General features: G+C 49.5%; 2 protein-coding genes across 6 annotated transcripts; one reads left to right on the top strand and one right to left on the bottom strand.

The window, feature by feature from the left end:
- Positions 1-36,505: 36,505 nt before the first annotated feature.
- On the bottom strand, positions 36,506-48,500 carry LOC147111354 (uncharacterized). 2 transcript variants are annotated; one of them, XM_086002299.1, is made up of 3 exons: positions 47,882-48,500; positions 47,661-47,719; positions 36,506-37,452 (listed from the first exon to the last, which is right to left on the bottom strand). In XM_086002299.1, the coding sequence occupies exon 3, from the start codon at positions 37,284-37,286 to the stop codon at positions 36,531-36,533; it is 756 nt and encodes a 251-aa protein (XP_085858425.1). In that variant the 5' UTR covers positions 37,287-37,452; positions 47,661-47,719; positions 47,882-48,500; the 3' UTR covers positions 36,506-36,530. The 2 variants fall into 2 exon arrangements, with proteins under 2 accessions (XP_085858425.1, XP_085858426.1); XM_086002300.1 differs by having other exon boundaries at positions 47,661-48,500.
- Positions 48,501-59,620: 11,120 nt separating this feature from the next.
- cfap100 (cilia and flagella associated protein 100) lies at positions 59,621-143,756 on the top strand. Of its 4 annotated transcripts, none has more exons than XM_086002155.1 (15): positions 59,621-59,725; positions 73,435-73,532; positions 83,533-83,633; positions 88,715-88,910; positions 93,652-93,719; positions 110,688-110,851; positions 122,133-122,213; positions 122,793-122,980; positions 127,723-127,807; positions 130,373-130,433; positions 131,615-131,766; positions 132,357-132,492; positions 133,488-133,690; positions 142,077-142,170; positions 143,351-143,756. In XM_086002155.1, exons 2-15 carry the CDS (start codon positions 73,466-73,468, stop codon positions 143,465-143,467), a joined length of 1,713 nt encoding a protein of 570 aa, XP_085858281.1. In that variant the 5' UTR covers positions 59,621-59,725; positions 73,435-73,465; the 3' UTR covers positions 143,468-143,756. The 4 variants fall into 4 exon arrangements, with proteins under 4 accessions (XP_085858281.1, XP_085858280.1, XP_085858283.1 ...); XM_086002154.1 differs by having other exon boundaries at positions 59,654-59,725; positions 73,316-73,532; XM_086002157.1 differs by having other exon boundaries at positions 59,687-59,770.
- Positions 143,757-144,179: the final 423 nt, after the last annotated feature.

Below are 144,179 nucleotides of genomic sequence, written 5' to 3'. Positions count from 1 at the left end.
GTTTGATGGGACAGTGTAGAGGGAGCTTTACTTTGTATCTAACCCGTGCTGTACCTGCCCTGGGAGTGTTTGATGGGACAGTGCAGAGGGAGCTTTACTCTGTATCTAACCCGTGCTGTACCTGCCCTGGGAGTGTTTGATGGGACAGTGTAGAGGGAGCTTTGCCCTGTATCTAACCCGTGCTGTACCTACCCTGAGAGTGTTTGATGGGACAGTGTAGAGGGAGCTTTACTCTGTATCTAACCTGTGCTGTACCTGCCCTGGGAGTGTTTGATGGGACAGTGTAGAGGGAGCTTTACTCTGTATCTAATCTGTGCTGTACCTGCCCTGGGAGTGTTTGATGGGACAGTGTAGAGGGAGCTTTACGCTGTCTCTAACCTGTGCTGTACCTGCCCTGGGAGTGTTTGATGTGACATTGTAGAGGGAGCTTTACTCTTTATCTAACCTGTGCTGTACCTGCCCTGGGAGTGTTTGATGTGACATTGTAGAGGGAGCTTTACTCTGTATCTAACCTGTGCTGTACCTGCCCTGGGAGTGTTTGATGGGACAGTGTAGAGGGAGCTTTACCCTGTATCTAACCCCGTGCTGTACCTGCCCTGGGAGTGTTTGATGGGACAGTGTAGAGGGAGCTTTACCCTGCATCTAACCCGTGCTGTACCTGCCCTGGGAGTGTTTGATGGGACAGTGTAGAGGGAGCTTTACGCTGTATCTAACATGTGCTGTACCCGACCTGGTAGTATTTGATGGGACAGTGTAGAGGGGGCTTTACTCTGTATCTAAACCGTGCTGTACCTGCCTTGGGACTGTTTGATGGGACAATGTAGAGGGAGCTTTAAGCTGTATCTAACCTGTGCTGTACCTGCCCTGTGACTGTTTGATGGGACAGTGTAGAGGGAGCTTTACTCTGTATCTAACCAGTGCTGTACCTGCCCTGGGAGTGTTTGATGGGACAGTGTAGAGGGAGTTTTACACTGTATCTAACTCCGTGCTGTACCTGCCCTGGGAGTGTTTGATGGGACAGTGTAGAGGGAGCTTTACGCTGTATCTAACCCGTGCTGTACCTGTCCTGGGAGTGTTTGATGGGACAGTGTAGAGGGAGCTTTATGCTGTATCTAACCTGTGCTGTACCTGCCCTGGGAGTGTTTGATGGGACAGTGTAGAGGGAGCTTTACGCTGTATCTAACCTGTGCTGTACCTGCCCTGGGAGTGTTTGATGGGACAGTGTAGAGGGAGCTTTACTCTGTATCTAACCTGTGCTGTACCTGCCCTGGGAGTGTTTGATGGGACAGTGTAGAGGGAGCTTTACTCTGTATCTAATCTGTGCTGTACCTGCCCTGGGAGTGTTTGATGGGACAGTGTAGAGGGAGCTTTACGCTGTATCTAACCTGTGCTGTACCTGCCCTGGGAGTGTTTGATGTGACATTGTAGAGGGAGCTTTACTCTGTATCTAACCTGTGCTGTCCCTGCCCTGGGAGTGTTTGATGGGACAGTGTAGAGGGAGCTTTACTCTGTATCTAACCCCGTGCTGTTCCTGCCCTGGGAGTGTTTGATGGGACAGTGTAGAGGGAGCTTTACTCTGCATCTAACCCGTGCTGTACCTGCCTTGGGAGTGTTTGATGGCACAGTGTAGAGGGAGCTTTACGCTGTATCTAACCTGTGCTGTACCTGCCCTGGGAGTGTTTGATGGGACAGTGTAGAGGGAGCTTTACGCTGTATCTAACCCGTGCTGTACCTGCCTTGGGAGTGTTTGATGGGACAGTGTAGAGGGAGCTTTAAGCTGTATCTAACCTGCGCTGTCCCTGCCCTGCGAGTGTTTGATGGGACAGTGTAGAGGGAGCTCTGTGCTGTACCTGCCCTGGGAGTGTTTGATGGGACAGTGTAGAGGGAGCTTTACTCTGTATCCAACCCGTGCTGTACCTGCCCTGGGAGTGTTTGATGGGACAGTGGAGAGGGAGCTTTACGCTGTATCTAACCGGTGCTGTACCTGCCCTGGGAGTGTTTGATGGGACAGTGTAGAGGGAGCTTTACTCTGTATCTAACCCGTGCTGTACCTCGCCTGGGGGTGTTTGATGGGACAGTGTAGAAGGAGCTTTACCCTGTATCTAACCCGTGCTGTACCTACCCTGGGAGTGTTTGATGGGACAGTGTAGAGGGAGCTTTACTCTGTATATAACCTGTGCTGTTCCTGCCCTGGGAGTGTTTGATGGGACAGTGTAGAGGGAGCTTTACGCTGTATCTAATCTGTGCTGTACCTGCCCTGGGAGTGTTTGATGTGACATTGTAGAGGGAGCTTTACTCTGTATCTAACCTGTGCTGTACCTGCCCTGGGAGTGTTTGATGGGACAGTGTGGAGGGAGCTTTACTCTGTATCTAACCCCGTGCTGTACCTGCCCTGGGAGTGTTTGATGGGACAGTGTAGAGGGAGCTTTACTCTGCATCTAACCCGTGCTGTACCTGCCTTGGGAGTGTTTGATGGCACATTGTAGAGGGAGCTTTACGCTGTATCTAACCTGTGCTCTACCTGCCCTGGGAGTGTTTGATGGGACAGTGTAGAAGGAGCTTTACTCTGTATCTAACCCGTGCTGTTCCTGCCCTGGGAGTGTTTGATGGGACAGTGCAGAGGGAGCTTTACTCTGTATCTAACCCGTGCTGTACCTGCCCTGGGAGTGTTTGATGGGACAGTGCAGAGGGAGCTTTACTCTGTATCTAACCCGTGCTGTAGCTGGGCCTCATTCCTGGACTGTTCTGGGTGTGTAATAAAAGAGATGTTCTTTTATTGTGAGAAAGATGTTCATGAAATGTTTACATTGATGGTGTTTGGAATCTCTTTAATCTTGTCTAGATGTCTGTAATGTTCATTGTCGTTGTTCCAATCAGACATCTTCCAGTGCTTACAAACTCCAGTCCTCTCACAGTGGAATAGCTGATCCCTTGAACCTCAGCCTCTTTCTAACCCTTTCACAGAATCACAGAAACCCCACAGTGCAGATAGAGGCCATTTCGGCCCATCGAGCCTGCATCGACACATATCCCACCTGATCCCCGTAACCCCACGTATTTAATCCCCCTAACACTAAGGGTCAATTTATCATAGCCAATCATCCTAACCCGCACATCTTTGGACTGTGGGAGGAAACCGGAGCACCCGGAGAAAACCCACACAAACACGGGGAGAATGTGCAAACTCCACACAGACAGTCACCCGAGGCCGGATTCAAACCCGGGTCCCTGGCACTGTGAGGCAACAGTGCTAACCACTATGCCACTATGGCACGAGGAAAAGTTGGGCAGCAAAATCTGGACAGACTACGATCTTCCACAATGGTTGTGCTCCTCGCTGGCTAAACCTGCCACCGGCGAGAGCCTTTCGTTTTAGGGAAACACACCAACAATAACTTACATTTTTATAGCGCCTTTAACGCAGTAAAACATCCTCACAGGAGCAATTATCAAATAATATTTGACACTGATCTACTTAAGGAGATTTTAGGGCAGGTGACCCAAAGTTTGGTCAATGAGGTCGGTTTTAAGGAGCGTCTTAAAAAAGTAGGAGAGAAAGGCGGAGAGGTTTAGGGAGGGAATTCCAGAACTTAGGGCCTCGGCAGCTGAAGGCACGGCCACCAATAGTGGAGCGATTAAAATCGGGGATGCGCAAGAGGCCAGAATTAGAGGTGCACAGATATCTTGGAGGGATGTAGGGTTAGAGCAGTTACAGTGATAGGGATGGGCGAGGCCAAGATATGGGGAGAGAGCAGGAATATGGTATTGAGATGGAGGATCAGCCATGATCATATTGCATGTCGGAGCAGGCTCGAAGGGCCGAATGGCCTACTCCTGCTCCTATTTTTCTATGTTTCTATGGAGGGATTTGATATATATATATTAATATTAATGATCTGGACGAGGGAATTGGATGTAATATCTCCAAATTTGCAGACGACACAAAGCTGGGTGGGAGGGTATGCTGTGAGGAGGATGTCGTGAAACTCCAGTACGATTTGGACAGATTGGGTGATTGGGCAGAAACATGGCAAATGCACTATAATGTGGATAAATGTGAGGTTATCCACTTTGGTGGCAAAAACAGAAAGGCAGATTATTATTTGAATGGCAATAGATTGGGAGAAGGGGAAGTGCAAAGAGACCTGGGTGTTCTTGTGCACTAGTCGCTGAAGGTAAGCATGCAGGTGCAGCAGGCGGTTAAGAAAGCAAATGGTATGTTGGCCTTCGTAACAAGAGGGTTCGAGTACAGGAACAAGGATGTCTTTCTGTAGTTGTACAGGGCCTTGGTGAGACCGCACCTTGAGTATTGTGTGCAGTTTTGGTCGCCTTACCTGAGGAAGGACGTTCTTGCCATGGAAGGAGTGCAGCGAAGATTCACCAGGCTGATACCTGGGATGGCAGGAATGACGTATGAGAAGATATTGTGTCGATTGGGCTTATACTCACTGGAGTTTAAAAGATTGAGAGGGGATCTCATCGAAACCTATATAATTCTGTCAGGCCTGGACAGACTAGATGCAGGAAGGATGTTTATGATGGCCGGGGAGTCCAGAACCAGGGGTCATAGTCTAAGGATAAGGGGAAAGCCATTTAGGACTGAAATGAGGAGGAATTTCTTCACCCAGAGAGTGGTGAACCTGTGGAATTCTCTGCCACAGAGGGCGGTGGAGGCCAGTTCATTAAATATATTCAAGAAAGAGTTGGATATGTTTCTTAAGGCTAAAGGGATCAAGGGATATGGGGAGACGGCAGGGACAGGGTACTGAATTTGGATGATCAGCCATGATCTGATTGAACGGCGGAGCAGGCTCGAAGGGCCAAATGGCCTACTCCTGCTCCTATCTTTCTATGAAAACAAGGATGAGAATTTTAAAATCGAGGCGCTGCTTAACCGGGAGCCAATGTAGGTCAGTCAGCACAGGGGGTGATGGCTTAATGGGATTTGGTACGAGTTAGGACACGGGCAGTTTTGGATGATCTCAAATTTACGGAGGGTAGAATGTGGGAGGCCAGCCAGAAGTGCGTTGGAATAGACAAGTCTAGAGGTAACAAAGGCATGGATGAGGGTTTCAGCAGTGGATGAGCTGAGACGGGGCGGAGACGGGTGATGTTACGGAGGTGGAAGTAGGCGGTCTTTGTTATGGTGCGGATATGTGGCCGGAAGCTCATTTCAGGGTCAAATATGACACCAAGGTTGCGAACAGTGTGGTTCAGCCTCAGACTGATGTTAGGGAGAGGGATGGAGTCAGTGGCTCGGGAACGGAGTTTGTGGCGGGGACCGAAAACAATGGCTTCGGTCTTCCCAATATCTAGTTGGAGGCAATTTCTGCTCATCCAGAACTGTATGTCGGACAAGCAGTCTGACAATTTAGAGACTGTGGAGGGGTTGAGAGAGGTGGTAGTGAGGTAGAGCTGGGTGTCGTCAGCGTACATGTGGAAACTGACGCTGTGTTTTCGGATGATGTCACCAAGGGGCAACATGTAGATGAGCAATAGGAGGGGCCAAGGATAGATCCTTGGGGGACACCAGAGGTAACGATGCGGGAGCGGGAAGAGAAACCGTTGCAGGTGATTCTCTGGTTATGATTAGATAGATAAGAATGGAACCAGGCGAGTGCAGTCCCACCCAGCTGGGCGATGGTGGACAGGTATTGGAGAAGGATGAAGTGGTCATAGTTTATGAGGAAGGGTAGTTTACCATTAGAGTCATAGAGTCATAGAGTTTTACAGCACAGAAAGAGGCCCTTCGGCCCATCGTGTCTGCGCCGCCCATCCATCCCTGTCCAGTCTAATCCCATTTTCCAGCATTTGGTCCATAGCCTTGTATGCAATGGCATTTCAAGTGCTCATCCAAATGCTTCTTGAATGTTGTGAGGGTTCCTGCCTCTACCACCCTTTCAGGCATTGAGTTCCACATTCCAACCACCCTCTGGGTGAAAAAGTTCCTCCTCAAATCCCCTCTAAATCTCCTGCCCCTTACCCTGAATCTATGCCCCCTTGTTATTGACCCCCCTACTAAGGGGAAAAGTTCCTCTTTGTCTACCCTATCTATGCCCCTCATCATTTTGTACACCTCAATCAGGTCCCCCCTCAGCCTTCTTTGCTCCAAGGAAAACAACCCCAGCCTGTCCAGCCTCTCTTCATAGCTGAGGCGCTCCATCCCAGGTAACATCCTGGTGAATCTTCTCTGCACCCTCTCCAAAGCAATCACATCCTTCCTATAGTGAGGCGACCAGAACTGCACACAGTACTCCAGCTGTGGCCTCACCAGCGTTTTGTACAGCTCCATCATAACCTCCCTGCTCTTATATTCTATGCCTCGGCTAATGAAGGCAAGTATCCCATATGCCTTTTTAACCACCTTATCTACCTGTTCCGCTGCCTTCAGGGATCTATGTACATGTACACCAAGGTCCCTCTGACCCTCTGTACTTCCTAGGGTCCTACCACTCATTGTGTATTCCCTTGCCTTATTTGTCCGTCCAAAATGCATCACCTCGCACTTTTCAGGGTTAAATTCCATTTGCCACTTTTCCGCCCATCTGACCAACCCATCTATATCGTCCTGTAGCCTGAGGCTTTCCTCCTCACAATTTACCACCCCACCAATTTTCGTGTCATCTGCGAACTTACTGATCATACCTTTTACATTCTCATCCAAATCATTTATGTAGATCACAAACAACAAGGGACCCAGCACCGATCCCTGAGGTACCCCACTGGACACAGGCTTCCAGTCACAAAAGCAACCTTCGACCATCACCCTCTGCCTCCTGCCACTCAGCCAGTTTATGATCCAACGCGCCAAGGCACCCTGGATCCCATGGGCTCTTACCTTCTTGACCAGTCTCCTATGCGGGACTTTGTCAAAAGCTTTACTGAAGTCACAAAGGATGTCATTTGTGGTTTTGATGAGAGCAGAGTGAAGTTTTTCTTTAACATTTGGAGTCAAGTGTGTGGTTCTAATCAGACCACAGGATGAGAGGAATTCCCAGACATGTACGCACTTGTATAGGATCTGATGGGAATGCAGCCTTTGTGCCAAATTCTGTTGAATGGGTCTGGGATTAAACATAGAAACATAGAAGATAGGAGCAGGAGTCGGCCATTCGGCCCCTCGAGCCTGCTCCGCCATTCAATGAGATCATGGCTGATCATCCAAATTCAGTACCCGGTCCCTGCTTTCTCCCCATATCCCTTGATCCCTTTAGCCTTAAGAAATATGTCTAACTCCTTCTTGAATATATTTAATGAATTAGCCTCTACTGCCTTCTGTGGTAGAGAATTCCACAGGTTCACCACTCTCTGGGTGAAGAAATTCCTCCTCATTTCTGTCCTAAATGGCCTACCCCTTATCCTTAGACTGTGACCCCTGGTTCTGGACTCCCCGACCATCGGGAACATCCTTCCTGCATCTAGTCTGTCCAGTCCGGTCAGAATTTTATAAGTTTCAATGAGATCCCCTCTCATTCTTCTAAACTCCAGCGAATACAAGCCCAATCGTCCCAATCTCTCCTCATATGTCATTCCTGCCATCCCAGGTATCAGCCTGGTGAATCTTCGCTGAACTCCTTCCATGGCAAGAACATCCTTCCTCAGATAAGGCGACCAAAACTGCACACAATACTCAAGATGTGGTCTCACCAAGGCCCTGTACAACTGCAGTAAGACATCCTTGTTCCTGTACTCAAACCCTCTCGCTACGAAGGCCAACATACCATTTGCCTTCTTAACTGCCTGCTGCACCTGCATGCTTAACTTCAGCGACTGGTGCACAAGGACACCCAGGTCTCGTTGCACTTCCCCTTCTCCCAATCTATTGCCATTCAGATTGTAGTGTATGTGCCTTTAAGAGCCCCCTGTGTACTGTAATGCCGGTAATGGCCACTCGGGCTATATAAGCCTGTATATTGTGTTGTATCAGTTAGTTCCCCTCCAGACTTTGTTCAGTAAACACCAGTGAAACCAACTCCTGTCTTCAGTGTCTCTATTAACACACGGATACAACAGTGGCGACGAATTGGAAACGGACTTACCTGCAATTCGGCAGCACCTCAAGGACATCGATTCCTCTGGCGTCCAAAGTCGAAGAAAATCAAGAAAAAGAAAAAGCTGTGGTTTCACCAGCTAGCCAAGCTGGTGGCAGGTACTGCAATAATCCTTCCTGGGCGTCGGGCTGGGGCTCCAGCGGCTGGCTCTGCAGCTAGGCCAAGCAGCAAAGGCGGAGGCAAGCAGTAACAGACGGGGAGGGAGCACTCGGGAGACGGCCGGCGCTGCAAGCAGGTCGGCGTTCAGACCTAGCAGAGAGAGTCCGGCGGGAACGAGTCTCCACCTGTAAATAAGTAAATAAAAAGGGAAACCCGCGGGAAACAGCGTTGTCATCGGCAGCAGCGGCGGGGAAGCGCGGGAAGCGCCATATCTTTTCTGCAGAAAAGAAAGAAAAGCGCGGGAAGCGCCATTTTTTTTCTAGGATGCCTAAGTCTGGCAATATTGATGCTTTTGATAACAAGATAGAGGATTGGACCACATGTGGAAAGAGTGGAGGTATATTGCATCGCAAATGGAATAGAAAATGAAAAAAAAGCGTCAGTACTTCTAAATCTAATGGGCGCAAAGACATACGGGCTGTTACGAAACTTAATCACTCCAGCCAAACCAAAGGACAAGAATTTTAAAGAAATTGTTGATACCCTACAGGATCACTTAAACCCAACACCGCTGCTGATAGCGGAACGATTCAAATTCTTCAAGAGGAATCAACACAAGAATGAAAGTAACGCTGATTACCTCACCGAATTAAGAAAGCTATCAAAGCACTGCCAATTCGGGGCAGGACTAGCAGATTATCTTCGAGACAAATTCGTCTGCGGTCTCCTAAGTGAAGGAACACAGAAAAGGCTGCTTTCTGAAAAAGATTTAACACTGGACAAGGCTTTCAGTATGGCTGTATCATACGAAGCAGCTGCAAGAGGAGCTGCAGAGATACAACAAAAGACACAGGACTTCGGCACCCATGAAATGACACAGGGTTTCGAGGGATGTTATCGCTGCGGCAGATCCACCCATGACCAGAGGGACTGCTGGTTCAAGGACAAAGCATGCAGGCAATGCGGAAAGATTGGACACATTGCACGGGTATGCCGATCTGGACAAAAAAAATCCACGGACAGGAAAAAAAAAATCCATAAAGAAAAGCACAGAAAGGTACAAATGATGACGGACAGTAGCTCCGAAGACCAGAAGAGCGATAGCGACTCCGAAAACAAGAGACTAAGCTGTCTCAAATTACATAATGTAATTGCCAAAGAAGATTACCAGACCATTTGGGTTACCCTCACGATAGCAGGGTCCCCAGTTAAAATGGAGCTAGATACAGGATCAGCTCTGACCGTCATAAATCGACGGGATTACGAGCGGCTATTTCCGCATATACCTTTAAAAGACACATCCATTATCTTGAAAACATATACGGGGCAGAAAGTATACCCCAAAGGAGAAATAAGGGTGCCTGTTGTATACAACGGCAAGGAAATACAAAAGTTGTATTTATACGTTCTACAAGATGGTGGTCCACCGCTGTTGGGACGTGAATGGATCAGGAAAATACGTTTAGACTGGCACTCCATTCAGGCACTGACGGTGACCAGTAAGGAAAAAAACGATGATGATGTCATACCTGAACGATTGAAAGACATCTTGGCCAACGCCAAAGAAGTGTTTCAAGAGAAACTAGAAACCTTGAAAGGCATCACCGCCTCAATAAAAGTGGAAGATGCGGCAATTCCCAAGTTTTTTAAGGCAAGACCGGCGCCATACGCAATTCGTCCAGCAGTCGAGGCAGAGCTGGAGAATTTGGAAAAGGCAGGCGTATTATCCAAAATAGATTGGAGCGAGTGGGCAACACCCATCGTCCCAGTCATGAAGAAAGCGTTGAATAATGATAAATCTGAAGAACAGAGAAAAATTCGCATCTGTGGAGACTTCAAGGTGACTGTAAACCGGGTCCTTCACACGGTACAGTATCCTCTTCCGAGGATAGAAGATATTTTCGCCTCACTATCCGGAGGGAAACGTTTCACCAAAATTGACTTGGCACAGGCATATCTACAGATGGAGGTTGAAGAGGCCTCTAAAAAGTATCTCACGATAAATACACACAAAGGTCTGTACCAGTACAATCGACTGGTTTTCGGAGTAGCATCCACTCCAGCTATCTGGCAAAGAGCTATGGAGCAAGTCCTCCAAGGGATTCCGGGGACTCAATGCTACCTAGACGACATCCTTGTAACAGGAGAAAATGACAACGAGCACCTTGCCAATTTGGAGCAGGTGCTCACTAGGCTGAGAGAACGGGGCCTACGAGCAAATCGCCCCAAGTGCGAATTTTTCCAGAATCAAATATCATATTGTGGCCACATAATTAATAAGGAAGGGTTGCATAAGTCACCTGAAAAAATTGAAGCGGTCATAAAAGCCCCAGCACCTGAAAATGTTTCACAATTAAGGTCGTTCCTGGGATTAATAAATTACTATCATAAATTTTTACCGAACTTATCAACTCTTCTGCACCCTCTTAATGAACTGCTACAAACAGGAGTAATTTGGAAATGGAGCGAAGACTGTAAACGTGCCTTCCATAAATGCAAAGACTTAATCACGTCCAAAGAAGTTTTGGCTCATTACAACCCATCACTGCCAATCAGACTGGCGTGCGATGCATCCCCTTACGGCGTAGGAGCAGTATTATCGCATAAATTCCCTGATGGCTCGGAACGGCCGATAGCTTTTGCGTCACGCTCATTGAACTCAGCTGAGCGTAATTATGCCCAAATCGACAGAGAAGCACTCAGCCTGGTATGGGGAGTGAAGAAATTCAACCATTACCTACACGGACAAAAATTTACCTTGTTGACTGACCATCAACCCCTCATCTCCATATTCAACCCTAAAAAGGGTGTTCCCATTATGACAGCGCAAAGGCTACAGAGGTGGTCCCTTTTTCTAGGGGCACACCAATATAACATAGACTACAAAGGATCAAAACAGCATGGGAATGCTGACGGTTTATCGCGCCTACCGTTGCCAACGGTAGAAGAAGCACCTACCGTAGACCCAGTGGAGATTTTCCACTCTACCATAGTCGAATGTCTACCAGTAACAAATTCTGCCATTGAAAGGGAAACGAGAAATGACCCGACTCTCTCACGAGTCTACGATTTAACAGTGAAGGGATGGCCAGCACATGGCGAACCACTGTTGCCAGCATTCTCGCAAAGAAGAGAACAGCTGTCAGTGTGCCGAGGAACCTTGATGTGTGGATCCAGAGTGGTGATTCCACCCAAACTCCAGGATAAAGTTCTAAAGGAGCTTCACGAGGGGCATCTGGGTGGAGTGAAAATGAAGAACCTAGCCAGGGCGTTTGTATGGTGGCCAGGTATCGATGGAGACATCGAAGAAATGACCAAGAGCTGCCTAGGATGCCAGAAGGTCCAAAACGCTCCACCACAAGCCCCTCTACATTCATGGGAGTGGCCCTCATCCCCCTGGCAAAGGGTACACATCGACTTTGCTGGTCCATTTATGGACTCAATGTTCTTAATCGCGGTTGATGCACACTCCAAGTGGCCGGAGGTAATAAAGATGTCCTCCACCACCACGGAAAAAACCATCACAGTATTAAGGACCATATTTGCCAGGAATGGGCTGCCGGAACAGATCTGTTCTGATAATGGACCGCAATTTGTGTCCGAAGAATTCAGGAAGTTCTTAAAAAACAATGGGGTTAAGCACTACACGTCCGCCCCATACCATCCCGCCACCAATGGATGGGCTGAAAGGTTTGTCCAGACCTTCAAGAAGGCCATAAAGGCCATGGGTAATGAAGACATAAAACTTCAGCACAAGGTGGATAACTTCTTGTTTGCATACAGGGATGCAACACATATGGTTACAAACCAAACTCCCGCCATGATGTTCTTCAATAGAAGCCTAAGATGCCGGCTGGGTTTGATCAAGCCAAACATCAGAAGGGACGTGGAGAACCGGCAATTTCAAGGCATGAATGAAAGGCCAACTAGAACCTTCCAGATAGGTCAACAAGTTTTGGCCCGGGACTACCGTACCGAGAAATGGCAGCCTGGAACTATCTGCACACGACTAGGACCGCTGATGTATACCGTGGACATCGGAGAAAGCATAATAAGGCGCCATGCTGACCAAATCATAGAGTCATCTGAAAAGGGACAACCTACACCACAACTCTATACGCCTAATGATGAAGTAGAGATACCCATATCTACCTCCGATCCGGTGATACTGGAACGCGATGAACCCGACACTGGCATTCAAGCCAAATCAGCCTTGCCAAAAGAACCTACTACACCACCAGAAACTACTACACCACCGAGGCGTTATCCGGACCGAGTCAGGAAGCCTCCAGAGAGACTGACTTATAATTAATTAACTGCAGCAATGTGTAGATTATTTTTCTTGTAACATGTAATTAATAATTACTTAAAATATTATGTACTGGTTGGCTAAAAGGGGAGGAATTGTAGTGTATGTGCCTTTAAGAGCCCCCTGTGTACTGTAATGCCGGTAATGGCCACTCGGGCTATATAAGCCTGTATATTGTGTTGTATCAGTTAGTTCCCCTCCAGACTTTGTTCAGTAAACACCAGTGAAACCAACTCCTGTCTTCAGTGTCTCTATTAACACACGGATACAACACAAATAATAATCTGCCTTCCTGTTTTTGCCACCAAAGTGGATAACCTCACATTTATCCACGTTATATTGCATCTGCCATGCTTCTGCCCAATCACCCAACCTGTCCAAAGCATCCTGTAGTTTCTCGGCATCCTCCTCACAGCACACATGCCCACCCGGCTTTGTGTTGTCTGCAAACTTGGAGATATTACATCTAGTTCCCTTGTCTAGATCATTAATATATATTGTGAGTAGCTGGGGTCCAAGGACCGATCCCTGCGGTACCCCACTAGTCACTGCCTGCCACTCGGAAAAAGACCCGTTTATTCCAACTCTTTGCTTCCTGTCTGCCAACCAGTTCTCTATCCAAGTCAGTACCTTGCCCCCAATCCCATGTGCCTTAACTTTACACGCTAATCTCTTATGCGGGACCTTATCGAAAGCCTTCTGAAAGTCCAAATACATCACATCCACTGGTTCTCCCTTATCTATTTCACCAGTTACATCCTCAAAAAATTCCAGTAGATTAGTCAAGCATGATTTACCTTTTGTAAATCCATGTTGACTTTGTCCGATCCTGTCACTGTTTTCCAAGTGCTCTGCTATTACATCTTTTATAATGGACTCTAGCATTTTCCCTACTACCGATGTCAGGCTTACCGGTCTGTAATTCCCCGTTTTCTCTCTACCACCTTTTTTGAATAGTGGGGTAACATTAGCTGCCCTTCAATCCATGGGTACTGTTCCACAATCCATCGAATTTTGGAAGATGACCAGCAATGCATCTACTATTTCTAGGGCCACTTCCTTAAGTACCCTAGGATATAGATTATCAGGCCCTGGGGATTTATCGGCCTTCAATCCCATCAATTCCCCTAACACCATTTCCTTACAAATACTGATTTCTTTCAGTTCCTCCCTTTCATCAGACCCTATGTTCCCCGACATCTCTGGGAGGTTATTTGTGTCCTCCTTTGTGAAGACAGAACCAAAGTATGTATTTAATTGGTCTGCCATTTCTTTGTTCCCCATTATAAATTCCCCTGATTCTGACTGCAAGGGACCTACGCTTGACTTCACCAAACTTTTTCTCTTCACATATCTATAAAAGCTTTTACAGTCAGTTTTATGTTCCCTGCAAGCTTACTCTCACATTCTATTTTCCCTTTCTTAATTAATCCCTTTGTCCTCCTTTGTTGAATCCTAAACTGCTCCCAATCCTCAGGATTATTGCTTTTTCTGGCCAATTTATATAATTAATAAAAGTTTATTATTAAATTGAAAAGAAAAGCCCCAATAACTAGTTTCCGAATGCTTCAATGAGCATCTGTGTCCAATGGAGCTTCATAGACTAGGAACGTCTTGGGTTTAATTCCTAGCCTGTGCTGAGTTGGCCGTGGCTCAGTGGGTTCAAGCCTCAATCCAGAAATTTGAGCAGAAAAATCCAGGCTGACACGCCCAGTGCAGTACTGAGGGAGCGCCGCACTGTCGGAGGGGCAGTACTGAGGGAGCGCCGCACTGTCAGAGGGGCAGCACTGAGGGAGCGCTGCACTGTCGGAGGGTCAGTACTGAGGGAGCGCTGCACTGTCGGAGGGGCAATACTGAGGGAGAGCCGCACTGTCGGAGGGGCAGTACTGAGGGAGCGCCGCACTGTCCGAGGGGCAGTACTGAGGGAGCGCTGCACTGTCGGAGGGTCAGTACTGAGGGAGCACTGCACTGTCGGAGGGGCAATACTGAGGGAGAGCCGCACTGTCGGAGGGGCAGTACTGAGGGAGCGCCGCACTGTCGGAGGGGCAATACTGAGGGAGTGCCGCACTGTCGGAGGGGCAGTACTGAGGGAGCGCCGCACTGTCGGAGGGGCAGTACTGAGGGAGCGCCGCACTGTCGGAGGGGCAGTACTGAGGGAGCGCTGCACTGTCGGAGGGGCAGTACTGAGGGAGCGCCGCACTGTCGGAGGGGCAGTACTGAGGGAGCGCCGCACTGTCGGAGGGGCAGTACTGAGGGAGCGCCGCACTGTCGGAGGGGCAGTACTGAGGGAGCGCTGCACTGTCGGAGGGGCAGTACTGAGGGAGCGCCGCACTGTCGGAGGGGCGGTACTGAGGGAGTGCTGCTCTGTCGGAGGGTCAATTCTGAGGGAGCGCCGCACTGTCGGAGGGGCAGTACTGAAGGAGCGCTGCACTCTCCATCCCTAATTTCCCTTGAGAAGGTGGTGGTGAGCCGCCTTCTTGAACCGCTGCAGTCCGAGTGGTGAATGTGCTCCCACAGTGCTGTTAGGGAGGGAGTTCCAGGATTTTGGCCCAGCGACAATGAAGGATCAGCGATATATTTCCAAGTCAGGATGGTGTGTGACTTGGAGGGGAACTTGGAGGTGGTGGTGTTCCCATGCGCCTGCTGCCCTTGTCCTTCTAGGTGGAAGAGGTCGCGAGTTTGGGAGGTGCTGCCGAAGAAGCCTTGGTGAGTTGCTGCAGTGCATCTTGTAGATGGTACACACTGCAGCCACGGTGCGCCGGTGGTGGAGGGAGTGAAATGGCCATGACACCGGGGATAACTCCCCTGCTCTTCTTCGAATAGTGCCGTGGGATATTTCACGTCCGTCTGAGAGAGCAGACGGGGCCTCGGTTTAACGTCTCATCTGAAAGGTGGCACTTCTGACCGTGCTGCACCTCTGCGCTGAGCGCATCAGCCACGTTCAGCCGCTCAAATCCTCGGCTTTAGCAACTTTCTGACTGAAAAGTGAGAGTGCAACCAAATGGCCGCAAATTTTCTGTGCACAGTGACCATCGGGAGTTTCTCAGATCGCATTCCTCTCCTCGGGCTAGGTAGCTGCTGCCTTGCTGGCCTTTCACTGGGTTCAGGAGCAGAGGGGAGTGTTTTATTTTAAGGTTTAATTAGGAGTTTGTTGAAATTTTACATTGCCCAATGGCGACACCTACTGGCTCATTAGAAATACGACATCCATTAGTCACATGAGCAGGGAAACTTGCATTTCTTTCGCGTCTTTCACCACCCCAGGCAGTCCCAAAGCGCTTTACAGCCAATTAAGTACTTTTTGAAGTGGAGTCACTGTTGTAATGTAGGAAACGCAGCAGCCAATTTGAGCACAGCAAGATCCCACAACAGCAATGAGATAATGACCAGATAATCTGTTTTACTGATGTTGATTGAGTGATAAATATTGGCCCAGGACACCGGGGAGAACTCCCCCCCTGCTCTTCTCCGTAATAGTGGCCGTGGGATCTTTTACGTCCTCCTGAGAGAGCAGACGGGACCTCGGTTTAACGCCTCATCCGAAAGATGGCCCCTCCGACAGTGCGGCACTCCCTCAGTACTGCCCCTCCGACAGTGCAGCGCTCCCTCAGTACTGCCCCTCTGACAGTGCGGCGCTCCCTCAGTAGTGCCCCTCCGACAGTGCAGCGCTCCCTCAGTACTGCCCCTCCGACAGTGTAGCCCTCCCTCAGTACTGCCCCTCTGACAGTGCGGCACTCCCTCGGTACTGCCCCTCCGACAGTGCAGCGCTCCCTCAGTACTGCCCCTCTGACAGTGCGGCGCTCCCTCAGTAGTGCCCCTCCGACAGTGCAGCGCTCCCTCAGTACTGCCCCTCCGACAGTGCAGCACTCCCTCAGTACCGCCCCTATGACAGTGCAGCGCTTCCTCAGTACTGACTCTCCGACAGTGCAGCACTCCCTCAGTACTGCCCCTCTGACAGTGCGGCGCTCCCTCAGTACTGCCCCTCCGACAGTGCAGCGCTCCCTCAGTACTGCCCCTCCGACAGTGCGGCGCTCCCTCAGTACTACCCCTCAGACAGTGCGGCGCTCCCTCAGTACTGCCCCTCAGCCAGTGCGGCGCTCCCTCAGTACTACCCCTCAGGCAGTGCGGCGCTCCCTCAGTACTGCCACTCCGTCAGTGCAGCTATCCCTCAGTACTGCCCCTCTGACAGTGCAGCGCTCCCTCAGTACTGCCCCTCCGACAGTGCAACGCTCCCTCAGTACTGCCCCTCTGACAGTGCGGCGCTCCCTCAGTACTGCCCCTCCGACAGTGCGGCACTCCCTCAGTACTGCCCCTCAGCCAGTGCGGCGCTCCCTCAGTACTACCCCTCAGGCAGTGCGGCGCTCCCTCAGTACTGCCACTCCGTCAGTGCAGCTATCCCTCAGTACTGCCCCTCTGACAGTGCGGCGCTCCCTCAGTACTGCCCCTCCGACAGTGCAACGCTCCCTCAGTACTGCCCCTCTGACAGTGCAATGCTCCCTCAGTACTGCCCCTGACAGTGCAGCGCTCCCTCAGTACTGCCCCTCCGACAGTGCAGCGCTCCCTCAGTACTGCCCCTCCGACAGTGCAGCACTCTCTCAGTACTGCCCCTCCGACAGTGCAGCGCTCCCTCAGTACTGCCCCTCCGACAGTGCAGCGCTTCCTCAGTACTGACCCTCCGACAGTCCAGCGCTCCCTCAGTACCGCCCCTACGACAGTGCAGCGCTCCCTCAGTACTAACTCTCCGACAGTGCAGCACTCCCTCAGTACTGCCCCTCAGACAGTGCGTCGCTCCCTCAGTACTGCCCCTCCGACAGTGCAGCGCTCCCTCAGTACTGCCCCTCAGACAGTGCGGCGCTCCCTCAGTACTGCCCCTCTGACAGTGCGGCACTCCCTCAGTACTGCCCCTCCGACAGTGCAGCGCTCCCTCAGTACTGCCCCTCCGACAGTGCAGCGCTCCCTCAGTACTGCCCCTCTGACAGTGCAGCGCTCCCTCAGTACTGCCCCTCCGACAGTGCAGCGCTCCCTCAGTACTGCCCCTCCGACAGTGCAGCACTCTCTCAGTACTGCCCCTCCGACAGTGCAGCGCTCCCTCAGTACTGCCCCTCCGACAGTGCAGCACTCTCTCAGTACTGCCCCTCCGACAGTGCAGTGCTCCCTCAGTACTGCCCCTCCGACAGTGCAGCGCTTCCTCAGTACTGACCCTCCGACAGTGCAGCACTCCCTCAGTACCGCCCCTACGACAGTGCGGCGCTCCCTCAGTACTGCCCCTCCGACAGTGCAGCACTCCCTCAGTACTGCCCCTCCGACAGTGCGGCGCTCCCTCAGTACTGCCCCTCTGACAGTGCAGTGCTCCCTCAGTACTGCCCCTCCGACAGTGCGGCACTCCCTCAGCACATCCCTCTGACAGTGCGGCGCTCCCTCAGTATTGGCACTGCGAGAATCTGCCTGGATTATGGGCCCAAGTCTCTGGAGCGGGGACTTTACCCCACGACCTTCTGCCTCAGAGGCACGAGTGCTACCCACTGAGAAATCGGTGGCACGAGGTAGCAAAGGTTTCTTCTCCCTCTCCTGAAGGACTCCTGAGTTTCCGCATGCAATGTGAGCCATTCACTTTACAGCCAAGAGTCCATCATTCACATGGCAGCCTGGAAAACGAGTGTGGACCGGCAACACGACCATGGGGGGCTTCACCGTGGAGCCTGATCCTGTCACTCACCCGACAGCCACATGCGTCCACTGTCCTGAAATGCTGAGATGATAGCCTGTCTCTTTTGAGTCCTTGGCTGGTTTGCGGGAACCACATGACTGAAAAATCACACCCGTCAATGGTCCGTGGGATCTGTGGACCAACAGAGGTGTGAGTAAAGAGATTCTGGGTGGAGCAGGGTGGGAATCCCTGAATTTAGTATTTCGCACAATGACAATCCCATGGACTCACCCCACCCAGCCCTGGGACCCAGGACGTGGCATCATGCTGCCCAATATATTCTTATGGAGGTGAGGGAAGGCATAAAAAGGGAAATTAGAGAAGCGTGCGATAAGAGCACAGCTGTCATCATGGGTGACTTTAATTTACATATTGATTGGACTACCCAAATTAGTAAAAATTCTGAGGAGGAGGAATTCCTGGAATGTTTTCGGGACGGTTATCTGGACCAATATGTCGAGGAGCCGACTCGAGATCAGGCCATTTTAGACTGGGTATTGTGCAATGAGAAGGGACTTATCAGCAATCTTCTTGTACGAGGCCCCTTGGGTCAGAGCGATCATAATATGATCGAGCTCTCAGTCGAGATGGAGAGTGAGGAAATTGAATCAGAGACTAAGGTCCAGAACTTAAATAAAGGGAATTACGAGGGTATGAGACGGGAATTGGGTAAGATTGATTGGGTGGTGTTTCTGGGGGGATTGACAGTGGATAGACAATGGCAAGCATTCAAAGATAGAATGGAAGAATTCCAGAACATGTTTATACCGGTTTGGCATAAAAATAAACCTAAAAAGGTGACTCAACCGTGGATAACGAGGGAAATTAGGGACAGCATAAAATCAAAAAAAAGGGCATATCAACTGGCAAAAAAAAGCACCAGACCGGAAGATTGGGGGCAGTACAGGATACAGCAAAAGAGGACAAAGGGATTAATCAGGAAGGGGAAAATAGAATACGAAAGTAAACTTGCAGCAAACATAAAGACAGACTGCAAAAGCTTTTATCGGTATATCAGGAGGAAAAGACTGGTAAAATCCCAAGTCGGTCCCTTGCAGTCCGATTCGGGAGAATATATAATGGAGAATAAGGAAATGGCAGACCAATTAAACTCATACTTTGGTTCTGTATTCACAAAGGAGGACACAAATAACCTCCCAGGAATATCGGCAAACATAGGGACTAATGAGAGGGAGGAGCTGACAGAAATTAGTATCTCTAGGGATATGGTGTTGGGTAAGTTGAGGGGACTGAAGGCCGACAAATCCCCGGGGCCTGATAAACTACATCCTAGGGTACTTAAGGAGGTGGCCCTGGAGATAGCAGATGCTCTAAGGATCATCTTCCGGAACTCCATTGACTCGGGATCAGTACCCGTGGATTGGAGGGTAGCTAATGTTACCCCAATATTTAAAAAGGGGGGTAGAGAGAAAGCAGGGAATTATAGACCAGTAAGCCTTACATCGGTTGTGGGCAAAATGCTAGAGTCCATTATTAAGGATAAAATAGCGGAGCACTTGACAAATGGGGAAAGGATCGGACAGAGTCAACATGGATTTACAAAGGGTAAATCGTGTTTGACTAATCTGCTGGAATTTTTTGAGGAAGTAACTGGTAAAATAGATGGGGGAGAGCCAGTGGATGTGGTGTACCTTGACTTCCAGAAAGCCTTCGATAAGGTTCCACACAAAAGATTATCATGCAAAATTAAGGCTCATGGGATTGGGGGCAAAGTATTAACGTGGATAGAGAACTGGCTGGCGGATAGAAAACAGAGAGTTGGAATAAACAGCTCGTTTTCGGAGTGGCAGGCAGTGACCAGCGGGGTGCCGCAAGGATCTGTCCTGGGACCCCAGCTGTTCACAATATATATAAATGATCTGGATCAGGGAATTGGATGCAATATTTCCAAATTCGCTGACGACACTAAACTAGGAGGAGGGGTGGGCTCTGATGAGGATGTCAGGAGGCTACAGTGCGATTTGGACAGGTTGGGGGAATGGGCGGATACGTGGCAGATGCACTATAATGTGGATAAATGCGAGGTTATCCACTTTGGGGGTAAAAACAGGAGGGTAGATTATTATCTAAATGGCAATAGATTGGGAGATGGGGAAGTGCAGAGGGACCTGGGTGTTCTTGTGCACCAGTCACTGAAGGAGAGCATGCAGGTGCAACAGGCGATTAAGAAGGCAAATTGTATGTTGGCCTTCATATCAAGGGGGTTCGAGTATAGGAATAGGGATACCTTACTACAGCTGTACAAGGTGCTGGTGAGACCGCATCTGGAGTGTTGTGTACAGTTTTGGTCGCCCCATCTGCGGAAGGATGTTCTTGCCATGGAAAGAGTGCAACGGCGATTCACCAGGCTGATACCTGGAATGGCGGGAATGACCTACGAAGAGAGATTAAATAGTTTGGGCTTGTACTCACTGGAGTTTAGAAGATTGAGAGGGGATCTCATCGAAACATATAAAATTATGGCAGGCCTGGACAGGCTGAATTCAGAGAGAATGTTTCCAATGGCCGGGGAGCACAGAACCAGGGGCCACAGTCTAAAAATAGCGGGCAAATCATTTAAAACAGAGATGAGGAAGAATTTCTTCACTCAAAGAGTGGTGAGCCTGTGGAATTCCCTGCCACAGAGGGCTGTGAAGGCTAATTCAATAAATATTTTCAAGAGAGAATTGGATATATTTCTGAAGGCTAAGGGGATTAAGGGTTACGGAGAAAAGGCGGGGACGGGGTACTGAACTGGTAAGATCAGCTATGATCTCAGACGAAGATCAGCCATGATCTCATTGAATGGCGGAGCAGGCTCGAAGGGCCGAATGGCCTACTCCTGTTCCTATCTCTATGTTTCTATGTTAACCCCGTGCTCGCTGACCTACATTGGCTCCCGGCCCACCAATTCCTCAAATTTAAAATTTGGATCCTTGTTTTCAGCCGTGGCTCAGTGGATAGCACTCTCGCCTCTGAACCAGAAGGTTGCGGGTTCAAGTCCCACTCCAGAGTCTTGAGCCCATAATCTAGGCTGACACTCCAGTGCAGTGCTGAGGGAATGCTGCACTGCCGGAGGTGCCATCTTTCAGATGAGATGTTAAACCGAGGCCCCGTCTGCTCTCTCAGGTGGATGTAAAAGATCCCATGGCTCTATTTCGAAGAAGAGCAGGGGAGTTCTCCCCGGTGTCCTGGGCCAATATTTATCCCTGAATCAACATCACTAAAACAGATGATCTGGCCATTATCACATTGCTGTTTGTGGGAGCTTGCTGTGTACAAATTCGCTGCCACGTTTCCTACATTACAACAGTGACTACACTTCAAAAGTACTTCATTGGCTGTGAAGCACTTTGGGACCGCCTGGGGTGGTGAAAGGCGCTATATAAATGTAAGTTCCTCCCCTCCCTCTCTCTGTATCCTCCCCCAGCCCTACAACCCTCCGAGAACTCTGCGTTCCTCCAACTGGTGCTACGATGACTTGACGGTAGTGCAGCAGGGTGGCGCATTGTCCCACAGACTAGCAGCATGTGGTTTTGTTTCTGCTGTTCCTTCCTGATCCGAACCGTGCCACAGGTGCTGAGTGAAGGTTTGGCATTGCCCTCAGGGAGGGAGCAAAAAGACTTGCATTTCTCCAGTGCCTTTCACGACCACCGGGCGTCCCAAAGCGCTTCACAGCCAATGAAGTACTTTTTGCAGTGGAGTCACTGTTGTAATGTAGGAAACGCGGCGGCCAATTTGCACGCAGCAAGATCCCACAAACAGCAATGTGATAATGACCAGATCATCTGTTTTTAGCGATGTTGGTTGAGGGATAAATATTGCGCCCAGGACTCCGGGGAGAACTCCCCTGCTCTTCTTCGAAATAGTCCCATGGGATCTTTTATGTCCACCTGAGAGAGCAGACGGGGCCTCGGTTTAACGTCTCATCCGAAAGACAGCACCTCCGGCAGTGCAGCACTCCCTCAGCACTGGGAGTGTCAGCCTGGATTATGCGGCTCAAGTCTCTGGACTGGGACTTGAACCCACAACCTTCTGACTCAGAGGCGAGAGTGGGAACATTGCACATTCCCCAGCCGGTGACTTTCATTAACAGAGGAGGGAGAAATGGAAAAATGTCACCTGGTTTGTAGGTTCACTAGAATTCTGCACAGTGTGAGAAATTACAAATACGAAGAAAGACTTGAAAAATTGGGTCTTTATTTGTTCGAATACAGATCACAGGGCGATATGACGGACGTGTTTAAAATGATGAAACGATGGGACAGGGTAGATAGAAGCAGACTGCTCCCAGTGGTCGAGGGGTCAGGAACGAGGGGCCACAGGATACAAGATTAAATGTCAGAGATTTAGAACAGGGGGCAGGAGGAACCTCTTCACACAGAGAGTTGTGGGGCTGTGGGATTCACTCCCGGGTCAGTGGTGGAGACAGAAACTGTGTCAACATTGAAGCTTGGATTGGAGAGGGGGATGGAGGGAGAGGGGCTGAAGGGAGAGGGGAACAGGGCGGGTGAACGTGATTAGAACTATCTGCTCGTGTGAAGGGTAAAGGCCGACACGGACTGGATGGGCCGAATGGCCTGTCTCTGTGTTGTATTTCCATGGTGCAGTAGAGGCTGGTATTGTGAAGTTGGGGACTGAGGCACATTGTTGGGGACTGAGGCACATTGTTGGGGACTGAGGCACATTGTTGGGGACTGAGGCACATTGTTGGGGCAGTGTAGAGGGAGTTTTATGCAGCACATAACTGTGAGATATCTGACTTAACCCGCGTTCCATTTCCCAGCATGAGCGTCCCTCATCTTGAGGAGTACAAAATGGTCACATGGAAAAAGAAACCCGTGTGATGGTTTTGCCTCAGTAACAAATTTGAGAATATCACAACAAGATAACAGAGTTTTAAATGCATTTACTATCTCAGTAAAAAGTCAATACAATGTTGCTGTTGGGTGTCACAGAATACCAGGTACTTGCTGTAAGCAGCTCTGAATTCCACAAGGCTAGCAAGCTGCTAACTCATGCCGCACACTGTGGCTGAATAGTGGCAGGTTATTTGTGCGGGATTATTTTCAAACCCCTACTTTTCTCTTAAAATTGCAAGATGTACAATCCAGTTGGGGAAATCTTTTTACACCGCTCACCTTCACATCATTTCTGCTGGTTATAAATTGTTTCATCTCTGCTAAAAATGATCATAAAATGTATTTTTTAAATTGCTCCTTTCTCCAGCACTGTTCTACGCTGAACTGCGTCTCAGTATGGCAATGCGGGATCACAGAGCGCGTGGGCAGAATCCCCACAGAATGACGGCGTCAGGTGTCATTCTGTGGTCTCACCAGGGGTCCTAGCTGACAGGGAGTTTGGCTGGGAGAATCAGGGCTACCCTGTTGTATCCACGCTTCCTGCCGGTGTGGCTGCCCTTCTGGGAGCATGGAATCGACCCCCCTCATTGAATAGCTTCATAAACTCGCTCACCATGGAGTAGGAACGAGACACCCACCGTGGTCTGTGGCGGTAAGGCACAGTTAGTCGCAGAGCTTGAGGTTCGTTGACTATCTGCCTGATCTCGTTCCACACTTCACAGAATCACAGAAACCCCACAGTGCAGATAGAGGCCATTTTGGCCCATCGAGCCTGCACCGACACATATCCCACCCGATCCCCGTAACCCCTACACCAACACATAGCCCACCCTATCCCCGTAACCCCACGTATTTAATCCCCCTAACACTAAGGGTCAATTTTTATCATAGCCAATCAACCTAACCCGCACATCTTTGGACTGTGGGAGGAAACCGGAGCACCCGGAGAAAACCCACGCAAACACGGGGAGAATGTGCAAACTCCACACAGACAGTCACCCGAGGCCGGATTCGAACCCGGGTCCCTGGCGCTGCGAGGCAACAGTGCTAACCACTATGCCACCGTGCTGCCCAACTTGTTTCTTCTCTCTCCTGGACTCACAACTCTTGTCGTGTGTCCTCTATTTATAACACCATTTGGAATCATAATCAGTAACGGGGTGATTGCTACTAAATATTTATTTTCTCCGCCCAAAGGCAAAGGCTTTCACTGGTCTGCAGCAGTCGGTCCTCCTCTGGCACCTTGCCCAAGTGACCACTCTTTACATGTGGTCGACAGTGACTGCTGACAAGCTATTTGACTGTGGGGACATCACAGCAGAGCCCTCACCCATCTACAAGTGTGCGATTTCCAGTAAGGGAGGAGGGGGGGAATGGGGTCACTGGTCTGTAGTGATAAGGAGCAGATTCTTTTTGCAGTGTCGCTGTCCTTATGTTGCACTGCGCTCAGTTAACACAAGCACAGGCCAGGGAATGAAGCTGGGTTGTTGCCAGTTTGTACGTCACAGTTGCATTCTGCATTTAATGAATGCATCGAGTGACAGAACTTCAAAGCGGTGAGTAAATAGTGCAACTGAATAACACAGTCAGGGGCGGAAGATTGTGACGGGACCGTGGCCGGTGCAGAGACACCAGGAACGCCAGCGATGGGACTGCACACTGCCGTGCTAACCTGTGCCCGTGTCTGTGCTGGCATCGGGCTCTCAAAACCCTGCCCTTTATAATCCAGGGCACTCACTCCTCCCGTGCTGGGGAATGTTTAGACAAACTGGCGCGCTGTTGGCAAACAGTAAACTCTGACAAAGATGTTCGCAAGCTCCCGACGGCCGCAGAGTTTCTGTGCTTCTGTACCGCCAAGCGAAATGAACGTTAAATATTATAACAAATAAAAAGATTCCTATAAATAGTGCAAAAATATACAACCTCTATTATAATTACAAAGAAAAATGATGAATATATTCACAGCTGTTACACTGCTAGACCTATCTACAAAGTAAATCCTTGGGGAAATAGTCGAGGGAATGAAATAAGAGTGTAAGTGTGGGGTTCGAAGCACTGGCTGGGAGAACAAGCAGTGGTGGGTGTAGCCTGGAAAGGGACAGGAGGGGGGCAGTGGGTGGATAATAGCCGGTCATCGCTGGGCCCTTGGATTCAACTCCAGCCCAGGCGATAGGATGAAAGTTCCCAGCCCATGCCTCTAGGTTGCAAGTTTCCAACATGAGATGGGCTTTGCGGAGCCTCGCTCCAGTTGAGTGGGGTCGACAGCGGCAGAGAGGCAATGTGTAACTACGGTAGAGCTGGCTGTGAGGAGTCACTGTGCCGGACATTGCGATCGAGGTGGATAAACACACACAGACACGGGGTGCGGGGGTAATTGCGGCTGCGGGGTGGGGGGGGGCGATAGTGTAAAATGGGCGATATCGGATCAGTCGCTTGTTGATACATCTCTCCCGCGATTTCCATTTCCATTCCACGGGAGAGGTGTATAAATGGGCGGCGGACCCGATATCGCCTGAAGTCACAATTACCCCACAACAATGTTCCCTCTAAGCGCCACGCAGTAATGGGAAAGGTCTGCGCAGGCCGATCACCGGCTTCTCCGTAGTAAATACCCCGCATGAACGGAAATTTAAAGGGACCGCGCACTAAAAGAAACGGGCCGCGCAGGACAAAGCGCAGATTGCAGGGAACATTGCCCCACACAGTCAATAAAATATTCATGAGTACTTCAACTCAGCAAAATTCAGCGCCCACGGCCCAGTAATTCCCCAGTGCTGGCAGTACTCGCGGTTCAAATCAAAAGTGAAAAGAAAACACAACTAAAATGGTGAAGAGTAAAAAAAGGGGATTGTCTTCGATAAGCAGGTGCTGATCACGAGTTTCCCTTCGCTCTTTAAACAGGCTGCTGGCAGTCTAACTCCTTGCCCTGCTCTCCCCTGACCAAGGCATGACAGCCTGTTAAAAGCTGTGCCACACAAAAATATACAGTCCTACCCAAACCACAATGCGCCCTTGAGGACGGCCGCTGACCTCTTTCCACTACTGTGTACCAAGGCAACCGACCCCGGATCAAGCCCACCCTCCCTCGTGTAAAAAGCCAATGGGCTCGTCAACGCTTAGCAATCGACAAGACCTAAACGGCACAGCACAGGCGCTTGTCTTTCCTTACTGTGCTGCCTTCCTTTAGGAATTTATGTTAGTTTTCCAGTTAATTCAGGGGTTTGAGTAATTTGGGTCGATTTCCATTGTGTGCCGCCACCTAGTGGATATTTGCTACCTAGCAAGTGCAGTAAAGTGCAGTAAAGTGCAGTAAAGTGCAGTAAAGTAAACTACTGTATTAGCACAAGACCTGCAGCTCGACACATGGTCTGGCAGTTATTTTCTTGTTACGCTCCGGCCTTGGACACTATTTGTCTGTAAGTACTTGAGAATGTTATAGATGATTAGTGTACACTATATTTTGCAGAAAATGTTTAGTTTGTAACTTTTCTCTGTAAGCAAACCTCGCTCTCTGTGTCTAGCTGGTTAACTTGTAGCTGTATTTTGATGCACTATGTACAGGGCTAATTTAAAGTGAATGTAAGAGAATGCCTTTCAGTTTGCTAAATGTATATTCACAGTAAGCTGTGTTTCCACGTGTTTTGGTAAGTTACATGCCAAATGCACTGTGTTGCTCAGGCCTACCTAAATTTGTGTATGTATATCAGTTATGTGCTTGTGTACTAATGTGTGCTTCCATTTCTGTATTGTATTTCAGTTTTACAATAAGAATCTTTCAGTAAAGTTTACAAGAAAAGTCAAGCCTTGTGATTTTTATGGGAAGATATCAAGCTGTTAGCTACCTGTCTAGCTCTACATAGGAACGCGCTGCAAGGGCAGAATAGACTCGGTGGTGAGAGAGATTGCTACCCACTGAGCCATAGCTGATAAGATGTGAATGCATCCCAGGGAAAGTCAGCACCTTGAGGAGAGGAGGGAGAAAAACTCTGGAACGAGAAACAAGAAGACAACAGTGAACATAAGCAACCGTGTTCCAGCACACACGTGCTGCAGCAGCAACCATAAAATGAGCTTTTGCAAATCATTATCGGATATTTTTACAGTATTAAGGTCCCCTGCGATTTACAGAGAAATGAACCCGACAGCTGAGAATAATTGTGGAGTAGTCCTTCGAGGAAATTCCACCATCAGTGAGGATCGGACAGGCTGTTCACTTTGGTTTCCTGAGGAGGATGGTGGTGATACATTACTGCTATCATCTTTCCCTAGCAAGATAAAACATCATATCCTTTCTGTGCGTAGGTGTATATATAGAATTTATATACTGATTTTCTTAAACAATCCATTCAAAAAAACAGCTCCTATAGCTGTGCGGATAATTAGTGCAAAGCCTCATCACGATATACAGGGCTTGCTGTCCTTGACAATACCCAGGGCCCACCGTCCCCTATAGTAAGCCCAGGGCCCACCGTCCCCTATAGTAAGCCCAGGGCCCACCGTCCCCTATAGTAAGTCCAGGGCCCACCGTCCCCTATAGTAAGCCCAGGGCCCACCGTCCCCTATAGTAAGCCCAGGGCCCACCGTCCCCTATAGTAAGCCCAGGGCCCACCGTCCCCTATAGTAAGCCCAGGGCCCACCGTCCCCTATATTAAGCCCAGGGCCCACCGTCCCCTATAGTAAGCCCAGGGCCCACCGTCCCCTATAGTAAGCCCAGGGCCCACCGTCCCCTATATTAAGCCCAGGGCCCACCGTGCCCTATAGTAAGCCCAGGGCCCACCGTCCCCTATAGTAAGCCCAGGGCCCACCGTCTCCTATAGTAAGCCCAGGGCCCACCATCCCCTATAGTAAGCCCAGGGCCCACCGTCCCCTATATTAAGCCCAGGGCCCACCGTACCCTATATTAAGCCCAGGGCCCACCGTCCCCTATAGTAAGCCCAGGGCCCACCGTCCCCTATAGTAAGCCCAGGGCCCACCGTGCCCTATAGTAAGCCCAGGGCCCACCGTGCCCTATAGTAAGCCCAGGGCCCACCGTCCCCTATAGTAAGCCCAGGGCCCACCGTGCCCTATAGTAAGCCCAGGGCCCACCGTGCCCTATAGTAAGCCCAGGGCCCACCGTCCCCTATATTAAGCCCAGGGCCCACCGTCCCCTATAGTAAGCCCAGGGCCCACCGTCCCCTATAGTAAGCCCAGGGCCCACCGTGCCCTATAGTAAGCCCAGGGCCCACCATCTCCTATATTAAGCCCAGGGCCCACCGTGCCCTATAGTAAGCCCAGGGCCCACCATCTCCTATATTAAGCCCAGGGCCCACCGTGCCCTATAGTAAGCCCAGGGCCCACCGTACCCTATAGTAAGCCCAGGGCCCACCGTGCCCTATAGTAAGCCCAGGGCCCACCGTCCCCTATATTAAGCCCAGGGCCCACCGTGCCCTATAGTAAGCCCAGGGCCCACCGTCCCCTATAGTAAGCCCAGGGCCCACCGTGCCCTATAGTAAGCCCAGGGCCCACCGTCCCCTATATTAAGCCCAGGGCCCACCGTCCCCTATAGTAAGCCCAGGGCCCACCGTGCCCTATAGTAAGCCCAGGGCCCACCGTCCCCTATAGTAAGCCCAGGGCCCACCGTCCCCTATATTAAGCCCAGGGCCCACCGTGCCCTATAGTAAGCCCAGGGCCCACCGTCCCCTATAGTAAGCCCAGGGCCCACCATCTCCTATATTAAGCCCAGGGCCCACCGTCCCCTATAGTAAGCCCAGGGCCCACCGTGCCCTATAGTAAGCCCAGGGCCCACCGTCCCCTATAGTAAGCCCAGGGCCCACCGTCCCCTATAGTAAGCCCAGGGCCCACCATCTCCTATATTAAGCCCAGGGCCCACCGTCCCCTATAGTAAGCCCAGGGCCCACCGTCCCCTATAGTAAGCCCAGGGCCCACCGTGCCCTATAGTAAGCCCAGGGCCCACCGTCCCCTATAGTAAGCCCAGGGCCCACCATCTCCTATATTAAGCCCAGGGCCCACCGTCCCCTATAGTAAGCCCAGGGCCCACCGTGCCCTATAGTAAGCCCAGGGCCCACCGTGCCCTATAGTAAGCCCAGGGCCCACCGTGCCCTATAGTAAGCCCAGGGCCCACCGTCCCCTATATTAAGCCCAGGGCCCACCGTGCCCTATAGTAAGCCCAGGGCCCACCGTGCCCTATAGTAAGCCCAGGGCCCACCGTCCCCTATATTAAGCCCAGGGCCCACCGTGCCCTATAGTAAGCCCAGGGCCCACCGTGCCCTATAGTAAGCCCAGGGCCCACCATCCCCTATAGTAAGCCCAGGGCCCACCGTCCCCTATAGTAAGCCCAGGGCCCACTGTCCCCTATAGTAAGCCCAGCTGGTCTAAGCCGGTGTTTCTGCTCCACACGAGTCTCCTCCCACCCCTCTTCATCTCACCCTATCAACATATCCTTCTATTCCTTTCTTCCACATGTGTTTATCTGGATTCCCCTTTAATGTATCTCTGCTATTCACCTCAACCACTCCCTGTGGGAGCGAGTTCCACATTCTCACCACTTTAAGTAAGGAAGTTTCTCCTGAATTCCTTGTTGAATTTATTAGTGACTTTCTTGCGATTGCCATTTTTATTTCTGGTTAACACAGCTACCCCACCACCCCTTCTTCCTCCCCCGTCGTTTCTAAACACATTATAGCCTGCAATATTTAACTGCCAATCCTGTCCTATCTGTAGCCAGGATTCCTGTCCACCATATTACAGCAGGGAAATAAAATTGCTATCAATTCAATTCATATCACGATTCGATCACAGACGGACCCTGTCCATTATTATCCACCTCAACATCCATTGTTGCTATAAAAATAACATTAAAAACAGAATAAACCAGACTCAGTGTTTCCATTACTGAGAATAACACTTGGATGAGAAACTATGGCTGGAATTTTCTGGGGTGGTAGTGGGCGCGATCGGTCGTAGGTTGGGTGGGAAAGTTGTTATTTTTGACGGCGTGTCAGGAACCCGCTGTCATCCCACCCTCACGCGCCTTTCCCCCCAGGCGCATCTGTCATTGCAGAGCCGACCCGACCGGCAGCGGCGGGCGACCCAATTGAAATCATTATCAGGTAGTTTACAGGCACTTAAGAGCCTTTTTTCACTTACATTTTAAATTTCCCTGCATGGGCACGGGATTCACGCAGCTTGGGAAGCACATCTGTCAATCTGAGGCAGGAGTTCAATTGCCATTGCTCCAGCTGATTACTTGACAGCATCAAATGTACAGTAAATGCTCCCACCTGACAGATGATCACTTTCCTCAGGCAGAAGCAGTTGCTCAGTCCATTTCCAGCACAGATTCTGCAGGCTGCAAGTGTTTCCAGCAAAGTCTCCATCCAGTCTCACCTCTTGGAAGAACTCTATCACCATTGACAGAATGCTTCTGTCATCTCTACTTCACCTGCCATCTATTCCATCAACATGGGTGCCGTTTATACTGACTCACCTTGGTCCTCAGAATCGGACCACAATGAGCCCCAACACCAGCAGCACCAACAACAACACCAACCTTCTCCGCAATCACCTGATGCCACACAGGACACAGGGCATCAGCACCCGACCACATTGCTGCCCAGGAGGCCAGATTTAGTTAACTTTACGCTGCACACCCATATGGCTGCCACATGATGTGCCAGGTTGGCACTACCCAACACCAACACCATAAAGCATCCCTACAATGACCAAGCCATTCCTTTCACACTCATCACCATTGTGGGGAGTACCGTTATGTCTCACCATTCACTGCAACTCACTAAGCAACTTCCAAAGGTGCACATCTGTCCAACACTGTTGAAAATAAAGATTTTTATGTTTAACACCACATTAACAAAAACTTTACATAAACATTGGATAAAACACCCAAGTGGCTACCCTTGTGTGTTCTTAGTTGGTATGACTGCACTAGGATGAGGGTGAGTGTGAGGGTTGGCTAGTGAGATGGGGATGTGATAATGTAGATAGAGAGAGAGGGATGGATGGAGGTGTAAGGTAAGTTGGTGTGAGTAAGGACATGCAGGAGTAGGGTAGGGAAGACAGAATGATGGGGATGTGATGAGAGGCATAGCAGGATGAGGTTGAGTGTGGCTTTGTACTGATGTTTCCTGATCTAATGTTTGCGGCACTGCACCCAGGTCCTCCTGAACACATCCCTGCTTATGACCTCCTCTGCAATCTGCAACCAGGCTGTTTTGGTCTCCTGGCGAGGTCTCTTCCGCCCATCGGAAGGGAAGAGGACCTCCGTGCGTGCTCTGACTCCCTCCATAAGCATATGCTTATGGAAGGAGTCATCGGAGAACCTGGGTGCAGCCCTCTGCCTCTGTGCAGTCACTGTCAGTGTTTGCAGCACTCCAATGCTGTAGTGCACTGACAGCACTATGCTAAATTAAACGTCAAATGTAATGTGGTCAGGGTCCCTTCAAAGATCCTGGCTGAAAACGCGTCATGAATGACGTCATCAGACCCGCACCATCTCATTGGGCCAGGTAACGCGCTGGGCGGGGTTAATAGGCCCCATTAAGGTAAGTTCATTTTTAACAGCGGGATGGAGCCAGCAGCGGGGTCGGGACCAGCCACGCCGACCGCCCACACCGGATCTGCGGAGGTAGGCAAAATTCCAGCCTATAACTGAGAAGAGACTTGAGGGACTGGGACTGTTGCCACTGGAGCAGGGAAGGCTGAGAAGAGATCTAACAGGAGCTTTTAAAACTACAAACAATTTTGGTAAGGTGAAAAGTGAAAGACACTTTCCTCTGGTTTGGAAGTCAGTAACAAGAGGTCTGTCATAGGCACGAGGGGCCGAATGGCCTCCTTCTGTGCTGTATCAGTCCATGATTCTATGAATTTGAATGGTCACCAAAATTCCTTTATGAAGAGGTAGGTTGCTGCATGGAATGCTCTGACGGAGCAGAGACCTTTGCACCTTTTAAGGGAAGAGCAGAGAAATATTTGAAGCAGAGGAAGATATAAATAGGATTCTAAAGAGACTAGATAATGCAGGTTGTGACGAGCTGTTTCAGCTTTTCTAGAACAGTAGAACCAAGGTTCACGGCCTGAGCTTGAGGGGGGTAAATTCAAAACTAATCCGTGGAAACAATATTTCAGCGAGCGAGTGGTCAATCCATGGAGCAGGCTCCCAGGGGAGATGGTGGAAGCAGTTAGTATTAATTCACTCAAATGCAAATGAGAGAGATTCCTTTCAGAAAATACCATTTTGGGATCCAGTATCTGAGTAATTGGAGATGTGATGTGTGGTGAGTGTAGCGAGCCCGGGAGGAATGGGTGACTTTGGACCTCTGGTTCCCCAAAGCTCTCCACCACTGGGGGTTTTCCTCACCTTGTGTCTGGGTCTGTTGTAGACTCACTGATAGAGATTGGTCGCTGTGGTTGGTCAACAACTCCATTATCGTCGTATCGTGCGACTACCAGGATGGTCGAAGGCGAACTAGATGGACCTCAGTCTATTTTTGTCCAGCAATTCCTATGTTCCTATAAGGATGTGGTAACAGGGCACTTAGAAAATAATAATAGGATTCGGCAGAGTCAACATGGACTTATGAAAGGGAAATCGTGTTTCCCGAATCTGTTAAGAGTTTTCTGAGGTTGTAACTAGCAGAATAGAAAGGAGTCGGCAGCCCCGGAGAAGGCCGAGGATAAAGAGCGCGGGAGGCTGAGGACAGCGGACCTGAAAGGAGTCGGCAGCCCCAGAGAAGGCCGAGGATAAAGAGCGCGGGAGGCTGAGGACAGCGGACCTGAAAGGAGTCGGCAGCCCCGGAGAAGGCAGAGGATAAAGAGCGCGGGAGGCCGAGGACAGCGGACCTGAAAGGAGTCAGCAGCCCCGGAGAAGGCAGAGGATAAAGAGCGCGAGAGGCCGAGGACAGCAGACCTGAAAGGAGTCGGGAGCCCCGGAGAAGGCCGAGGATAAAGAGCGCGGGAGGCCGAGGACAGCAGACCTGAAAGGAGTCGGGAGCCCCGGAGAAGGCCGAGGATAAAGAGCGCGGGAGGCCGAGGACAGCGGAATGAAAGGAGTCGGCAGTCCCGGAGAAGGCAGAGGATAAAGAGCGCGGGAGGCCGAGGACAGCGGAATGAAAGGAGTCGGGAGCCCCAGAGAAGGCAGAGGATAAAGAGCGCGGGAGGCCGAGGACAGCGGAATGAAAGGAGTCGGCAGCCCCAGAGAAGGCAGAGGATAAAGAGCGCGGGAGGCCGAGGACAGCGGAATGAAAGGAGTCGGGAGCCCCAGAGAAGGCAGAGGATAAAGAGCGCGGGAGGCCGAGGACAGCGGAATGAAAGGAGTCGGCAGTCCCGGAGAAGGCAGAGGATAGAGAGCACGGGAGGCCGAGGACAGCGGACCTGAAAGGAGTCGGTAGTCCCGGAGAAGGCAGAGGATAAAGAGCACGGGAGGCCGAGGACAGTGGGCCTGAAAGGAGTCAGTAGTCCCGGAGAAGGCCGAGGATAAAGAGCGCGGGAGGCCGAGGACAGTGGGCCTGAAAGGAGTCGGCAGCCCCGGAGAAGGCCGAGGATAAAGAGCGCGGGAGGCCGAGGACAGCGGAATGAAAGGAGTCGGGAGCCCCGGAGAAGGCCGAGGATAAAGAGCGCGGGAGGCCGAGGACAGCGGAATGAAAGGAGTCGGCAGTCCCGGAGAAGGCAGAGGATAGAGAGCACGGGAGGCCGAGGACAGCGGACCTGAAAGGAGTCGACAGCCCCGGAGAAGGCAGAGGATAAAGAGCGCGGGAGGCCGAGGACAGTGGGCCTGAAAGGAGTCAGTAGTCCCGGAGAAGGCCGAGGATAAAGAGCGCGGGAGGCCGAGGACAGTGGGCCTGAAAGGAGTCGGCAGCCCCGGAGAAGGCCGAGGATAGAGCACGGGAGGCCGAGGACAGCGGACCTGAAAGGAGTCGGGAGCCCCAGAGAAGGCAGAGGATAAAGGGCACGGGAGGCCGAGGACAGCGGACCTGAAAGGAGTCGGGAGCCCCGGAGAAGGCCGAGGATAAAGAGCGCGGGAGGCCGAGGACAGCGGACCTGAAAGGAGTCGGCAGCCCCGGAGAAGGCCGAGGATAAAGAGCGCGGGAGGCCGAGGACAGCGGGCCTGAAAGGAGTCGGGAGCCCCGGAGAAGGCAAAGGATAAAGAGCGCGGGAGGCCGAGGACAGCGGACCTGAAAGGAGTCGGGAGCCCCGGAGAAGGCCGAGGATAAAGAGCGCGGGAGGCTGAGGACAGCGGACCTGAAAGGAGTCGGGAGTCCCGGAGAAGGCAGAGGATAAAGAGCGCGGGAGGCCGAGGACAGCGGAGCTGAAAGGAGTCGGCAGCCCCGGAGAAGGCACAGGATAAAGGGCACGGGAGGCCGAGGACAGCGGAGCTGAAAGGAGTCGGCAGCCCCGGAGAAGGCAGAGGATAAAGAGCGCGGGAGGCCGAGGACAGCGGAGCTGAAAGGAGTCGGCAGCTCCGGAGAAGGCAGAGGATAAAGAGCGCGGGAGGCCGAGGACAGCGGACCTGAAAGGAGTCGACAGCCCCGGAGAAGGCCGAGGATAAAGAGCGCGGGAGGCCGAGGACAGCGGAATGAAAGGAGTCGGCAGCCCCAGGGAAGGCAGAGGATAAAGAGCACGGGAGGCCGAGGACAGCGGACCTGAAAGGAGTCGGCAGCCCCAGAGAAGGCAGAGGATAAAGAGCGCGGGAGGCCGAGGACAGCGGACCTGAAAGGAGTCGACAGCCCCGGAGAAGGCCGAGGATAAAGAGCGCGGGAGGCCGAGGACAGCGGAATGAAAGGAGTCGGCAGCCCCGGAGAAGGCAGAGGATAAAGAGCGCGGGAGGCCGAGGACAGCGGGCCTGAAAGGAGTCGGCAGCCCCGGAGAAGGCAGAGGATAAAGAGCGCGGGAGGCCGAGGACAGCGGAATGAAAGGAGTCGGCAGCCCCGGAGAAGGCAGAGGATAAAGAGCGCGGGAGGCCGAGGACAGCGGAATGAAAGGAGTCGGCAGCCCCAGAGACGGCAGAGGATAATTCAGAGCAGCTGAAGGCAGTTAATTAGGGAAACAAGGCCTATAAAAACAGGCTTCGCAGTGCGATCTACACTGAGTGCGGTTTGCACAGAGTGCTGCGAGTTGGGTGAGTGAGGGAGTTAGGTGGGTGAGGAGTGGAAGGAGGAGCTCCCTCGCTTCACCTTTGCTTTCCCTAACTTTTCACTCTGTAAGATTTGGTTCTTACTTTACACTCAGCAAAGAGTCCGAGAGCAGGAACAGTCAAACAACAACTGCAAAACCACTAAAGTGACGTCACAACCAGGGAAGGAGCTGATTGGTAAGTAGGACCTGGTGAGTATTTCTACAGTCCAGTCGTTAAAGTAAAAGTAAGGTCTCTAGTTTAGAGTAAGTAGTGTGTAAAGTGAAGTAAGGTCCCTAGTGTATTTAATATTCTTTAATTTAGAGGAAGTAAAGGGAGTAAATTAAGGGTGGGACATGGCAGGGCAGCTCGACAGTGTGGAGTGCTCCTCCTGTGCTATGTGGGAAGTCAGGGATACTTTCGGTGTCCAGGGCGAACACGTGTGCAGGAAGCGCCTCCAACTGCAGCTACTCGAAATCCGCGTTTCGGAGCTGGAGCTGCGGCTGGAGTCACTGTGGAGCATGTGATCTTCGTGGATAGCACGTTTAACGAGGTGGTCACACCGCAGGTAAAGAGTGCACAGGCAGACAGGGAATGGGTGACCGCCAGACAGAATAAAAGAACTAGGAAGGTAGTGCAGGAGTCCCCTGGGTCCATCTCCCTCTCCAACAGATTTTCTGTTTTGGATACTGCGGGGGGAGATGGTTTCTCAGGGGAATGCAGCAAGAGCCAAGTCCGTGGCTCTACGAGTGGCTCAGCTGCACGGGAGGGGAGGAAACAGAGTGGGAGAGCAATAGTGATAGGGGATTCTATCGTAAGGGGAACAGATAGACGTTTCTGTGGCCGCAGACGTGACTCCAGGATGGTATGTTGCCTCCCTGGTGCCAGGGTCAAGGATGTCACTGAACGGCTGCAGGACATTCTGAAGGGGGGGGGTGAACAGCCAGATGTCGTGGTCCATATCGGTACCAACGACATGGGTAGAAAGAGGGACGAGGTCCTGCAAGCAGAATATAGGGAGCTAGGAAATAAATTAAAAAGCAGGACCTCAAAGGTAGTAATCTCAGGATTACTCCCAGTGCCACGTGCTAGCGAGAGCAGAAATAGGAGAATAGACCAGATGAATGCGTGGCCGGAGAGATGGTGTAGGAGGGAGGGATTTAAATTCCTGAGGCATTGGGACCGATTCTGGGGAAGGTGGGACCTGTACAAACCAGATGGGTTACACCTCGGCAGAAACGGGACCAACATCCTCGCAGGGGGGTTTGCTAGTGCTGTTGGGAAGGATTTAAACTAGTTTGTCAGGGGGCTGGGAACCTGATGCGCTATCAATTACTCATAAAAGACAGAGAGTTAGGAGAGTAACTAAAGGCTTTTATTAGCAAAGAACAGAGCATGCCTCTCGTGGTTGACTGGGTTCCAAGAAGGCAGGGGGCTGCAGGTCGATCACCTTTATACCTGGGTTAGGGGAGAAGGCGTCCATATTCCTGTGGGCCGCATCGAGCGAGAGCGCGAGGGACACTGCCTTTCTCAGGTCCATTTCTCCCTTTTCCAACAGTCTCTGCCGGGAGTAGTCGGACCTTAGACCCGCAACGAAAGCATCTCGGATCAGTCCCTCCGTGTGTGCTGCGGCTGGTACTTCTTTGCAATCGCAGTCTCGGCCGAGTATCCGTAGTGCCCGTAGGAAGGCCTCCACCGATTCCCCGGGCTGCTGTCTGCGGGATCTTAAGAGGTGCCTGGCATAGACCGTATTTACCAGGCGTGCGTATTGCCCTTTTAGCAGATCGATAGCCGCTGCGTAGGTCGTCGCGTCCTGGATTATTGTATAAACTTGGTGGCTCACCTTTGAGGCCAGGATTTCCAACTTGTTTTCGTCCAGGGTCACAGTTGAGGCTTGCAGGTAGGCCTCGAAGCAACGCAGCCAATGCGCGAATTTGGTAGCCGAACCCGCTTCTTGGGGGTCTAGGTCCAGGCATGTTGGTCTGAGGGCTCGCAGCAGCTCCTGCTGCTCAGCGTTTGGTGCAGCAGCCTGCTGTTCAGCGTTTGGTGCAGCAGTCTGCTGTTCAGCGTTTGGTGCAGCAGTCTGCTGTTCAGCGTTTGGTGCAGCAGCCTGCTGTTCAGCGTTTGTCGACATTTTGTTTTTGCTAATAAAATTGATGCGCTATCAATTACTCATAAAAGACGGAGAGTTAGGAGAGTAACTAAAGGCTTTTATTAGCAAAGAACAGAGCATGCCTCTCGTGGTTGACTGGGTTCCAAGAAGGCAGGGGGTTGCAGGTCGATCACCTTTATACCTGGGCCTGTGGGTGGAGCCAGCCGAGACATGTTGAGGTATGCATAGGTACAACAGTGTGCAGCAACAACAACAACAGTGAATAACAATAACAGTGGTTTACCACAGAACCTAAGTGTGGGCCCTGAACAGAGAGAAACAAAGCTGGAAGTGCAAGTTAGAAAAGTAATCAGCAAAACTAGTAGGGAGCAGAAACAAAGGCCAACAGTAAAGAGGGTCAAAGTGCAGAAAAATATTAAACAGGCAAAGTTGAAGGCACTTTATCTAAATGCACGTAGCATTCGCAACAAGGTGGATGAATTCATGGCACTAATAGAAGTAAATGGGTATGATGTAATTGCCATTACAGAGACATGGTTGCAGGGTAACCAAAGCTGGGAACTGAATGTTCCAGGGTACTCAACATTTAGGAAGTGGTGTAGCGCTGTTAATAAGGGATGTGATCGGTACGGTAGAGATAAAAGATCTTGGCTTGGCAGATCGTGATGTAGAACTGGAATCAGTTTGGGTGGATCTAAGAAACAGCAAAGGGCAGAAAACATTGGTAGGAGTTGTGTATAGGCCACCAAACAGTAATGGTAATGTAGGGCACAGTATCAATCAAGAAATTAGAAGTGCATGTAACAAGGGCAATACGGTAATCATGGGGGACTTTAATCTACATATTAACTGGGCAAATCAAATGACCACTAATGGTGTGGAGGATGAATTCTTGGAATGCATGCGAGATGGTTTCCTGGATCAGTATGTGGAGGAACCAACCAGGGAACAGGCTATTCTGGATAAGAACATAAGAACATAAGAAATAGGAGCAGGAGTAGGCCAATCGGCCCCTCGAGCCTGCTCCACCATTCAATAAGATCATGGCTGATCTGATCCTAACCTCAAATCTTCTATCACTCTGCATCCACCCGAACCCATGTGATCTCCCGGGAGAGGCGAAAAACCAGATAAAGACCCAATGGCCAATTTGGGAGAAAAAAATCTGGGAAATTCCTCTCCGACCCATCTAGGCGATCGAAATTCTTCCAGGAGATCACTCTGTCCCTATATTTTCTACAGTACTTACCTTCTGTAAAGGCGATCTCCACCCCAGCCAGGAACAGGAATAAAACCATCTCCTGAAATCTAACAGAATTAGAACACAGTAGGAGCAGAACAAGGCTACACGGCCCCTGGGCCCGCTCCACTACCCACAGGGCCATGACCATTCCGAACCCAGACTCATGTCCAATTTCCTGCCCGCTCCCCGTAACCCTTAATTCCCTTTACTTCTAGGAAACTATCTATTTCTGTTTTAAATGTATTTAATGATGTAGCTTCCACAGCTTTCTGGGGCAGCAAATTCCACAAACCTACCACCCTCTGAGTGAAGAAGTTTCTCCTCATCTCAGTTTTGAATGAGCAGCCCCTTATTTTAAGATTATGCCCCCTAGTTCTAGTTTCACCCATCATTGGGAACATCCTCACCGCATCCACCCGATCAAGCCCCTTCACAATCTTATATGTTTCAATAAGATCGCCTCTCATTCTTCTGAACTCCAATGAGTAGAGTCCCAATCTACTCAACCTCTCCTCATATGACCACCCCCTCATCCCCGGGATTAACCGAGTGAACCTTCTTTGTACTGACTCGAGAGCAAGTATGTCTTTTCTTAAGTATGGACACCAAAACTGTATGCAGTATTCCAGGTGCGGCCTCACCAATACCTTGTACAACTGCAGCAATACCTCCCTGTTTTTATATTCCAACCCCCTAGCAATAAAAGCCAACATTCCATTGGCCTTCTTAATCACTTGCTGCACCTGCATACTAACTTTTTGAGTTTCGTGCACCAGGACCCCCAGATCCCTTTGTACTACAGTACTTTCCAGTTTCTTGCCATTAAGATAATAACTTGCTCTATGATTTTTCCTGCCAAAGTGCATAACCTCACACTTTCCAGTATTGTATCTGGTACTGTGTAATGAGAAAGGGCTAATCAATAATCTTGTGGTAAAGGGGCCTTTAGGGACAAGTGACCATAATATGATTGAATTTTATATTAAGTTTGAGAGTGATGTAGTCCAATCTGAAACTAAGGTCTTCAATCTAAACAGAGGAAACTACAAGGGTATGAGGAACAAGTTGGCCATGGTAGATTGGGAGACTACACTAAAAGGTATGAAGGTGAACATACAATAGCTAACATTCAAGGAAATAATGTATAATTTGCAACAAACATATATTCCTCTAGGGCATAAAAACCCAAAAGGAAAAGTGATCCAACCTTGGCTTACAAAAGAAATTAAAGCTAGTATTAAGTCAAAGGATGAAGCTTATAAAGTTGCCAGAAAAAGCGGTCAGCCTGAGGATTGGGATCTTTTTAGAAATCAGCAAAGGGGGACCAAGAAATTGATAAAGAAAGGGAAAATGGAATATGAGCACAAACTAGCAAAAAATATAAAAACGGATTGTAAAAACGGTATGTGAAAAGGAAAAGACTGGCGAAGGTAAATGTGGGTCCTTTACAGTCAGAGACGGGAGAATATATAATGGGGAGTGAGGAAATGGCTGAGAAATTAAATAAATACTTTGTTTCTGTCTTCACGGAGGAAGACACAAAAAACCTCCCAGAAATACGAGAAAACCAAGGGTGTGGCGAGAATGAGGAACTTAAAGAAATTATTATTAGTAAAAAAACAGTACTAGCAAAATTAATGGGACTAAAAGTCGATAAATCCCAAGGACCGGATGACCTACATCCTAGGGTTTTGAAAGAAGTGACCATTGGGAAAGTGGACGCATTGGTTGTCATCTTCCAAAATTCTATAGATTCTGGAACGGTTCCTGCAGATTGGAGGATAGCAAATGTAACCCCACTATTTAAGAAAGGAGGGAGAGAGAAAACGGGGAACTACAGACCTGTTAGCCTCACATCAGTAGTTGGGAAATTGCTGGAATCTATTATAAAGGATGCAATAACTGGGCACTTAGAAACTAATAGTAAGATTGGGCGGAGTCAACATGGATTTATGAAAGGGAAATCCTGTTTGACAAACCTATTGGAGTTCTTTGAGGATGTAACTAGCGGAGTAGACAAAGGGGAACTGGTAGATGTGGTGTATTTGTATTTTCAGAAGGCCGTCGATAAGGTCCCACACAAGAGGTTGGTGAACAAAATTAGGGCACATGGAATTGGGGGTAATATACTAGCATGGATTGAGAATTGGTTAACAGACAGAAAACAAAGAGTAGGGATAAACGGGTCTTTTTCAGGATGGCAGGCTGTGACTAGTGGGGCACCGCAAGGATCAGTGCTTGGGCCCCAGCTATTCACAATCTGTATCAATGATTTGGATGAGGGGACTAAATGTAACATTTCCAAATTTGCTGATGACACAAAGCTAGGTGGCAGTGTCAGTTGTGAAGAGGCTTCAAGGGGATCTCGACAGGCTCACTGAGTGGGCGAGAACATGTCAGATGGATTATAATGTGGGTAAATGCGAAGTTATCCAATTTGGTAGAAAAAACAGAAAGGCAGAGTATTTCCTAAATGGTGAAAGATTGGAGAATGCAGATCCTCAAAGGGACCTGGGTGTCCTTGTACATGAGTCACTGAAAGTGAATGTGCAGGTGCAGCAAGCCATTAGGAAGGCAAATGGTATGCTGGCCTTCATTACTAGAGGATTTGAGTACAGGAGTAAAGAAGTCTTACTCCAAGGGCCTTGGTGAGCCCACACCTGGAGTACTTTGTACACGAGATTGATTCCTGGGATGGCGGGACTGTCGTATGAGAAGAGATTGAGTAAACTAGGCCTGTATTCTCTTGAATTCTGAAGAATGAGAAGGGATCTCATTGAAGCATACAAAATTATTACAGAGCTTGATAGGGTTGATGCTGGGAGAATGTTTCCCTTGGCTGGGGAGTCTAGAACCAGGGGCCATAGCCTCAGGATAAAGGGTCGGCCATTCAGGACTGAGATGAGAAGAAATGTCTTCACATAGAGGATGGTGAATCTTTGGAATTCTCTACCCCAGAGGGCAGTAGAGGCTCAGTCATTGGGTATATTCAAAACAGAAGTCGATAGATTTCTGACTAGTAAAGGCATCAAGGGATATGGCGATAGGGCCGGTGAATGGAGTTGAGGCAGAAGATCAGCCATGATCTCATTGAATGGCGGAGCAGGCTCGAAGGGCCGAATGGCCTGCTCCTGCTTCTATTTCTTATGTTCTTATAAGGGGGAACCAGTGGATGTGGTGTATTTGGATTTTCAGAAGACATTCGATAAGTTGCCACACAAGAGGTTATTAAACAAAATTAGGGCTCATGGGATTGGGTGCAATATACTAGCATGGATTGAGGATTGGTTAATGGACACAAAACAGAGAGTAGGAATAAACGGGTCATTTTCGGGTTGGCAGGCTGTAACTAGTGGGGTACCTCAAGGATCAGTGCTTGGGCCCCAGCTATTCACAATCTATATCAATGATTTGGATGAGGGGACTAAATGTAATATATCCAAGTTTGCTGATGATACAAAGTTGGGTGAGAATGTAAGTTGTGAAGAGGATGTAAAGGGGCTTCAAGGGGATATAGACAGGCTAAGTGAGTGGGCAAGGACATGGCAAATGGAATATAATGTGGAGAAATGTGAAATTATCCACTTTGGTAGGAAAAATAGAAAAGCAGAGTATTTTTTAAATGGTGAGAGATTGGGAAATGTTGGTGTTCAGAGGGACCTGGGTGTTCTTGTACACGAATCACTGAAAGTTAACATGCAGGTGCAGCAAGCAATTAAGAAAGCAAATGGTATGTTGGCCTTCATTAGAAGAGGATTTCAGTATAAGAGTAAACATAGAAACATAGAAGATAGGAGCAGGAGTAGGCCATTCGGCCCTTCGAGCCTGCTCCGCCATTCAATGAGATCATGGCTGATCATCCAATTTCAGTACCCTGTCCCTGCCTTCTCCCCATATCCCTTGATCCCTTTAGCCTCAAGAAATATATCCAACTCTTTCTTGAATATATTTAATGAACTGGCCTCCACCGCCCTCTGTGGTAGAGAATTCCACAGGTTCACCACTCTCTGGGTGAAGAAATTCCTCCTCATTTCAGTCCTAAATGGCTTACCCCTTATCCTTAGACTGTGACCCCTGGTTCTGGACTCCCCGGCCTTCGGGAACATCCTTCCTGCATCTAGTCTGTCCAGACCTGACAGAATTTTATAGGTTTCGATGAGATCCCCTCTCAATCTTCTAAACTCCAGTGAGTATAAGCCCAATCGACACAATCTCACCTCATATGTCATTCCTGCCATCCCAGGTATCAGCCTGGTGAATCTTCGCTGCACTCCCTCCATGGCAAGAACATCCTTCCTCAGGTAAGGTGACCAAAACTGCACACAATACTCAAGGTGCGGTCTCACCAAGGCCCTGTACAACTGCAGCAAGACATCCTTGTTCCTGTACTCGAACCCTCTTGCTACGAAGACCAACATACCATTTGCCTTCTTAACCACCTGCTGCACCTGCATGCTTACCTTCAGCGACTGGTGCACAATAACACCCAGGTCTCTTTGCACTTCCCCTTCTCTCAATCTATTGCCATTCAAATAATAATCTGCCTTCCTGTTTTTGCCACCAAAGTGGATAACCTCACATTTATCCACATTATAGTGCATTTGCCATGTTTCTGCCCAATCACCCAACCTGTCCAAATCGTACTGGAGTTTCACGACATCCTCCTCACAGCTTACCCTCCCACCCATCTTTGTGTCGTCTGCAAATTTGGAGATATTACATCCAATTCCCTCGTCCAGATCATTAATATATATTGTGAACAGCTGGGGTCCTAGGACCGATCCTTGCGGTACCCCACTAGTCACTGCCTGCCACTCGGAAAACGACCTGTTTATTCCAACTCTTTGCTTTCTGTCCGCCAACCAGTTCTCTATCCAAGTCAATACCTTGCCCCCAATCCCATGTGCCTTAATTTTGCACGCTAATCTCTTATGTGGGACCTTATCGAAAGCCTTCTGAAAGTCCAAATACACCACATCCACTGGTTCTCCCTTATCTATTTTACCAGTTACATCCTCCAAAAATTCCAGTAGATTAGTCAAGCATGATTTACCTTTTGTAAATCCATGTTGACTTTGTCCGATCCTGTCACTGCTTTCCAAGTGCTCTGCTATTACATCTTTTATAATAGACTCTAGCATTTTCCCCACTACCGATGTCTATAATTCCCCGCTTTTTCTCTACCACCTTTTTTGAATAGTGGGGTAACATTAGCTACCCTCCAATCCATGGGTACCGTTCCAGAGTCTATCGAGTTCTGGAAGATGACCAGCAATGCATCTACTATCTCTAGGGCCACTTCCTTAAGTACCCTGGGATGTAGACCATCAGGCCCTGGGGATTTATCGTCCTTCAGTCCCATCAATTTTCCTAACACCATTTCCCTGCAAATACTGATTTCTTTCAGTTCCTCCCTTTCATCAGACCCTATGTTCCCCGGCATCTCTGGGAGGTTATTTGTGTCCTCCTTTGTGAAGACAGAACCAAAGTATGTATTTAGTTGGTCTGCCATTTCCTTGTTTCCCATTATAAATTCCCCTGATTCTGACTGTAAGGGACCTACGCTTGACTTCACCAATCTTTTTCTCTTCACATATCTATAAAAGCTTTTACAGTCAGTTTTTATGTTCCCTGATAGCTTACTCTCATATTCTATTTTCCCTTTCTTAATTAATCCCTTTGTCCTCCTTTGTTGACTCCTAAACTGCTCCCAATCCTCAGGATTATTGCTTTTTCTAGCCAATTTATATGTCCTCGCCTTGGATCTTATGCTATCCCTAATTTCCCTTGTTAGCCACGGTTGAGTCACCTTTTTTGTTTTATTTTTATGCCAAACTTACTACATCTTACTGCAATTATATAGGGCCCTGGTGAGACCACACCTGAAGTATTGTGTACAGTTTTGGTCTCCTTACCTAAGGAAGGATATATTTGCCATAGAGGGAGTGCAACGAAGGTTCACCAGACTGATTCCTGGGATGGGGGGATTGCCCTATGAGGAGAGAGTGAGTAGACTAGGCCTATATTCCCTAGAGTTTAGAAGAATGAGAGCTGATCTGATTGAAACATACAAAATTCTTACAGGGCTTGACAGGGTAGATGCAGGGAGGATGTTTTCCCCTGGCTGGGGAGTCTAGAACCAGGGGTCAGTCTCAGAATAAGGGGTCGGCCATTTAGGACTGAGATGAGGAGAAATTTCTTCACTCAGAGGGTGGTGAATCTTTGGAATTCTCTGCCCCAGAGGGCTGTGGAGGCTCAGTCGTTGAGTATATTCAAGACAGAGATCGATAGATTTTTGAATGTTAAGAGAATCAAGAGATTTGGGGATAGTGCAGGAAAGTGGAGTTGAGGTAGAAGATCAGCCATGATCTTATTGAATAGTGGAACAGGCTCGAGGGGCCAAATGGCCGACTCCTGCTCCTATTTTTTATGTTCTTAAGGGCCTATGCAGCAAGTAGGGCAGTGGGATCCATTCTGGATTGCTCTAGCTAAGAGCTGAATCCCTCCTCCTGTACTTTAAACACTATGGAGGAAAAGTTAGCACGCGCTAACAGAATTGCCGGTGTCACCGGCAACTCGAGTTAACGGCCGCCGAAAATGGTTGCAGCGCTACAGTTGAAAGATTGGCTCTGGAGGTTGGCGACGTGGAGCGCAGCGCTAACCTACCATGCAATGCCTTCCTGGTGGCATTAATGGAGGCCTCCGACCCGAAGTTCCCGTCCACAGTTGGCATTGCTGCTTTTCACAGCCTCTGGGAGCGAGGCTGTGGAGTTCACAAGGCATTGTGGGCAATTAAAGGGGCTATGAATTAAAGGGGTAATGCCTTCAAAACTGATAAAAATTAAAATCAAGGGAAAAATACATTTTCCAGCTCTTACTGCCTTTCAAAAAAAACATAAACATTAAAAAGAATTCTTAAATGGCAGTCTTCAGCTCTTAAAGCTGAAGTGACTTCCACGTCTAAAAAGAATGGAAAAGTGCCTCAGCACTAACACAAATGGCTCAGCAAGCCAGGGAAGGGGCACCAAGGGTCCCACATGCAGCACTCCAGCTTTGTGCAGGGGTCAACACTGCAAGCGTGGTCCTCTACCCACAGGGGCCAGGAGGCCCTCCAGAAAGAACGATGTGGAACCACATCACTGAGGCCGTCACTGCCAGCAGTGTCGCCCCCCCCACCACCTGGCTCCAGTGCCCAAAGAAGTTTCATGACCTCAGACCACTGGTCAAGGTCAGTGAATGCATCTTCAAAAGCCGTCTCCCACCAACTGCACCACTAGCCTCACACACTGCTCGATGCACGACTCCCCACCCACCCCCGTCACTCACCTACCAACAATCTGTATCAATCACAAGGCACATCTCCCATTCCTAGCCGCACCTCACCCCCTTGGAGGAGATGGCGCAGGCCATTCTTGGCAGGGCCATGGCTGAGCCCTTAGCCAGTGGCGGGGCTGAAAGGATACAAGATGCTGGTATCCTCATACTTTATCCTCCTTGTCACATGCACCTCTTGCTTTCCCACCCGCCCCTCACCACAACTGCACCCTTGTGCCTTCCTCATTTCACACATCCAAGAAATGCAGCCTGCCCAGCCAGTGGGTGACCAAGAAGAGGGAGAGGAGAATGAAGAAAAACAAGAACAGAAGATTGATTTGACTCTCCCAGTCACCAGCTCCTCAAGGTCAACCAGCAAGACCATTTGCAGCATCCCCCACTGAAAGTCAGCAGCCTTCCACCAGCAATGCTGCAGCCACTGGGGTAGCACTGTGTGATATCACCAGGATAGGCAAAGGCACACACAAGACAGTCACTAAGAGTGCATACGGGTGATGAGTTGATTTATTGATGTAATATTGGATGGATAGATGTATAAAGTTGGATTGAAAAGTTTGCTTTGTGGTGGCTTTTATTTCAGCATCGTGGCCAAGAGGACATTGTGATGATCAGTAACAGAGGGAAAGTAAGGTGTGGATCCAATGCTGAAAGGGGAATTGGGGTTGTGGTCACTGGGACCCCAGGTGGATGATTCCATCCCGGATATCCTGGCACAAAGGGGCTGTCTGGGATGCATCCTTCCGTCTGCTTCCTCCTCTTCTATTCCTTCCTCTTCCCTCTGCGAGTGGATGCTGTAAATCTGAAATGCCAGCAGAAAATGCTGGAAATACTCGGCAGCTCAGGCAGCATCTCGACCTGAGACATGAACTCTATTTCTCTTTCCACCGCTGTTGTCTGACCTGTTGAGTATCTGCAGCATTTTCTGTTTTCTCAGAGGCCTTCCTTTACCATCCGAGGCCTTGAAAGTGTCCAGCAGCACTCCCTACACACTTAAAAAACTTTTAACATCTGTTGCAGCAAGTCACTATTTCAATTTTTAAAAAAGTCCAAAAGCTTAAATGCAAACTTACCTCAAAAATGTGTGTGTCCCTTTAAGAGGTGCTGACAGTACCCATCAGTCTCTTTACACGCTGGATTGCCCTGGCGTGGTTATGACCCAGCAGCACTAGGGTCGAAATTGGCCGTGGTGATGTTAATTTGGCATTGCACGCTGACTGACGTCACCAATCCGCCATATTTTTTTTTGCAGGGCGCTAATACTTACCGGCAGCGCTACGGAAAGGACCAAAATGGAGGGCGCCGCGAGACCCGCCACCAGCTGGTGAAAGAGCGGCGGCGCCTTTTTCACCATTTTTTGCCGGTAACTGGTGGCGTTAAGCCCCCGAATCTTTGGCCCTATGGTTCTAAGGTTGACCCGTGTTTCAATAATGTAGCACTTTCTAGCACGGAGATGGTATTTACAAATTACCGACTCAGTGTGTCACAGCCTGGTTGTACACTCCAATCCGATGGGTTTTACTTTTAAACTGAGAGCCCAGTTGAAGGGTCCGGAACCTGCGCAAGGGCAGGCCACCGAGTTTGAGAAAAGCTGGAGAGGTGAGGTAAATCAACAAGTAGTTGGTGACACCAAGCGTAGGTTTTAAACGCCTGTCGACTGTAGGAACAAGAAAGGACTGAGAGAGGGAAGGATTTGACAGACATGAGCTCCTGAGAAAGGGTGAGTTGGAGCAGAAGACAGTGAGGAAGCAGGGAGGGGGAAACAGCATGTAGGACGGGGGATCTGCACGTCAATCAACATCATTTTTTTAAATACTAACTTTTACGGTCAAACGCTTCTCTCCTTGCTTTTGGATTTGAATCCAACTCCACGGAGACACTATGGGACCGACGGAGATTGGGAAAAGAAGAGATCACATTAAAAAATCATTACCCCTTTTCATTATTAGCTGATTTTCACTTCATAAAATTACACTTTCATCATGAGAAAAAGTGAAGCGTGTTGCGGGCGACGCAAAACAATATGCCGAAAATACGAGACCTGTAATAATCCAAGAGGAATTTAGCGAGAGGTGCGTTGTCGCTAAAGCCCAGTTCCAATTTCAGCTCCTGTCACTTTTCGATTTCCTCACCGACATTCACCATCCGTTTTCTCCGCATGCGGTAGCGGTCCAAACGCCATTTTTTCGCTTCTTGTGGTGTCAAGTATGGCTGGCAGCCGCGTCTGGACGAGGATTTATACATTACTGTACTGTCCATTTAAGCTTCTCTGAACGCCTTCTGCGCATCTGAACTGAAAAATAAGAAATGGAATGAAAGCATGAACGCACAAGGACCGCTGAAGTCATATTTTCTTAGATGTTGCCTCTTGTACCTTTTTACTCAGCTGAAGGTACTGATTTTTTTTTAAATACACAAATACCGTCCTTATGAAGACGAGTTAAGAGTTATATGCAGAGTAAAGCTCCCTCTATACTGCCCCATCAAACACTCCCAGGGCAGGTACAGCACGGGTTAGATACAGAGTAAAGCTCCCTCAACACTGTCCCATCAAACACTCCCAAGGCAGGTACAGCACGGGTTAGATACAGAGTAAAGCTCCCTCTATACTGTCCCATCCAACACTCCCAGGGCAGGTACAGCATGGGTTAGATACAGAGTAAAGCTCCCTCTACACTGTCCCATCAAACACTCCCAAGGCAGGTACAGCACGGGTTAGATACAGAGTAAAGCTCCCTCTATACTGTCCCATCCAACACTCCCAGGGCAGGTACAGCACGGGTTAGATACAGAGTAAAGCTCCCTCTACACTGTCCCATCCAGCACTCCCAGAGTAGGTACAGCATAGGTTAGATACAGAGTAAAGCTCCCTCTACACTGTCCCATCAAACTCCCAGGGCAGCTGCAGCACGGGTTAGATACAGAGTAAAGCCCCCTCTACAGTGTCCCATCAAACACTCCCAGGGCAGGTACAGCATGGGTTAGATACAGAGTAAAGCTCCCTCTACACTGTCCCATCAAACACTGCCAGGGCAGGTATAGCACGGGTTAGATGCAGAGTAACACTCCCTCGACACTGTCCGATCAAACACTCCCAGGGCAGGTATAGCACGGGTTAGATACAGAGTAAAGCTCCCTCTACACTGTCCCATCAAACTCCCAGGGCAGCTGCAGCACGGGGTTAGAGACAGAGTAAAGCTCCCTCTACACTGTCCCATCAAACACTCCCAGGGCAGGTACAGCACGGGTTAGATACAGAGTAAAGCTCCCTCTACACCGTCCCATCAAACACTCCCAGGGTAGGTACAGCACGGGTTAGATACAGTGTAAAGCTCCCTCTACACTGTCCCATCAAACACTCCCAGAGCAGGTACAGCACAGGTTAGATACAGAGTAAAGTTCCCTCTACACTGTCCCATCAAACACTCCCAGGGCAGGTACAGCACGGGTTAGATACAGAGTAAAGCTCCCTCTACACTGTCCCATCAAACACTCCCAGGGCAGGTACAGCACAGGTTAGATACAGAGTAAAGCCCCCTCTACAGTGTCCCATCAAACACTCCCAGGGCAGGTACAGCATGGGTTAGATACAGAGTAAAGCTCCCTCTACACTGTCCCATCAAACACTGCCAGGGCAGGTATAGCACGGGTTAGATGCAGAGTAACACTCCCTCTACACTGTCCGATCAAACACTCCCAGGGCAGGTACAGCACGGGTTAGATTCAGAGTAAAGCGCCCTCTACACCGTCCCATCAAACACTCCCACGGCAGGTACAGCACGGGTTAGATACAGAGTAAAGCTCCCTCTACACTGTCCCCATCAAACACTCCCAGGGCAGGTACAGCACGGGTTAGATACAGAGTAAAGCTCCTCCTACACTGTCCCATCAAACACTCCCAGGGCAGGTACAGCACGGGTTAGATACAGAGTAAAGCTCCCTCTACACTGTCCCATCAAACACTCCCAGGGCAGGTACAGCACGGGTTTGATACAGAATAAAGCTCCCTCTACACTGTCCCATCAAACACTCCCAGGGCAGGTACAGCACGGGTTAGATACAGAGTAAAGCTCCCTCTACACTGCCCCATCAAACACTCCCGGGTCAGGTACAGCACGGGTTAGATACAGAGTAAAGCTCCCTCTACACTGTCCCATCAAACACTCCCAGGGCAGGTACAGCACGGGTTAGATACAGAGTAAAGCTCCCTCTACACTGTCCCATCAAACACCCCCAGGGCAGGTACAGCACGAGGTAGATACAGAGTAAAGCTCCCTCTACACTGTCCCATCAAACACTCCCAGGGCAGGTACAGCACGGGTTAGATAGAGAGTAACGCTCCCTCTACACTGTCCCATCAAACACTCCCAGGGCAGGTACAGCACGAGTTAGATACAGAGTAACGCTCCCTCTGCACTGTCCCATCAAACACTCCCAGGGCAGGTACAGCATGGGTTAGATACAGAGTAAAGCTTCCTCTACACTGTCCCATCAAACACTCCCAGGGCAGGTACAGCATGGGTTAGATACAGAGTAAAGCTCCCTCTACACGTAGTGCCGTGGGATCTTTTACATCCATCTGAGAGAGCAGACGGAGCCTCGGTTTAACGTCTCATCCGAAAGACGGGATTCACCAACAGGTTCAAATGGTGTTCGGGGAATGTGATATTTGAACCATTCAGATGCAAGTGTGACACTTGCTGCCTTTGGGATCTTTTGGGTATGAAAAATGACTCAGGCCTTAACTACACTTCAGTGCGGACCTGGGGGAGCACAACAATGTTGGAGGTGCCATGTGAATTAAACTGAGGTGGACGCCAAAGTTCCCGTGGTACTATTCAAAGAACGGGAAGTTGTAATGGCCAATAATTATCCCTCAACCAACAACACCAAAAATAATCCACTAATCATTTACCTCACTGCCGTTTGTGGGATCTTGCTGTGCATAAATTGGCTGCCATGTTTCCCTATTGGGACGTCCTGAGGTCGTGAAATGTGCTATATAAATTTAAATTTAGAACAGCCACTGCAGCTCAAAGCAACCAATGATTTGTGATGAGCTTTTGGATATTCTGATAGGCAAGTCTTGAAAATGCAAAGGCATTTACCTCCAGACTCGACGATTCCAACACACTCCTGGCCGGCCTCCCATCTAACATCCTCCGTAAACTTCAGCTCATCCAAAACTCTGCAGCCCCGTGTCCTAACTCACACCCAGTCCCGTTCACCCATCACCCCCTGTGCTCACTGCCCCGTGTCCTAACTCGCACCCAGTCCCGTTAAACCATCACCCCCTGTGCTCACTGCCCCGTGTCCTAACTCACACCCAGTCCCGTTCACCCATCACCCCGTGCTCACTGCCCCGTGTCCTAACTCACACCCAGTCCCGTTCACCCATCACCCCCTGTGCTCACTGCCCCGTGTCCTAACTCACACCCAGTCCCGTTCACCCATCACCCCCTGTGCTCACTGCCCCGTGTCCTAACTCACACCCAGTCCCGTTCACCCATCACCCCCTGTGCTCACTGCCCCGTGTCCTAACTCACACACAGTCCCGTTCACCCATCACCGCCTGTGCTCACTGCCCCGTGTCCTAACTCACACCCAGTCCCGTTCACCCATCACCCCCTGTGCTCACTGCCCCGTGTCCTAACTCACACCCAGTCCCGTTAACCCATCACCCCCGGTGCTCACTGCCCCGTGTCCTAACTCACACCCAGTCCCGTTCACCCATCACCCCGTGCTCACTGCCCCGTGTCCTAACTCACACCCAGTCCCGTTCACCCATCACCCCCTGTGCTCATTGCCCCGTGTCCTAACTCACACCCAGTCCCGTTCACCCATCACCCCCTGTGCTCACTGCCCCGTGTCCTAACTCACACCCAGTCCCGTTCACCCATCACCCCCTGTACTCACTGCCCCGTGTCCTAACTCACACCCAGTCCTGTTCACCCATCACCCCCTGTGCTCACTGCCCCGTGTCCTAACTCACACCCAGTCCCGTTCACCCATCACCCCCTGTGCTCACTGCCCCGTGTCCTAACTCACACCCAGTCCCGTTCACCCATCACCCCCTGTGCTCACTGCCCCGTGTCCTAACTCACACCCAGTCCCGTTCACCCATCACCCCCTGTGCTCACTGCCCCGTGTCCTAACTCACACCCAGTCCCGTTCACCCATCACCCCCTGTGCTCACTGCCCCGTGTCCTAACTCACACCCAGTCCCGTTCACCCACCACCCCCTGTGCTCACTGCCCCGTGTCCTAACTCTCACCCTGTCCCGTTCACCCATCACCCCCTGTGCTCACTGCCCCGTGTCCTAACTCACACCCAGTCCCGTTCACCCATCACCCCCTGTGCTCACTGCCCCGTGTCCTAACTCACACCCAGTCCCGTTCACCCATCACCCCCTGTGCTCACTGCCCCGTGTCCTAACTTACACCCAGTCCTGTTCACCCATCACCCCCTGTGCTCGCTGCCCCGTGTCCTATCTCACACCCAGTCCCGTTCACCCATCACCCCCTGTGCTCACTGCCCCGTGTCCTAACTCGCACCCAGTCCCGTTCACCCATCGCCCCCTGTGCTCACTGCCCCGTGTCCTAACTCACACCCAGTCCCGTTCACCCATCACCCCGTGCTCACTGCCCCGTGTCCTAACTCACACCCAGTCCCGTTCACACATCACCCCCTGTGCTCACTGCCCCATGTCCTAACACACACCCAGTCCCGTTCACCCATCACCCACTGTGCTCACTGCCCCGTGTCCTAACTCACACCCAGTCCCGTTCACCCATCACCCCATGTGCTCACTGCCCCGTGTCCTAACTCACACCCAGTCCCGTTCACCCATCGCCCCCTGTGCTCACTGCCCCGTGTCCTAACTCACACCCAGTCCCGTTCACCCATCGCCCCCTGTGCTCACTGCCCCGTGTCCTAACTTACACCCAGTCCTGTTCACCCATCACCCCCTGTGCTCACTGCCCCGTGTCCTAACTCACACCCAGTCCCGTTCACCCATCACCCCCTGTGCTCACTGCCCCGTGTCCTAACTCACACCCAGTCCCGTTCACCCATCACCCACTGTGCTCACTGCCCCGTGTCCTAACTCACACCCAGTCCCGTTCACCCATCACCCCCTGTGCACACTGCCCCGTGTCGTAACTCACACCCAGTCCCGTTCACCCATCACCCTCTGTGCTCACTGCCCCGTGTCCTAACTCACACCCAGTCCCGTTCACCCATCACTCCCTGTGCTCACTGCCCCATGTCCTAACACACACCCAGTCCCGTTCACCCATCACCCGCTGTGCTCACTGCCCCGTGTCCTAACTCACACCCAGTCCCGTTCACCCATCACCCCATGTGCTCACTGCCCCGTGTCCTAACTCACACCCAGTCCCGTTCACCCATCACCCACTGTGCTCACTGCCCCGTGTCCAAACTCACACCCAGTCCCGTTCACCCCTCACCCCCTGTGCTCACTGCCCCGTGTCCTAACTCACACCCAGTCCTGTTCACCCATCACCCCCTGTGCTCACTGCCCCGTGTCCTAACTCACACCCAGTCCCGTTCACCCATCACCCCCTGTGCTCACTGCCCCATGTCCTAACTCACACCCAGTCCCGTTCACCCATCGCCCCCTGTGCTCACTGCCCCGTGTCCTAACACACCCAGTCCCGTTCACCCATCACCCCCTGTGCTCACTGCCCCGTGTCCTAACTCACACCCAGTCCCGTTCACCCATCACCCCCTGTGCTCACTGCCCCGTGTCCTAACTCACACCCAGTCCCGTTCACCCATCACCCCCTGTGCTCACTGCCCCGTGTCCTAACTCACACCCAGTCCCGTTCACCCATCACCCCCTGTGCTCACTGCCCCGTGTCCTAACTCGCACCCAGTCCCGTTCACCCATCACCCCCTGTGCTCACTGCCCCTTGTCCTAACTCGCACCCAGTCCCGTTCACCCATCACCCCCTGTGCTCATTGCCCCGTGTCCTCACACCCAGTCCCGTTCACCCATCGCCCCCTGTACTCACTGCCCCGTGTCCTAACTCACACCCAGTCCCATTCACCCATCACCCTCTGTGCTCACTGCCCCGTGTCCTAACTCACACCCAGTCCCGTTCACCCATCACCCACTGTGCTCACTGCCCCGTGTCCTAACTCACACCCAGTCCCGTTCTCCCATCACCCCGTGCTCACTGCCCCGTGTCCTAACTCGCACCAAGTCCCGTTCACCCATCACCCCCTGTGCTCACTGCCCCGTGTCCGAACTCACACCCAGTCCCATTCACCCATCACCCCCTGTGCTCACTGCCCCGTGTCCTAACTCACACCCAGTCCCGTTCACCCATCACCCCCTGTGCTCACTGCCCCGTGTCCTAACTCGCACCCAGTCCCGTTCACCCATCACTCCCTGTGCTCACTGCCCCGTGTCCTCACACCCAGTCCCGTTCACCCATCACCCCATGTGCTCACTGCCCGTGTCCTAACTCACACCCAGTCCCGTTCACCCATCACCCCGTGCTCACTGCCCCGTGTCCTAACTCACACCCAGTCCCGTTCACCCATCACCCACTGTGCTCACTGCCCCATGTCCTAACTCAAACCCAGTACCGTTCACCCATCACCCACTGTGCTCACTGCCCCGTGTCCTAACTCACACCCAGTCCCACTCACCCATCACCCCCTGTGCTCAGTGCCCCGTGTCCTAACTCACACCCAGTCCCGTTCACCCATCACCCCCTGTGCTCACTGCCCCGTGTCCAAACTCACACCCAGTCTCATTCACCCATCACCCCCTGTGCTCACTGCCCCGTGTCCTACCTCGCACCAACTCCCGTTCACCCATCACCCCCTGTGCTCACTGCCCCGTGTCCTAACTCACACCCAGTCCCGTTCACCCATCACCCCCTGTGCTCACTGCCCCGTGTCCTAACTCACACCCAGTCCCGTTCACCCATCACTCACTGTGCTCACTGCCCCGTGTCCTAACTCACACCCAGTGCTTTTCACCCATCACCCCCTGTGCTCACTGTCCCATGTCCTAACTCACACCCAGTCCCGTTCACCCATCACCCCCTGTCCTAACTCACACCCAGTCCCGTTCACCCATCACCCCCTGTGCTCCCTGCCCCATGTCCTAACTCGCACCCAGTCCCGTTCACCCATCACCCCCTGTGCTCACTGCCCCGTGTCCTAACTCACACCCAGTCCCGTTCACCCATCAACCCGTGCTCACTGCCCCGTGTCCTAACTCACACCCAGTCCCGTTCACCCATCAACCCTTGTGCTCACTGCCCCGTGTCCTAACTCACACCCAGTCCCGTTCAGCCATCACCCCCTGTGCTCACTGCCCCATGTCCTAACTCACACCCAGTCCCGTTCACCCATCACCCCCTGTCCTAACTCACACCCAGTCCCGTTCACCCATCACCCGCGTGCTTACTGCCCCGTGTCCTAACTCGCACGCAGTCCCGTTCACCCATCACCCCGTGCTCACTGCCCCGTGTCCTAACTCACACCCAGTCCCGTTCACCCATCACCCCATGTGCTCACTGCCCCGTGTCCTAACTCACACCCAGTCCCGTTCACCCATCACCCCCTGTGCTCACTGCCCCGTGTCCTAACTCACACCCAGTCCCGTTCACCCATCACCCCCTGTGCTCACTGCCCCGTGTCCTAACTCACACCCAGTCCCGTTCACCCATCACCCTCTGTGCTCGCTGCCCCGTGACCTAACTCACACCCAGTCCCGTTCACCCATCACCCCCTGTGCTCACTGCCCCGTATCCTAAATCGCACCCAGTCCCGTTCACCCATCAGCCACTGTGCTCACTGCCCCGTATCCTAACTCACACCCAGTCCCATTCACCCATCACCCCGTGCTCACTGCCCCGTGTTCTAACTCACACCAGTCCCGTTCCCCCATCACCCCCTGTGCTCACTGCCCCGTGTCCTAACTCACACCCAGTCCCGTTCACCCATCACCCCCTGTGCTCACTGCCCCGTGTCCTAACTCGCACCCAGTCCCGTTCACCCATCGCCCCCTGTGCTCACTGCCCCGTGTCCTAACTCACACCCAGTCCCGTTCACCCATCACCCCCTGTGCTCACTGCCCCGTGTCCTAACTCACACCCAGTTCCGTTCACCCATCACCCCCTGTGCTCACTGCCCCGTGTCCTAACTCACACCCAGTCCCGTTCACCCATCACCCCCTGTGCTCACTGCCCCGTGTCCTAACTCACACCCAGTCCCGTTGACCCATTGCCCCGTGCTCACTGCCCCGTGTCCTAACTCGCACCCAGTCCCGTTCACCCATCGCCCCCTGTGCTCACTGCCCCGTGTCCTAACTCACACCCAGTCTCGTTCATCCATCATCCACTGTGCTCACTGCCACGTGTCCTAACTCACACCCAGTCCCGTTCACCCATCACCCCGTGCTCACTGCCCCGTGTCCTAACTCACACCCAGTCCCGTTCACCCATCACCCCATGTGCTCACTGCCCCATGCCCTAACTCACACCCAGTCCCGTTCACCCATCGCCCCCTGTGCTCACTGCCCCATGTCCTAACTCACACCCAGTCCCGTTCACCCATCACCCCCTGTGCTCACTGCCCCGTGTCCTAACTCACACCCAGTCCCGTTCACCCATCACTCACTGTGCTCACTGCCCCGTGTCCTAACTCACACCCAGTCCCGTTCACCCATCACCCCCTGTGCTCACTGCCCCATGTCCTAACTCACACCCAGTCCCATTCACCCATCACCCCCTGTGCTCACTGCCCCGTGTCCTAACTCACACCCAGTCACGTTCACCCATCACCCCCGTGCTTACTGCCCCGTGCCCTAACTCACACCCAGTCCCGTTCACCCATCACCCCCTGTGCTCACTGCCCCGTGTCCTAACTCGCACCCAGTCCCGTTCACCCATCACCCCCTGTGCTCACTGCCCCGTGTCCTAACTCACACCCAGTCCCGTTCATCCCATCACCCCGTGCTTACTGCCCCGTGTGCTAACTCGCACCCAGTCCCGTTCACCCATCACCCCATGTGCTCACTGCCCCGTGTCCTAACTCACACCCAGTCCCGTTCAACCATCACCCCCTGTGCTCACTGCCCCGTGTCCTAACTCACACCCAGTCCCGTTCACCCATCACCCCATGTGCTCACTGCCCCGTGTTCTAACTCACACCCAGTCCCGTTCACCCATCACCCCCTGTGCTCACTGCCCCGTGTCCTAACTCACACCGTCCCGTTCACCCATCACCCCCTGTGCTCACTGCCCCGGGTCCTAACTCACACCCTGTCCCGTTCACCCATCACCCCCTGTCCTAACTCACACCCAGTCCCGTTCACCCATCACCCCCTGTGCTCACTGCCCCGTGTCCTAACTCACACCCAGTCCCGTTCACCCATCACCCCCTGTGCTCACTGCCCCGTGTCCTAACTCACACCGTCCCGTTCACCCATCACCCCCTGTGCTCACTGCCCCGGGTCCTAACTCACACCCAGTCCCGTTCACCCATCACCCCCTGTGCTCACTGCCCCGGGTCGTAACTCACACCCAGTCCCGTTCACCCATCACCCCCTGTGCTCACTGCCCCGTGTCCTAACTCACACCCAGTCCCGTTCACCCATCACCCCCTGTGCTCACTGCCCCGTGTCCTAACTCGCACCCAGTCCCGTTCACCCATCACCCCCTGTGCTCACTGACCTACAATGGCTCCCGCTTGAGCAACGCCACGATTTAAAAATTCTCCGCCTCATTTTCAAATCCCTCCATGGCCTCACCCCTCCCTATCTCTGTGATCTCCTTCAGCCTTACAACACCGCCCCCCCCATCCCCACCCCTCCACCCCCGAGATCTCTGCACTCCACCAATTCATGCCTCTTGCGCATCCCTGATTCCCATCGCTCCACCATTGGCGGCCATGCCGTCAGCTGCCTGGGCCCAATACTCTGGAATTCCTTTCCTAAACCTCTTCACCTCTCTCCTCCTTTCAGACAATCCTTAAAACATACAACAGTGACTACACTTCAAAAAGTACTGAATTGGCTGTAAAGCGATTTGGGGCATCATTAAGTCGTGAAAGATGCTGTAGAAATGACAGTCTTTCTTTATTTGTCCAAGCTTTTGGCCACCTCTCCTAATAGCTCCCTATGTGGCTCGGTGCCAATCTTTGTCTGATAATCGCTCCTGTGAACCACCTGGGGACGTTTTTACTACATTAAAGGTGTTATATGAATGCAAGTTGTTGTTGTATTTTGTGGTTTGTTATTTGACGCTTGCTCTTGTTGATATAAGACTGTGTGTGTTAAACATTGGATACAGACCCATTTGCAGCTATCCTTGCAAACTGCGTGGGGCGTGGGTGCCTACCAAAGCTCCCTGTAAACTGCGGCAGCGCCCCAGTGATCCTGCGCAGCTGGCTTTTCAATGCTAAGGGGGCCGCACGGCACCAAAATAACAGGGAACATTGGTGCCGACATTGGAAAAGAAAAGGCTTGCATTTCTACAGCGCCTTCCACCACCTCAGGACGTCCCAAAGCGCTCTACAGACAATGAAGTACTTTTGAAGTGGAGTCACTGTTGTAATGTAGGGAACACAGCAGCCAATTTGCGCACAGCAGGATCCCACAAATAGCAATGTGACAATAACCGGATAATCTATTTTGCTGAAGTTGATTGAAGGTTAAATATTGGCCAGAACGCCGGGGATAACTCCCCTGCTCTTCTTCGAAATAGTGCCATGGGATCTTTTACGTCCACCTGAGAGGACAGACAGGGCCTCGGATAAACGTATCATCCTAAAGTTGGCACCTCTGACACTGTAGTGGAAGCTCCCTCAGTACTGCCCCTCCAACAGTGCAACGCTGCCTCAGTACTGCCCCTCCGACAGTGCAGCGCTCCCTCAGTACTGCCCCTCCGACAGTGCAGCGCTCCCTCAGTACTGCCCCTCTGACAGTACGGCGCTCCCTCAGTACTGCCCCTCCGACAGTACGGCGCTCCCTCAGTACTGCCCCTCTGACAGTACGGCGCTCCCTCAGTACTGCCCCTCCGACAGTGCGGCGCTCCCTCAGTACTGCCCCTCCGACAGTGCAGCGCTCCCTCAGTACTGCCCCTCCGACAGTGCGGCGCTCCCTCAGTACTGGTACTGGGAGTGTGGGCCTGGATTTTGTGCTGGAGTCTCTGGAGTATGAGAGAGGGAGTGTTGCCCCCCGAGCGGATCCCTCGCTGGCCGGTAAACCTGGAGAGCCGGAGGCCTCAGGCCAACACCTAGAGTGAGGGTGGAGAGAAAAATAAGGAAGTTTAAAATTTAAAACTACAATCACCCCACAATCCACACTTGCTCAGCACTGAGTGTTCGGTTAATGTCATTTCCCTTCCATTTAAAGTCAACTCTGCTGAAGTGATTCAGCCTAAAACCATTAAACCGCCCGACACAGACCTTTGACCTCGCTCGCCGCGACGCAGGAGTGTTGTGACGTGAAACCCGTGGCGTCACGCGCGTTGCGTCATCGCTTTCGCCCCGTGACGTCACGGCCCCGCCCCCTCCCGAGTGTCGTCATCAAGTCCCCCGCCCGGTGACGTGGTGGCTGCGCGTGCACTCACTCCGTCGGGGCGTCACGTGACACGCGAGCCGGCGGCAAAACTTTCTCACATCATGATAATAATTTTTTTTTAATTCAACGTTAGCATTTTATTTTTCATTCAGCCGAGACGCCGGTAAGGGCAAAATATATTAAAATATAAGCATTGGCGGTGTGTGAGAGCCCGGCCGTTGCTGGGCAACGCCAACATGCCCGGTTGCCGGGGTAACCAAACACAGCCCGGCACAGAGGCCCGGGACCAGCCGGCAGCGCCAGGAGAGAGAGACCCAGGTAACAGAGAGAGAGAGAGAGAGAGAGAGAGACACCGACACCCAGGTAACAGAGAGAGAGAGAGAGAGAGAGAGAGAGAGAGAGACCCAGGTAACAGACCATACCTTGGGGCCAAATATGTAACAACATGTCACAACCTGAGGACTGTTTAAAATTAAGACTGTTTAAAATTAATATTGAACGTACCAAATGAAGTAGAAAGACTGTTTAAAATTAATATTGTTTAAAAGTAATATTGTATGTACCCAACAAATGTCAAATCGATTGACACCTACAGAATGTTGGAAAACTGTACCTTTTTGCTATGTAAGCTTTGGCAATATGGTTCTCTGTAAACTTTCATGCCAATAAAGCATTTGAATTGGAATTGGAATTGGAGAGAGAGAGAGACCCAGGTAAGAGAGAGAGAGAGACCCAGGTAAGAGAGAGAGAGAGACCCAGGTAAGAGAGAGAGAGAGACCCAGGTAAGAGAGAGAGAGAGACCCAGGTAAGAGAGAGAGAGAGACCCAGGTAAGAGAGAGAGAGAGCATTTCCTCCTAAAATGCGAAAAATTCAACACATCAAGAAACATATTGTTCAACAAGCTAAGCCAAACAACCCCAGATTTCAAGGAATTGGATGATCTGTCAAAATTGAGATTAGTCCTAGGAGAAGGAGACAGACCATACCTTGGGGCCAAATATGTAACAACATGTCACAACCTGAGGACTGTTTAAAATTAAGACTGTTTAAAATTAATATTGAACGTACCAAATGAAGTACAAAGACTGTTTAAAATTAATATTGTTTAAAAGTAATATTGTATGTACCCAACAAATGTCAAATCGATTGACACCTACAGAATGTTGGAAAACTGTACCTTTTTGCTATGTAAGCTTTGGCAATATGGTTCTCTGTAAACTTTCATGCCAATAAAGCATTTTAATTGGAATTGGAATTGGAATTGGAGAGAGACCCAGGTAAGAGAGAGAGAGAGACCCAGGTAAGAGAGAGAGAGAGACCCAGGTAAGAGAGAGAGAGAGACCCAGGTAAGAGAGAGAGAGAGAGACCCAGGTAAGAGAGAGAGAGAGAGACCCAGGTAAGAGAGAGAGAGAGACCCAGGTAAGAGAGAGAGAGAGACCCAGGTAAGAGAGAGAGAGAGACCCAGGTAAGAGAGAGAGAGAGAGAGACCCAGGTAAGAGAGAGAGAGAGACCCAGGTAAGAGAGAGAGAGAGACCCAGGTAAGAGAGAGAGAGAGACCCAGGTAAGAGAGAGAGAGAGAGACCCAGGTAAGAGAGAGAGAGAGACCCAGGTAAGAGAGAGAGAGAGACCCAGGTAAGAGAGAGAGAGAGACCCAGGTAAGAGAGAGAGAGAGACCCAGGTAAGAGAGAGAGAGAGACCCAGGTAAGAGAGAGAGAGAGACCCAGGTAAGAGAGAGAGAGAGACCCAGGTAAGAGAGAGAGAGAGACCCAGGTAAGAGAGAGAGAGAGACCCAGGTAAGAGAGAGAGAGAGACCCAGGTAAGAGAGAGAGAGAGACCCAGGTAAGAGAGAGAGAGAGACCCAGGTAAGAGAGAGAGAGAGACCCAGGTAAGAGAGAGAGAGAGACCCAGGTAAGAGAGAGAGAGAGACCCAGGTAAGAGAGAGAGAGAGACCCAGGTAAGAGAGAGAGAGAGACCCAGGTAAGAGAGAGAGAGAGACCCAGGTAAGAGAGAGAGAGAGAGAGAGAGAGAGAGACCCAGGTAACAGAGAGAGAGAGAGATAATATCCTCAGAAAAAACCAAATAGGCTTTCTTCCAAAACACCGCACCGCCGACCATATCTATACCCTTCACACCCTCATTGAAAAACATATACACCAAACAAAAAATGGGAAAATATTTGCCTGTTTCATCGACTTCAAGAAAGCCTTTGACTCTATATGGCACGAAGGGCTCTATTATAAACTTCTTCAATGTGGAATAGGGGGCAAAGTCTATGACCTTATTAAATCAATGTATCTGAAAAACAAATGCGGGGTCAAAATTGGAGACAAACGCACCGATTTCTTCACCCAGAGAAGAGGCGTCCGGCAGGGCTGCAATTTGAGCCCGACCCTGTTCAACATATACATAAATGAATTAGCAGACATGCTGGAGCAAAGCGAGTCACCAGGTCTCCGTCTCCTAGATGGAGAAGTGAAATCCCTGTTCTATGCGGACGACCTGGTTCTGCTGTCTCCCACAGAACAGGGATTACAGCAACAACTAGACCTACTCGACAAATACTGCCAAAATTGGGCTCTAACAGTAAATCTAAAGAAAACCAACATCATGATTTTTCAAAAAAGGCCCAGATGTCAGGAAAACAAATACCAGTTTACCCTCAGTGATATCACTATAGGACACACTATGAGCTACACCTACCTTGGTCTAACTATTACAGCATCAGGGAGCTTCAGCATAGCAGTGAATGCACTAAAAGAAAAAGCCCGAAGAGCCCTATATGCAATAAAAAGAAAATTCTACAACATCCAAATCCCAATCAAAATCTGGCTCAAAATATTTGACAGCATAATCCTGCCCATTGCACTGTACGGTAGTGAAGTATGGGGCCCGCTAAATCACCAAAGCTACACTAAATGGGAAAAACATACAATAGAAGCCCTACATGCAGAATTCTGCCGAAGCATCCTTCGCACCCAAAGGAAAACGCCAACAAATGCATGCAGAGCCGAACTAGGCAGATACCCACTGATAATAAACATCCAAAAACGAGCACTAAACTTCCTAAATCACCTCAAATCTAGCTCTCCAGACACCCTTCATTTCAAAGCCTTTCAGACCCAAGAGCTAAACCCAGAAAAGAGTCCCCTGAGTCAGCTGCTACGGAAACTAAGTACTCAGCCGGACCCTGACCAGCCCCAGACCAACACAGCCGCCCAAACACCAATCCGAGTGAACCAAATCATTAAAAAATGCAAAGAAACCTACCTGGAACATTGGAACAAAATAACCGAAAGCCAAAGCAGATTAGAATGTTACCGGGCCCTAAAAAGAGAATATAAACTGGCAGACTACCTCACGACCATCAGAGACACAAAACAGAGACAGACCCTCACCAGGTACAGACTAAGCGACCACCAACTGGAAATTGAAAAAGGCAGATACAAGAAATCCTGGCAGCCTAGAGAGAATAGAATATGCGATCAATGTCTGGCTGGCGAGGTTGAAACAGAAATGCATTTCCTCCTAAAATGCGAAAAATTCAACACATCAAGAAACATATTATTCAACAAGCTAAGCCAAACAACCCCAGATTTCAAGGAATTGGATGATCTGTCAAAATTGAGATTAGTCCTAGGAGAAGGAGACAGACCATACCTTGGGGCCAAATATGTAACAACATGTCACAACCTGAGGACTGTTTAAAATTAAGACTGTTTAAAATTAATATTGAACGTACCAAATGAAGTACAAAGACTGTTTAAAATTAATATTGTTTAAAAGTAATATTGTATGTACCCAACAAATGTCAAATCGATTGACACCTACAGAATGTTGGAAAACTGTACCTTTTTGCTATGTAAGCTTTGGCAATATGGTTCTCTGTAAACTTTCATGCCAATAAAGCATTTTAATTGGAATTGGAATTGGAATTGGAGAGAGAGAGACCCAGGTAACAGCGAGAGAGAGAGAGAGAGACCCAAGTAACAGAGAGAGAGAGACCCAGGTAACAGCGAGAGAGAGAGAGAGAGAGACCCAGGTGAGAGAGAGAGACCCAGGTGAGAGAGAGAGAAACAGAGAGAGAGAGAGACCCAGGTAACAGAGAGAGAGAGAGAGAGAGACCCAGGTAACAGAGAGAGAGAGAGAGGGAGCTTCAGCATAGCAGTGAATGCACTAAAAGAAAAAGCCCGAAGAGCCCTATATGCAATAAAAAGAAAATTCTACAACATCCAAATCCCAATCAAAATCTGGCTCAAAATATTTGACAGCATAATCCTGCCCATTGCACTGTACGGTAGTGAAGTATGGGGCCCACTAAATCACCAAAGCTACACTAAATGGGAAAAACACACAATAGAAGCCCTACATGCAGAATTCTGCCGAAGCATCCTTCGCACCCAAAGAAAAACGCCAACAAATGCATGCAGAGCCGAACTAGGCAGATACCCACTGATAATAAACATCCAAAAACGAGCACTAAACTTCCTAAATCACCTCAAATCTAGCTCCCCAGACACCCTTCATTTCAAAGCCTTTCAGACCCAAGAGCTAAACCCAGAAAAGAGTCCCCTGAGTCAGCTGCTACTGAAACTAAGTACTCAGCCGGACCCTGACCAGCCCCAGACCAACACAGCCGTCCAAACACCAATCCGAGTGAACCAAATCATTAAAAAATGCAAAGAAACCTACCTGGAACATTGGAACAAAATAACCAAAAGCCAAAGCAGATTAGAATGTTACCGGGCCCTAAAAAGAGAATATAAACTGGCAGACTACCTCACGACCATCAGAGACACAAAACAGAGACAGACCCTCACCAGGTACAGACTAAGCGACCACCAACTGGAAATTGAAAAAGGCAGATACAAGAAATCCTGGCAGCCTAGAGAGAATAGAATATGCGATCAATGTCTGGCTGGCGAGGTTGAAACAGAAATGCATTTCCTCCTAAAATGCGAAAAATTCAACACATCAAGAAACATATTATTCAACAAGCTAAGCCAAACAACCCCAGATTTCAAGGAATTGGATGATCTGTCAAAATTGAGATTAGTCCTAGGAGAAGGAGACAGACCATACCTTGGGGCCAAATATGTAACAACATGTCACAACCTGAGGACTGTTTAAAATTAAGACTGTTTAAAATTAATATTGAACGTACCAAATGAAGTACAAAGACTGTTTAAAATTAATATTGTTTAAAAGTAATATTGTATGTACCCAACAAATGTCAAATCGATTGACACCTACAGAATGTTAGAAAACTGTACCTTTTTGCAATGTAAGCTTTGGTAATATGGTTCTCTGTAAACTTTCATGCCAATAAAGCATTTGAATTGAATTGAATTGAGAGAGAAACAGAGAGAGAGAGAGAGAGAGAGGGAGACCCAGGTAACAGAGAGAGAGAGAGAGAGACCCAGGTAACAGAGAGAGAGAGAGAGAGAGACCCAGGTAACAGAGAGAGAGAGAGAGAGAGTCCCAGGTAACAGAGAGAGAGAGAGAGAGAGACCCAGGTAACAGAGAGAGAGAGAGAGAGACCCAGGTAACAGAGAGAGAGAGAGAGAGAGAGAGGGAGACCCAGGTAACAGAGAGAGAGAGAGAGAGACCCAGGTAAAAGCGGAAACAAATCAGACCCAAATAACTACCGCGGCATCTGTGTCAACAGTTGTCTAGGGAAGTTATTCTGCAGTATTCTAAATAGTAGATTACTTGATTTTCTTAACAAACATAATATCCTCAGAAAAAACCAAATAGGCTTTCTTCCAAAACACCGCACCGCCGACCATATCTATACCCTTCACACCCTCATTGAAAAACATATACACCAAACAAAAAATGGGAAAATATTCGCCTGTTTCATCGACTTCAAGAAAGCCTTTGACTCTATATGGCACGAAGGGCTCTATTATAAACTTCTTCAATGTGGAATAGGGGGCAAAGTCTATGACCTTATTAAATCAATGTATCTGAAAAACAAATGCGGGGTCAAAATTGGAGACAAACGCACCGATTTCTTCACCCAGAGAAGAGGCGTCCGGCAGGGCTGCAATTTGAGCCCGACCCTGTTCAACATATACATAAATGAATTAGCAGACATGCTGGAGCAAAGCGAGTCACCAGGTCTCCGTCTCCTAGATGGAGAAGTGAAATCCCTGTTCTATGCGGACGACCTGGTTCTGCTGTCTCCCACAGAACAGGGATTACAGCAACAACTAGACCTACTCGACAAATACTGCCAAAATTGGGCTCTAACAGTAAATCTAAAGAAAACCAACATCATGATTTTTCAAAAAAGGCCCAGATGTCAGGAAAACAAATACCAGTTTACCCTCAGTGATATCACTATAGGACACACTATGAGCTACACCTACCTTGGTCTAACTATTACAGCATCAGGGAGCTTCAGCATAGCAGTGAATGCACTAAAAGAAAAAGCCCGAAGAGCCCTATATGCAATAAAAAGAAAATTCTACAACATCCAAATCCCAATCAAAATCTGGCTCAAAATATTTGACAGCATAATCCTGCCCATTGCACTGTACGGTAGTGAAGTATGGGGCCCGCTAAATCACCAAAGCTACACTAAATGGGAAAAACATACAATAGAAGCCCTACATGCAGAATTCTGCCGAAGCATCCTTCGCACCCAAAGGAAAACGCCAACAAATGCATGCAGAGCCGAACTAGGCAGATACCCACTGATAATAAACATCCAAAAACGAGCACTAAACTTCCTAAATCACCTCAAATCTAGCTCCCCAGACACCCTTCATTTCAAAGCCTTTCAGACCCAAGAGCTAAACCCAGAAAAGAGTCCCCTGAGTCAGCTGCTACGGAAACTAAGTACTCAGCCGGACCCTGACCAGCCCCAGACCAACACAGCCGCCCAAACACCAATCCGAGTGAACCAAATCATTAAAAAATGCAAAGAAACCTACCTGGAACATTGGAACAAAATAACCGAAAGCCAAAGCAGATTAGAATGTTACCGGGCCCTAAAAAGAGAATATAAACTGGCAGACTACCTCACGACCATCAGAGACACAAAACAGAGACAGACCCTCACCAGGTACAGACTAAGCGACCACCAACTGGAAATTGAAAAAGGCAGATACAAGAAATCCTGGCAGCCTAGAGAGAATAGAATATGCGATCAATGTCTGGCTGGCGAGGTTGAAACAGAAATGCATTTCCTCCTAAAATGCGAAAAATTCAACACATCAAGAAACATATTATTCAACAAGCTAAGCCAAACAACCCCAGATTTCAAGGAATTGGATGATCTGTCAAAATTGAGATTAGTCCTAGGAGAAGGAGACAGACCATACCTTGGGGCCAAATATGTAACAACATGTCACAACCTGAGGACTGTTTAAAATTAAGACTGTTTAAAATTAATATTGAACGTACCAAATGAAGTACAAAGACTGTTTAAAATTAATATTGTTTAAAAGTAATATTGTATGTACCCAACAAATGTCAAATCGATTGACACCTACAGAATGTTGGAAAACTGTACCTTTTTGCTATGTAAGCTTTGGCAATATGGTTCTCTGTAAACTTTCATGCCAATAAAGCATTTTAATTGGAATTGGAATTGGAGAGAGAGAGAGAGACAAACAGACCCAACCCCTCCCCCAGGTCAGAGAGGGAGGGGCGTGAGCAGCAGCAATGGGCACATGTAACAGAGGGGCGCAGGCAGCAGGGACGACGAACAGGGTGGCGCAGGTAATTGAGAGAGGCACAGGGAACGGGCCCAGGTAACGTGGCAGGTACATCTAACAGGGTACAGGGAACGTGGAACAGGTTATCAGAGTTACATGGCCAGGAAACCGCTCGAGGTACAGAGACAGGAACAGATACAGGTTACAGGGAACAGGTACCCGGGCAGGCACTCCAGCTCTCAGCCTGTGCTCATTGGATAATAGTCACTTTCATGTTTTATTACCCTTTAAACTTTTTCTTACCATAAATTTTCTTCTAATATTTGTTGTAACTCTAAATGCAAATTGTTTTTCTCAATTGCCAGCCCCTTTAAATTGGTGCTCATTTTTCTAACTCCACCGCCCCACCCCGCTTCTCCCCAGCCCCCCAAGTATGCATTTATTGGAATGTTGCAAATGAGGCGGCATACCAAGGGGAAGCATTTGCAGGGCTATGGGGGAAGGACTGGGGTCGTGGGACCTGTCTTTCAAAGTGGCAGTACAGGCACGATGGGCTGAATGGTCTCCTCCTGTGTTGCATCATTTTATGGAGAAGGTGCCAGTTTTGATTTCTGGGTCTGTCCTGTTGGCATGCTACACTTAGCCTCAGCACCCCTTGGGCTAGGAGAGGGAGAAGAGGGAATCAGCCAGGGGTCATGTTCCCTACCACTATCGAGCGAGTCTAGCTGCAAAATGTGTCTTGTGTGGACTGGATTGGTCTCCCATGGTCGAGTGACCTGCAGCTCATTATATTGTCACTCATTGTCAGTCTTGTTTTTTTATTCATTCAAGGCCAGCATTTATTGCCCATCCCTAATTACCCTCGAGAAGGTGACGGTGAGCCGCCTTCTTGAACCGCTGCAGTCCGTGTGGTGAAGGTGCTCCCACAGTGCTGTTAGAGAGGGAGTTCCAGGATTTTGACCCAGCGACGATGAAGGATCGGCGATATATTTCCAAGTCAGGATGGTGTGTGACTTGAAGGGGAACTTGGAGGTGGTGGTGTTCCCGTGCGCCTGCTGCCCTTGTCCTTCTAGTTGGAAGAGGTTGCGGGTTTGGGAGGTGCTGCCGAAGAAGCCTTGGCGAGTTGCTGCAGTGCATCTTGTAGATGGTACACACTGCAGCCACGGTGCGCCGGTGGTGGAGGGAGTGAATGTTAAAGATGGTGGATGGGGTGCCAATCAAACGGGCTCTTTGTCCTGGATGGTGTCGAGCTTCTCGAGTGTTGTTGGAGCTGCACTCATCCAGGCAAGTGGAGAGTATTCCATCACACTCCTGACTTGTGCCTTGTAGATGGTGGAAAGGCTTTGGGGAGTCAGGAGGTGAGACACTTGCCACAGAATACCCAGCCTCTGACTTGCTCTTGTAGGGTTTCTACGTGGCTGAGTACCACACAATAAGAACGTAAGAAATAGGAGCAGGAGTCGGCCATTCGGCCCCTCGAGCCTGCTCCGCCATTCAATGAGATCAGGGCTGATCTTCTACCTCATCTCCACTTTCCTGCACTATCCCCATATCCCTCGATTCCCTTAATATTCAAAAATCGATCGATCTCGGCCTTGAATATACTCAACGACTGAGCCTCCACAGCCCTCTGGGGTAGAGAATTCCAAAGATTCACCACCCTCTGAGTGAAGAAATTCCTCCTCATCTCAGTCCTAAATGGCCGACCCCTTATTCTGAGACTGTGACCCCTGGTTCTAGACTCTCCAGCCAGGGGAAACATCCTCCCTGCATCTACCCTGTCAAGCCCTGTAAGAATTTTGTATGTTTCAATGAGATCGCCTCTCATTCTTCTAAACTCTAGAGAATATAGGCCTAGTCTACTCAATCTCTCCTCATAGGACAATCCCCCTATTCCCAGGAACCAGTCTGGTGGACCTTCGCTGCACTCCCTTTATGGCAAATGTATCCTTTTAAGGAGACCAAAACTGTACACAGTACTCCCGGTGTGGTCTCACCAGGGCCCTATATATTTGCAGTAAGATGTCTTTACTCTTATACTCAAATCCTCTTGTAATAAAGGCCAACATACCATTTGCTTTCCTAATTGCTTGCTGTACCTGCATGTTAACTTTCAGTGATTCGTGTACAAGGACACCCAGGTCCCTCTGAACACCAACATTTCCCAATCTCTCACCATTTAAAAAATACTCTGCTTTTCTATTTTTCCTACCAAAGTGGATAACTTCACATTTCTCCACATTATATTTCATTTGCCATGTTCTTGCCCACTCACTTAGCCTGTCTATATCCCCTTGAAGCCTCTTTGCATCATCCTCACAACTTACATTCCCACCTAGCTTTGTATCATCAGCAAACTTGGATATATTACATTTGGTCCCCTCATCCAAATCATTGATGTAGATTGTGAATAGCTGAGGCCCAAGCACTGATCCTTGCGGTACCCCACTAGTTACAGCCTGCCAACCCGAAAATGACCCGTTTATTCCTACTCTCTGTTTTGTGTCCATTAACCAATCCTCAATCCATGCTAGTATATTACCCCCAATCCCACGAGCCCTAATTTGGTTTAATAACCTCTTGTGTGGCACCTTATCGAATGCCTTCTGAAAATCCAAATACCCCACATCCACTGGTTCCCCTTTATCTATTCTGCTAGTTACAACCTCATAACAGATTCGTCAAACGTGATCTCCCTTTCATAAATCCGTGTCGACTCTGCCCAATCCTATTATTATTTTCTAAGTGCCCTGTTACCACGTCCTTACTAATAGATTCTAGCATTTTCCCTACTACTGATGTCAGTCTAACTGGTCTGTCGTTCCCCATTTTCTCTCTCCCTCCTTTCTTAAATAGTGGGGTTACATTTGCTACATTCTAATCTGTGGGAACAGTTCTAGAATCTATGGAATGTTGGAAGATGACAACCAATGCATCCACTATCTCTATAGCCACCTCTTTCAAAACCCTAGGATGTAGACCATCAGGTCCAGGGGATTTATCGTCTTTCAGTCCCATTAATTTCTCCAGTACTATTTTTTCACGAATACTAATTTCTTTCAGTTCCTCATTCTCGCTGGACCCTTGGTTCTTCACTATTTCCGGGAAGTTTTTTACGACTTCTTCCGTGAAGACAGACTGGGTTTTGCCAGCCGAGATGAGTTGGGGGCGGGACTGCTGCCTTCCGGGTTCTAGTCCCGTCCCCAGCGACGTCTGATGAACAAATGCTATTTTGCCCTGATTGGCCTTGTTAAGCCCCACCCTGCGGGCTAGCCAGTCAATTAAGGGAAAACTGGTGTCAGATGAAGTCAGTGCATGACGCTTCATCTGCTGGTTTTCTTAAAGGGACGGGTCCCATAATTTTTTGCCAGATGAATTGTCAGTGTTTGACAGCATTGAGGTGCTGACACTGACGACCACTGTCCAAAGGTGAGCCCTTGTACCCAGGCTCACCTTATAAGAACATAAGAACATAAGAAATAGGAGCAGGAGTAGGCCAATCGGCCCCTCGAGCCTGCTCTGCCATTCAATAAGATCATGGCTGATCTGATCCTAACCGCCAATCCACTATCACAGAACCATCTCCTGAATCTAACAGAATTAGACACACGAAATAGGAGCAGGATCAGGCTACACGGCCCCTGGGCCCGCTCCGCTACCCACAGGGCCATGTCCGATCAGAACCTAGACTCATGTCCAAATTCCTGCCCGCTCCCCGTAACCCTTAATTCCCTTTACTTCTAGGAAACTGTCTATTTCTATTTTAAATTTATGTAATGATGTAGCTTCTACAACTTTTTCGGACAGCATATTCCATGGACCTACCACCCTCTGAGTGAAGTAGTTCCTCCTCATCTCAGTTTTGAAAGAGCAGCCCCTTATTCTAAGATTATGCCCCCTAGTTCTAGTTTCACCCATCATCGGGAACATCCTCCCCGCATCCACCCGATCCAACCCCTTCACAATCTTATATGTTTCAATAAGATCGCCTCTCATTCTTCTGAACTCCAATGAGTAGAGTCCCAATCTACTCAACCTCTCCTCATATGTCCATCCCCTCATCCCCGGGATTAACCGAGTGAACCTTCTTTGTACTGACTCGAGAGCAAGTATGTCCTTTCTTAAGTATGGACACCAAAACTGTATGCAGTATTCCAGGTGCGGTCTCACCAATACCTTGTACAACTGAAGCAATACCTCCCTATTTTTATATTCTATCCCCCTAGCAATGAAAGCCAACATTCCATTGGCCTTCTTAATCACTTGCTGCACCTGCATACTAACCTTTTGAGTTTCGTGCACCAGGACCCCCAGATCCCTTTGTACTTCAGTACTTTCCAGTTTCTTGCCATTAAGATAATAACTTGCTCCATGATTTTTCCTGCCAAAGTGCATAACCTCACACTTTCTAGTATTGTATTCCATCTGCCAAATCTCTGCCCACTTACTTAGCCTGTCTATGTCCCCTTGCAGGTTTTTTATGTCCTCCTCACTCACTACTTTCCCTCCCATCTTAGTATCATCTGCAAACTTTGATATGTTACACTCGGTCCCCTCCTCCAAATCGTTAATATAGATTGTAAAGAGTTGGGGACCCAGCACTGACCCCTGCGGAACACCACTAGTTACTGACTGCCAGTCTGAGAATGAACCATTTATCCCAACTCTCTGCCTTCTGTTAGATAGCCAATCCTCTATCCATGCCAGAATATTACCCCCAATCCCATGATTTTTTATCTTAAGCAATAAACTTTTGTGTGGCACCTTGTCAAATGCCTTTTGGAAGTCTAAATACACTACGTCCACTGGTTCCCCTTTATCCACCCTATATGTTACTTCCTCAAAGAACTCCAGCAAATTTGTCAAACATGACTTCCCCTTCATAAAACCATGCTGACTTTGTCCTATTAAATTATGATTATCCAAATGTCCTGTTACTGTCTCCTTAATAATGGACTCCAAAATTTTACCTACCACAGATGTTAGGCTAACCGGTCTATAGTTTCCAGCCTTCTGTCTACTGCCCTTTTTAAATAAGGGTGTTACATTAGCAGTTTTCCAGTCTGCCGGGACCTTTGCCGAGTCCAGGGAGTTTTGGAAAATTATTACCAATGCATCCACAATCCCTACCGCCACTTCCCTCAAGACCCTAGGATGTAAGCCATCAGGTCCAGATGATTTATCCGCCTTGAGTCCCATTATTTTACCGAGTACCACTTCCTTAGTGATTTTGATCGTGTTTAGCTCCTCCCCCCCATAGCCCCCTGTTTGTCCAGTGTTGGGATATTCTTAGTGTCCTCTACTGTAAAGACTGATACAAAATATTCATTCAGTGTTTTTGCCATCTCCATATTTCCCACCATTAATTTCCCGGGCTCATCCTCTAAGGGACCAACATTTACTTTAGCCACCCTTTTTCTTTTTATATAACTATAAAAACTCTTACTATCTGTTTTTATATTTAGGAGAATACAGATGGCAGCTGCATGTGAGATTGCAGAAGCCACCTGTCAATTCTCCCGATCAGATGAGGCTTCACAGAAACATCAAATCTTGTCACCAGCAGATACATATAAACATAAAAATATTTCTCTCTACATTCTCTCACCTGTCATACTTACCTGTACACAATTGCACCCATCACACTACCTCTGCAGCTGTCATTTCCACACTTACAGTGCAGCAGACCCACAGCTCGCCTCACTGACCCTGGCGGGGTTTCCTGCCGTCGGGAAGCCCGCATCAGCAGGCTGAAAATGGGGAAAAGCCTCTAAACTGCCCGTTAACTACCTGTTAACAAACAGTTAATTGACTCTAATCCCCTTCCCGCCTCCCGGGAAGATGTTTCAGAGGCGGGTTGGGAGCGGGGTTGGGACTCGCTCCCAATTTGTCCCATTTTCCCAGCAGTCCCACCTCCTCAGGGCTGGGAAAATCCAGCCCAAAGTATTTATTTAATTTCTCGGCGATTTCCTTATTCCCCATTTATAATTTCTCCTGTCTCAGCCTGTAAGGGACCCACATTTACTTTCACTAATCTTTTCCTTTTTACATAGCTATAGAAGCTTTTACAGTCTGTTTTTATGTCTCTCGCTAGTTTACACTCATTCCATTTTCCCTTTACCAATTTCTTGGTCCTCCTTTGCTCAATTCTAAAATCCTCCCAATGCTCAAGTTTACTACTCCTTTTGGCAAGTTAATAAGCCTCTTCCTTTGATCTAATCCTATGTTGAACTTCTCTTGTTAGGCAGCTCGGTGCGATTAACAAGCTGAGTTATGGGGGAGTTCGTGCCTCAACCTCTGCCTGCAATGTTGTTCTAATATTGTAGGAGGATTCTGCATCTCAAGTCTGCTGCTTCTATTTAGATCAATTCTGCTGGAAGAAACTTTGCAAAACATGGCCTCTGAAACATCGGCTCTGTCAGTACATTCTCCTGAGACACCAGGCTCACAGAAAGCTGCAAGTAAGATTATGAATATATTTTTATTTAACTCTTATTTAAGCTTTTTTGTTTTTTCGTGTTAATCAACATGATTAACCCTAGTGGACATCCCAGGTGCCCCGACAAATGCTCCAAAGGGCAGCTACAGCAGGGTTTAGATACAGAGCAAAGCTCCCTCTACACTGTCCCATCAAACACTCTCAGGGCAGGTACAGCACGGGGTTAGATACAGAGTAAAGCTCCCTCTACACTGTACCATCAAACACTCCCAGGGCAGGTACAGCATGGGTGAGATACAGAGTAAAGCTCCCTCTACACTGTCCCATCAAACACTCCCAGGGCAGGTACAGCACGGGGTTAAATACAGAGTAAAGCTCCCTCTACACTGTCCCATCAAACACTCCCAGGGCAGGTACAGCACAGGTTAGATACAGAGTAAAGCTCCTCTACACTGTCCCATCAAACACTCCCAGGGCAGGTACAGCACGGGGTTAGATACAGAGTAAAGCTCCCTCTACACTGTCCCATCAAACACTCCCAGGGCAGGTACAGCACGGGTTAGATACAGAGTAAAGCTCCCTCTACACTGTCCCATCAAACACTCCCAGGGCAGGTACAGCACGGGTTAGATACAGAGTAACGCTCCCTCTACACTGTCCCATCAAACACACCCAGGGCAGGTACAGCACGGGTTAGATACAGAGTATAGCTCCTCTACACTGTCCCATCAAACACTCCCAGGGCAGGTACAGCACGGGGTTAGATACAGAGTAAAGCTCCCTCTACACTGTCCCATCAAACACTTCCAGGGCAGGTACAGCACGGGTTAGATACAGAGTAAAGCTCCCTCTACACTGCCCCATCAAACACTCCCATGGTAGGTACAGCACGGGTTAGATACAGAGTAAAGCTCGCTCTACACTGTCCCATCAAACACTCCCAGGCCAGGTACAGCACGGGTTAGATACAGAGTAAAGCTCCCTCTACACTGTCCCATCAAACACTCCCATGGTAGGTACAGCATGGGTTAGATACAGAGTAAAGCTCCCTCTACACTGCCCCATCAAACACACTCAGGGCAGGTACAGCATGGGTTAGATACAGAGTAAAGCTCCCTCTACACTGTCCCATCAAACACTCCCAGGGCAGGTACAGCACGGGTTAGATACAGAGTAAAGCTCCCTCTACACTGTCCCATCAAACACTCCCAGGGCAGGTACAGCATGGGTTAGATACAGAGTAAAGCTCCCTCTACACTGTCCCATCAAACACTCCCAGGGCAGGTACAGCACGGGTCAGATACAGAGTAAAGCTCCCTCTACACTGTCCCATCAAACACTCCCAGGGCAGGTACAGCACGGGTTAGATACAGAGTAAAGCTCCCTCTACACTGTCCCATCAAACACTCCCAGGGCAGGTACAGCACGGGTTAGATACAGAGTAAAGCTCCCTCTACACTGTCCCATCAAACACTCCCAGGGCAGGTACAGCACGGGTTAGATACAGAGTAAAGCTCCCTCTACACTGTCCCATCAAACACTCCCAGGGCAGGTACAGCACGGGTTAGATACAGAGTAAAGCTCCCTCTACACTGTCCCATCAAACACTCCCAGGGCAGGTACAGCACGGGTTAGATGCAGAGTAAAGCTCCCTCTACACTGTCCCATCAAACACTCCCAGGGCAGGTACAGCACGGGTTAGATACAGAGTAAAGCTCCCTCTACACTGTCCCATCAAACACTCCCAGGGCAGGTACAGCACGGGTTAGATACAGAGTAAAGCTCCCTCTACACTGTCCCATCAAACACTCCCAGGGCAGGTACAGCACGGGTTAGATACAGAGTAAAGCTCCCTCTACACTGTCCCATCAAACACTCCCAGGGCAGGTACAGCACGGGTTAGATACAGAGTAAAGCTCCCTCTACACTGTCCCATCAAACACTCCCAGGGCAGGTACAGCACGGGTTAGATACAGAGTAAAGCTCCCTCTACACTGTCCCATCAAACACTCCCAGGGCAGGTACAGCACGGGTTAGATACAGAGTAAAGCTCCCTCTACACTGCCTCATTGTCCCTCAGCTATTAGATCACTGGTCCAATGTGCTCTCTGCCAATTTTCTCACCAAGCTGTGGGCTGTGTCTGCGTAAACTCATTTCCCATTGGGTTTTATTAAACATGATTTTTTTTTTCAAATGCTGGTGAACCTGGTCTGTGTTTCCAGCACATTCTATCTTACGGTCTTTTCCTTTCCCACTTACTCAGTATCACAGATGAGCTTACCACATTCGGAGAAACTGACCGGCGAAGCAGAAAAGTCTCTAATCTCGGGTACTAAAAGCTCGCTGCTCGCTCCAGTAGTAAGTGTGATGAAGAGTTAGTTGTCTTTGATGTTAGATCCGTGATTCTGAGAGTATGATGTTTTTCAATAACCACACGGATGCTGTAACTTAACAATCAACAGGTGTTTACTGGAGTAGGGTAGTCTCAAGACTGGGGGTACAGAGGCATGCTCAAGGCTTATATACAGGTGTGGTCACTGCCGGTACTACAGTATACAGGAGCTGTAAAAGTAGTTCTCTCTTAAAGGTACATACACTACAATTCCTCCCCTTTTAGATTAGTAGTACCCATAATATTCAAATAACAATTAACACTTTAACATGTACATTAAACAACAATAGTCCATTTATAGATTCAGTCTTTGGGGCGGCTTCCTGATCCTTTCGGGATAGCCCCTTTCCTGAGGTTCTTGTTCTTGTCCTTGGTGCGGAGGCGATTCTGGCCCCTTTTCTTCGGTTAGTTCATCGGTTTCAACTGCTACTGGTTCTGAGGTAGATGCTACCGGTATGTCGGATTCATCCCCAGGTACTCGAGACATGGGGTTGACTCGTTCCTGTGATGCTAAGATCTGATCGACGTGGCGTCTCACAATGTTCTCCCTGACATCCACTGTGTACATTAATGGCCCCTGCCGTGTGCATATCGTTCCGGGTTGCCATTTCTCTGTTCGGTAGTCACGGGCCAAGACTGGTTGTCCTACATTGAAGCTCCTTGTCGGCTTCTCATTGATGTGCTGGAATTGTTTATCCTCAACATTTCTTCGCACATTTGGTCTGAGCAAATCCAGACGAGATCTCAACCTTCGGTTAAAGAACATCATGGCCGGGGTCTGGTTGGTGACTGCATGTGTCGCATTTCTGTAGGCTAATAGGAAATTGTCCACATTATGCTGTAGTGGAATTTCATCGTTGCACATGGCCTTTATCGCCTTTTTAAAGGTTTGTACGAACCTCTCAGCCAATCCATTTGTGGCTGGATGATACGGGGCGGATGTGTAATGCCCTACCCCATTCCTTCTCATAAATTTCCGAAACACTTTGGACACAAACTGTGGTCCATTATCAGAGCAAATCTGCTCTGGCAAGCCGTTCCTGGCAAATATGGTCCGTAGGACTGCAATCGTTTTCTCTGTAGTGGTTGAGGACATTTTTATCACCTCAGGCCATTTCGAGTGAGCATCCACTGCTATTAAGAACATTGAGTCCATGAATGGACCAGCAAAATCAATGTACACCTGTTGCCATGGAGAGGAGGGCCACTCCCATGGGTGTAGAGGGGCATGTGGTGGTGCATTTTGGACCTTCTGGCATCCTGAGCAGCTCTTGGTTAGGTCCTCGATTTGTTGATCGATCCCCGGCCACCACACATAAGCCCTAGCAAGGCTTTTCATTTTCACCCCTCCCAGATGACCTTCATGAAGCTCATTTAGCACTCTCTCCCTTAACTTGGGTGGAATCACCACTCGGGATCCACACATCACTGTCCCCTGGCATACTGACAGCTGTTCACTTCTGGATGAGAATGCTGGCAACAGTGAGTCGCCATGTGTTGGCTATCCCCTCACCGTCAAATCATATACCCGAGACAGTGTCGGATCATTGCGGGTCTCCTTCTCTATATCCGTGTTCGTTACTGGCAATCGTTCAATTATTGACGAATAAAATATCTCGATAGGGTCCACTGCTGGTGCTTCCTCCACAGTAGGCAGTGGCAGGCGTGATAGCCCATCAGCGTTTCCATGCTGTTTCGTGCCTTTATATTCTATTTCATGTTGATTCACCCCTAGAAACAGGGACCATCTTTGTAACCGTTGTGCAGTCATCATTGGAACGCCCTTCTTAGGATTAAAGATGGAGACAAGTGGTTGGTGGTCAGTCAGCAAGGTGAACTTCTGCCCATGCAGATAGTGGTTGAATTTTTTTACTCCCCATACTAGGCCGAGGGCCTCCCTGTCAATCTGGGCGTAGTTGCGCTCGGCTGAGGTTAGTGACCGAGACGCAAAGGCTACTGGCCTCTCCAACCTGTCTGGGAATTTATGCGACAGCACCGCTCCAGTACCGTAGGGTGATGCATCACATGCCAAACGAATTGGTAGTGCTGGGCTGAAATGGGCCAACACCTCTTTTGATGTGATCAATTCTTTACACTTCTGGAAAGCTCGTCTACGTTCGTCATTCCACTTCCATGGTACCCCTGTTTGCAGTAGGGTGTTCAGTGGGTGTAATACCGTGGACAAATTTGGTAAGAACTTATGGTAGTAGTTCACCAGCCCGAGGAACGACCTCAGTTGTGACACATTTTCCGGTGCTGGAGCCTTGACTACTGCCTCAATCTTTTCAGGGGACTTATGTAACCCCTCTTCATCGATGACGTGGCCACAATACGAGATCTGCTTCTGGAAAAACTCGCAATTGTGGCGATTAGCTCGTAGCCCATATTCCTTTAATCTGGTGAGCACCTTCTCCAAGTTGGCGAGGTGATCACTGTCATTTTCGCCCGTGACCAGGATGTCGTCCAAATAACACTGGGTCCCTGGAATCCCTTGCAGGACTTGATCCATTGCCCTTTGCCAAATAGCCGGAGCCGATGCTACCCCGAACACCAGCCGGTTGTATTGATAGAGACCTTTATGAGTGTTGATCGTGAGGTATTGTTTCGAGGCTTCTTCTACCTCCATTTGCAAGTACGCCTGGGCTAGATCAATTTTGGTGAAGCGTTTACCTCCAGATAGCGAGGCGAAAATATCCTCAATTCGTGGAAGCGGATATTGTACCGTGTGAAGGACTGGGTTCACTGTCACCTTAAAATCCCCACAGATGCAGACCTTCTTTGGTTCCCCAGGCGTATTACTCAACGACCTCTTCATTACAGGAACGATGGGTGTAGCCCACTCGCTCCAGTCTACTTTGGACAGTACTCCTGAACGTTCCAACCCTTCCAGCTCTGCTTCGACGGCTGGTCTGATCGCATAAGGCACTGGTCTGGCCTTAAGAAACTTTGGGCTTGCATTTTCCTCTATTTTAATCGTTGCTGTTATGCCTTTTAGTGTTCCGAGTCCCTCCTGGAACACTTCTTTTGCGTCAGTTAGCATTTTTGACAGTCGTCCAGGTATGACGTCGTCATCCTTTTTGGCCTCAACCTTCAGTGCCTGTATGGAATGCCAATCTAATTGTATCTTCCGGATCCATTCACGTCCTAGCAGTGGTGGTCCTCCATCTGGCAATACATATAAGTCCATTTTAGGTATTTCCTGGCCTTTGTATATCACTTTCACCCTTATTTTTTCTTTGGGGTAGACTTTTTGCCCCGTGTACGTCTTCAAGACAATCTCTGTAGGTTTCAAGGGTATATGTGAAAATAGCCGCTTGTAGTCCCTTTGGTTTATGACTGTTAGGGCTCATCCTGTGTCCAATTCCATTTTCACTTGGACTCCGTCTATCTTGAGTGTAGCCCAGATAGTCTGGTGATCCTCCATTTTGGTTACCTTATGTAGTTTCAGACAACCCAGCTCCTTGATTCCGGAGCCTGTGTCACTTTTCTGTTCGTCTGAACTACTGTCCATCACCTTGTGTACCTTTTTGTACTTCTCCTGTGGAGGTTTCTTGCTGTTGGTTTTCTTCCCTGACCTGCAGACTCTTGCTATGTGTCCTGCTTTTCCACACTGTCTGCACACTTGGTCCTTGAACCAACAATCCTTCTGGTCGTGTGTTGTTCTGCCGCAGCGATAACACTTCCCTGTTCCATAGGACATTTCATTGGTGCCATATTCTTGCGGTCTCCGTTGTATCTCTGCAGCGCCCCTTGCGGCTGCTTCGTGTGATACTGCCATACTGAAAGCCTTGTCCAGCGTAAGATCCTTTTCTGATAGAAGCCATTCCTGGGTTCCTTCACTTTGAAGCCCACACACAAACTTGTCCCTTAACGTATCTGCTAGTCCCACTCCAAACTGGCAGTGTTTCGATAGCTTGCGCAGTTCCGTTAAGTACTCAGCATTGCTTTCGTCTTTGTGTTGGTTCCTTTTATGGAACTTAAATCGTTCTGCTATCAGCAGCGGTGTGGGGCTTAAGTGATCCTGTAGGATTTCTACTATGCTTTCGAAATTCTTATTCACAGGCTACTCTGGGGTTATTGGGTTTCGCAGTAACCCATAAGTTTTTGCACCCATGTAATTTAACAAAACCAGTGCTTTCCTAGCATCTGGCACTTCATTCGCCCTGCAGTACACCTCCATACATTTCACATATGTCGCCCAATCTTGGACTTCATTGTCGAACGTAGAGATACTGCCACTCTTCGGCATCCCTGGGTGTGATTTAACTGTCAAAAATGGTGTCTCCCGCGCTTCCCCTTCTTCTCCGCTGGCACAAAGTGGCGTCTCCCGCGCTTTCCTTTCTTCCCGCGCTCGCCCTTCTTCTCCGCTGCGGCTTCTAAAAATGGCGTCTCCCGCGCTCTTCCTTCTTCTCCGTGGCTCAATGGCGTCTCCCGCGCTCTCCCCTCTTCTCCCCGCAGACACTGTTCAGCCCTTGAGCCCTGGCTGCGCTCTGCGTGTTTTTTTTTTTTTCTGTGCGCCTTTCTCGTTTCCGCCGCTCGGTCCTGAACCCGGCTGCTGCTTTATCCTCTCTCTCTCTCCGTTTTGTTTTTCCTCGACGCCGCTCGGTTTTCAACCCCCGGCTGCGCCCTGTGCGCTTCACCCTCTATCTTACCCCGTCGACGCTGCTCGGCTTTTTCTCTGCCGTCGGTCGGCTCCAGCTGCCACTGTCTGGGAAGGGTCTGCGCTGTACCTGGTACCTGTCGTCAGTCTGTTGCTGATCGTCGTGGCTGGGGAACCAAGCCCGGCTCTCCACAGCCTCCCCTGCGATGTTCACTCTCTGCCGGACGACTGGGTGGTTGCTCGTGGTCGACGCCCGTGTTTCTGGCCTCGACTTTCTTCCACCGTCCTCCGGAGCGAATCCTCGAAGGGAAATGCAGAGTTGCAGGTAGATTCGAATCGACACTCGTCGCCACTGTTAGACCCGTGATTCTGAGAGTATGATGTTTTTCAATAACTGCACGGATGCTGTGACTTAACAATCAACAGGTATTTACTGGAGTAGGGTAGTCTCAAGACTGGGGGTACAGAGGCACGCTCAAGGCTTATATACAGGTGTGGTCACTGCCGGTACTACAGTATACAGGAGCTGTAAAAGTAGTTCTCTCTTAAAGGTAAATACACTACATTTGATGCCTGTGATTTCATCAGAAATGAAGAATTTGCAGGGCTCTGGGGAAGTAGCGGGAGGAGTGGAGACGAATTGGAGAGCTCTTTCAAAGAGCCGGCACAGGCACGATGGGCCGAATGGCCTCCTGTGCTGTATCATTCTATGTATGTTATATAATTACGAGGTTTTTTTTGTTTGGACGCCGGGGATCTCCTAGACTTGGCGCCAGTATGAAATTAACGCTGGGAGATGTGAAATCCACGCCACGGAGATTTCCAGATCTTTGTGGGCAGCTTTCTTCGAGGTGCGCGGCGAGCGGCGTCACTTCGCCGCTGACCACAAAATCCAGGCCAAAGAATTAAATTTCTACTCATCAGTATGTTGATAGAGAGGAACCGAAATTTTCCATTTCAGGCACTCGGTCATCATGATTCGGACTCTCTCCCAACATTTTTAACGTGTGTTCATAGCAAAAAGGCAGCTCACCATCAGGAAACTGAAGATCCCAACAATCAAAACTTTGCGATCTCATGCCGGCATTGTATTGGATAGTGTCACAGGATTAACGAGCGCCTTTCCATCCTGTTACGATGCACTGAAAACCATCCTGGGTTCTCCCCACCTGATCCCATATACCCTGAGACATGGTCACTGCTTCACTGGCTCACTATCCAAATACAGAGTAAAACTCTGTCCCATCAAACACTCCCGGGGCAGGTACAGCACGGGTTAGATACAGAGTAAAGCTCCCTCTACACTGTCCCATCAAACACTCTCGGGGCAGGTACAGCACGGGTTAGATACAGAGTAAAGCTCCCTCTACACTGTCCCATCAAACACTCTCGGGGCAGGTACAGCACGGGTTAGATACAGAGTAAATCTCCCTCTACACTGTCCCATCAAACACTCTCGGGGCAGGTACAGCACGGGTTAGATACAGAGTAAAGCTCCCTCTACACTGTCCCATCAAACACTCTCGGGGCAGGTACAGCACGGGTTAGATACAGAGTAAATCTCCCTCTACACTGTCCCATCAAACACTCTCGGGGCAGGTACAGCACAGGTTAGATACAGAGTAAAGCTCCCTCTACACTGTCCCATCAAACACTCCCAGGGCAGGTACAGCACGGGTTAGATACAGAGTAAAGCTCCCTCTACACTGTCCCATCAAACACTCCTGGGGCAGGTACAGCACGGGTTAGATACAGAGTAAAGCTCCCTCTACACTGTCCCATCACACACTCCCAGGGCACGGTTTAGATACAGAGTAAAGCTCCCTCTACACTGTCCCATCAAACACTCCCAGGGCAGGTACAGCACGGTTTAGATACAGAGTAAAGCTCCCTCTACACTGTCCCATCAAACGCTCCCAGGGCAGGTACAGCACGGGTTAGATACAGAGTAAAGCTCCCTCTACACTGTCCCATCAAACACTCCCAGGGCAGGTACAGCACGGGTTAGATACAGAGTAAAGCTCCCTCTACACCGTCCCATCAAACACTCCCAGGGCAGGTACAGCACGGGTTAGATACAGAGTTAAGCTCCCTCTACACTGTCCCATCAAACACTCCCAGGGCAGGTACAGCACGGGTTAGATACAGAGTTAAGCTCCCTCTACACTGTCCCATCAAACACTCCCAGGGCAGGTACAGCACGGGTTAGATACAGAGTTAAGCTCCCTCTACACTGCCCCATCAAACACTCCCATCAGTGTTAGAGACAGGGTGAGCTTCCTCTACATTATCTCAGTCTCTGAAAAGCACCCTGACTACACTTTTCCAATTCCCACAAAACCCATCCTGGGGGTCTATATGATCTGTTCTAGGGGCCTTGAAACAAGGTTGAGACTTCCTACTTCACACAGGCCTTCATGCCAAGCAGACTGAACACGCTTTCATTCCATCAATTGGCTGGAATCAACTCTGGTCCCAGAAGGGGTCCCAAATGCTGTGCATTGTCTACACTCGACCCCACAGTGATGGCATGGCTTGGAGCAAGACATCAAAGCTCGCCCTCATGACACTCCGGTGCAGTACTGAGGGAGCGCTGCACTGTCGGAATGGCCGTCTCCCGGATGAGATATTAAACCGAGGGCCCCGTCTGCCCCCTCGGGTGGATGTAAAAGATCCCACAGCCACTATTTTGAAGAAGAGCAGGGGAGTTCTCCCCGATGTCCTGCTCAATATTTATCCCTCAACCAACATCACTGAGAAACGGATTACCTGCTCATTATCACATTGCTGTCTATGGGAGCTTGCTGTGTGCAATTGGCTGCCGTGTTTCCTACATTACAACAGTGACTACACTTCAAAAGTACTTCATTGGCTGTAAAGTGCTCAGATGCTTGAGGACATGCTGAGGTTGTGAAAGGCGCTATAGAAATGCAAGTTCTTTCTTTCGTGGGCTACAGCAAGGGACAGAAAAGAAAGGAATGTGAATAATGTACTGCAGAAAACAAAACTCTTTCTGTTCTGCTCCATAGCATGCAGTGAATTGCAGAACATGAGACGCAACCCTTTCAAGGTGCCTCGTGATTGTGATATCTTTGTCCTTCGAGATATTGAGAGGGAGCAGAGGAAAAAGGTAATATTTAATCCCTCCTGCAAGACAACTTTTGCTAAACAATTTCGGAAAGATTAAAACCCAGTAATGCTGTAGATACATCGTGGGTCAGTCAAACAGATTTGAGGTTTAAATGTGTGGCTCCGAGTGGTGTGGGAGGAAGGGCTTTCAGTTCATGGGGCCCTGGCACCAGTACTGGGGAAAGAGGGAGCTGTTCCATTGGGACGGGCACCACATAAACTGGGCTGGGACCAGTGTCCTGGCGAATCGAATAACTAGGGCAATAGACAGGACTTTAAACGAATGAAGTGGGGGGTGCATGGGTGGGAGGATTCAGGAAAGAGTAAATTTAAAAGCAGCGAGAGAAATGTCAAGGCTCTAGAGCAGAGCAGAGTTTTGGGTAAAAATAAGCAGAGTGGGTCAGGAAGGGACAGAGAGAGTAACAAAGGTAATAAGGCATCAGTGACTAAAGTGACATCAGGGAAAAATAGAAATAAGTCAAAGCTAAAGGCACTATATCTGAATGCGCGAATCATTCACAACAAAATACTGTACATGAATTAATAGCGCAGATAGAAATGAACAGCTTTGATCTAATAGCCATTACAGAGATGTGGTTGCAAAGTGACCAAGGTTGGGAACTAAATATTCCAGGATACTTAACTTTTAGAAGAGATAGGCAAAATGGAAAAGGAGGCGGGGTAGCCCTGATAATAAAGGATGGGATAAAGACAGTAGTGAGAAAGGATCTTAGCTCGAAAATCAAGAAGTGAAATCAGTTTGGTGGAGCTAAGAAACAGCAAGGGGCAGAAAACATTGGTGGGAGTTGTTTATAGGCCCCCAAACAGTAGTTGTAATGTAGGGCAGAGTATAAATCAGGAAATTAGAGACGCATGTAACAAGGGCAATACAGTGATCATGGGGAACTCTAATCTATATAGAGACTGGGCAAACCAAATTTGCAGGACGAATTCATGGAATGTATGCAAGATAGTTTTCTAGATCAGTATGTTGAGGAACCAACTAGGGAACAGGCTATTTTAGATCTAGTATTGTGCAATGAGAAAGGGTTAAATAATAACCTTGTAGTAAAGGGGCCTTTAGGGAAGAGTGACCATAATATGATAGAATTTTATATTGAGTTTGAAAGTGATTTAGTTAAATCCGAAACTAGGGTCTTAAATCTAAACAAAGCAAACTACGTAGGTACGAGGGGCGAGTTGCCCAAGGTAGATTGGGGAACTACATTAAAAGGTATGACGGTAGACAAGCAATGGCTAGTATTTAAAGCATTAATACATAATTTACAAGAAATATACATTTCTTTAAGGCACAAAAACCCCACAGGAAAAGTGGTCCAACCGTGGCTAACAAGAGAAGTTAAAAATAGTATTAGATCAAAGGAAGAGGCTTATAATGTTGCCAAAAAGAGTAGTAAGCCTGAGGATTGGGAGGATTTTAGAATTCACAAAGGAAGACCAAGAAATTGATAATGAAGAGAAAATAGAATGAGATTAAACTAGCGAGAGACATTAAAAAAAGCTGTAAAAGCTTCTATAGGTATGTAAAAAGGAAAAGATTACCAAAAGTAAATGTGGGTCCCTTACAGGCTGAGACAGGAGAAATTATAATGGGGAATAAGGAAATGGCACAGAAATGAAACAAATACTTTGTGTCTGTCTTCACAGAAGAAGACGTAAAAAACTTCCCGGAAATAATAGAGAACCAAGGCACTAGCGAAAATGAAGAACTGAAAGAAATTAGTATTAGTAAAAAAATAGTACTGGCGAAATTAATGGGACTGAAAGCCAATAAATCCCCTGGACCTGATGGCCTACATCCTAGGGTTTTGAAAGAGGTGGCTATAGAGATAGTGGATGCATTGGTTGTCATTTTCCAAAATACCATAGACTCTGGAATGGTCCCTGCGGATTGGAAGGTTGGAAATGTAGTCTCACTATTTTTAAGAAAGGAGGGAGAGAGAAAATGGGGAACTACAGACCAGTTAGCCTGACATCAGTAGTAGGGAAAATGCTAGAATCTGTTATTAAGGATGTGGTAACAGGGCACTTAGAAAATAATAATAGGATTGGGCAGAGTCAAAATAACAACAGAAAATGCTGGAAAAACTCAGCAGGCCAGGCAACATCCGTGGAGAGAAAATAGAGTCAACGTTTCGGGTCAAAACTTTTGTCAAGACTGAAGGCCAGGCTGGGAGAGAACAAAAGAGAAGAAGAGACATTAAGAGGTATTCAAAACGAGACGAGATGGTGATAGGACTGGTGGAGACAAAAGACGGCTCTAGATTAGGTGTGAAATGCGCTGGCAGAATGGGAGACAGCTGCCATGTGGGAGAGAAAAAAAAAGGGCGGGGAAAGGGCCAAAACAAAGGTGTGGATAAAAAATAAGTAAAAATGTAATGGGGGCCGAGGTTATGATCTGAAGTTGTTGAACTCAATATTGAGTCCGGAAGGCTGTAAAGTGCCTAATCGGAAGATGAGGTGCTGTTCCTCGAGCTTACGCTGAGCTTCCGTGGAACAATGCAAGAAGCCGAGTACGGTGAGGTCTGAGTGGGAATGGGGCGGTGAATTAAAATGACAGGCGACCGGAAGCTCGGGGTCATCCTTACGGACTGAACAGAGGTGTTCTGCAAAGCAGTCACCCAATCTGCGTTTGGTCTCCCCAATGTAGAGGAGACTACATCGTGAGCAGCGAATACAGTATACTAGATTGCAAGAAGTACAAGTAAATCGCTGTTTCACCTGGAAGGGGTGTTTGGGGCCCTGGACAGTGGGAAGGGGGGAGGTATAAGGGCAGGTGTTGCATCTCCTGCGCTTGCACGGGAAGGTGCCGGGCGAAGGGAAAGAGGTGCTGGGGGTGATAGAGGAGTGGACTAGGGTGTAGGCAGAGTCAACACAGATTTATGAAAGGGAAATCATGTTTGATGAATCTGTTATGAGGTTGTAACTAGCAGATGTGGTGTTTTTGGATTTTCAGAATGCATTCGATAAGGTGCCACACAAGAGGTTATTAAACAAAATTAGGGCTCGTGGGATTGGGGGTAATATACTAGCATGGATTGAGGATTGGTTGACGGACAGAAAACAGAGAGTAGGAATAAACGGGTCATTTTCGGGTTGGCAGGCTGTAACTAGTGGGGTACCGCAAGGATCAGTGCTTGGGCCTCAGCTATTCACAATCTACATCAATGATTTGAACGAGGGGACCAAATGTAATACAGGTAGACTATCCTTTATCCGAACTTCCGAAAACCTCTAAAAACCGAAAGTTTTTTCGTTCAGCGTAAGTCGTGCGCACGACATGACCAGAGTGGCGCACGACTTACGCTGAGCAGGGCAGAGGGTCACAGAGTTCCCTCCTGGGTAGGAGATTGCAGGCCGAGCCGGGCAGTGTGAAGGAGGTACCGGGAGAGTGAACCCAACAATACAGCGGCCCGTCCGATAGCTGCAGCGGCCCGTCCGATATTCTTTTCTCCGCACCCCCCCCCCCGACCGCCGACCCCACCGCCGACCCCCACCCCCGACAAATTTCCCAGTCTTATAAAATACCTTCTGAAATCCGAAAAATTCCGAAAACCGAAACTCAGCTGGTCCCAAGGCTTTCGGATAAGGGATAGTGTACCTGTATATCCAAGTTTGCTGATGATACAAAGCTGAGTGAGAATGTAAGTTGTGAGGAGGATCCAAAGAGTTTTCAAGGGGATATAGACAAGCTAAGCGAGTGGGCAAGAACATGGCAAATGGAATATAATGTGGAGAAATGTGAAGTTATCCACTTTGGTAGGAAAAATAGAAAAGCAGAGTATTTTTTAAATGGTGTGAGATTGGGAAATGTTGGTGTTCAGAGGGACCTGGGTGTCCTTGTACACGAATCACTGAAAGTTAACATGCAGGTACAGCAAACAATTAGGAAAGCAAATGGTATGTTGGCCTTTATTACAAGAGGATTGGAGTATAAGAGTAAAGACATCTTACTGCAATTATATAGGGCCCCGGTGAGACCACACCTGGAGTATTGTGGACAGTTTTGGTCTCCTTACCTAAGGAAGGATATACTTGCCATAGAGGGAGTGCAACGAAGGTTCACCAGACTGGTTCCTGGGATGGGGGGATTGTCCTATGAGGAGAGATTGAGTAGACTAGGCCTATATTCTCTAGAGTTTAGAAGAATGAGAGGTGATCTCATTGAAACATACACAATTCTTGCAGGGCTCAACAGGGTAGATGCAGGGAGGATGTTTCCCTGGCTGGGGAGTCTAGAACCAGGGGTCACAGTCTCAGAATAAGGGGTCGGCCATTTAGGACTGAGATGAGGAGAAATTTCTTCACTCAGAGGGTGGTGAATCTTTGGAATTCTCTACCCCAGAGGGCTGTGGAGGCTCAGTCGTTGAGTATATTCAAGACAGAGATTGATCGATTTTTGAATATTAAGGGAATCAAGGGATATGGGGATAGTGCAGGAAAGTGGAGTTGAGGTAGAAGATCAGCCATGATCTTATTGAATGGCAGAGCAGGCTCGAAGGGCCAAATGTCCTACTCCAGCTCTTACTTCTTAAGTTCTTATAGCAGGTCAGTCATAGCGGAGTCAGTCAATATTCGAAGAGACAAGTGGAGGCTTTAGCACCAAAGTGCACAAATAGACCATTCGGCCCATCATGCCTGCTGGCTCTTTATTAGATCAATCCCAAACTAATCCCGCTGCCTCGCTCTCTCCCCATAGCCCTGTATCAATCCCAAACTAATACCTAAACAACCCTCTGAGTGAAGAAATTCCTCCTCATCTCAGTCTTAAATGGCTGACCCCTTATCCTGAGACTGTGACCCCTGGTTCTAGACTCTCCAGCCAGGGGAAACAACCTCTCAGCATCTACCCTGTCAATCCCCCTCAGAATCTTGTATGTTTCAATGTTTCAATTCCTCATTCTTCTAAACTCCAGAGAGTATCGGCCCAATCTACTCCTACGGTGCTGTATCATTCTATGCACATCAACTGACTTGGCTTGTGGGGCCTACGATAGTCATGAATTAAATCATTAAGTCCCCTTCCCCCCCACCTTTCCCTTTCTTGCTTCTGGCTTCCAGGAACAAGAAGAACAAAAGAAACTCAAGATTCACGAGAAGGGCACGTACACGGCTCGTGTGAACGCGAGGTATGGCAGCCTGCAAAAGGTGGTGGATGAACCAGAGGAGGAGGACACAGAGGCAGAGCATGTAGCCAACATTAAAAAACTCTCCGCTCTCAAAAGTGACCCGTCGTGGAAAGTCAAAGTCACAAGAGGTGCTGCCATTTCTTTCCAATTGCTTGAATTATGTGCTTAGACCTTCAGTGAATGAATCAAACACTTCCGGGGCAGGTACAGCATGGGGTTAGATACAGAGTAAAGCTCCCTCTACACTGTCCCATCAAACACTCCCAGGGCAGGTACAGCACGGGTTAGATACAGAGTAAAGCTCTCTCTACACTGTCCCCATCAAACACTCCCAGGGCAGGTACAGCACGGGTTAGATACAGAGTAAAGCTCCCTCTGCACTATCCCGTCAAACACTCCCAGGGCAGGTACAGCACGGGTTAGATACAGAGTAAAGCTTCCTCTACACTGTCCCCTCAAACACTCCCAGGGCAGGTACAGCACGGGTTAGATACAGAGTAAAGCTCCCTCTACACTGTCCCATCAATCACTCCCAGGGCAGGTACAGCACGGGTTAGATACAGAGTAAAGCTCCCGCTACACTGTCCCCTCAAACACTCCCGGGGCAGGTACAGCACGGGTTAGATACAGAGTAAAGCTCCCTCTACACTGTCCCATCAAACACTCCCAGGGCAGGTACAGCACGGGTTAGATACAGAGTAAAGCTCCCTCTACACTGTCCCATCAAACACTCCCAGGGCAGGTACAGCACGGGTTAGATACAGAGTAAAGCTCCCTCTACACTGTCCCATCAAACACTTCCAAAGGTGGGATGGTGGAGGGATTGAGGGCTTGGGTTCAGAGGGCACTGATGGTGAAGCAGAGAGAATGGGATGACGGAACAATCGAATGAATATTACAGTGCTGGAGAGAGAGGATGTCCTGGAGAGCTCAAGGACAGAATCTATTTGGTTAGAGTTGAGAAACAATAGAGGTGCCATTACACTACTAGGTATATTCTAAAGGCTGCCAACTAGTGGGAAAAATATAGAGGAACAAATTTGCAGAGAAATTAGAGAGGTGCAAGAAATATATAGTAGTGATAATGGGGGACATCAACTATCCTAATATAGTCTGGGATAGTAATAGTGTAAAGAGCAGAGAGGGGGAAGAATTTCTGAAGTGTGTTAGGAGAACTTTCTTGATCAGTGCGTTTCTGGCCCAATGAGGAAGGAGGCATTGCTGAATCTGGTTCTGGGGAAAGAGGTGGGTTAAGTAGGTGAACATTTAGGGAATAGTGATCATCGTATCATAAGGTTTAGATTAGCTATGGAAAAGGACAGGGAGCAATCCAGAGTAAAAATATCTAATTGGAGGCAGGCCAATTTCAGTGGGTTGAGAATGGATCTGGCCCGGGATGTAAATTGGAATCAAAGATTGGCAGGCAAAACTAATCGAACAATGGGCTGCCTTTTAAAGAGGAGATGGTTCGGGTACAGTCGAGGTACATTCCTACAAGGGGGAAAGGTAGGGCAACTAAAGCCAGAGCTCCCTGGATGACGAAAGAGATAGAGAGTAAGATGAAGCAGAAAAAGGGTGCGTATGACAGATGTCAGGTTGAGAATACAAGTGAGAACCAGGTTGAATATAGAAAGTTCAGAGGGGAAGTGAAAAAGGAAATAAGAGGGGCAAAGAGAGAGTCTGAGAATAGATTAGCAGCTAACATAAAAGGGAATCCAAATGTTTTCTATATGCATATTAATAGTAAACGGGTCGTAACAGGAGGGGTGGGGCTGATTAGGGACAAAAATGGAGACCTATGCATGGAGGTAGTACTGGCTGAGGTACTAAATGAGTACTTTGCATCTGTCTTCACCAATGAAGAAGATGCTGTCAAAGTCATAGGCCGTGATTTTATCGGCACTGAGGGGGCGTGCTTGGAGGTGGGTCAAGGGTCAAAATCGTTTGTCGATCCTGCTGTCAACCTGTCTCTAAACAATTTTCCCAAGTGTCGGGTCCCTGATTTGCGCATGGACCCGACACCTAGCGGTGGGAAGAGGATTAAAGCCACTTACCTGTCTGTTAACAGGTACTTGATACTTGTTAACAGGCTCTTTTTCAATTTTGCCGCTTCTGCCTCGGGGTTCCCGACGTCCGGACACCACGCCAGGTAAGTGTGGCGTGTTGTGAGTTTGCTGTAGTGTTTCTACATTGAAGACAGCTGCAGAAGGGGGTTGAAGGATCCAATGGTGCAGCGGTGAGTTTCAGAGGTAAGGAAATGTTGTGAAAATCATTTTTAATGCTTTTACACTTTTCTGTAGGTAAAAAGTTTTGAAATCGATGTCTAGTCCCACCTCATTGGGAGAACCTCTCACCAGTGACAGATCGCTTCTGTAACCTCACCTGAAGCTGCTATCTGTTCCAGCCTATGGAGGGAGTCATTGGAGAGCCTGGGTGCAAGAGCTCACCTTTGTACAGTGATTGTCAGTGTTTGCAGCACCTCAATGCTGTCAAACACTGAGAAATGAGCTGTCAAAGAAAAATTGTGCATGGTCCCTTTAAGAAAACCGGCAGATGTCGCATCATCAAATGATGTCATCTGACCGGCTTCCTTTTAATTGGCCGGCAAGCCCGCAGGGCGGGCTTAACAAGGCCAATCAGCGTAAAATCACGTCCATGGGCCGGATGTAGTTGAGGGTGGGACTGGGAGCCGGAAACAACCTGACCCGCTCCCAACCCGCACCTATTTACAAAATCGCGACCATAGTGAAAGAGGAGGTAGTGGAGATACTGGATGGGATAAAAAGGAGGAGGTACTAGAAAGGCTGGCTGTGGCTTAAAGTAAATAAGCCACTAGGACCGGATGGGGTGCATCTTAGGATGCTGAGGGAAGTAAAAGTGGAAATTGCAGAAGTACTGGCCATAATCTTCCAATCCTCCTTAGAGACGGGGCTGGTGCCAGAGGACTGGAGAATTGCAAATGTTACACCATTGTTCAAAAAAGGGTGTAAAGATAAACCCAGCAACTACAGGCCAGTCAGTTTAATCTCGGTAGTGGGGAAGGTATTAGAAATGATAATGCAGGACAAAATTAACAGTCACTTGGACAAGTATGCATTAATTAAGGAAAGCTAGCACAGATTTGTTAAAGGCAAATTGTGTTTAACTAACTTGATCGAGTTTTTTGACAAGGTAACAGAGAGGGTTGATGAGGGCAATGCAGTTGATGTAGTGTACATGGATTTCCAAAAGATATTTGATAAAGTGCCACATAATAGGCTTACCAGCAAAGTTGAAGCCCATGGAATAAAAGGGACAGTGGCAGCATGGATACGGAATTGGCTAAGTGACAGGAAACAGAGAGTGGTGGTGAACGGTTGTTTTTCGGACTGGAGGAAGGTACACAGTGGTGTTCCCCAGGGGTCGGTACTAGGACCACTGCTTTTCTTGATATATATTAATGACTAGACTTGGATGTACAGAGCACAATTTCAAAATTTGCAGATAACACAAAACTTGGAAGTATAGTGAACAGTGAGGAGGAGAGTGATAGACTTCAAGAGGACATAGACAGGCTGGTGGAATGGGCGGACACGTGGCAGATGAAATTTAACGCAGAAAAGTGCGAAGTGATACATTTTGGTAGGAAGAACGAGGAGAGGCAATATAAACTAAAGGGTACAATCCTAAAGGGTGCACGAACAGAGAGACCTGGGGTTTATGGGCACAAATCGTTGAAGGTGGCAGGGCAGGTTGAGAAAGTGGTTAAAAATGCATACTGGATACTGGGCTTCATAAATAGAGGCATAGAGTACAAAAGCAAAGAAGTTATGATGAACCTTTACAAAACACTGGTTCGGCCTCAACTGGAGTATTGTGTCCAATTCTGGGCACCGCACTTTAGGAAGGATGTGAAGGCCTTAGAGAGGGTGCAGAGGAGATTTACCAGAATAGTTCCAGGGATGAGGGACTTCAGTTACGTGGATAGACTGGAGAAGCTGGGGTTGTTCTCCTTGGAGCAGAGAAGGTTGAGAGGAGATTTGATAGAGGTGTTCAAAATCATGAGGGGTCTGGACAGAGTAGATAGAGAGAAACTGTTCCCATTGGCGGAAGGGCCGAGAACCAGAGGACAGAGATTCAAGATGATTGACAAAAGAACCAAAGGCGACATGAGGAAAAACTTTTTTACACAGTGAGTGGTTAGGATCTGGAATGGCTTTCAAAAGGGAATCGGATAAGTACCTGAAGGAAAAGAATTTGCAGGGCTACGGGGAAAGGGCGGGGAGTGGGACTGGCTGAAGTGCTCCTGCAGAGAGCCGGCACGGGCTCGACGGGCCGAATGGCCTCTTTCTGTGCTGTAACAGTTCTATGCTTCTATGGTTCTGGAGGAGTGGAGTATTAGGCAATGTAGAGTGGGAGGAGATCACTGAGGTAGGGCATGAATGGATTTGAAGATGATCTTAATAGTGAGTAGTGGCCACTTGTGCAGTTTATGAAGGTGTCTGTTGACCAGGTGAGGGAGTCCCGTTTCTTCAAAAAAGAAAGAGCTTACAATTACACAGCACCTTAACATGTCCTTTCAACATCCCAAATGGCTTCACGTCCACTGAATGTGTTTTTGCGGGGCTATGAGGAAAGAGCAGGGGAGTGGGACTAATTGGAGAGCTCTACCAAAGAGCCGGCACAGGCACGATGGGCCGAATGGCCTCCTTCGGTGCTGTACTATGATTCTAAGTGTAGTTACTGTTCTGTATTCAGGAGAGGCAGGGAGAAATTTACAAAGAGATGGTGAGGTAAATCGAAATAAGTGTGCGATATAAAGCGACCACTCTCTCTCTCTCTCTCTCTCTCTCTCTCGCTAGATCAGTTTATAATTTTCCTTCATTTCAGATCGCCATATTGAAAAAGAAACCTTGAATGATTACATCAACAAGAAAAGGGAGATGTTTATCCTTCAGGTAACTGTCTAATTATTATAGAAATAGTAATATTTATCTTAGTTAACGGCTTCCAGTTCTGTCTCCGTTTTGCCAGCTTATTTTGTTTCCCACTCTCGCCTTTGACCCCCTTGCCTTCGTGTACCAGTTGTGCCAGTTTCTCCTCTTCCGATAGATTTTTGAATATTAAGGGAATCAAGGGATATGGGGATAGTGCAAGAAGGTGGAGTTGAGGTAGAAGATCAGCCATGATATTATTGAATGGCGGAGCAGGCTCGAGGGGCCGTGCGGTGGAGCAGGCTCGGGGGGCCGTGTGGCGGAGCAGGCTCGAGGGGCCGCGTGGTGGAGCAGGCTCGGGGGGCCGTGTGGCGGAGCAGGCTCGAGGGGCCGTGTAGCGGAGCAGGCTCGAGGGGCCGAATGGTGGAGCAGGCTCGAGGGGCCGTGTGGTGGAGCAGGCTCGAGGGGCCAAATGGTGGAGCAGGCTCAAGGGGCCAAATGGCGGAGCATGCTGGACGGGCCGTGTGGTGGAGCAGGCTCGAGGGGCCAAATGGTGGAGCAGGCTCGAAGGGCCGTGTGGCGGAGCAGGCTTGAGGGGCCGTGTGGCGGAGCAGGCTTGAGGGGCCGTGTGGTGGAGCAGGCTCGAGGGGCCAAATGGTGGAGCAGGCTCGAAGGGCCGTGTGGCGGAGCAGGCTCGGGGGGCCGTGTGGCGGAGCAGACTCGAGGGGCCGTGTGGTGGAGCAGGCTCGAGGGGCCAAATGGCAGGGCAGGCTCGAGGGGCCGAATGGTGGAGCAGGCTCGAGGGGCCGTGTGGCGGAGCAGGCTCGAGGGGCCGTGTGGTGGAGCAGGCTCGAGGGGCCGTGTGGTGGAGCAGGCTCGAGGGGCCAAATGGTGGAGCAGGCTCAAGGGGCCAAATGGCGGAGCAGGCTGGACGGGCCGTGTGGTGGAGCAGGCTCGAGGGGCCGAATGGTGGAGCAGGCTCGAGGGGCCGTGTGGTGGAGCAGGCTCGAGGGGCCAAATGGTGGAGCAGGCTGGACGGGCCGTGTGGTGGAGCAGGCTCGAGGGGCCAAATGGTGGAGCAGGCTCGAAGGGCCGTGTGGCGGAGCAGGCTTGAGGGGCCAAATGGCCATATCCTGCTCCTATTTCTTATGTTTCTGACCTCGCTCTCCCTCGTCACAGTCTATTTAATCCATCCTCCTTTGCTCTTTGTTCCTCACAAGCTCCAAACATCCTCGTCCTGTAATGTCTTCCCGCTTGCTGTATCCCCACTGCGTTGAAATCAAGACTCGTCGCACCTATATTAAAACATTTTAATTCTCATCCTTGTTCTCAAATCCCTCCATGGCCTCGCCCCTCCCTATCTCTGTAACCGCCTCCAAATCTACAAGCCTCCAAGCCCTCTCTGCTCCTCCGATTCTGGCCTCTTGCACATCCCCGATTTCCATCACTCCACCATTGCCAGCCTGGGCCCTAAGCTCTATAATTCCCTCCCTAAACCTCTCCGCCTCGCTACCTCTCTTTCCTCCTTTAAGATGCTCCTTAAAACCGACCCTTTGACCAAGCTTTTGGTCACCTGTCCTAATATCTCATGTGGCTCGGTGTCAAATTTTACTTCATAATGTTCCTGTGAAGCTCCTTAGGACTATGTTAATATAAATGCAAGTTGTTATTATTTATATTGCAACTCATAGAACGATACAGCACAGAAGGAGGCCATTCGGCCCATCGTGCCTGTGCTGGCTCTTTGGTAGAGCTCTCCAATTAGCACCACTCCCCTTCTCTTTATGCATAGCCCTATCTTTTTCCTTTTTCAAGTATATATCCCATTCCCTTTTGCTTACGTCGGCTATGGCCTACCATGGGACCTCTGACTTTGACCTGGTCTCCCTACTATTGTCTCCTACCTATTCCCTGCTACCAGGAAATATGTATTCCATTAATTACTACGTTTAAACAGGCCTATGTAACCTGAGCTTTTCCTGTGTCCATGCGTGTGTGCACTTTGGCTGCCGCTCCAGACACGAGCCATTCAATACTTTTCCACTTTTTCCCCCTATTTTCCTTTTCTCTCTCTATCCCTCCCTGACCGCTCTCTCCTGTCATGTCGCCTTCCATCTCTCCTCTCTTGGATACTCTGCCCTCCCAAATCCCTACTCCAATCCTTCATTACTCTTTGACCTCCAACTCCTGCCACCGTCCCAGGCTTGACTCCCTCTTAGATAAACCTACAGCTTCCCTCTGTGCCTTTCTTGGCATCGTATGAAAGGCCCATCGAGGCACTCGTCACTGCCGCCTTACAAGCTGCAACCCCAACTGTCCCATCCTACTCTCTCACCAACCTACCCGCCCAGCGTGCTCACTGGGGGCAATTCTTGCCAATCTCCTCCCCATCCAACTCATCCCCCCCCCCCACCCCCCCCAGCGCTGACCCTGTGGACGCTGGCAGTGGGTCAGCCATCACCAACCCTCTCCGCATCTCCCTCCAGAATGTCCGTTCACTTGTGAACAAGGCCCTTGCCATCCATGAGCTTATCGTGGATGATTGCATCGACATCATGGCCCTGATAGAAACTTGGCTGAGGGGTGATGACACCTTGCCCTTAAATGAAGCCTCCCCGCCTGGCTATACCTTCCACCACTTGCCCCACTCAGACCGCCGTGGTGGCGGTGTGACTCTCATCACCAAATCACCCCTTGGCCTGTCCCCCTACTCCTCCGGCACTCTCTCCTCCTTTGAGCATCTCAGCTTATTCCACCCCCCTCACCTCTCATTTAAAATTCTTGTTCTCTACCGCCCACCCAAGCACCATAAAAATTTATTACCGAGATATCTTCACTGCTCTCCTCCCTCAGCCTCTGCACCGAACGACTTCTCATCCTCAGTGATTTCAACCTCCATCTCAATTCATCACGCTCTCTCTCCTCTGAGTTCACTAGCCTCCTATCCTCCCTTAATCTCTCCCTCCATGTAAACTCCCCAACCCATATTCACGGCCACCCCCTCGAGCTTGCCATCTCTCATGGCCTCGCTACTCCCATCGAGTCAATCGCAGATAAGGCCATCTCTGACCACTTCCTCGTATCGCTCTCCACCCACATCCCCCTTCCACCCACCCCCACCACCATCCCTAATTCCTTCTGTGTCCGCCCCTGGAAAAAACTCTCTCCCAACTCTCTTACAACTGCACTTATGAAACCCCAACTCTCCAGCCTTTGGCCCTCCATTCACCAGGACATTTCTGCAGCTACCGATCTGCTCAATCACCCCCTCACCACTATCTTTGATGCCCTAGTTCCTATTGAAACAATTACCCTCTCTCACCCTGGCCGTTCCCCCGGTATGACTCTCATCTTCACTCCCTTGGGTCCAAGGGACGCAGACTTGAACGGAATTGGCAGACAACTGGATTAGCCATTCACCACCAGATCTGGCTGGACCACATAAAGCATTATTGAGTCCTGCCCTCGTCTGCCAAAATTGCTCACTATTCCAGAATCATTCTGGAATGCAAAGATAAACCCCGGCTCCTATTCTCCACTGCTAACCGTCTTCTTAAACCCCTCTCCCCTGTCTCCTCCACCCTCACCTCTGACAGCAAGTGTGAGGAGCTCATGGATTTCTTTTACTCTAAGATTGAGACCATCCGTTCAGCTGCCTCTGCTACTTTCCCTTCCTTCCCCTAGCCCACTGGGTCAAACTTCCTCTAAGGTTCCCCCCTGCCCTAGCCCTGAACTCGCATCTTTCTCCAGTTTCTCTTCAATCTCCCCTCATGCCCTCTCCCCGCTCATCTTGTCCATGAGACCCACCTCCTGCTCCCTTGATCCTATTCCCATCAAACTGCTGACCACCCAACTTCCTTTTCTGGCTCCCCTGTTGGCTGACATTAACAGTTCTCTCTCCTCAGGTACTGTCCCCCACGCCCTCAAATCTGCTGTCATCACCCCTCTCAAAAACCAACCCTTCACCCCTCCATCCTTGCAAACTACCGCCCCATCTCCAACCTCCCTTTCCTCTCCAAAGTCCTTGAACCTGTTGTCGCCTTCCAAATCCGTGCCCATCTTTCCTGCAATTCCATGTTTGAATCCCTCCAATCAGGTTTCTGCCCTTGCCACAGTACCGAAGTGGCTCTCACCAAAGTCACAAAAAACATCCTTTGTGACTGTGACAAGTAAAAACTATCCCTCCTCGTCCTTCTTGACTTGTCTGCAGCCTTTGACACGGTTGAGCACTCCATCCTTCTCCAGCGCCTCTCCACCATCGTCCAGCTGGGTGGGGCTGCACTCGCCTGGTTCCATTCTTATCTATCTAATCGTAGCCAGAGAATCACCTGCAACGGCTTCTCTTCCCGCTCGAGCATTGTTACCTCTGGTGTCCCCCAAGGATCTATCCTTGGCCCCTCCTATTTCTCATCTACATGTTGCCCCTTGGTAACATTATCTAAATACACAGCGTCAGTTTCCACATGTACGCTGACGACACCCAGCTCTACCTCACCACCACTTCTCTCAACCCCTCCACGGTCTCTAAATTGTCAGACTGCTTGTCCGACATCCATTCCTGGATGAGCAGAAATTTTCTCCAATTAAATATTGGGAAGACCAAAGCCATTGTTTCCGGTCCCTGCCACAAACTCCGTTCCCTAGCCACTGACTCCATCCCTCTCCCCAACATCTGTCTGAGGCTGAACCACACTGTTCGCAACCTTGGTGTCATATTTGACTCTGAAATGAGCTTCCGACCACATATCCGCAGCATAACAAAGACCGCCTATTGCCACCTCCGTCGCACCGCCTCAGCTCATCTGCTGCTGAAACCCTCATCCATGCCTTTGTTACCTCTACACTTGACTATTCCAACGTACTCCTGGCCGGCCTCGCACATTCTACCCTACGTAAACTTGAGGTCATCCAAAACTCGGCTGCCCGTATCCTCAACCGCACCCAGTCCCGTTCACCCATCACCCCTGTGCTCGCTGACCTACATTGGCCCCCGGTTAAGCAACGCCTCGATTTCAAAATTCTCATCCTTGGTTTCAAATCCCTCCATGGCCCTCGCCCCTCCCTATCTCTGTAATCTCCTTCAGGATTAAAACCGATGGCTGAAGAGCTCCTCCCAGAGTCGCAATGCCGATTCCGCCCACTAAGGGGCACAATGGGCACGATCTTCACCGCACGTCAATTACAAGAGAAATGCAGGGAACAGCACCAACCGCTGTACATGGCCTTCTTTGATCTCACAAAGGCCTTCGACACAGTCAACCGTGAGGGATTATGGAGTGTCCTCCTCAAATTCGGCTGCCCTCAAAAGTTTGTCACCATCCTCTGCCTGCTTCACGACGACATGCAAGCCGTGATCCTGACCAACGGTTCCACCACAGACCCAATTCATGTACGGACCGGGGTCAAGCAAGGCTGTGTCATCGCACCAACGCTCTTCTCGACCTTCCTTGCGGCAATGCTCCATCTCACCCTCAGTAAGCTCCCCGCTGGAGTGGAGCTAATTTACAGAACAAACGGGAAACTGTTCAACCTCCGTCACCTCCAGTCCAGATCTAAGGTCGCCCCTTCCTCTGTCGTCAAATTACAGTATGCAGACAACGCTTGTGTCTGCGCTCACTCAGAGGTCGAACTCCAAACCATCGTCAACACCTTCACCGAAGTGTACGAGAGCATAGGCTTTACACTAAACATCCGTAAGACAAAGGTCCTCTACCAACCTGCCCCCGCCACACAGTACTGCCCCCCGATTATCAAAATCCATAACAAGGCCTTGGACAATGTGGACCACTTTCCATACCTTGGGAGCCTACTGTAAACAAGGGCAGACGTCGATGACGAAGTCCAGCACCGCCTTCAGTGTGTCAGTGCAGCCTTCGGTCGCCTGAGGAAGAGAGTGTTTGAAGGACCTCAAACCCAACACCAAGCTCATGGTCTACAGAGCAGTAGTGATACCCGCCCTCCTGTATGCCTCAGAGACATGGACCATGTACAGCAGGTACCTCAAAGCACTGGAGAGGTACCACCAACGCGGCCTCCGCAAGATCCTGCAAATCCATTGGCAGGATAGGCGCACCAACGTCAGTGTTTTTGCTCAGGCCAACATCCCCAGCATCGAAGCTTTGACCACACTCGATCAGCTCCGATGGACGGGTCACATTGTCCGCATGCCCGATACAAGACTCCCAAAACAAGCGCTCTACTCGGAGCTCCGACACGGCAAGAGAGCCCCAGGTGGGCAGAGGAAACGCTTCAAGGACACCCTCAAAGCCTCCTTGAAAAAGTGCAACATCCCCACCGACACCTGGGAATCCCTGACCCAAGACCGCAGAAAGTGGAGGAGAAGCATCCGGGAAGGCGCCAAATACCTCAAGTCTCTTTGCCGGGAGCAAGTGGAAGCCAAGCGCAGGCAGCGCAAGGAGCGCACATCAATCCAAGCACCCCACCCACCCGCCCCTTCAACCACCGTCTGCTCCACCTGTGACAGAGACTGTAGGTCCCGCATTGGACTCATCAGTCACCTGAGAACTCATTTTTAATGTGGAAGCAAGTCATCCTCGGTTCCCAGGGACTGCCTAAGAAGAAGAACCTCCTTCAGCCCCATAACCCCCCCGAGATATCTGCGCTCCTCTAATTCTGCCCTCTTGAGCATCCCTGATTACAATCGCTCAACCATTGGTGGCTGTGCCTTCTGTTGCCTGGGCCCTAAGCTCTGGAATTCCCTCCCTAAACCTCTCCGCCTCGCAAACTCTCTTTCCTCCTTTAAGACGCTCCTTAAAACCTACCTCTTTGACCAAGCCTTTGGTCACCTGCTCTAATTTCTCCTTCTGTAGCTCGGTGTCAAATTTTTTGTCTTTTAATACTCATGTGAAGCGCCTTGGACCATTTTACTATGTTAAAGGCGCTATATAAATACATGGGTCCTGGTGGAGAGAAATCTAGAATGCTAAAGAGAAAAGACAAGGAAGCAGTGCAGGAAAGGGATTGGGGTAAGGATAACCAGATAGTGTCAGGAAGGGACAGAGCGTACACACAAAGGAGTGCACTAACAAATGGGGTCCGGGTAAGAAAACATGGTAATAAGACAAATAGGGCCATAGTACAAAAAAAATGTTAAGATGCCTAAAAATGTTAAAAAGACAAATCTAAAGGCACTGTATCTGAATGCATGAAGCATTCGTAATAAGGTAGACGAATTAACAACACAAATAGATGTAAACGGATACGATATAATTGCGATTATGGAGACACGGCTGCAGGGTGACCAAGGCTGGGAGCTGAATATCCAAGGATATTTGATATTTAGGAAGGACAGGTGAAAAGGAAAAGGAGGTGGGGTGGCCTTGTTAGTAAAGGATGAAATCAGTGCAATAGTGAGAAAGGATATTGGCTCAGAAAATCAAGATGTAGAATCAGTCTGGGTGGAGCTAAGAAGCACCAAGGGGCAGAAAACATTGGTGGGAGTTGTCTATAGGCCTCCAAACAGTAGTGGTAATGTAGGGGATGGCATCAAACAGGAAATTAGAGATGCATGTAACAAGGGTACTACAGTAATCATGGGTGACTTTAATCTACATATAGACTGGCCAAACCAAATTAGCAATAATACTGTGGAGGATGAATTCCCGGAGTGTGTACGAGATGGTTTTTTGAACCAGTACGTTGAGGAGCCAACTAGGCAACAGGCTATCCTAGATTGAGTATTGTGCAATGAGAAGGGGTTAATTAATAATCTTGTTGAGCGGGGTCCTATAGGGAAGAGTGACCATAACATGATAGAATTCTTCATTAAGGTGGAAAGTGAAGAAGTCCAATCCGAAACTAGGGTCCTAAATCTAAACAAAGGAAACTACGAAGGTATGAGGAGTGAGTTGGCTGTGATAGATTGGGGAGCTTCATTAAAATGCATGACAGTGGATAGGCAATGGCTAACATTTAAGGAACGGATGCATAAATTGCAACAGTTATACATTCCTTTCTGGCGCAAAAACACAAAAGGAAAAGCGGCCCAACCATGGCTAACAAAAGAAATCAAGGATAGTATTAGATCCAAAGAGGAGTCATATAAAGTGGCCAGAAAAAGTAGCAAGCCTGGGGATTGGGAGCAGTTTAGAGTTCAGCAAAAAAGGACCAAGAGATTGATTAAGTGGGGAAAAATAGAGTATGAGAGTAAGCTTGCAAGGAACATAAAAGCGGATTGTGAAAGCTTGTACAAGTATGTAAGAAGAAAAAGATTAGTGAAGACAAATGTAGGTCCCTTACAGTCAGGAACGGGAGAATTTATAATGGGGAACAAGGAAATGGCAGAGCAATTAAACAAATACTTTGGTTCTGTCTTCATGGAAGAGGACACAAATAACTTCCCAGAAATGCTAGGGAACCAAGGGTCTAGTGAGAAGGAGGAATTAAAGGAATTTAGTATTTGTAGTGTCCGAGGATCAATAATACTCAGACTGCAGGAGAACAATAAAACAGGTATTTACTGAACAGAGAGTAATTCAAGACTGACGTACAGAAGCCTGCTATGGCTTTATATACAGGGGTGGTCACTGCCGGTACTGCAGTATAGAATCAGTTCTTCTCTTAAAGGTACATACACAACAGTATTGATAAAAAAAATAGTGCTGGAGAAATTAATGGGACTGAAAGCCGATAAATCCCCAGGGCCTGATAATCTGCATCCCAGAGTACTAAAAGAGGTAGCCATGGAAATAGTGGCTGCATTGGTGATACGCTTATCAATTACTCCATAAAAGGCGATGAATTAGGAAAGTAATGAAAAGGTTTTTATTAACTAAAGAACAGAGCATGCCTCTCGTGGACGACTGGTTCCAAGAAGGAAGTGGGTTGCCGGGCAGCCACCTTTATACCAGGTCATGTAGGCGGAGCCAGCTGAGGCATGCATTGGTACACAGTGAGTAGCAAGAGGTAACTGTGCAATAACGATAACAGTAGTGAACAACAATGAAAACAATAACAGTGGTTTACCACATTCACCCCTTGTTTAAAATTGAGTCCGGCGGGGTGAAGTGTACTAAAAGTTCGTGTAGGTAAGTCTATCAGGAGGCCTTGTATGCCGTCCTGATCGTCGTAGCAGCGGCGGCGGTGCTGCAGTATCCAACGTCGAGTCTGGTGTCTGAGTGGTCGACGAAGGGTCCTGGGGCTCCGGCATGCCGTCTACAGGGGTTGGGTTGGGAGAAGTGGTGGATAGTAACGGTGGTGATTCAGGGGCGCCCGAGGGTGCGAGGTCTCGTATGGAGACCGTGTCCTCCCGCCCGTCTGGGTATGCCATGTAGGCATACTGAGGGTTGGCGTGTAGGAGGTTCACCCTCTCGACCAGGGGGTCCATTTTATGGGTCCTCACGTGCCTCCGCAGTAGGATGGGCCCAGGAGAAGTCAGCCATGTCGGTAGCGAGGTTCCCGATGTGGACTTCCTGGGGAAAACGAACATTTGCTCATGAGGGGTGGCATTAGTGGCAGTACAAAGCAGTGACCGGATGGAGTGGAGCGCCGCAGGGAGGGCCTCCTGCCAGCGAGAGGTCGGAAGGCCCTTAGATTTTAAGGCTAAGAGGACGGCCTTCCAAACCGTCGCGTTCTCTCTTTCCACCTGGCCGTTCCCCGGGGGGTTGTAGCTGGTGGTCCTGCTCGTAGCAATACCTCTCGCGAGCAGGTACTGACGAAGTTCGTCGCTCATGAAAGATGAGCCCCGGTCGCTATGTATATAGCTGGGGAAGCCGAACAAGGCGAAGAGGTCATTCAGACATTTGATGACCGTGGTACTGGTCATGTCTGGGCAAGGGATGGCAAACGGGAAACGGGAGTACTCATCAACAATGTTGAAGAAGTACACGTTGCGGTCAGAGGAAGGGAGGGGGCCCTTAAAGTCGATGCTCAAGCGCTCGAAGGGGCGAGTGGCCTTGATCAGGCTTGCTCTGTCTGGCCTATAAAAATGCGGTTTGCATTCGGCACAGATTTGGCAGTTCCTGGTCATTGTTCTGACCTCCTCGATGGAGTAGGGCAGGTTGCGGGACTTAATGAAGTGGCAGAATCTGGTGACCCCGGGGTGGCAGAGGTCATTGTGGAGGGTCCGCAGTCTATCAACTTGCGCGTTGGCGCATGTACCTCGTGATAGAGCATCTGGGGGCTCATTGAGTTTCCCGGGCCGGTACAAGATATCGTAATTGTAGGTGGAAAATTCAATTCTCCACCTCAAGATCTTGTCATTCTTGATTTTGCCCCTCTGCTTATTATTGAACATAAAAGCAACTGAACGCTGGTCAGTGAGAAGGGTAAATCGTTTTCCGGCCAGGTAATGCCTCCAGTGTCGCACCGCTTCCACAATAGCCTGGGCCTCCTTTTCGACAGAGGAGTGTCGAATCTCTGGGCCCTGGAGGGTCCTTGAGAAAAAGGCCACGGGTCTCCCCGCCTGGTTAAGGGTTGCAGCTGGGGCGAAGTCGGATGCATCGCTCTCCACTTGGAAAGGGATGGACTCATCCATTGTGTGCATTGTGGCCTTCGCAATATCACTCTTGATAAGAGTGAAGGCAGCACCCGCCTCTGATGTCAGGGGGAAGGAGGTGGACTTGATGAGGGGTCTGGCTTTGTCCACATAGTTGGGCACCCACTGAGCATAGTAAGAGAAAAACCCCAGGCATCTCTTCAGTGCTTTTAGGCAGTGGGGGAGGGGGAGCTCCATAAGGGGGCGCATTCTGTCGGGGTCGGGCCCGATGACTCCGTTCTCCACTACGCAGCCGAGGATGGCAAGGCGCGTGGTGTGAAACATACATTTCTCTTTATTGTATGTTAGATTCAGCCGTTGGGCCGTAGGGAGGAATTTCGCTAGATTAACGTCATGGTCCTGCTGGTCGTGGCCGCAGATGGTGACGTTATCCAGATAGGGAAAGGTGGCCTGCAGCGCGTTCTGGTCAACCATCCGGTCCATCTCCCTTTGGAAGACCGAAACCCCGTTGGTGACGCCAAAGGGGACCCTAAGGAAGTGGTAGAGGCGGCCGTTTGTCTCGAAAGCAGTATACTGGCGGTCCTCATGGCGGATAGGGAGTTGGTGGTATGCTGACTTAAGGTCAATGGTGGAGAATACCCTGTATTGCGCAATCTGATTGACCACATCAGATATGCGGGGAAGGGGGTATGCATCCAGCTGGGTGTACCGGTTTATGGTTTGGCTGTAGTCGATGACCAGGCGGCGTTTATCGGCGGTCTTAACGACTACAACCTGGGCTCGCCATGGGCTGGTGCTCCCTTCGATAATGCCCTCCTTCAGGAGTCGCTCCACCTCAGCGCTAATAAAAGCTCTGTCCCCGGTGCTGTACCGCCTGCTCTTGGTAGCGATGGGTTTACAGTCGCGGGTGAGGTTAGCGAACAAGGGAGGTGGGGGACTTTGAGTGTGGAAAGGCTGCAAGTGGTGCGCGGCGGGCGATTTAAAAGCTGTTGGTTGCAGACTGAGAGTGGGGGAAGGGGTCCACTGTATGCCAATGTGACACTTTTGAGGTGGCACTGAAAATCCAACCCTAGCAGAACGGCAGCGCAAAGACAGGGTAGGACAAGAAGTTTAAAATGTTTATATTCAGTGCCCCTAACCGAAAGGGTCACCACACAGTAGCCGCCGACGTCCGTTGAATGGGACTTGGACGCCATAGAAATCCGATGGCGCATAGGCAGGACCGTGAGGGAGTGGCTACGCACCGTGTCGGGGTGAATAAAACTCTCCGTGCTCCCGCTGTCAAACAGGCAAGTAGTGGCGCGGCCGTTTACCGTAATGTCCATCATCGACCTGGACAGATGATGAGGGAGGGCTTGATCCAGCGTAACGGAGGCCAGTGTATGGCTGAGTGAGCTGATAAGGTCGTCCGACGAGACGGTGGTCGAGTCCGGAGACAAATTGGCGGTTGAGTGCGGAGGGCAAAATGGCGGCAGCCATGATTCCGATCCCCACGCGGCCGGAGGTGCACAAAATGGCGGAGAAGATGGCTGCCCCCACGGTTCACACGCGGCGCTGCTGGCGTTCGCGGGTTTCCCTCTGCAGGCGTTGGCGTAATGGCCTTTCTTCCCGCAGCCAGAGCAGGTAGCGGTCTTCGCCGGGCAGCGCGCTCTGGGGTGTTTTAACTGGCCACAGAAATAGCATTTTTGGGCCTGGTTACGGGACATCGTTGCAGTAGTTGGTACCGGGGGCGGCGGTCCCATGTCCCAAGGTCGCGATGACCATGGCGCGGCCCCGTTACGTGCGTATGCTTCGAGGTTTCGGTGGGCCGCATCTAGTGAGAGCGCGAGGGCTACGGCCGTCTTCAGGTCGAGCTCCTTGCTTTCGAGCAGTCTCTGCCGGGAGTAGTCGGACTGGAGGCCCTTAACGAAGGCATCACAGGTAAGTCCCTCCGCGTGCGCCGCAGCCGTTACCGCCTTACAGTCGCAGTCCCCGCAGAGCATCTGTAACGCCCGTAAAAATGCCTCTACCGATTCCCCCGGTTGCTGCCTGCGGGATCCCAGGAGGTGTCTGGCGTAAATCGTATTCTCTGGGCGCGTGTATTGCCCTTTTAGCAGGTCGAGAGCCGCCGTGTACGTAGTAGCGTCCCGGATGAGTGTATATACTTGAGGGCTCACCTGGGCGGTCAGGACTTTTAATTTGTTCTCCTCCGATGTCACGGCGGAGGCTTCTAGGAAGGATTCAAAGCAGCTCAGCCAGTGTTCGAAATTGGTAGATGAACCCGTCGCTTGGGGGTCGAGGTCCAGGCATGCTGGTCTGAGGGCTCGCAGCAACGCCTGCTGTTGTTGCTGCTCAGTTCCGGACATTTTACTTTTAGTTAATAAAATTGATACGCTTATCAATTACTCCATAAAAGGCGATGAATTAGGAAAGTAATGAAAAGGTTTTTATTAACTAAAGAACAGAGCATGCCTCTCGTGGACGACTGGTTCCAAGAAGGAAGTGGGTTGCCGGGCAGCCACCTTTATACCAGGTCATGTAGGCGGAGCCAGCTGAGGCATGCATTGGTACACAGTGAGGAGCAAGAGGTAACAATGTGCAATAACGATAACAGTAGTGAACAACAATGAAAACAATAACAGTGGTTTACCACAATTGGTTGTCATCTTCCAAAATTCTATAGATTATGGAACAGTTCCTGCAGATTGGAGGGTGGCAAATGTAACCCCACTATTTAAAAAAGGAGGGAGAGAGAAAACAGGGAACTACAGACCGGCTAGCCTAACATCATTAGTAGGGAAAATGCTGGAGTCTATTATAAAGGATGTGATAACAGGACACTTAGAAAATATCAACGGGATTAGACAAAGTCAACATGGATTTATGAAAGGGAAATCGTGTTTGACAAACCTACTGGAGTTTTTTGAGGATGTAACTGGTAGGATAAGGGAGAACCAGTGGATGTGATGTATTTGGATTTTCAGAAGGCCTTTGATAAAGTCCCACTAAGGTTAGTGACATGAATCAGTCAGTCATGAAAGAAAGACTTATGAAATAATACTGAGCAGCCTGCGGGTGGTGCTGTCCAGGGAGAGTATAAATACTCAGGCATGGGCCCAGCTTGCGCAGGACATTCTTAACAGGAACTAGTGAAGGACACAACTAGACCTCCATGTTGTAAAACAGTTGATTAACGCTTTGTTTAACGCTTAGACCGAGTGCCTAGTAGTTTTCTTACGTCAGTTAGTGTGCAAAATTAAAGCACATGGGATTGGGGGTAATATACTGGCATGGATTGATTATTGGTTAACGGACAGGAAACAGGGAGTAGGAATAAATGGGTCTTTTTCGGGGTGGCAGGCGGTGACTAGTGGGGTACCGCAGGGATCAGTGCTTGGGCCCCAGCTATTCACAATATATATCAACGATTTGGATGAGGGAACCAAATGTAATATTTCCAAGTTTGCTGATGACACGAAATTAGGTGGGATTGTGAGTTGTGAGGAGGATGCAAAGAGGCTTCAAGGCGATTTAGACAAGTTGAGTGTGTGGGCAAATATATGGCAGATGCGGTATTACATGGATAAATGTGAAGTTATCCACTTCAGTAGGAAAAACAGAAAGGTAGAATATTATTTAAATTGTGCTAGATTGGGAAATGTTGATGTACAAAGGGACCTGGGTGTCCTTGTACACCAGTCACTGAAAGCAAACATGCAGGTGCAGCAAGCAGTTAGGAAGGCAAATGGTATGTTGGCCTTCGTTGCAAGAGGATTTGAGTACAGGAGCAAGGATGTCTTACTAGAGACCACACCTGGAGTACTGTGTGCAGTTTTGGTCTCCTTACCTAAGAAAGCCATGGTGTGGAGATGCCGGAGTTGGACTGGGATGGACAAATGTAAGAAGTCACACGACACCAGGTTATAGTCCAACAGCTTTATTTGAAATCACTATCCTAAGAAAGGATATACTTGCCATAGAGGGAGTGCAGCGAAAGTTCACCAGACTGATTCCTGGGATGGCAGGACTGTCGTATGAGGAGAGATTGGGTCCACTAGGCCTGTATTCACTAGAGTTTAGAAGAATGAGTGGGGATCTCATTGAAACGTATAAAATTCTGACAGGGCTAGACAGACTGGATGCAGGGAGGATGTTTCCCCTGGCTGGGGGGTCTAGAACGAGGGGTCACAGTCTCAGGATACGGGGTAGGACATTTAGGACTGAGATGAGGAGAAATTTCTTCACTCAGAGGGTGGTGAACCTGTGAAATTCTCTACCACAGAGGGCTGTGGAGGCCAAGTCACTGAATATATTTAAGAAGGAGATAGATAGATTTCTAGACACAAAAGGCATCAAGGGGTATGGGGAGAGAGCGGGAATATGGTATTGAGATAGAGGATCAGCCATGATCATATGGAGCAGGCTCGAAGGGCCGAATGGCCGACTCCTGCTCCTATTTTTCTGTTTTTTCAATGTTTTTTCTACGTTGTTGTTGAAAGTTACTATTGAATCTGCTTCCGCCACGCTCAGGCAGCGCACTCCAGATCACAACAACTCGTTGCGTTTAAAATATTCTCCTTGTCTCCCCCTCATTTGTTTTTTGCCAATTATCTTAAATCTGTGAACTTTGGTCACTGACTCGCCTGCCAGTGGGAACAGTTTCTATCCCAGCTGTGGAACTACTCCACTCCCTAAGTCCACCCTTCACCTGCTGTTCCCCTGTTCACCTTCAATCGACGGGCTTTTAACACCAAGCCTGGGGTCACCTAATCAATATTTTCTGATTTACCTTGTACCTTATATCCTCGCTCCAACCTTAGCCGGTATCCTGTAGTGTTGGCCTTGACCCTTTACCTGGGTTCCTCGATTTAAAAAAAAAGTAATTGAGTAGTGACTGGATTCCCTTTTGACTGACTATAAAGAAATCAAGACTTCCATTTCTATAGCGCCTTTCACAACCTCAGGACGTCCCAAAGAGTTTCACAGCCAATGACTCCCTTTTTGAAGTGTAGTCACTGTTGTAATGTAGGAAACGCGGCGGCCAATTTGCGCACAGCAAGATCCCACAAACAGCGATGTGATAATGACCAGATAATCTGTTTTAGTGATGTTGGTTGAGGGAGGAATATTGTCCAGGACACCAGGGAGAACTCCCCTGCTCTTCTTCGAAATAGTGCCACAGAATCTTTTAAGTCCACCTGAGAGAGCAGACAGAGCCTCGGTTTAACGTCTCAGCCAAAAGACGGCACTTCAAACAGTTCAGCGTTCCCTCAGTACTGCCCCTCCGACAGTGCGGTGCTCCCTCAGTACTGCCCCTCCGACAGTGCAGCGCTCCCTCAGTACTGCCCCTCCGACAGTGCAGCGCTCCCTCAGTACTGCCCCTCCGACAGTGCGGTGCTCCCTCAGTACTGCCCCCTCCGACAGTGCAGCGCTCCCTCAGTACTGCCCCTCCGACAGTGCGGTGCTCCCTCAGTACTGCCCCCTCCGACAGTGCAGCGCTCCCTCAGTACTGCCCCTCCGACAGTGCAGCGCTCCCTCAGTACTGCCCCTCCGACAGTGCAGCGCTCCCTCAGTACTGCCCCTCCGACAGTGCAGCGCTCCCTCAGTACTGCCCCTCCGACAGTGCAGCGCTCCCTCAGTACTGCCCCTCCGACAGTGCAGCGCTCCCTCAGTACTGCCCCTCCGACAGAGCAGCGCTCCCTCAGTACTGCCCCTCCGACAGTGCGGCGCTCCCTCAGTACTGCCCCTCCGACAGTGCAGCGCTCCCTCAGTACTGCCCCTCCGACAGTGCAGTGCTCCCTCAATACTGCCCCTCCGACAGTGCAGCGCTCCCTCAGTACTGCCCCTCTGACAGTGCGGCGCTCCCTCAGTACTGCCCCTCCGACAGTGCAGCGCTCCCTCAGTACTGCCCCTCCGACAGTGCGGCGCTCCCTCAGTACTGCCCCTCCGACAGTGCAGTGCTCCCTCAATACTGCCCCTCCGACAGTGCAGCGCTCCCTCAGTACTGCCCCTCTGACAGTGTGGCGCTCCCTCAGTACTGCCCCTCTGACAGTGCGGCGCTCCCTCAGTACTGCCCCTCCGACAGTGCGGCGCTCCCTCAGTACTGCCCCTCCGACAGTGCAGCGCTCCCTCAGTACTGCCCCTCTGACAGTGCGGCGCTCCCTCAGTACTGCCCCTCCGACAGTGCGGCGCTCTCTCAGTACTGCCCCTCCGACAGTGCAGCGCTCCCTCAGTACTGCCCCTCTGACAGTGCGGCGCTCCCTCAGTACTGCCCCTCCGACAGTGCAGCGCTCCCTCAGTACTGCCCCTCTGACAGTGCGGCCTGGATTATGGGCTCAGGTCTCTGGAGTTGTGGCTCGAACCCACTACCTTCTGACTGAGGGGGAGAGAGAGAGACCGACACCCACTGAGCCACCCGTGACAAAGTGGTATAGATCAAAGGAAACCTGGGCGAGGGGTGCAGGGGCGAGGGGTGCAAGGGCGAGGGGTGCAGGGGCGAGAGCGAGATAATGTCATGCTGGTTTCCTAATGCTTCTGCGGCGGCTGTTTCTCTCCAGTACTCGCTGACCATGAAGAAAGACGAGATGCGGAAGCTGGATGAAGTGGCTGCGGAGGAGGAGATGAAGCTGGAGAAGGCTGAGCAGTACCTGGAGGAGGACGCGGCCATGTTCGACGAGTTCCTGAAAGAGAACGACAAGAATTCCGTGGAAGCGATGCAAATGTAAAACAGGACTTTTTATTACGTGCCAAGAGAGTAAAGGTTCACGATTATTGTAGAGAAACTGTAGCGAAAGCTAAAGGACATTGGGTTGTATTAAAAGAACCATTCAGTATAAATCAGAAGGGCACCATCCTGCCACTGTATAGGCCGCTGGTCAGATGCACCCGGAGTACGTTGCCCAGCTTTGGTCCCCTCACGTGGTAGTTGGTGTAGAGACCTTGGAAACGGTCCAGAGGAGAGCTGCAACAGCAACAACTTTCATTTATATAGCACCTTTAACGTAGTAAAACGTCCCAAGGCACATCACAGGAGCGATTTATAAAACAATATTTGACACCGAGCCACATAAGAGGGCTTTAGGACCCATGACCAAAGCTTGGTCAAAGAGGTAGGTTTTAAGGAGTGTCTTAAAGGAGGAGAGAGAGGTGGAGAGGTTTAGGGAGGGAATTCCAGAGCTTAGGGCCCAGGCAGCTGAAGGCACGGCCGCCAATGGTGGAGCAATTTATAATCGGGGATGCTCAAGAGGCCAGAATTAGGGAAGCGCAGAGATCTACACTGGCTCCCAGTTAAGCAATGTCTCGATTTTAAAATTCTCATCCTTGTTTTCAAATCCCTCCATGGCCTCGCCCCTCCCCATCTCTGTAATATCCTCCATCCCCACAACCTCCTCGCCCCTCCCCATCTCTGCGCTCCTCCAATTCTGGCCTCCTGCGCATCCCCGACTTCCATCGCTCCACCATTGGTGGCCATGCCTTCAGCTGCCTGGGCACTAAGCTCTGAAATTCCCTCCCCTCTCCTCCTTTAAGACACTCCTTAAAACCTACCTATAGAATCATAGAATGGTTACAGCGTAGAAGAAGACCATTTGGCCCGTTGAGCCCGTGCCGGCTATCTGCGGGAGCACTTCAGCTAGTCCCACTCCCCCACCCTTTCTCTGTAGCCCTGCAAATTTTTTTCCTTCAGGTACTTGTCTGATTCCCTTTTGAAAGCCATTCCTGATCCTAACCACTCGCTGTGTAAAAAAGTTTTTCCTCATGTCGCCTTTAGTTCTTTTGCCAATCACCTTAAATCTGTGTCCTCTGGTTCTCGACCCTTCCGCCAATGGGAACAGTTTCTCTCTAACTACTCTGTCCAGACCCCTCACGATTTTGAACACCTCCTGCTCCTGTTTGTTCTTCATTTAAAAAGCTGGTTTCAGTAAAAGTGACTGTGAAACTGTTGTAAAAACCCGACTGGGTCACTAATGTTTTTAGTAATGAACCAGACTTTGTTCATCTAATGGTAAGGGAACATTTATCTTTTCCTCATGTCGCCTTTGGTTCTTTTGCCAATCATCTTAAATCTGTGTCCTCTGGTTCTCGACCCTTCCGCCAATGGGAACAGTTTCTCTCTCTCTACTCTGTCTAGACCCCTCATGATTTTGAACACCTCTATCAAATCTCCTCTCAACCTTCTCTGCTCCAAGGAGAACAACCCCAGCTTCTCCAGTCTATCCACGTAACTGAAGTCCCTCATCCCTGGAACCATTCTTGTAAATCTTTTCTGCACCCTCTCTAAGGCCTTCACATCCTTCCTAAAGTGCGGTGCCCAGAATTGGACACAATACTCCAGTTGGGGCCGAACCAGTGTTTTATAAAGGTTCATCATAACTTCCTTGCTTTTGTACTCTATACCTCTAATTTATGAAGCCCAGGATCCCGTATGCTTTTTAACTGCTTTCTCAACCTGCCCTGCCACCTTCAATGATTTGTGCACATATACCCCCAGGTCTCTCTGTTCATGCACCCCCTTTAGAATTGTACCCTTTAGTTTATATTGCCTCTCCTTGTTCTTCCTACCAAAATGTATCACTTCGCACTTTTCTGCGTTAAATTTCATCTGCCACGTGTCTGCCCATTTCACCAGCCTGTCTATGTCTTCTTGAAGTCTATCACTGTCCTCCTCACTGTTCACTGTACTTCCAAGTTTTGTTTCATCTGCGAATTTTGAAATTATGCCCTGTACACCCAAGTCTAGTCATTAACATATATATCAAGAAAAGCAGTGGTCCTAGTACCGACCCTTGGAGAACACCACTGTATACCTTCCTCCAGTCCGAAAAACAACCATTCACCACTACTCTCTGTTTCCTGTCACTTAGCCAATTTTGTATCCATGCTGCCACTGTCCCTTTTATTCCATGGGCTTCAACTTTGCTGGAAAGCCTATTATGTGGCACTTTATCAAACGTCAATCTCATTGCCCTAATCAAAAAACTCGATCTAGTTAGTTAAACACGATTTACCTTTAACAAATCCGTGCTGGCTTTCCTTAATCCACACGTGTCCAAATGACTTTGTCCCTGATTATTGTTTCTAAAAGCTTCCCACTACCGAGGTTAAACTGACTGGCCTGTAGTTGCTGGGTTTATCCTTACACCCTTTTTTGAACAAGGGTGTAACATTTGCAATTCTCCAGTCCTCTGGCACCACCCCCCGTATCTAATGAGGATTGGAAGATTACGGCCAGTACCTCCGCGATTTCCTCCTTAACCTCCCTCAGCATCCTAGGATGCATCCCATCCGGCCCTGGTGACTTATCTACTTTAAGTGCAGACAGCTTTTCTAGTACCTCCTCTTTATCAGTTTTTATCTCATCCAGTATCTCCACTACCTCCTCTTTCACTATGACTTTGGCAGCATCTTCTTCCTTGGTGAAGACACATGCAAAGTACTCATTTATTACCTCAGCCATGCCCTCTGCCTCCATGCGTAGGTCTCATTTTTGGTCCCTAATTGTCCCCACCCCTCTTACTACTGTTAAGTCTGTGTGTCCCAGTTATGCTTATTATAAATCACTGGACACAGACCACATAACAGGTCTTTACTATTCGGAGGTCAGGGCTGAACTGCCCAGCAAATCCCTACACAACACTTATATACTGGTGTGGTCACCACCGGTATTACAGTATACAGCAGCCAAGAGAAAGTAGTACATCTCTTAAAGTTGTTCTCTTAAGGTGGAACAGGTTACATACACCACAATCCTCCCTTTTTAGCTTAACAGTTATATCCCCATTTAACATAACATAACATATATATATACAACTTCATGCAAAACAGTTCAAAGATTCAGTCTCTGAGGAGGCCTCCTGATTCGAGTTGGATAACGCCTTTCAGGGGTCTCTGATTCTCGTTGCTGGGGTGACTCATCTAGTTGGTCTCTTATGGATTGGACATCATCATCAGGTACATTCACTTCTGAGGTAGATGCTTCAGGTTCACTAACTTCTTCCACGGTTGTCTCTGCCGTAACCATGGGTTCGACCCTTGTTCTCGATTCTACCAGTTGGTCAGCATGACGCCGTATTACATTTTCACCAATATCTACCGTGTACATCAGGGGTCCTTGTCTGGCCCGAATTGTTCCAGATTGCCATTTCTCGTTTTTATAGTCCCGGGCTAACACTGGTTGTCCTATTTCGAAACTCCGAGTGGTCTTGTTATTTATATGCTGGAACTGTTTGTTTTCAACTTCCCTCCGCACATTTGGTTTTAACAAGTCCAACCTGGACCGCAACCTCCTGTTATAGAACATCATGGCAGGACTTTGGTTTGTCACTGCATGAGTGGCGTTTCGATATGCCAGTAGGAATTTGTCCACCTTGTCTTGTAGTGGAATCTGATCTTCGCTCATGGCCTTTATTGCTTTTTTGAACGTTTGTACAAATCTCTCGGCCAACCCGTTTGTAGCCGGATGATATGGGGCAGAGGTATAATGTTTCACCCCATTCTTCTTCATGAATTTCTGGAATTCTTCTGACACGAACTGCGGTCCGTTGTCTGAACATATTTGTTCTGGCAATCTATTTCTTGCAAATATCGTTCTTAGCACCGCGATCATCTTTTCCGAGGTAGTGGTAGTCATCTTAATCACTTCTGGCCATTTAGAATGTGCGTCCACCGCAATTAAAAACATGGAGTCCATGAATGGACCAGCAAAGTCAATATGTACACGTTGCCATGGGGTTGAAGGCCATTCCCATGGATGCAGCAGTGCAATCGGAGGTGCATTTTGCACTTTTTGGCACCCTGAGCAGCTTTTCGTCAGATCCTCTATCTGTTGGTCGATACCCGGCCACCACACATAAGCCCTAGCAAGGCTTTTCATCTTGACTCCCCCCAGATGACCTTCATGCAGTTCCTTTAGAACTCTCTCTCTTAACTTAGGAGGAATAATCACCCTTGTTCCATACATCAATGTTCCTTGACAGACGGACAGCTGTTCTCGTCTTGCTGAGAATGCCGGTAACAGTGGATCACCATGTGCTGGCCATCCCTTCACTGTCACTTCGTAGACCCGGGACAGTGTCGGGTCATTCCTGGTTTCTCTTTCAATACTTGCATTGGTGACTGGTAAACATTCGATGATGGTCGAGTGAAATAACTCAACAGGGTCAACCGTCGGTGCCTCCTCCTCTGTAGGTAGTGGCAGGCGCGACAGCCCATCAGCATTACCATGCTGCTTTGTGCCTTTGAATTCGATCTGATATTGATGTGCCCCTAGGAAAAGGGACCATCTCTGGAGTCTCTGTGCTGTCATCACCGAAACACCCTTCTTAGGGTTAAAAATGGATACCAACGGCTGGTGGTCTGTCAGAAGCGTAAACTTTTGGCCCTGCAGGTAATGATTAAACTTCTTTACTCCCCACACAAGGCTGAGAGCCTCCCTATCTATCTGAGCATAGTTGCGCTCAGCGGAGGTCAATGAGCTGGATGCGAACGCAACTGGCCTCTCCAGGCCATTTGGCAACTTGTGTGAGAGTACTGCCCCAATACCATATGGAGAAGCATCACAAGCCAAACGAATAGGCAGCGTTGGGTTGAAGTGAGCCAACACTTCCTCTGAGGTGATCAATGCCTTGCTTTTGCGAAAGGCCCTCTTACAGTCCTCGCTCCACTTCCATGGTACTCCCTTCTGCAAAAGAGCGTTCAGCGGGTGCAGCACCGTGGATAAATTTGGCAGAAACTTATGGTAATAGTTAATCAACCCTAGGAACGACCTCAACTGGGATACATTATCCGGAGCGGGAGCCTTCACAACAGCTTCGATCTTGTCAGGAGACTTATGAAGCCCCTCCTGGTCAATGACATGACCACAGTATGAGATCCGCTTCTGAAAGAACTCACATTTCTGGCGATTAACTCGAAGTCCATATTCTTTCAATCTGGTGAGCACCAGTTCCAAATTTGCAAGGTGTTCCTCGTCATCATCTCCTGTAATCAGAATATCGTCCAGGTAACATTGTGTGCCTGGAATTCCCTGTAATACCTGCTCCATGGCCCTCTGCCAAATTGCTGGAGCCGATGCCACTCCAAAAACCAGTCTATTGTACCGGTACAAGCCTCTATGCGTGTTGATCGTGAGATACTGGCGTGACTCTTCCTCAACTTCCACCTGTAAGTACGCCTGCGCCAGGTCTATCTTGGTGAAGTGTTTCCCACCAGACAACGAAGCGAAGATATCCTCAATCCGCGGAAGCGGATACTGCACCGTGTGAAGCACCGGATTAACAGTGGTCTTGAAATCTCCACAGATGCGAACCTTCCCCGGTTCCCACTCACTCCAGTCTACCTTAGACAGTACTCCTGAATGTTCTAGCCCTTCCAGCTCAGTTTCCACAGCAGGTCGTATCGCATAAGGTACCAGTCTGGCTTTGAAAAATTTCGGGTTTGCATGTTCTTCAACCTTGATGTTTGTTGTAATTCCTCTCAGTGTTCCCAGTCTCTGTTGGAACACCTCTTTAGCATCGTCCAATATTCTGGACAATCGTTTAGGTTTGACATCTTTTTTACCGGAATCTACCGTTAGTGCTTTTAAGGAATGCCAGTCCATATTTATTTTCCTAATCCACTCCCGTCCCAGTGGTGGTGGACCTCCCTCAGGTAGCACATATAAGTCCATTCCTCGGCTTTCTTTGCCCTTGTGGACCACCTTTACCTCTATCTTCCCGATGGGGTATACTCTTTGCCCCGTGTATGTTTTCAATACAATCTCCGTATCCCGTAGGGGAATATGTGGGAATAACCTTTTGTAATCTTGCTTATTCATGACCGTCAATGCCGATCCAGTGTCCAATTCCATCTTCACTTGGACTCCTGCTATCTGAAGTGTGACCCAGATTGTTTGGAGGTCTGCTTCATTACCAACATTGTGTACTCTTAGACTACCCAGTTCATTACTGCTGGAGTCTGAATTTGACTTCTGTTCGTTCGAACTGTTCTCTGTCACCTTGTGTACCTTTCTGTACTTTTCCTGCGGTGACTTTTTGTTGCTGGTCTTCTTTCCTGACAGGCATACTTTAGCTATGTGACCAAGCCTGCCACATTTTCTGCATTCCTGATTTTTGAACCAGCACTGGTTCTGATCGTGCGTTGTCTTTCCACAACGATAACATTTTACTGTACCCAAGACCATTTGATTGGTGCTGAGTTCCGGTGACCGTAGCTGCATTTCTGCAGTGCCTCTCGCTGTGGCTTCGTGCGATGCTGCAATAGTGACAGCTTTATCAAGCATAAGATCATTCTCCTCAAGCAGTCGCTTTTGTGTTCCTTCTTTTAACAATCCACACACAAATTTATTTCTCAGCGCATCTGCTAGTCCTGTTCCAAACTGACAGTACTTTGATAGCTTACGCAGTTCAATTAAAAATTCAGCGTTGCTTTCGTCTTTCAGCTGCATTCTTCTGTAAAATTTAAATTGTTCCGCTATCATCAGCGGCGTGGGGTTTAAATGATTTTTCAGGACAGTAACAATATTCGCGAAAGTCTGATCCGCCGGTTTATCTGGTGACAGAAGGTGCTTCAATAGCCCGTATGTCTTCGCACCCATTGAGCTTAATAAGGTTAGTGCTTTCTCATCATCTGGTACCTTATTTGCTTCCATGCGTTCTACATACGTGGTCCAATCTTCGATATCGCTATCAAAGGTATTAATGTTCCCATGTTTAGGCATCCTTGCAAGTTTTTTAATTTTTCTTTTTCTCAAAATGGCGGCTTCCCGCGCTTGTCTTCTTCCCCCGCCTACTAAAATGGCGGCTTCCCGCGCTTGGCGGTCTTTCCCGCGCTCGTCTTCTTCCCCCGCCGACTACAATGGCGGATTCCCGTGTTTGCCTTCTTCCCCCGCTGGCTGCAATGGCGATTGCCGTGCTGCTGCCGTTCTCGCCTCCCCAGCGGTTCTCAATTCCCCGACGCTGCTTTTACTCCCCCGCGGTTCCCGTGGGCATTCACGCTTCCCCTGCTGTTGCGCCTCTCAGCCCCGCATGCAGCCCGGTCCTTTACACCGGCTGCGTTTGAGTTCTCCGCGGCTCTCGTGCCTTAAGCTGCCCCAGTCGCTGCGCCTCTCGGCCTCGATTGCAGCCCGGCCCTTTTCACCGGCCATGGTCGAGTTCTCCGCCCTTTTTCCTCCATTTTCCCTCCCCCACTCCACAGTCAACGCGGCCGACTTTCTGCTCGTGTCGCTGATCGGCTTACCCACCACCGTGGTAGAAGGGACGATCACTGCCTGTCGCTGATGGAGGGCTTCGTGGTCAGAATTTTTCTTTTTAACCCGGGTTCTCGATGCCTCCCGTGCGATGGTGCTCAGCAGGATGATGAGGGCGGATGCCTCTTCTCGACGCCCGTTCTGAGGACGAAGCTGCCTTGGATGTAAAACTGCCGCAGGGTAAGATCGGACTCGTCGCCACTGTTGAGTCTGTGTGTCCCAGTTATGCTTATTATAAATCATTGGACACAGTCCACAAGAATAACTTTAACAGGTCTTTACTATTCGGAGGTCAGGGCTGAACTGCCCAGCAAATCCCTACACAACACTTATATACCGGTGTGGTCACCACCGGTATTACAGTATACAGCAGCCAAGAGAAAGTAGTACATCTCTTAAGGTAGTTCTCTTAAGGTGGAACAGGTTACATACACCACAACTACCTTTTTACTATTTATATGCCTATAGAAGACTTTTGGATTCCCTTTTATGTTAGCTGCCAATCTATTCTCATACTCTCTCTTTGTCCATCTTAGTTTCTTTTTAATTTCCCCTCTGAACTTTCTATATTCAGCCTGATTCTCACTTGTATTCTCAACCTGACATCTGTCATACGCGCTCTTTTTCTGCTTCATCTTACTCTCTATCTCTTTCCTCATCCAGGGAGCTCTGACTTTAGTTGCTCTACCTTTCCCCCTCGTGGGAATGTACCTCGGCTGTACCCGAACCATCTCCTCTTTAAAGGCAGCCCATTGTTTTATTACAGTTTTGCCTGCCAATCTTTGATTCCAATTTACCCGGGCCAGATCCGTTCTCAACACACTGAAATTGGCCTTCCTCCAATTAAGTATTTTTACTCTAGATTGCTCCCTGTCTTTTTCCATAGCTAATCTAAACCTTATGATACTGTGATCACTGTTCCCTAAATGTTCCCCTGCTGACACTTGCTCCACTTGACCCACCTCATTCCCCAGAACCAGATCCAGCAATGCCTCCTTCCTCATTGGGCTGGAAACATACTGACCAAGAAAGTTCAGAATTCTTCCCCCTCTGTCCTTTACACTATTACGTTCCCAGTCTATATTAGGATAGTTGAAGTCCCCCATTATTACTACTCTATAGTTCCTGCACCTCTCTGTAATTTCCCTGCAAATTTGCTCCTCTATATCTTTCCCACTAGTTGGTGGTCTATAGAATACACCTAGTAGTGTAATGGCACCTCTATTGTTTCTTAGCTCTAACCAAATAGATTCTGTCCTTGACCCCTCCAGGACATCCTCCCTCTCCAGCACTGTAACATTCTCCTTGACCAATACTGCCACACCACCTCCTTTCTTTCCTTCCCTATCTTTCCTGAACACTTTATAACCAGGAATATTTAAACCCAATCCTGCGCTTTTTTGAGCAAAGTCTCCATTATCGCCACAACATCATATTCCCATGTGGCTATTTGTGCCTGCAGCTCACCAACCTTGGGGCAGAAATTCCTCCCCAAACGCGTGAGTACGGAAGGGGTACTCACGCGTCTGGCCAGAGGAAATGCCGGTTTTCAGCATGCACAGCGCATGCGCTGAAAACCGGCATTTCCTCTCCTCTCACCCAAGAGTTGAAGAGGCTAGCGCGTGCGTCTTGGATTTCCTCTGTTTTGGGGGATTTGCGCATGTGTAAAGGCCTCCGGTCTTTACGCTTGTAAAAAGCACACGTAAGTATTTATTTTTTACAGGTAAGTGGTGTTTTAGTGCAATTTAGAATTTTTTTTCCACAGGTTTATTATTTTAAAGAATCTACAATAAGGTAAGTTTAGTTTTAGACCCTTTTTATTAAAAATTTATTTTTTTCAAAAAAGAAAATTATTGTTTAAATTTTTTTTTAAACTTATTTATACTTAATTTAATGATTGGGATGTTTTTTTAAAGTTTAAGTAGTGTTTTGAGGTGCAGTACTTTTCATGAGTTTGACAGTTCTTACTCTCAAACTTATGAATGAAGTTTCCCCTCCCCTGATTGGCTGAACAGTGCTCACCTGATCCCAGCAGGCACATCGCACTAACTACGCCGCTGGGTCAGGTTAGCACAGCGCGCCGACATCAGAACCTGGCCACTGAAAGGAAATCCACTGCGGGCCAGGTTTCAGATGTCGGCGCGCAGGGTGAGCGCACATCGGGGGCTTGCACGCGTGGCAAGCCCCCGACACCAAGCTCTGGGCCCTTATTTACTACGCTTCGTGTGTTTATATACATGCAGTGTAAACCTGTCTTAGACCTTGTATTCTCTCTTAGTCTGACCCCACTTAATACCGCACTATTTCTTACTCTAGTGCTATCTGTATCTCCCCATTCTTTGTGCACCTTATTTCTCCTTTCTACAGCTACATCCTGGTGCCCATCCCCCCGCCAAATTAGTTTAAACCCTCTCCAACAGCACTAGCAAACCCCCCCTCCCCATGAAGACATTGGTTCCGGTCCTGTTGAGGTGCAACCCATCCAACCTGTACAGGTCCCACCTCCCCCAGAACCAGTCCCAATGCCTCAGGAATCTGAAGCCCTCCCTCCTGCACCATCTCTTCAGCCACACATTAATCTGCTCTATCCTCCTATTTCTATACTCACTAGCTTGTGGCACTGGGAGTAATCCAGAGATTCCTACCTTTTGAGGTCCTGCTTTTTAATCTCTTTGCTAGCAAGACCACATCCCTTTTTCCACCTATGTGGTTGGTACCGATATAGACCATGACCTCTGGCTGTTTACCCTCCCCCCTCAGAATATTCTGCAGACACTCAGTGACATCCTTGACCCTGACCCCAGGGAGGCAACATACCATCCTGGAGTCACGTCTGCAGCCGCAGAAACACCTGTCTGCTCCCCAAACTTTCGAATCCCTTACCATTATTGCCTTCCCAATCTTCCTCCTCCCCCCCCCCCCCCCCCATACAGCTGAGTCACCCGTGGTGCCATGGACTTGGCTCTGGCTGCACTCTCCAGAGGAACCATCGTCCTCGCCAATATTCAGTAAGGACCTCTTTCACCAAGCTTTTGGTCACCTGTCCTAATATCATCTAATGTGGCTCGGTGTCAAATGTTGTCTGTTAATCGCTCCTGTGAAGCACCTTGGGATGTTTTACTACGTTAAAGGTGCTATATAAATGCAAGTTGTTGTTGATGGTGATCTGAGTCCTGTTCCTTTTAATCTCCCATCTAACTCCTGGAGTGGTTTTACTCCGGACTGACTCCTATTATTCCCCATGTCAGAATATTTTTAAAATTTAATTCTCGGGATGTGGGCGTCGCTGACAAGGCCGGCATTTATTGCCCATCCCTAGTTGCCCGGAGAAGGTGGTGGGGCTGGGCCTTCTGCTTGAACTGCTGGGAGCAGGTTTGATACAGATTGAGGGTCTTGCTCGGCCACTTCAGAGGGCAGTTCAGAGTCAACCAGGCTGGTGTGGGACTGGAGTCACCTATAGGCCCAGACCGGGTCAGGACGGCAGGTGTCCTTTAGGGAAGGAAACCTGCCATCAGTGAACCAGTTGGGTTTTTTACGACAATCCGACACATTCAGGGTCACTTTTACTGACACCAGCTTTTTTATGACTAGATTTTTTTTTAATGAATTATTCTCAAACTGCCCTGGTGGGATTTGTACTCACGTTCTCTGGATTGCTGTATATGGATAATATACTCCCAGAAACGTTAGAGATCGCTCTCTGCTGCTCAGTAAGTTCCTGCCGCCAGTGGGTTTAATCTGATTGTGTTTGTGTTTACAGAGCAGAGCAGGAGACTAAACTAAAGCTGGAGAAAGTTGCAGAAATGAAGAAAGTGACAACTCAAATGATGACGGTGAAAAAGTGAGATTATGAAGGGGTTTTGATAGAAATTATAGGGAGAAAGTGTTTCCACTGGTGGAGGGGCAGGGGGATTGGTAAGCAGAGGACACGGATTTCAGATAATTGGCAACAGAACTTAGGGGGGAGATGAGAAGAATTTAGTTTAGGCAGCGAGTTGTTCTCCTTAGAATGAAAGACTTTCATTTCTCCAGCGCCTTTCACAACCTCAGGACGTCACAAAGTGCTTTACAGCCAATGAAGTACTTTTTGAAGTGTGGTCACTGTCGTAATGTAGGAAACGTGGCAGCCAATTTGCACACAGCAAGCTCCCACAAACAACAATGTGATAATGACCAGCTAAGCTGTTTTAGTGATGTTGATTGAGGGATAAATATTGGCCCTAGGACACCGGGGAGAACTCTGCTCCAAAACAGGGCCGTGGGATCTTTTACATCCACCTGAGAGGGCAGACAGGACCTTGGTTTAACGTCTCATCCGAAAGACGGCACCTCTTTCCAGACCCCCCTTCTGAGAGGGATGGAGTGGCCCCAATAGGAAAACGCTAACTTTCTTTTTTGTTGCCCTTGCCGAACCCAACAGTGATATTGTCAAGTTTGAAGAGACGCTGAAGGATTACCAGCTGTACAGGGACTTTCTGGTCAAACTGTCTCCCAAGGAATGGAAAGAAATGAGGGAGAAGAAGAAAAGGGAAATAAAACTGGCAAAAGCCGCCTCGAGGGAGAGAAGCGGAGAAGTACTTGCCAGGCCAGCTCCACCCATCTTGAGACGTAGGTATCGGCACCAGAACTGCCAATCATAGCAGCGGGTCACTATAATTACTTGCCAGATACTTTTTTTGTTGAGATATTGGCTGATTGGATCGATAAGGAAAAAGAAAGATAATTGGCAAAAGAACCAGAGGGCGAGATGAGGAGAAGCAGCGAGCTGTTCCGATCTGGAATGCGCTGCCTGAAAGGGCGGTGGAAGCAGATTCAATAGTAACTTTCAAAAATACTTGAAGGGGAAAAATTTGCAGGGCTACGGGGAAAGAGCGAGGGAGTGGGACTAATTGGACAGAAAGGATATTGACTCAGAAAATCAAGATGTAGAATCAGTCTGGGTGGAGCCAAGAAGCACCAAGGGGCAGAAAACATTGGTGGGAGTTGTCTATAGGCCTCCAAACAGTAGTGGTAATGTAGGGGATGGCATCAAACAGGAAATTAGAGATGCATGTAACAAGGGTACTACAGTAAATAGAGTGACTTTAATCTACATATAGACTGGCCAAACCAAATTAGCAATAATACTGTGGAGGATGAATTCCTGGAATGTGTACGAGATGGTTTTTTGAACCAGTACGTTGAGCCAACTAGGGAACAGGCTATCCTAGATTGGGTATTGTGCAATGAGAAGGGGCTAATTAATGATCTTGTTGAGTGGGGTCCTTTAGGGAAGAGTGACCATAACATGATAGAATTCTTCATTAAGATGGAAAGTGAAGAAGTCCAATCCGAAACTAGGGTCCTAAATCTAAACAAAGGAAACTACAAAGGTATGAGGAGTGAGTTGGCTATGATAGATTGGGGAGCTTCATTAAAAGGCATGACGGTGGATAGGCGATGGCTAACATTTAAGGAACGAATGCATGAATTGCAACAGTTATACATTCCTTTCTGGCGCAAAAACACAAAAGGAAAAGCGGCCCAACCACGGCTAACAAAATAAATTAAGGATAGTAATAGATCCAAAGAGGGGAAAAATAGAATATGAGAGTAAACTTGCAAGGAACATAAAAGCGGATTGTAAAAGCTTCTACAAGTATGTAAAAAAAAAAAGATTAGTGAAGACAAATGTAGGTCTCTTACAGCTAGAAACAGGAGAATTTATAATGGGGAACAAGGAAATGGCAGAGCAATTAAACAAATACTTTGGTTCTGTCTTCACGGGAGAGGACACAAATAACTTCCCAGAAATGCTAGGGAACCAAGGGTCTAGTGAGAAGGAGGAATTAAAGGAAATTAGTATTAATAAAAAAATAGTGCTGGAGAAATTAATGGGACTGAAAGCTGATAAATCCCCAGGGCCTGATAATCTGCCTCCCAGAGTACTAAAAGAGGTAGCCATGGAAATAGTGGATGTATTGGTTGACATCTTCCAAAATTCTATAGATTATGGAACAGTTCCTGCAGATTGGAGGGTGGCAAATGTAACCCCACTATTTAAAAAAGGAGGGAGAGAAAACGGGGAACTACAGACCGGTTAGCCTAATATCAGTAGTAGGGAAAATGCTAGAGTCTATTATAAAGGATGTGATAACAGGACACTTAGAAAATATCAACGGGTTCAGACAAAGTCAACATGGATTTATGAAAGGGAAATCGTGTTTGACAAACCTACTGGAGTTTTTTGAGGATGTAACTGGTAGAATAGATAAGGGAGAACCAGCGGATGTCGTGTATTTGGATTTTCAGAAGGCCTTTGATAAAGTCCCACATAATAGGTTAGTGTGCAAAATTAAAGCACATGGGATTGGGGGTAATATACTGACATGGATTGAAAATTGGTTAACAGACAGGAAACAGAGAGTAGGAATAAATGGGTCTTTTTCGGGATGGCAGGCGGTGACTAGTGGGGTACCGCAGGGATCAGTGCTTGGGCCCCAGCTATTCACAATATATTTCAATGATTTGGATGAGGGAACCAAATGTAATATTTCCAAGTTTGCTGACGACACAAAACTAGGTGGGATTGTGAGTTGTGAGGAGGATGCAAAGAGGCTTCAAGGCGATTTAGACAAGTTGAGTGAGTGGGCAAATACATGGCAGATGCAGTATATCGTGGATAAATGTGAAGTTATCCACTTCGGTAGGAAAAACAGAAAGGCAGAGTATTATTTAAATGGTGCAAGATTGGGAAATGTTGATGTACAAAGGGACCTTGTACACCAGTCACTGAAAGCAAACATGCAGGTGCTGCAAACAGTGAGGAAGGCAAATGGTATGTTGGCCTTCATTGCAAGAGGATTTGAGTACAGGAGCAAGGATGTCTTACTACAGTTATACAGGGCCTTGGTGAGACCACACCTGGAGTACTCTGTGCAGTTTTGTTCTCCTTACCTAAGAAAGGATATACTTGCCATAGAGGGAGTGCAGCGAAGGTTCACCAGACTGATTCCTGGGATGGCAGGACTGTCGTATGAGGAGAGATTGGGTCGACTAGGCCTGTATTCACTAGAGTTTAGAAGAATGAGAGGGGATCTCATTGAAACGTATAAATTCTGACAGGGCTAGACAGACTGGATGCAGGGAAGATGTTTCCCCTGGCTGGGGGGTCTAGAACGAGGGGTCACAGTCTCAGGATACGGGGTAGGACATTTAGGACTGAGATGAGGAGAAATTTCTTCACTCGGAGGGTGGTGAACCTGTGGAATTCTCTACCACAGAGGGCTGTGGAGGCCAAGTCACTGAATATATTTAAGAAGAAGATTGATAGATTTCTAGGCACAAAAAGCATCAAGGGGTATGGGGAGAGAGCGGGAATATGGTATTGAGATAGAGGATCAGCCATGATCATATTGAATGGCGGAGCAGGCTCGAAGGGCCGAATGGCCGACTCCTGCTCCTATTTTTCTATGTTCTTTCAAAGAGCCGGCATAGACATGATGGGCCGAATGGCTGCTTTCTGTGCTGCATCATTCTATGATTCTATAACTTGCATTTATATAGCATCCTTCACCACCTCAGGACGTCCCAAAGCTCAATTACTTTTGAAGTTTAGTCACTGTTGTAATGTATGAAACGCGGCAGCCAATGTGCTACCGCAAGCTCCCACAAACAGCAGTGTGATAATGACCAGATAATCTGGGGGTTTTTATGTGATGTTGGATGCGGGATAAATATTGGCCAGGACACCGGGGAGAACTCCCCTGCTCTTTGAAATATTTCTGTGGGATCTTTTACGTCCACCTGAGAAAGCAGACGGTGTCTTGGTTTAACGTCTCATTCAAATGATGGCACCTCTGACAGTGCAGCGCTCCCTCAGTACTGCTGCTCCAACAGTGCGGCGCTCCCTCAGTACTGCCCCTCTGACAGTGCGGCGCTCCCTCAGTACTGACCCTCCGACAGTGCGGCGCTCCCTCAGTACTGACCCTCCGACAGTGCGGCGCTCCCTCAGTACTGCCCCTCCGACAGTGCGGCGCTCCCTCAGTACTGCCCCTCCGACAGTGCGGCGCTCCCTCAGTACTGCCCCTCCGACAGTGCGGCGCTCCCTCAGTACTGCCCCTCCGACAGTGCGGCGCTCCCTCAGTACTGACCCTCCGACAGTGCAGCGCTCCCTCAGTACTGCCCCTCCGACAGTGCGGCGCTCCCTCAGTGCTGCACTAGGAGAGTCAGCCTAGATTTTGTGATAAAGTCTCTGGAGTGGGACTAGAACCCACAACCTTCTGACTCGGGGACGAGAGAGAGAGAGAGTGACCCACTGAGCCACGCCTGACGCATTTGAGCCATGCGGGAATCTAGACATCGGGCTGTATAATTTTTCATAAGGTGGTCGATGAGACGTCTCGCAGGAAGCTTGCTATGGTATAAGAGGAAAAATTGATAGAGAGTTGGTTAACGGACAGGAAAGAAAGGGTTAATTCGGATTGGAAAAGGCTTGGAAGTGGGGTACCCCAGGGGTCAGTGCTTTTAATCTAGGGGCTAGGTATGTAGATGATTAGGACACAAAATTGCAATGAACACAAAAGTAGGCGATTCGGTAAAGAATGAGGGGATTTTTTTAAATCATTCATTTTCGGGATGTGGGCGTCGGTGTCAAGGCCGGCATCTATTGCCCATCCCTAGTTGCCCCGAGAAGGTGGTGGTCGGCCGCCTTCTGTTTAATACAAACTGAGGGTCTCGCTCGGCCACTTCAGAGGGCGGTTAAGAGTCAACCAGGTTGGTGTGGGACTGGAGTCACCTATAGGCCCAGACCGGGTGAGGACGGCAGGTTTCCTTCCCTGAAGGACATCAGTGACCCAGCTGGGTTTTTACTACAATCCGACAGCTTCATGATCACTTTTACTGATCCCAGCTTTTTATTCCCAGATTTATTTTAAACTGAATTCATATTCTCAAACTGCCCACGGTGGGATTTGATCTCACGTTCCCTGGATTATTAGTCCAGTAATAGCACCGCTACACCACCGTATCCTTGCGTTACTGGATTAATAAAAGGCTTCAGGAGAGGCTGGTGGAGTGAACAGACAGGTGGCACCCCTGAGCTAGGAAGGGAGAAAAACATTTAGACAGCTGTCCTGCCTCTGTTCATCATCCGGAGACAGCTGCGATGGCCTCCACAGTCAAATATACTTGCCACAACCGGCAGGGAATGGTCACTTGGCTCAGGCTGCCTGGGACACCGTACCATGGCGAGAGAGAGAGGGCGAATTTTTTTTTTTTGTGTGTACAATGGACCGAATGGCCTCCTGTGCCATATGATTCCATAAACATAGTTTCCAACGTATTTAAGACTTGCTTCTCCTCCCATCTAGGACAGGGCAGCAAGACTGGCATCCAATCTATCGCAGAGCTCCGAACGGCAAAGCTGGCCGCAAAGCCCGTGGATGACAGGAGAAAGTAAGTGAAGCATCGAGTTGACCGCACCGATACCCGTGACACAGAGGGGGAGGCACGGAGGGAAAATTGCATGAATTTAACCGTGTCTTGTGGGAGGAAATGTAATAGCAGGCATAGAAAGTTGGCTAACTGACAGGAAACAAAGGGTTAATAGGTGTTGCTGAGATTGACAGACGGGTGCCACAGTGCTGCGTCCACTGGTATATATAAATATTAAAATTTGATCATGACACAAGGTTAGAGAGATTGGCAACCAGCCTGAGCCACACAGTCAGGCGGCAACGGGTCCATTTTCACAATTACTCCCTTCTCTCTGCGTCTATCTCCTGGAGACCCTGAAATGTGTATCGAACCCGTGCTGTACCTGCCCCGGGAGTGTTTGATGGGACAGTGTAGAGGGAGCTTTACTCTGTATCTAACCCGTGCTGTACCTGCCCCGGGAGTGTTTGATGGGACAGTGTAGAGGGAGCTTTACTCTGTATCTAACCCGTGCTGTACCTGCCCCGGGAGTGTTTGATGGGACAGTGTAGAGGGAGCTTTACTCTATCTAACCCGTGCTGTACCTGCCCTGGGAGTGTTTGATGGGACAGTGTAGAGGGAGCTTTACTCTGTATCTAACCCGTGCTGTACCTGCCCTGGGAGTGTTTGATGGGACAGTGTAGAGGGAGCTTTACTCTGTATCTAACCCGTGCTGTACCTGCCCTGGGAGTGTTTGATGGGGCAGTGTAGAGGGAGCTTTACTCTGTATCTAACCCGTGCTGTACCTGCCCTGGGAGTGTTTGATGGGACAGTGTAGAGGGAGCTTTACTCTGTATCTAACCCGTGCTGTACCTGCCCCGGGAGTGTTTGATGGGACAGTGTAGAGGGAGCTTTACTCTGTATCTAACCCGTGCTGTACCTGCCCCGGGAGTGTTTGATGGGACAGTGTAGAGGGAGCGTTACTCTGTATCTAAACCATGCTGTACCTGCCCTGGGAGTGTTTGATGGGACAGTGTAGAGGGAGCTTTACTCTGTATCTAACCCGTGCTGTACCTGCCCTGGGAGTGTTTTATGGGACAGTGTAGAGGGAGCTTTACTCTGTATCCAACCCGTGCTGTACCTGCCCTGGGAGTGTTTGATGGGGCAGTGTAGAGGGAGCTTTACTCTGTATCTAACCCATGCTGTACCTGCCCTGGGAGTGTTCGATAAGACATTGTCGAGGGAGCTTTGCTCTGCATCTAACCCGTGCTGCACCTGGCCTGGGAGTGTTTGATGGGAAAGTGTAGAGGGAGCTTTACTCTGTATCTCACCCGGTGCTGTACCTGCCCTGGGAGTGTTTGATGGGACAGTGTAAAGCGAGCTTTACTCTGTATCTAACCCGTGCTGTACCTGCAATGGGAGAGTTTGATGGGACAGTGTAGAGGGAGCTTTACTCTGTATCTAACCGCGTGCTGTACCTGCCCTGGGAGTGTTTGATGGGACAGTGTAGAGGGAGCTTTTCTCTGTATCTAACCCGTGCTGTACCTGCCCTGGGACAGTGTAGAGGGAGCTTTACTCTGTATCTAACCCGTGCTGTACCTGCCCTGGGAGTGTTTGATGGGACAGTGTAGAGGGAGCTTTACTCTGTATCTAACCCGTGCTGTACCTGCCCTGGGAGTGTCTGGTGGGACAGTGTAGAGGGAGTTTTACTCTGTATCTAACCTGTGCTGTACCTGCCCTGGGAATGTTGGATGGGACAGTGTAGAGGGAGCTTTACTCTGTATCTAACCCGTGCTGTACCTGCCCAGGGAGTGTTTGATGGGACAGTGTAGAGGGAGCTTTACTCTGTATCTAAACCGTGCTGTACCTGCCCTGGGAGTGTTTGATGGGACAGTGTAGAGGGAGCTTTTCTCTGTATCTAACCCGTGCTGTACCTGCCCTGGGAGTGTTTGATGGGACAGTGTAGAGGGAGCTTTACTCTGTATCTAACCTGTGCTGTACCTGCCCTGGGAGTGTTTGATGGGACAGTGTAGAGGGAGCTTTACTCTGTATCTAACCCGTGCTGTACCTGCCCTGGGAGTGTCTGATGGGACAGTGTAGAGGGTGTTTTACTCTGTATCTAACCTGTGCTGCACCTGCCCTGGGAATGTTGGATGGGACAGTGTAGAGGGAGCTTTACTCTGTATCTAACCCCTGCTCTTCGAAAAGTACTGTCGGATCTTTTACATCCACCCGAGAGGGCAGACAGGGCCTCGGTTTCACATCTCATCTGAAAGTCGGCACCTCCGACTGTGCAGTGCTCGCTCGTTATTGCACTCGGAGCGTCGGCCTGGATTATTTGCTCCAGTCTCTGGAGCGGGTCTGGAACCGACGACCTTTTGACTCTGAGGCGAGAGGCAGAGGGAGAGTGCTACCCACTGAGCCACGGCCGACACCAACGTTAAAGGCCTTTAACTCGGAGTTGTGAAGTGCTCTTTGCTATTATTTGCCCAGGGTAACCGTGAGGCAGGGTGGTTGGATGGAGAGGTGGGGAATGCAAACAGTGAGCAGATTTTGCCCCTGCTGTTAGTATCTCTGTTAACTCTTTGTTTTCTACTTCCTGGGAAGGAGTGCCGCTGTTAGCGTCTCATCAACAGAGACGGAACTGGACACTTCCGATAGCGATGAGGTTTGTACCACCTACGGTTCTCGCTGCCTTTAAGAGGCTCTTTTACCAGCACGTCATATGTTCTCCACCCACACACCACCAGAGTCGGGCTGCCCCGCCCCTTTGGCCGTACCTCCTGACGAGAGAGTCGATAGGCTGTTCCACCCTGGGTGCCTCGCGACCAAGCCCATTCCTGCTCTCGCTCGACCCTTCCCAGCAGGGGGGGGGTCGTCACATGATTTGCGATTGGTGGCAGAAACCCTGCTCTCCAACCAAAGGCGCTGATGCCAATTCATAGAATCTCACAGCACAGAAGGAGGCCATTCGGCCCATGCCGGCTCTTTGAAAGAGTTATCTTTCCCACTCCCCCTGCTCTTTCCCCAGAGCCCTGCAAATTTTTTCTTTTTCAAGTATTTCACAGAATCACAGAAACCCCACAGTGCAGATAGAGGCCATTTCGGCCCATCGAGCCTGCACCGACACATATCCCACCCGATCCCCGTAACCCCTACACCAACACATATCCCACCCTATCCCCACGTATTTAATCCCCCTAACACTAAGGGTCAATTTATCATAGCCAATCAACCTAAACCCGCACATCTTTGGACTGTGGGAGGAAACCGGAGCACCCGGAGGAAACCCACGCAAACACGGGGAGAATGTGCAAACTCCACATAGACAGTCACCCGAGGCCGGATTTGAACCCGGGTCCCTGGCGCTGTGAGGCAACAGTGCTAACCACTATGCCACCGTGCTGCCTTATCCAATTCCCTTTTGAAAGTTACTATTGAATCTGCTTCCACCGCCCTTTCAGGTAGCGCATTCCAGATCACAACAACTCGCTGCGTAAAAAAAATTCTCCTCATCTCCCCTCTGGTCCTTTTGCCAATTACCTTCAATCTGTGTCCTCTGGTTACCGACCCTCCTGCCACTGGAAACAGTTTCTCCTGATTTACTCCATCAAAACCCTTCATGATTATAGTTCCACAGACACTGACTCTCATTGGGGTATGGGTTTCAGCGAGACAGAGGGAGGAGGGGGCAGAGAGAAAGAGAGGGAGGGGCAGAGAGGGAGAGGGGGGGCAGGGGAAGGGAGAGGGGGAGGGGGAAGGGGAGAGAGCATTGAGATGCGCTGTCCAGTATGAGCCTGGTGCTGAATTTGATTCAGTGAGTTTCCTGTGATGTTTGATGTTCTGCAGGAGCCGGAACTTTACTTCAAGGATCCCAAAGAGCTACTGAACATCTACACTGAGCTGGAGGAACAGAACCTGTCGCTCATCCTGAACTCACAGGAGACTGAGGAGGCCGTGGAGGAAATCAAACAGGCCATGGCCAACGCACACCATAAAATGTAGGCAGAGCCATGCAGTCCGCATGATCCCCCCGCAGCCCCTCGCGGACCCCCGCCCGTTCTTGAACCAACAGGAGGACAGGCCATAGATTAATGATGAGTAATGAACCAGATTTAGTCAACAACCTAAGTGTAAGGGAAGACAGGCTTGAGGGGCTGAACGGCCTCCTCCTGTTCCTGTGTAACAGGCTCGAGGGGCTGAATGGCCTCCTCCTGTTCCTGTGTAACAGGCTCGAGGGGCTGAATGGCCTCCTCCTGTTCCTGTGTAACAGGCTCGAGGGGCTGAATGGCCTCCTCCTGTTTCTGTGTAACAGGCTCGAGGGGCTGAATGGCCTCCTCCTGTTCCTGTGTAACAGGCTCGAGGGGCTGAATGGCCTCCTCCTGTTCCTGTGTAACAGGCTCGAGGGGCTGAATGGCCTCCTCCTGTTCCTGTGTAACAGGCTCGAGGGGCTGAATGGCCCCCTCCTGTTCCTGTGTAACAGGCTCGAGGGGCTGAATGGCCTCCTCCTGTTCCTGTGTAACAGGCTCGAGGGGCTGAATGGCCTCCTCCTGTTTCTGTGTACCCAGATAATGTTGCGGTTGTGTTTCAGGAACTGTGAGACGGATTTCCTCAAGCAGCAGCTGAACATGCTGAACGAGGCCGTAGCCAAGGAGGAGAGCAGGGCCGCCGAGCTGGAGCTCAAAGCCAAGATGTTCTCCTTCAGCCAGAGTACAATTGAAGATCAGGTACTGGCAGCTTCTCCGAGGTCAGGTTCTGTCGCATTCAGGGGGCGCGGTCAGCAACCCCTCCCCCGCCGTAAACACCCGCTCCCATCTCCTGCCTTAAGCTGGGGTTGTTCTCCTTGGAGCAGAGAAGGTTGAGAGGAGATTTGATCGAGGTGCTCAAAATCATGAGGGGCCTGGACAGAGTAGATAGAGAGAAACTGTTCCCATTGGCGGAAGGGTCGAGAACCAGGGGACACAGATTTAAGGTGATTGGCAAAAGAACCAAAGATGACATGAGGTAGAGCGCCTGCCCCGATCGCTCGGTTGGAGAATTCACCCCATGGCGAGCCAGGTTCAATGCCCGGTCGGTGCTGAGTTAGAATCAGAATAATTCCGCGCAGGAGGCCATTCGGCCCATCGTGCCTGTGCCGGCTCTTTGAACGAGCTCTCCAATTAGTCCCACTCCACCCCCCCCCCCCCACCCCGCTCTTTCCCCACAACCCTGCAAATTTTTCCCCTTCAAGTATTTCTCCAATTCCCTTCTGAAAGTTGAATCTGCTTCCACCGCCCTTTCAGGCAGCGCATTCCAGATCACAACAACTCGCTGCGTAAAAACATTCTCATCTCCCCTCTGATTCTTTTGCCACTTATTTTAAATCTGTGTCCTCTGGTTACCGACATTCCTGCCACTGGAAACAGTTTCTCCTTATTTACTCTATCAAAACCCCTTCAGGATTTTGAACGCCTCCATTAAATCTCCTCTTAACCTTCTCTGCTCTAAAGAGAACAACCCCAGCTTCTCAGAGGGGTCAGAGGAACTTGGCATTTGGCAAGAATGTCAAGGCCTTGGAGAGCAGATTTACTAGAATGGTGCCGGGGATGAGGGACTTCAGTTAGGTGGAGACTGGGAAAGCTGGGCTTGTTGCGGATGCTGCTCCCCTGTCTCTCGCACACTGACTGCTGGTGGATACCACTCGCCCAAACAGAAAGCAACTCTTGCCGTTTCTTTCCCCCAGGATAAAATGCTGGAGGCCCTCGATCAGAAGGTGGGAGAGGTTTACCGAGCCTGTATCGGAGAGAACGAGGCCAACATGAGCACGCTGCAGATGTTGACCAGTATCGAGAACTACCTGGAGGACTTGTTCGAGAGCCTGGAGAAGCTGCCTCGGGAGAAAGTGGAATTGGCCGAGAGGAACAAAGAGAAGGAGAGGAGGATGAGGTAGGGACGGTGCAGCAAGGTGGCGGAGATCAGCAAAAACTGTGATAAAACCCCTGACATTTAGCACTAAATTTACAAAGCTAGGTGGGAGAGTAAGCTGTGAGGAGGATGCAAAGAGGCTGCAAAGTGGTATGGACCGGTTAAGTGAGTGGGCAAGGAGGTGGCAGATGGAACATAATGTGGAGAAATGTGAAATTAGGTAGGAAGAATGGAAAAGCAGAGTATTTTTTTTATAAAAGGTGAGAGATTAGTAAATGTTAGTGTGCAGAGAGATTTGGGTGTCCTTGTACACTAATCACAAAATTAACATGCAGGTACAGCAAGCAGTTAGGAAGGAAAATGGCCTTTATTGCAAGGGGGTTGGAGTATAAGAGTAAGGAAGTCTTGCTCCAATTGTACAGGGCCTTGGTGAGACCACACCTGGAGTACTGGGCACAGTTCTGGTCTCCGTATCTAAGGAAGGATATACTTGCCTTGGAGGCGGTGCAACGAAGGTTCACTAGATTGATTCCTGGGATGAGAGGGCTGTCCTATGAGGAGAGATTGAGTAGAATGGGCCGATACTCTCTGGAGTTTAGAAGAATGAGAGGTGATCTCATTGAAACATACAAGATTCTGAGGGGGATTGACAGGGTAGATGCTGAGAGATTGTTTCCCCCTGGCTGGAGAGTCTAGAACTAGGGGGCAGAGTCTCAGGATAAGGGGTCGGCCATTTAAGACTGAGATGAGGAGGAATTTCTTTACTCAGGGTGGTGAATCTTTGGAATTCTCTACCCCAGAGGGCTGTGGAGGCCAGTCGTTGAGTATATTCAAGGCTGAGATCGATAGATTTTTGGACTCTCGGGGAATCGAGGGATATGGGGATCGAGCGGGAAAGTGGAGTTGAGTCAGTTATACAGCACAGAAAGAGGCCCTTCGGCCCATCGTGTCCGCGCCGGCCATCAAGCCCTGTCTATTCTAATCCCATTTTCCAGCACTTGGTCCGTAGCCTTGTATGCTGTGGTGTTTCAAGTGCTCATCTAAATGCTTCTTGAATGTTGTGAGGGTTCCTGCCTCTACCACCCTTTCAGGCAGTGAGTTCCAGATTCCAACCACCCTCTGGGTGAAAAAGTTTTTCCTCAAATCCTCTCTAAACCTCGTGCCCCTTACCTTGAAACTATGCCCCCTGGTTATTGACCCCTCTACTAAGGGGAAAAGTTCCTTTCTATCTACCCTATCTATGCGCCTCATAATTTTGTACACCTCAATCAGGTCCCCCCTCAGCCTTCTCTGTTCTAAGGAAAACAACCCCAGTCTGTCCAGTCTTTCTTCATAGCTGAAGCGCTCCAGCCCAGGTAACATCCTGGTGAATCTCCTCTGCACCCTCTCCAATGCAGTCACATCCTTCCTATAGTGAGGCGACCAGAACTGCACACAGTACTCCAGCTGTGGCCTAACTAGCGTTTTGTATAGCTCCATCATAACCTCCCTGCTCTTTGTTAAGTCTGTGTGTTCCAGTTATGGTTAATATGAATCACTGCACACAGACCACAAGAATAACTTTAACAGGTCTTTACTAGTCGAAGGTCAGGGCTGAACTAAAAGATACAAGACGCTATACAGGCTTATATACCCGAGTGGTCACTACCGGTATTACAGTACACAGGGGCTCTTAAAGGTACATACACTACAATTCCTCCCCTTTTAGATAATTAGTACATAACATTTTAAGTAATCATTAATTAACATGTTTACAAGAACAATAATCTACACATTTGCTGCAGTTAATCAATTATAAGTCAGTCTCTCTGGAGGCTTCCTGACTCGGTCCGGATAACGCCTCGGTGGTGTAGTAGTTTTCGGTGGTGTAGTAGGTTCTTTTGGCAAGGTCGATTCGGCTTGAATGCCAGTGTCGGGTTCATCTGGTTCCAGTATCACCGGATCGGAGGTAGATACTATGGGTATCTCTGCTTCATCATTAGGCGTATAGAGTTGTGGTGTAGGTTGTCCCTTTTCGGATGACTCTATGATCTGGTCAGCATGGCGCCTTATTATGCTTTCACCAATGTCCATGGTATACATCAGCGGTCCTAGTCGTGTGCAAATAGTTCCAGGCTGCCATTTCTCGGTACGGTAGTCCCGGGCCAAAACTTGTTGACCTATCTGGAAGGTTCTAGTTGGCCTTTCATTCATGCCTTGAAATTGCCGGTTCTCTACGTCCCTTCTGATGTTTGGCTTGATCAAATCCAGCCGGCATCTTAGTCTTCTATTGAAAAACATCATGGCGGGAGTTTGGTTTGTAACCACGTGTTGCATTCCTGTACGCAAACAAGAAGTTATCTACCTTATGTTGTAGATTTATGTCTTCATTACCCATGGCCTTTATGGCCTTCTTGAAGGTCTGGACAAACCTTTCAGCTAATCCATCGGTGGCGGGATGGTATGGGGCGGACGTGTAGTGCTTAACCCCATTGTTTTTTAAGAACTTCCTGAATTCTTCGGACACAAATTGCGGTCCATTATCAGAACAGATCTGTTCCGGCAGCCCATTCCTGGCAAATATGGTCCTTAATACTGTGATGGTTTTTTCCGTGGTGGTGGAGGACATCTTTATTACCTCCGGCCACTTGGAGTGTGCATCCACCGCGATTAAGAACATTGAGTCCATAAATGGACCAGCAAAGTCGATATGTACCCTTTGCCATGGAGATGAGGGCCACTCCCATGGATGTAGAGGGGCTTGTGGTGGGGCGTTTTGGACCTTCTGGCATCCTAGACAGCTCTTGGTCATTTCTTCGATGTCTCCATCGATACCTGGCCACCACACAAACGCTCTGGCTAGGTTCTTCATTTTCACTCCACCCAGATGCCCCTCGTGAAGCTCCTTTAGCACTTTATACTGGAGTTTGGGTGGAATCACCACTCTGGATCCACACATCAAGGTTCCTCGGCACACTGACAGCTGTTCTCTTCTTTGCGAGAATGCTGGCAACAGTGGTTCGCCATGTGCTGGCCATCCCTTCACCGTTAAATCGTAGACTTGTGAGAGAGTCGGGTCATTTCTCGTTTCCTTTTCAATGGTAGAATTTGTTACTGGTAGACATTCCACTATGGTTGAGTGGAACATCTCCACTGGGTCCACTGTAGGCGCCTCTTCTACCGTTGGCAATGGTAGGCGCGATAAACCGTCAGCATTCCCATGCTGTTTTGATCCTTTGTATTCTATGTCATATTGGTGTGCCCCTAGGAAAAGGGACCACCTCTGTAGCCTTTGCGCTGTCATAATGGGAACGCCCTTTTTAGGGTTGAATATGGATACCAACGGCTGGTGGTCTGTCAGCAGTGTAAACTTCTGGCCCTGCAGGTAATGATTAAACTTCTTTACTCCCCACACAAGGCTGAGAGCCTCCCTATCTATCTGAGCATAGTTGCGCTCAGCGGAGGTCAATGATCTGGGTGCAAATGCGACTGGCCTTTCCAAGCCATTTGGCAACTTGTGTGAGAGTACTGCTCCAATACCATAAGGAGAAGCATCACAAGCTAAACGAATAGGTAGCGTTGGGTTGAAGTGAGCCAACACTTCCTCTGAGGTGATCAATGCCTTGCTTTTGCGAAAGGCCTTCTTACAGTCCTCGCTCCACTTCCATGGTACTTCTTTCTGCAAAAGAGCATTCAGCGGGTGCAGCACCGTGGATAGATTTGGCAGAAACTTATGGTAATAGTTAATCAACCCTAGGAACGACCTCAACTGGGATACATTTTCCGGAGCGGGAGCCTTCACAACAGCTTCGATCTTGTCAGGTGACTTGTGCAGCCCCTCCTGGTCAATGACATGACCACAGTACGAGATCCGTTTCTGAAAGAACTCACATTTCTGGCGATTAACTCGAAGTCCATATTCCTTCAATCTGGTGAGCACCAGTTTCAAATTTGCAAGGTGTTCCTCATCGTCATCTCCTGTAATCAGGATATCGTCCAAGTAACATTGAGTGCTTGGAATTCCCTGTAATACCTGCTCCATGGCCCTCTGCCAAATTGCTGGAGCCGAAGCCACTCCAAAAACCAGTCTATTATATCGATACAAGCCTCTGTGCGTGTTGATTGTGAGATACTGGCGCGACTCTTCCTCAACTTCCATCTGTAAGTACGCTTGCGCCAGGTCTATCTTGGTGAAGTGTTTCCCGCCAGACAATGAAGCAAAGATATCCTCAATCCGCGGAAGCGGATATTGCACCGTGTGAAGCACCGGATTAACTGTGATCTTGAAGTCTCCACAGATGCGGACCTTCCCCGGTTCCCCTGGCTTGTTACTCGATGAACGCTTCATGACGGGAACAATGGGCGTGGCCCACTCACTCCAGTCCACCTTAGACAGTACTCCTGAACGTTCTAGCCCTTCCAGCTCAGCTTCCACAGCAGGTCGTATCGCATAAGGTACTGGTCTGGCTTTGAAAAATTTTGGGTTTGCATGTTCTGCAATCTTGATTTTTGCCTTAATTCCTCTCAGTGTTCCCAGTCCCTGTTGGAACACCTCTTTAGCCTCATCCAATATTCTGGACAATCGTTCAGGTTTGACATCTTTTTTTCCGGAATCTACCGTTATTGCTTTTAGGGAGTGCCAGTCCATATTTATTTTCCTGATCCACTCCCGTCCCAGAAGTGGTGGACCTCCCTCAGGTAGTACATATAAGTCCATTCCTTGGTGTTCTTTGCCCTTGTGTATCACCTTGACTTTTATCTTTCCGATGGGGTATACTCTTTGCCCCGTGTATGTCTGCAATACTATCTCCGTATCCCGTAGGGGAATATGTGTGAATAACCTTTTGTAATCTTGCTTATTCATGACCGTCAATGCCGATCCGGTGTCCAATTCCATCTTCACTTGGACTCCTGCTATCTGCAGTGTGACCCAGATAGTTTGTAGGTCAGCTTCCTTACTCACATTGTGAATTCTCAGACTACCCAGTTCCTTGCTGTTGGAGTCTGAATCCGAATTCTGTTCATCCGAACTCTTCTCAGCCACCTTATGTACCTTTCTGCACTTTTCCTGCGGTGACTTTTTGTTGCTGGTCTTCTTTCCTGACCGGCATACTTTAGCTATGTGACCAAGCTTGCCACATTTTCTACATTCCTGGTTTTTAAACCAGCATTGGTTCTGATCGTGTGTTGTCTTTCCACAACGATAACATTTCGTTGTACCCAAAGCCATTTGATCTACGCTGAGTACGGCTGCCTTCAGCTGCATTTCCGCAGTGCCTCTCGCTGCGGCTTCGTGCGATGCTGCAATAGTGACAGCCTTATCAAGTGTAAGATCATTCTCTTCAAGCAGCCGCTTTTGTGTTCCTTCTTTCGACAATCCACACACGAATTTGTCTCTCAGTGCCTCTGTCAGTCTTTCCCCAAACTGACAGTATTTCGCTAGCTTACGCAGTTCAATTAAATACTCCGCGTTGCTTTCCTCTTTCAGTTGCGTTCTCGCATAAAATTTAAATCGTTCCGCTAACATCAGCGGTGTGGGGTTCAAATGATTTCTCAGGACAGCAACAATATTAGCGAAAGCCTGATCCGCCGGTTTAGCTGGTGATAGAAGATGCTTCAATAGCCCGTATGTCTTCGCACCCATTGAGTTTAGTAAGGTTAGTGCTTTATCTTCATCGGATATTTTATTTGCCTTACAATAAATCTCTATGCGTTCTACATACGTGGCCCAATCTTCAACATCGGGATCGAAATCGTTGATGTTACCACGCTTAGGCATCCTCGCAATCTTCTTGAGAAACAAAAAGAAATTTTTCTTTAATTTTTTTTTTAAATGGCGGTTTCCCGCGCTTGTCTTCTTCCCCCGCCTACGAAAATGGCGGCTTCCCGCGTTTGCCTTTCTCCCCCGCTGGCTGTAATGGCGATTGCCGTATTGCTGCGTTCGTCCTCCCCAGCGGTTCTCAAATCGTGCCTCCCAGCCCCTCTTGCAGTCCGGTCCTTTCCCCCGGCTGCGGCTGAGTTCTCCGTGGTTTTTTTTTTTTTTTTTTTTCTCCCGCGCCTTACGCTGTCCCGGTCGCTGCGCCTCGCGGCCTCGGTAGCTGCCCGGCCTTTTTCACCGGTCGCGGTCGAGCTCTCTCTCGACGCTGTTGCGTCTCCCAGCCCGCTTGCAGCCCGGTCTTTTACACCGGCTGCGTTTGCATTCACCGCGGCTCCCGTGCCTTACGCTGCCCCAGTCTCAGCGCCTCTGGCCCCCACTTCTGTCCGGCTCTTTTCCCCGGCCGTGGTCGAGTTCTCCGCCCCTATATCCTCCGTTTTTCCCTCCCCTACTTCACAGCCAACGTGGCCGACTTGCTGCTCGTCGCTGATCGGCTTACCCACCACCGTGATGGAAGGGATGATCACTGCCTGTTGCTGATGGAAGGCTTCGTGTCAGGATTCTTCCTTGCTCTTCAGACCCGAGTCTTTTCTCAGCAGGATGATGAGGGCGGATGCCTCTTCTCGACGCCCATTAAACTGCCTTGGATATGTCTCTGCCGCAGGGTAAGATCGTACTCGTCGCCACTGTTAAGTCTGTGTGTTCCAGTTATGGTTAATATGAATCACTGCACACAGACCACAAGAATAACTTTAACAGGTCTTTACTAGTCGAAGGTCAGGGCTGAACTAAAAGATACAAGACGCTATACAGGCTTATATACCCGAGTGGTCACTACCGGTATTACAGTACACAGGGGCTCTTAAAGGTACATACACTACACTCTTATATTCTATGCCTCGGCTAATGAAGGCAAGTATCCCATATGCCTTTTTAACCACCTTATCTACCTGTCCTGCTGCCTTCAGGGATCTATGTACATGCACACCAAGGTCCCTCTGATCCTCTGTCCTTCCTAGGGTCCTACCATTCATTGTGTATTCCCTTGCCTTGTTAGTCCTCCCAAAATGCATCACCTCACCCTTTTCAGGGTTAAATTCCATTTGCCACTGTTCTGCCCATCTGACCAACCCGTCTATATCGTCCTGTAGCCTGAGGCTTCCCTCCTCGCTATTTACCACTCTACCAATTTTTGTGTCATCTGCGATCTTACTGATCATACCTCCTACATTCATATCTAAATCATTAATGTACACTACAAACAGCAAAGGACCCAGCACCGATCCCAGCGGTGCACCACTGGACACAGGCTTCCAGTCACAAAAAGAACCTTCGACCATCACCCTCTGCCTCCTGCCACTAAGCCAATTTTGGATCCAACGTGCCAAATTGCCCTGGATCCCATGGGCTCTCACCTTCTTGACCAGACTCCCATGTGGGACTTTGTCAAAAGCCTTACTGAAGTCCATGTAGACTACATCAACTGCACTACCCTCATCCACACACCTAGTCACCCCCTCGAAAAATTCAATCAAATTGGTTAGACATGATCTCCCCCTGACAAAGCCATGCTAACTATCCTTGATTAATCCTTGCCTCTCCAAGTGGAGACTGATTCTGTCCCTCAGAATTTTTTCTAATAATTTCCCTACCACTGATGTTAGGCTCACTGGCCTGTAATTCCCTGGTTTATCCCTACTACCCTTTTTGAATAATGGTACTACGTTAGCTGTCCTCTGGCACCTCTCCTGTGGCGAGAGAGATTCTGAAAATTTGTCAGAGCCCCTGCAATCTCCTCCCTTGCCTCACACAGCAGCCTGGGATACATCTCGTCTGGGCCTGGGCATTTATCCACTTATAAGCCCGCTAAAACCGCTAGTACCTCCTCCCTCTCAATGCTAATATGTTCAAGTATATCACAATCCCCCTGCCTGATTTCTATGCCTACATCGTCCTTCTCCATAGTGAACACAGATGCAAAATATTCATTTAAAACCTCACCTACATCTTCCGGCTCTACACTCAGATTGCCACTTTGGTCCCTAATGGGCCCTACTCTTTCCCTGGTTATCCTCTTGCAAAGATCAGCCATGATCTTATTGAATGGCGGAGCAGCTCTGAATGGCCGACTCCTTCTCCTAATTCTTATGAGGCTCGTGCTGGCGCTGCCGATTCCTCCCACAGGGATTTCGCAGCCAGCTACAACCAGGAGTCGCAAAGACCGCTATGGATTTATGAGGAGGGCGGGTGGGGAGGGAGGTCCGTGCGTGAACGCTCTGCCACATGGAATCCGGAGCATGCACAATGAGGATCCTCTGGTCAATCCCTGGTCCACGTTGGGTTGACCGATCTCCGCCAGGGTGGGCTGTAGCAGCACTCGCCTCCCCGGCTACGATCGGCTAACTCCGCACGCAGCCAGGATGTGAAGCTGGGACTGTTGTCGCCAGCCACACAGGAGTAGACGGGAGGAACAGTCCGCGACTCAACAGGAACCGCCGTCATCGAAGCACGTGTAGATCTCATCATGACGCTGTTTTACCGCTTGTTCCACAGGATGAGGGAGGAGAAACTGAGGGAGGAGAAGCTTCATCAGGAGGAGCGAATCCACCGAGCGATTATCAGATCACAGGCCGAGCACCAGAAAAAGGTACGGCTCACGGTCACAGAACTCCTCTCCCCCCTCACTGTACTAAGCTCATCCAAAACACCTGCTGCCCGTTTAACATCTCATCTGAAAGATTGGCCCCGCTGACAGCGCAGCGCTCCCTCAGTACTGCCCCTCCGACAGTGCGGCGCTCCCTCAGTACTGCCCCTCCGCCAGTGCGGCGCTCCCTCAGTACTGCCCCTCCGCCAGTGCGGCGCTCCCTCGGTACTGCCCCTCCGACAGTGCGGCGCTCCCTCGGTACTGCCCCTCCGACAGTGCGGTGCTCCCTCAGTACTGCCCCTCCGACAGCGCGGCGCTCCCTCAGTACTGCCCCTCCGACAGCGCGGCGCTCCCTCAGTACTGCCCCTCCGACAGTGCGGTGCTCCCTCAGTACTGCCCCTCCGACAGTGCGGTGCTCCCTCAGTACTGCCCCTCCGACAGTGCGGCGCTCCCTCAGTACTGCCCCTCCGACAGTGCGGCGCTCCCTCAGTACTGCCCCTCCGACAGTGCGGTGCTCGCGCGGCACTCCCTCAGTACTGCCCCTCCGACAGTGCGGCGCTCCCTCAGTACTGCCCCTCCGACAGTGCGGCACTCCCTCAGTACTGCCCCCCCTCAGTACTGCCCCTCCGACAGTGCGGCGCTCCCTCAGTACTGCCCCTCCGACAGTGCGGTGCTCCCTCAGTACTGCCCCTCCGACAGTGCGGCGCTCCCTCAGTACTGCCCCTCCGACAGTGCGGCGCTCCCTCAGTACTGCCCCTCCGACAGCGCGGCGCTCCCTCAGTACTGCCCCTCCGACAGTGCGGCGCTCCCTCAGTACTGCCCCTCCGACAGTGCGGCACTCCCTCAGTACTGCCCCCCCTCAGTACTGCCCCTCCGACAGTGCGGCGCTCCCTCAGTACTGCCCCTCCGACAGTGCAGTGCTCCCTCAGTACTGCCCCTCCGACAGTGCGGCGCTCCCTCAGTACTGCCCCTCCGACAGTGCGGCGCTCCCTCAGTACTGCCCCTCCGACAGCGCGGCGCTCCCTCAGTACTGCCCCTCCGACAGTGCGGCGCTCCCTCAGTACTGCCCCTCCGACAGCGCGGCGCTCCCTCAGTACTGCCCCTCTGACAGTGCGGTGCTCCCTCAGTACTGCCCCGTCGAGTTTTGGTGAATTCAGACACTGATTTCCACTTGCCTTCACAGACTGGGAGGAAGCTCGTGTTTCGATCAATCCCGCCTTTGATGAAGGAGCTGGAGAAGCAGGACAAGGTCACCACTGACAAGGAGAAGGAGGAGAACGAGTATTACTTTAGTTTTTAAATATACAGCCTGTGAAGAAATGAATTGCAGCACACCCACACGTAATTATGTTAATGTTCCACTTCGATCACCGCATTGTGCAGATTGGCCAAGGCTCATGTTTTTGCGACGATGTTTTATTTTAAGCAGCCATCGACTTGCTTCCTTTCAAACTACACCGCCCCTTTAGACACAATCTGATGCCGAGGGTTCGAGCTCCCCACCAGTTTCAGTTCCCCATTTAGGTAGATGTGCAAGTTTGTATTCACAGAAATGGCATGAATTATTGAAATAAACGTGACTGATTGTCCTCCCCTTTCACAAAGTGATACGAGTTACTGCTGTGGAGACGGACAGAGAACATCCACTTCAACCCAGGTAAAACTGCAACAGGCCCGAGAACAGATTACCAACGATACAACTTACGTTTATATAGCGCCTATAACATAGTGAAACATCTAAAGGTACTTCACAGGAGCATAAATCAAACACCGAGCCACCTACGGAGAGATTAGGACAGGTGAGCGTCTTCAGAGGAGGTCCTATCCTTTAGAATATTACCTTATTCACGCTCCCCTCTCCTCCCCGGCAGCAATTTCTTCACCTACTTCCTGTAAAACCCTGGGGTGAAAACCATCAGCTCCTGGGGATTTGTCGGTCCTTAGTGCCATTATTTTGTCTAATACTGTTTTCTTGTTTACGTTAGCAGGCCCAGGGGCCGTGTAGCCTGATC

Source organism: Somniosus microcephalus, chromosome 11 (genome assembly GCF_052327205.1).
Source record: "Somniosus microcephalus isolate GS21.2 chromosome 11, FLI_Smic_1.0, whole genome shotgun sequence".
In the NCBI taxonomy this organism is placed as follows: Eukaryota; Metazoa; Chordata; class Chondrichthyes; order Squaliformes; family Somniosidae; genus Somniosus; species Somniosus microcephalus.
Note: the sequence above shows the minus strand (reverse complement) of the source record. Positions and strands in the feature narration are given on the sequence as shown.

Coding starts and splice junctions, on each gene's coding strand:
- cfap100 (XM_086002158.1), top strand. CDS start 75,705: ATGCTGGTGAACCTGGTCTGTGTTTCCAGCACATTCTATCTTACGGTC. Junction 88,911..93,651: donor GAAAGTCAAAGTCACAAGAG/GTGCTGCCATTT, acceptor CCTTCATTTCAG/ATCGCCATATTGAAAAAGAA. Junction 142,171..143,350: donor AGGCCGAGCACCAGAAAAAG/GTACGGCTCACG, acceptor TTGCCTTCACAG/ACTGGGAGGAAGCTCGTGTT.
- LOC147111354 (XM_086002300.1), bottom strand. CDS start 37,286: ATGTCGACAAACGCTGAACAGCAGGCTGCTGCACCAAACGCTGAACAG.